Genomic DNA, 144,179 nt, shown 5'->3' with positions numbered 1-144,179 from the left:
CTCAAGGACAAATCCTGCAGCCTCCCCACTTCTGAGTCAGGTCCTGACTTACTCAAGTATTCCAAAAATGATAAAACTAACCCTCAGCTAATTAAAAGTATACTAGTGTGACTGTTGTTGTTTGACCAATTATGTTTGAGGTGACCTAACTGTTCCTGAAATTCCCCTATTGGTGCCTAAAAGCAGCCTGCCCGCTGCCCCTCTCAGGGTCCTCGCCATTTTGTACAGATGCCGACCTCTGTGACCTCTGCCTATTGATATAGTAATAGGCACTTTTTGCTCTTGCATACTATTTGAGTCTGGGGTCTTCCTTCAGCATTTTTCTCAGACCCCTACAATTTGTATAAAAGATCAGGGTTAGCCGGGCGGTGCTGGGGCATGCCTTTAATCCCAGCACTCGGGAGGCAGAGGCAGGCAGATCTCTGTGAGTTCGAGACCAGCCTGGTCTACAAGAGCTAGTTCCAGGACAGGCTCCAAAACCACAGAGAAACCCTGTCTCGAAAAACCAAAAAAAAAAAAAAAAAAAAAAAAAGATCAGGGTTAGTCAAATTCTCCCTATGAGGGATAGGAGAGCGCTAAGTCTTTGAGGATTGCGTTCAACAACTTACAACTGCCTACTCAATGCCAAAATTGGACTCTAGTGAGTATCACCAACCTTAGGATCTAAAATAGACTCCTGAATCATCTTTCTGCCCCTCCTTCTGTTTTCTTCATGGCCAGACACACAGTGGTAATCTACCCACATCTAAGGAGTTGCTATGATTCTCTCTTCTGACCAGATGGCTGCATATCAGGAGTGTATGCCAGGTCTGCACAGCTCATCTGTCCCGTCCCATTCTTAGCTTAGGTGGGTCCTGTCTCTTGCCTACACTATTATAGTGAAAACTTGATATGCTCAGTTGTTTCTGTTCTCCACAGGTTGCCAGCTACTGAGGCAGAGCTGAGTAATCACCTCAGAAAGCCATTAGAAAGTTTAGACAGGGTTTTCTCCAAGAGTCAAGTGTTTGTAGTTTGGCCCCAGGACACAGCATTGTATAGTAACTGGTCCTCTAAGAAATGGGAGGTTGAGGAAGGAAATTGAAGAAGATATCAGAAGATAGTAAAATCTCCTATGCTCAAGGATTGGTAGGATTAACATAGTAAAAATGGCCATTCTGCCAAAAGTAATTCACAGACTTAATGCAATCCCCATCAAAATTTGAACACGACTCTTCATAGATCTTGAAAAGACAATTTTCAACTATCCAGAATAGGTAAAATATTTTTGAGTAATAAAAGTATTGCTGGAGGTATTACCATCCTCATTCTCAAACTGTAGTACACAACTATAGTAATAATAAGAGAATGATATTGCCATAAAAACAGTCATGTTGATCAATGGAATCAAGTTGAAGATCCAGAAATAAATTCCGACATGTAAGGGCACCTGATTTTTTTTATAAAGAAGCAAAAAAAAAAAATACACCCTGGAAAAAATGACAGCATCTTCAGCTAGTGGTGCTGGTCAAACAGGACAGCTACATGCTGAATGCAAACAGATCCATACTTTTCACCCTGCACAAAAGTCAACTCCAAGTGTCTCAAAGACCTCAACATAAATCCAGATACAGTGAACATGATAGAAGACAGAGTGGAAAACAGTCTTGAACTCATTGGCAGAGGAAAGACTTTCTGAACAGAACATCATTACCACAGGCATTACGAACAATAATTAGTAAATGGAACCTTGTGAAACTGAGAACTTCGGCATTGCAAAAAGGATACCATCACAGAGACAAAATGACAGGCTACAGAGTGGGGAAAGTATTAACAATTACATATGTGATAGGGCTAATCTCCAAAATATAGAAAGAACTCAAAAAACTAGGTATCAAGAAAACAAACGACCCAATTAAAAGTGCAGTACAGATCTAAACAGAAAATTCTCAACGGAGGAAATTCAGATGGCTGAGAAACTTGTAAAGAAATATTCAGTATCCTTAGTTGGCAGGGGAAAGTAATCAAAACTACTTTGAGATTTCATCTTATACCTGTTAGAATGACTAAGATCAACAAAACAAATGACAGCTCATGCTAGTGAGGTTGTGGAATAAGGGACCGCTCATCCATTGCTGGTGGGACTGCAAACTTGTACAGCCAATATGAAAATCAATATGGCAGTTCATCCTGAAGATGGGAATTCATCTACCTCAAGGTCTAGATCCAAGTAAAGATTAAATAAATAAATAAAATAGAAGAAAGAAAATGAAAAAGCATGGTCCAATGCAAACACAGTGATGGACATATGCTGGAGGGCTGAGTCTTTAACAGCTTTCGTGAATCGTGGTCTGTATGTTTACTGTATGTATATTGTATGTATAATGTCATGAACATTATACGTGTTCAGACTCAGAGGTTTGCAGCGTAATAAGCACAACCAAATTAAAACCCAATTTTCTTTCATGCAATCATATTTTTAATCACAGAGCTATATACAATGAAGCCCAAGAGCTGTCAGGATGTCCCCAACATTTTAAAATCAAAGATATATTTTCATTGCAAACATAGTTATTGTTTAGGTGGAAATCCTATCGGCGTCCAAATGTACCTAAAAAGTCTGGGATGATAGGATTCTACAGCTTGGAGCCCCATTCCAGACCCCGCCCTCAGCACCCTGAGCAACATCTCCCCTGGAGCTGCCCTCTCCAAACCCCAACCTCCGTGTGCCAAGTGGTGGCCCCTCCCCTGGAGCTGCCCTCTTCAAACTCCGCCCCTGAGAAAGCCACCAAAAATCAGCCCCTCCTGATGAGAGAGGGGGAGTTGATTGGGGGAGGGGGAGGGAAATGGGAGGTGGTAGTGGGGAGGAGACAGAAATCTTTAATAAATAAATAAATAAAAGGAAAAAAATAAAAATTAAAAAAAAATCAGCCCCTCCTTGGGACTACTCAAGACCACGCCTATAGGCTACTTAAGACCTGATAGCCATTTTTGCCCTGTGGTTAGCTGTAGGAATGCAGACTTGGAGAAAGCTGTTTAGTTAGGGGGCCTCACCCTAGCCCCCGGCATCCATTTTTGGAATGTTGGGCAGAAAGTTCCATTTCAAAGCTCTCTCCCCTGGATGTTGCCTCAGTCCAAACTCCACCTCTGAGAAAGCCTGCCAAAGGTGACCCCTCCCCAGGGAAGGTCAAGACCACTCCCACAGGCTATTTAAACTGTCCCCCAGAGAATGAACAAGTGGTCTCCCGGTTTCGGTGGTCTTTCAGTTCTCTGTTCCCTTCTCTGTGTTCCCCCAGGGGAACACCTGGGAGTGCTGGCAGCCATTGAACATGGGTGTCTTTTAATTTGGTCTGATTGGAATCATTGCATTGGTCAAGAGTTTGGTTGTTTAAGGGAAAATACTTAACAAAAGCAAAGGTGCCATCCTAACGTGTGTATTCTGTATTTTGACTTGAGCAGGGGTGATTTCTTACCAACCCCTAGGGAAACCTAGCGATACCTAGAGATGTTATGTTGATAGTCATGTCTAGGAGGACTCTGGACACTCGGGTAGAGGTTGGGAATGTAATTAAAGAAAAGTCCTTCACAGAAAGCAGCTATCGGGACTGCAGGGAATCAAGAAGTTGGGAGCTCTGACTCACAGGGCAATGAAAGATGGCACGCTTATTTATCAGGTGCACACCTCTTTCTTCCCGGAAAGGTTAAGTCACGCAGCTTGTGGGGCTAAACTTCTTTGTAAGCATTAGAAAGGACAGAAGTTGGGCACAATGCTACAGGCCTGTAATCCCAATACTCAGGACACCAAAGCGGGAGGAAGAAAATCTTAGGTTCTGCTTAAAAAAAAAAAACAAAACCAAATAGAATGAATACTCATTCATGTTCATAATTTTTTGTGTTGGAAATCAAACCCAGAGCCATACACCAGCTAGGAAAATGCCCTACCACTGCACTAACTCACTAGGCCCTTAGCAACACTTTTAAACACTAGTCTAACCTGTTTCCTTCATCACTAATCATCAGCCAAACTTTTATAGAAATTAAGTAATCTTCTATTTCATTAAATCTCATTATCACCCAACTAGGGTTAGAAAGGAATGCAATAATTTCTTTTGTCTTTGTATCTGGCCATACAGCCCTAAAGGAGCTACATATGTTTCATATTTGGGGCTGGAGATACAGTTTAGTGATGCTCACAACAGAATCCATTTGAGGCCTTGCATTTCATCACAAGCATGAATGTATGTACATGTACGAGGGTTCGCACACACACACACACACACACACACACACACACATGCACACAAGCACCCACCACTCCACGCACACATATGTGCATGTGTGCAGACACAGTGTCAGCCAGACGTTGTTATCCCTGACACAGCAGTGTAAGATGTGTGATGTAGCTCTGAGCTTTTCACTCAGGGACATGAACAAAGACAAGCCAGGTCCCTCTGTTTTCCCACTGTTAGAGAAAGAAGCACAAGGCCCAGCTCCTCATCACGTCAAATAGCTGTGTAGTTTTGCATGAGATGCTTTGGTCTTACTGCAGATAGTAATATGGACTTAAAAAGATTTTAAAATTTAGAGTTAAATTAATTATTCTACAAATAAGAACAGTCAACTGACTTTAATAACTTGAGAGATAACTCAGGCATAGTACCACTGGGACAATGAAGCGCCTTACTCTTGTTTCACAAATGATTTCCCTGTACAAATCTAATCAAATAAGCAGACTAGAATTAAGGCAATCTATTCTGTGAATTCCTAGTAATGGACTATCACCTTGAGCATTCCAACCAGAGGGCCTTCAAAGTTGTTTGTGAATGGCCCCTACCGGAGCCCTTACACTTGTACTAGGACCGACTTACCCCTGCAGCCACACCTAAGCCCTCAGACTCTCAGCTCAGGGTAGCATTCAGGGATCATCTCAGACAGTGCTGGTAGTCAGTGAATCATACTTATTGTACTGAATGCTAAACCATGACTCAGAGTGAATCTATTAGCTGCCGAATGGCCTGGTGCTTACTTGAATAGAAGCTCACATAGTGAGTCACCCAGTGGTGCCCCCAAAACCATACTTTAGATTTCCACAGTGATTCACACAATAATCACACTGTGACCTGACTTGACTGACACATGTCACTTCAAAATTCATTTCTGTGGGCTTACGAGCACGCTAGAAAATCCCTCCTGCTTAATGCTGTGCATGTCTAAGAACATACCGGCCTCCTATGATGCCAAGTCAAGGGCAGCACACCTATCCAGCTTACACACCAGAAAGAACCATGGCCTCCTTCTTCAAGGATGCAGGCACAAATTCCTAGAAATATCTTCCCCAGAAAACACCCTGTTCCTTACAATAGCTTTGTAAGAGAAGACACCACCACATAGCTGCTTAGCTGTTCCTGTGAGCAGCCTCTTTAAGCTGGCCTTCACATTCTCTTCACCGCCAGTGACTATGGCTCCAAAGAAATACAGACACGAATACAGAGGTAGGAACACACAGCAGAACTTTAAGAACTGACATTCGACATCAGTAGCTAAGTTACTGCATTCTAATAGTCAGGGTTTTCTCCATCACTTGCTTGTCCACAACATCGGAAAGAATAAAAATCTCCTGTGTAATTTTAAAGGTTTTCCCTAAAAGGCTTTCTCCTGGGAATGACCTTCAGACCAGTAGGAAAGAGATTTTTAAAATGCAAGAAAAGCTTGAAATGATTTTTAATATAAAACTGCTCCAAAGGATTTATAGAACAAACAAGTAAATGCATTCCTGGTGGGGCCTTGATTCTGTGCTGGCTTGACTTCTGCTTGCTCTGCGACCTTTGTGGTCATGTCTTTATAATATCAAGTACCAGGACAACAAAGGCTGGTATTTCTTGGTGTTGAAGCTAATACATACGTCTATGTTTATCCTTCTATATTCGCCCTAGCCTCTTGTTTGTGAAAGGAGTCGCCAATCCTCAATGTTGTTCGTGAGAACTATGATGAGTCAGAATCCTAATCTCCCTTCAGCCCCTCAGTAGCCGAGACCCTAAAGTCTCTGAACGTGTCCTTGTCCGTAAAATGAAGAAGGTAGAGTAAGTAACTAGGTTATCATAATCCCATATTTTTATATGAGAAACATGGGTTTGGGGTGAAGTTTTACTATCCTCCAAAAAGTTAAGATGTCTAGTTTCTGCAGTAAGTCTCCAAACTTTCTTAAATAAAAGACTAAGTACCAGGCTGGAGAGATGGTTCAGTGGATAAGATCACTGCTTGCTCTTCTAAAAAGATCCCGAGTTCAATTCCCAGCAACCACATGGTGTCTCACAACCATCTGTAATGAGATCTGGTGCCCTCTTCTGACCTGCAGGCATGCATGCAGGCAGAATACTGTATACACAATAAATAAATCTTTTAAAAAGGACAAAAACCACAAAGAAAAATATTTTTAAAAAAGGCTATGTACCTAATTTTAGTGACAATATTAGATGTTTTGTAAATACCGTGATTTACTGTGTAAGTTCTAAATGTGTACTTGTTTAACAAAGTGAACTCTTTTTCTGTTTGTTGGAGGCAAGGTCTCATGCAGCCTAGGGTGGGTTTGAACTTGCTATGTAGCTGAGAATGACCTGAACTTCTGGTCTTCCTGCCTATGTCTCCAATGAGCTGGGACTACCTACATGGATACCACTGGGTTTACTTGGTGCTGGGGTTGGAACACAGGGCTTTGTGCATTTAGGCAAGTGCTCTACCAACTGAGATATGGTTGGCTCCCATAAACCCTACTCTTTAAAATATTTATTTATTGCTATTGGATTTTTTTTGTATGTAGTATATGGGCTCAAGACGTGGCCCATATGGATGGAGGTCAGAGGACACATTTATGCAGTCACCTCTCTCCTTTCTGCCTTACGTGTGTTCTTGGGTTTAAACTCAGGTCCTTGGACTTGTATGTAAGTACCTTTAGCTGCTTGAACATTTCACCAAACCCAACTCTTTTTTTTTTAAAGATTAAACTTCTTTTAAAATGCTATTTGACATTTATATACAAATATCTCATAATTATTCATAATGAAAGGGTCCATGTGATAGAGAAAAGAATTGTATTTAAATTTAGATGTCAAGAGAAAGCATTTACTGCTTCCTGGTTTTGACAAGGAACTCCCGTTTCAGTGTGTAAACATACTCTTTATAGAGTAAAAAATAGGCAGCCTGTTCCTGGTCTTTCTATTTCTTCTTTCTTTCCTTTCCTTTTCTTTCTTTCTTTCTTTCTTTCTTTTCTTGAATGACAATATGTAGCCCACTTGCTCTCAAAGCTTCTATTTTTCTTCCTTAGCCTCGGAGAGATGGGGCTAGTGATACAGACATACCCATATGTTCCTATGTCTTTAGAGTCTTGCACTCCACTAAGCCAATGTCGCATCAATATAGTAAATGTATGAATAGCTTTTTTTTAAAAAAATTCTTTTTCATTTTATGACTATGTATGTGGGTACACCACAACTGTGCCCAGGGCCTGCTGAGGTAAGCAGAGGGTACTAGATCCCCTAGAACTAGGGTTACAGGTTGTTGGAAGCAGCCCGCACGGGTGCTGGGAGCTGAATTTAAGACCACTAGATGAACTGCACATTCTCTTAACCTATGAATCATCTCTCCAGTCCTAGGAACAGTTTTTGCATAGCATGAGCCCGGAAATTGTACTGTATTAATTCATCAGAGGTAGGCCACTCCCTCTTTTACAGATGACAAACTAAAGCACAGAGAGATGAAGTAACCTCTGTAAAGTCACACAGCTTGGTTGGGATTTGAGAGCACAGAAAATAGACTGCAGGAAGAGCTCTTCATGTCTTAAACTTTACTGATTAAGGTAACAAAAGATGCAGATCAACGCACAGAAGATAAATGGGATGAAACCGTATAAAAACTAGGTTTGGGGCAACTATAAACAAAATCTGCAAATAGTGTGTATTAGAACTGTTCTGAAGCACTTAAAGGTAAGAGTCATTTTAGCAAATTGTCCTTGAGGAAGTCAGGCAGTTCAGTGAATATGGACCTTTGCTTGGTAACAGAAGCAAATCAAAGTGAGCCTTTTGGGAGCCTAGTCACCAGCGCCTCTGAGGAAGGGTGGGGACTGACCACGCAGAGGTGGTGGTGAGAAGTGATTGACGCTAGAGTTCCTCACCGCCCACATTTCCGGAATTATTTGCAGCCCAATAACCTAATGGGTGAGGGGCTATCGCCAGCACCGAGAGCACTGACTGCTGTGGCCACTGGCCGCTAAGCCCAGACGGATAGTTCCGTGCTTGTGAAGTCGGAAAGCCAAAGACAGCGATAAGCCTTCACCAAAGTCCCTGGAAAGGAACAGAGATTTCCTTTCCCTCACTCCCCTTCAGGACGGAAACCCTGCACCGCCACCTATGCGCCCTGGCTCTGTTCACCGCCCGGGGGCGCAGAGGCAGAGATGCTCGCTCAGGAATCTCAGTTCGGCCCCAAACATGCTTCATCCCGTGTCCACCAGCCGCTGGGCTGCGTGTCTGTGTCGCTAGCTCCTCTTGCCCAAGTTCCCTTGGTTTCTTGCAGAATTCGGGAAGCTCCAAACCCATCCCAGCCCAAGAAAGCCACCTCTCTCAGCGCCCCACCTCCAGATCCGCATGCCCGCACACCCCTCCCCAACACCCACCTCTCGTCGCCCACTCCCTGTGTGTTGAAATCCTGAAGCACAGTCAAACCTCTCCCCGAAGATCCACCCCGCCCCCGCGCTCCGCCTTTTCCGAGGCCTCTCCTCTACCTACTCCTTTGAAGCAGTGAATGAGGATAGCCACACGCACCCAGATCTCCGAAGGAGCTGTCTGCCAACCCAGTGCTCCCAAGGCCCAGGGCACCGGCGTACAAAGACCCAACTCCCCATCGCTCACCTCCTCGCAGCCTCTCGGCTTCCCTCCCGTACCTTCAGTCGCCGCTGCCTAGGCGTCCCGGTGGGTTTCGACGTCGGGAACGCCCCTCCGAGTGTGGAGAATCTAGCGGCCCGGGCGGCTAAGGAAAAGCCCCCAGCGCCTGTCTCTTAAGCAACTGTTGTGTCTGCTCTGCAGCAAGGTGCATGCAGATCCCAGCGCTCGGGGTGCGGTATGAGCGCCCACTTCGCACCTAGCTCTGCCTGCTCGCCTGGGTTGCGCTTCTCCGAAAGGGAGGTGGTGAGTTCCCGGAGTGCCACCTCCTTCTCACCTGCGCTCAAACTGCTCGCCCCGGGCGCATCCTGCCCCCAACTCACTAGGGGAGAGCACTAGGGCTTTCCCAAAGTGCTTGGCATGGCCAATATGCACTTTAGACCTTGATGACATTCTCGTCCGGCACTGAGTCTCAGACCCGGGACCATCGGACAATAATTGTTCACGATGGTTCGAGCTCTCCTTCAGACATTGCCATTCCTCTAACCCACAACCCACTTTTGACAACCATTGACTTAACTCAGGGGGAGATGACTCGCTAGGGCTTCCATCACCGTGCAAGAAGGGAATGGTGCCCAAGTCCCTCGAACGAGCCCACCCTCGGGTTTCCTTCCACTGCTGGGTCCAGGGCTTCCGGGGAGAGTCTGGGAAGGAGACTTACCAAGCTAGGCTCCACAGGACTAGCTGGAGGGGAAGCTCTGGCCCTCTGGCCTCCGTTGACCGTGCGCATGCGTCCAGAATGTGCCTTAGTTTTCTAACACTTGTGAGCGCAGTTGCTACTCCGGGCGCTGGCTCCCTGCCTCCCGCCCTTTCCTGCGTCTCCCAGTCTAAGCTGCTGAGCTCTTCTTTCTTCCTTCTCTTCCCTCCTCTCCGCCTCCACACAGGCTTTCCTAGGGTTGGGCATTCCCGGGCTCGCCTCCTACCGGCGGCGACGCGCAACACACAGAGGCCTTTCCCTCAGGACTCAGAAGTGGAGCGAGGGGAGCCCCGTGCGGCCGCGCCACCTAGAGCCTAGCTCTGTGGACTCCCAGCGCCCGGGTCGCCGCGGGTCGAGGAATAGTAAACCTTGGGGTGGGCCCCTGGGGCAATGCGCCTGAGCTCGGAGGGCTAAACTGTGGCAGCAAAGTGACCTGACACAAAAATAACGTCATGTCATTTCCTCCCTCTCCGGCAGAGGCAGAGAGGCAGAGGAATGGGAGCGCCAACTCAGCTGCGGGCGGTGGCGACGTGCTGGGATGCTCTGGGAGGCTCAGAGCTGCAACCGCAGTTGGAAAAGATCCTCAGAGGCTCTTGCTTCTAGGAAAAGTAGAGCGGGAATGAATGGCTTCGGAGAAAGAAGCTTCTAGAAGCTTCCGAGGATGTGGGAGTGTCCGGGAGCCCAGTGTGCCCAGCCTTGTGCCGACTGGGTTGGGTCAGTCGAGCTTAGAAACGAGCGGGAAAGGCTGGGGCCGCGGGAGGCCGAGGATAGGTTTTGTGGAGTCCCCAATACTCACAGACTCCGGCAAACTCTTCCCAGTGCAGGCGTCCTCTTCTCTGGGCTCTGGGTTTAGATTTGCCAGTTTCAGACGACGACCCCTCGGAGGTCGACCTGGAAGTGCCATTGAGGCCGCGAGTAGGAGCAGGAGGCGGTGGGGCACTGGAGAGAGCCTGGCGGCCGGCCAGGCCGGAAGCTGCGGGGAGCAGTCCCAGCGCCGCGGGCCAGTCGCGGGAGGGGGTCGCCGCAGAAGATCCAAAAAGAATCGCGTGAAGCTGCAAGGCAGGCTAGAAAGCTGGTGGAGCAGCGTCCGGAAGGCTGGAGAGTCTGGGAGCTGAGCAGGACGGACGGCGGGAAGGGTGTGGGGGAACGAGAGAAACAAACCCAGCAAATCATTAGGGTCTTGTCACACACATGAGACCTCTTGCTCAAGTATTTTGAGATTTTACTTTGGGGTTGTAGGAGAAGGTCGGTGAAAGCAAAAGGAAAAGAGCGAGGTTAGACTCTCCCTTCACTTCTTCTTTCCTAAAACGATGCTGTTCAAGGTTGTGGTCCCTGGACGAGCTGCTGTTGCCAATACCCAATACCCAGCTGCTCCACAAAAATGCAAAATTTCTGTCCCTAACCCCGCCTCGGTCATCAGAACCTGCTCGTTAACATCCCCGTGGGATCTGTATGCATGTTCAACATGGCGTGCCTGTGTAAGGTTTGTGTTCACATCTATTCATTTTTGCACTTCTTCCTTTCTCGCCCTGTCCTTATCCGACAAACCACTATGCATTTGAGGTAGTGACTAGGCACTCACTTGATTACCACGTCCTACTGGGGTAGCTTTTAAGTGAGACGTGAATGGAAGATGCAGGTGGCTGGTGAATGCCAGACCCACATTGGGCTGTGGGGAGAAGGGGCTGGCCCACTTGACCTTAGCGTTCATTGGAGTGGAGGAGACCAGGGTTTTATAAGCCTTCCTACTGCAGAATTCTTTTCTGAACTCCATCTTCAGACGTCTTCTGCTTTCTGCGTGTTTCTAGGAGACTTTAAGAGAGTAACTACCCTGTAGGTAGTTAAAAAAATATCATTCGTGGGCATGCAGTAGTCAGGAGCACAGGGTTCTAGAAATAACCTCTCCACTAACAACCCTCAACTGTGGGAAGGGAACTTTAGGGTTTATCTACTTGTTTTGTGAAAATGAAAGAATGAAGTTAGTCTTTAAAAAGTTCTTTTAGCTGGGGGGAGTGGGGTGGCTCATGATTTTAATCCCAGCACTTGGACAGGCAAATCTGTGAGTTCAAGGCCAGCCTGGTCTATATAAGTGAGTTTCAGGACAGCCAGGATTGTGTGGAGAGTACAGAGAGACTTTTGTTTTGTTTTGCTTTGATTGCTTGTTTTAAAGAATCTTTAAACTTTAACTATTCTTGCCTTAGGAGAATGAAGATGCACAGCAGCTAAGGCTGGGGATGTAGCTCACTTGGTAGGTTGCTTACCTAGCATGCTTACCTAGCCCTAGTTCAGCATAGCAAAACTGCCCCTATGCCAGGAATCCCAGCACTGAGGAGGTGGGGAAGTTAGTGGAGGCAAACTCATCCTCAACTTAGTCAATTTGAGGTCAGTGTAAACTACTTGAGAACCTGGGAATCTTTCTCAAAGAAGAGGAGGGTCAAGAGGAAGGGAGGGGAAGGAGGAGGGGAAAGTGGAAGGGAAGGAGGAAGGGGAAAAAGGGAGAGAAGGAGGGATCAATGGAGGGGAAGGAGGAGGGGGAAGAAGAGAATATATACAGTAGGATTGCCAAAAAGAACTATTTCTCAAAAAATTTTATTACCTTTTAAAAAATGTTGCTGAGTAGTGCAAGGTCTTAAATATTCCATTTTTTGACCTCAGATTCCTGGGTTCGAGGATTACAGGTAAGTGCCACACTGTGCCTTAGTATTGTTTGAAGGCCACTTGCTTTAGGATTGCATCTTTGTCTTTCTTAGCTACTTAAGTCCTAACATTTAGTGTAGTTACAAACCGGAACCTAACTCTGCCAATGCAAACACTTCCCTCAAGCAAAACACAAAAACATTTCAATCTGTCTGTGAAAAAAAAAAGAGTAGTGTTGCCAAGAAAAATGAAAGTAGAGTCGGGAGCAAGGAATAAAAGTGACAGTGTGTTCAGGCTCGGGTGGGGAGAGCGCCAGGGACAGCTGGGCTCAGGTCCGAGGGGCCAAGCGCAGGCGCTCTCCAGGGTCCTGAAGGCGGGAGCGGCCGCGGGCACTCCCGGCCCTGGCTTGGTTCCCGGAGTGGTAGTCACCCGGCCAGCCTGTTTTCTTTTGTCGGTGGAAGCCCTGTGGGAAGGGATTGTCGGGGGATGTGGGGTGGAGGGAGGGAAACCTAGCAACCCATTCTCATTCATGAGGCCTTTCTGGGAAGCCGCCCAGCCACGTCTGATTCGTCTCTGTTGTTTGTATGCGCAGGGGAGAATTGATCTGGGTTTACATTTCCGCATAAGTACACTCAGTGACTGTTGTTTTCCTTCACTACCATTTCTTGGGGGAATGGGGTCATCCTACAATTTTCGAGCTCCAGGTTCACAGGCCCCCTCACCTGCCTTCTGCCATGGTGCACTTGCTTTTGCGAATGGAGCTATGAATACTGGAGATTTGTGGAGATATGCCAGTAGCTCACTTGTACAGGGTAAGTTAGCCATTTGGAAAACTCAGACTTGCCACCCCATCCAGAGACCGAGGATCGCCTTGCCTTGAGAGGGGGCAGTGAACGTATCCCTGTCTCTGTCTCTGTCTCTGTCTCTCTGTCTCTGTCTCTCTCTCTCTCTCTCTCTCTCTCTCTCTCTCTGTGTGTGTGTGTGTGTGTGTGTGTGTGTGTGTTGGTGGCAGTGGGTTGTTCAACGCATGCCAACACATTTAGATGCCCTAAGGGGCCGGACCTGGGCAGTTCTTATGGGCGCAGCTACCTGGACCATGGACCTGGGTCGCACCTGCTCCTGGTTCCTGAGTCCCAGGGCAGTCCCAGACCCTTTGCCAACCTGTGCAGGAACGCCAGCAGTTGGCTGGAGCTAGAAAGTTAAAACGGGATTGGCTTCTTCCCAGCGACCTACACCTGGACGGTGCCCAGCCTCAACCATTGCTACTCGTCCACGCCCTTGCACGGGGAAAGTTAGAATGCAGTCAAAACGCTGCCAGCGCTTGGCACACTTCCGAGACTGTTTGGACTGCCTCCAAGGGACCTGAAAAAGCTTAGTGCCTTTTGTAGACCCCAGCTTTTGGAGTAATAGTGTTTGTGAAAATTCGACCCTCTCTTATCCTCCCCCTATTCCCAGCCGGTCTTCTCCAGTCTCTCAAGCTCCTTTCCTGGGTATGCCTCATTAGGCATTTTGCTCTGGTCTTCTGCTTCAACACAGAGACTCTTTTGAAGGAGCTGTGGAAGTGTTCAGGCAGAATAAGATTCCTAAAAGATCCCAGAGAAACAAAGTTTGCTCTCGTTTGCTCATCTGGAGACACCATTTGGGTTCCTTAGACAATTCTGGTCTTAAACCTCCTGCTCTGGAAGCCTAGGTGGGACCCTGAGTGTAAGAACAGTGGGTGTGAATGGTAGTGATCTCTAGGCCCCAACAGCATGGACAGAGAGGGCCACAGAGTATTGATGCAATCACAAAATTCAGTCTGAAGAAAGCTATCTCAGAAGAGACCTTCAGCAATCTGTCTGACCGCCCCTCCCTCCCAACCCAGCCACCTCCTGGATGCTGAAAATTGAACACAGGTACATTACACGCTACACAGGTGCCCTACCACAAGCCTTACCTCCAGTCCCCTGGTTGTCAGTGTTTTAAACTCACTTTTTAAATAGCTCTTCATATTCACAGATCGCTCTGTGCTACCAGCTGGCGTGACCCTTCCCAGTTTATATCTTGAAATTTGGACCCTGAGCACCTCAGGACCTTGCTTGGAAGCAGAGTCATTGCAAGTGTTATTAGTCAAGGTGAGGTCATGCCGGAGTTGGATGGCTGTATTCTACTGAGTGGTCTCTTTATAAAAAGGGAGGATGTGGACCTACCCTTGCCCATAGGGAGAACGCTGTATAGGCATGGAGACAGAGATTGCGGTGATGTGTCTACAACCCAAGCAATGCCAAAGACTCTTAGCAAAATGCTAGAGCTCAGATGAGGCCTAGGACAGATTCTCCCTCAGAAGGAATTTGACCTCCAGATTGCAACACAGAAACCCTGGCTGAGTTTCCAGCCTGCTTGTCCTGTCCTGCAGATTAGCATCAGTTCTTATTTGAATTTGCAAGCTGTTGTCTTGTTTCAGACTTTAGGCTTGTCAGTGTTCTCAACTTCCTGAAGCTTAAATCTTTCCAACACACACACCCCTCACGTATATTCACATGTAATAGAAGTCAGTAAGAATCTTCTCTCTTGTGCCTATCGCTGTCTTGATGGTGCCCAAAACAGTGCTTGCCCCTCAGTAAATGGTTCAATACATAGTCAGTGAACAGATGAACCACGAATAAATTAAAAATCCCTCAGCCAGATAGGGCACATGATTCCTAAATATGCTATCACATGGATGAATCTTGAACATTTTTTGCTAAATGAAAGAAGCCAGATACAGGAAGACAAATATTACAAGAATCCATTCATAGGAGGTACCAAGAACAGGCAAATTTAGAGACAGAAAGTAGAGCAGAGGTTGCTAGGGGCTGAAGAGGAGGGAGAGTGAAGTTATTGTTTGTTTGGAAAGAAAAAGTTCTAGAAGTAGATAATGGTAATAGGCATAAAACATGATAAATAAAGCTAATGCCATGGACTCATTTAGCTAAAATGGCTAATCCTGCAAGTGGTGTGTTGCTTCTATTTCACTGCAATCAACGGAATCACTTCTAGACTGCAAGGGGGTGAAGATAGAGCTCAATGGCAGAGCACTGGCCAGGATGCATAAAGCCTGAGTCCAAACAAGCAAGGGAACAAACAAACTCTTCCAGGCATGAGCTTCCGGTCCACCAGGGACAAAGGGAGGGCACAGCAGGTTGACGCTCATTCTGTCACTGAATTTTCACTCTCCTAGGTTTTCTCACGTTGATGTATGCTGTCACTACTCAGAGTGTTTTAAGATACACACTGCCTAGTATAATTCTCCTCTTAGTATTTGTTGAAAGGTAGATTATAGCATAATCAAGTAAAAAGAACTATCTGAAACAAACAGAGAAGCAGGGCATGGGTAGAAAGGGTAGAAGGGTGTTTCATGCTACTACATTTTTCTCTGCATTTTTAAAAAAATGCTAAGATATGGTGGTTAGAATAAGAATAGTCCCCATAGGGTCATATATTTCAATGTTTTTGGAGTGGCACTATTTAAAAAGATTAAGAGGTATGGCTCTGTTGGAGGAAGTATGTCACTGGGGGTGGCTTCTGAGCTTTTTAAAAGCCCAAGCCAGGCCCAGTGTCTCTGCTCTTGCTGCCTGAGGATCCAAATGTAGAACTCTCAGTTTCTGCCTCTGTGCCTCTGTGCTTCCTGCCATGATGATAATAACCTAACTGCTGAAACTGTAAGCCAGTCCCAACTAAACCCTTTTCTTTATAAGAGTTGCCATGGTCATGGTGTCTCTCCATAACAACAGATCACTGACTGGAATGCAAGGTCTCCATACATAGCCTAGGTTAACCTCATCCTTACAACCCTGCAGCCTCAGCCCTCCAAACGCTAGTACCACACACACACACACACACACACACACACACACACACACACGCCCTCCTTTAGTCATTCTTTCAACACTATTTATTATATATCTTCTATATTGTTTTCCTGAAGGGCTTGGAATTCGACATGAGTAGGAAAGGATGTGGGCATCCTTCTTGAAGGTTTGGTGATTTAGAGGATAGGAAGAATTATGTAGAATAAACCTGGTAAGTGGATCATTTAGAAGATGTTAGATTTATTAAAAAGCAATAGGAAGTTGCTAAAATGTTGAAAGGAAGCAAATGGCAGAATCCAATTGTGTTGTATTGAGTATTTGTTAATTGAACTTAGAGGTGTTATGATATGGAGTTGATAACTGTTAGCCAGGATGCTAAGCAGATAAAGTTCCATTATGCTAAGGAATGTTTGACATTTCTTCAGTTTGTGTACGTACATTGAGTTCCTTCCTCAGTTGCTTCTCTACCTTACTTTTGAGACAGTCTCTCACTGAATCTGGAGCTATTCAATTAATCAATTGACTAGATTGGCTGGCCAGTGAGTCCTAGAGATTCTCCTGTCTCCACTTCCCCAGTGCTGGGATTACAGGAGTGGTCCAAGAGGACCTAGTGTGTCTTTCCTTTATATAGGACTTGGGGATGAATGCTCAGGGCCTTATGTTTGGAGAGTAAGCATTTCACTAATTGAGCTGTTTTATCAGCCTGAATAATACACACACACACACACACACACACACACACACACACACACACGGCAAGGAAAAGGGAAAGGCCAACAGTGAAATTTCTTACTTAGAATCAGCACATTTGAGCTATCTCACCACAGAGCCCAGATTGGCATCACACTAATTGACTTCCGCCTCAACATCAAGTGAACTTGGATTATAGGCACGAATCCTTTAGTAGAGTAGTTTTAAAGCATTGTATTTTATCTTTTCTTCAATGGCAGAAGACTGGGATAAACGCTGTCCCAGTTGTACAGGCAAACCTCCTAGGTAAGAGGTTTAGCATAATGGGTATTCAGAAAAGGCCTAATGCCAAAGGGAGCACCTGCTGCATCTCCCAATGTCATGCTGGTAGACCCAGAAAATCAACAAACAAGATGGCAAGAACAAGGGAAGACACTGTGTGTTCCAAGTGGGCAATTTGCGGGAGGGCTCTGCAGGACTGTCTGGGCTTTGTAGCTTTTTCCAGCAGTGTCTAATGAAGTGAGCTCTCTGAGGCCTTACTTTGCCATGCAGAGGCCTGTTATTCTCTGCTTTTTTTCCTTTTCTGGCCTGGCTGCTGAAAAAATTGTAAGCAGTCATTGATTTCTTTGAGTGACTGAATTAGACTGCTTTGCTTAGCATTTTAAAGGGTTCTTTTTCTTGGGGAAGTTGGAGGTTGATAGTGTTTTTGAAATGATACATTTTGGGAGCTATTCAGGATTCATAACTAACATCAACTTTTTTTTAGGGCACATGAGTGTTTGAAAGAAGATTTTTTTAAAATAGTTTTAATTTGAAGAAGTCAAGAAATAACAAAACTGTACATGACGGCGGGGATGAAGCAAAGAAATAATATTTTTTTTCGAGACAGGGTTTCTCTGTGGCTTTGGAGCCTGTCCTGGAACTAGCTCTGTAGACCAGGCTGGTCTCGAACTCACAGAGATCCACCCGCCTCTGCCTCCCGAGTGCTGGGATTAAAGGCGTGCGCCACCACCGCCCGGCTGCAAAGAAACAATTTTTTGTCTACTAATGTATTGATCAATCAGCACTGATTTGGTTTTTACTATGTGCCCAGTAAGCGTGAGCACCACCTGTAGAAGCAGATAACAAAGTCAGCTGCTTCTGGAAAGAAACTGTCTACAAACCAAGCATATTGGCTTCCAGAGGCTCAGAACCGTATGGACTCTGGACACACAGGTGCAGGTTCTCTGAGGACATTTGAAGACTGTGTGTCTTTAACCTTGTTCAGATCCTGACTCCTCCACTGCTGGGGATTTAATCCAGGGCCAGGGGTGTGCTAGGCAAGCATTATGTAAATGAGCCACTCCCCAACTCCAACATTTTGACATACTTATCTCATTTGATCCTTTTTCAAAGCAACATATTAAAATGTATATGTGGGTGTTTGTGTTAATTTTTTTAATTTAATTTTTTAACCCACCCACACATTCTTTGGCAAACACGGGGTTGACAAGGAAGATGTGAATTTTTCTTTTAGTTACAATTATAAAACTTATGAAGAACAGAATCAAAATACAAGAAACCAAACATTCAAGCTAGGACTTGGTGTGATATGAGAAAAATAATTTAAATTTTTAAAACTGTTTGCCTTATTTTTTGTAGATGGTAAAACCAAGGCTCAGAGAATGAAACCCAACCTAGACCTGATTAAAAAGAAACCCAGTCAGGCGATGGTGGCGCACGCCTTTAATCCCAGCACTCGGGAGGCAGAGGCAGGCGGATCTCTGTGAGTTCGAGACCAGCCTGGTCTACAGAGCTAGTTCCAGGACAGGCTCCAAAGCCACAGAGAAACCCTGTCTCGAAAAGACCAAAAAAAAAAAAAAAAAAAAAAAAAAAAAAAAAGGAAACCCAGTCCTTGCACTTCCAAAGACATGATTTTCTATATAGTCATATTTCTTTTTTTCAGTTTGTATTAAAAGGATGCTTATTACACAACTTTTTAGGTGCTTAATAAAAAGGAGTTGTCAAGTAATCAAACTTCAGTGAGTGACAATCAAGCTTTGGGTTTTCCTGGCTGAGACTCACACAACACTTGAACCTTCTCTGAGTAGTCACCATTTGGTGTTCTTTTTCCCCTTGCTTTAGAAAAAAAAAAAAAGGGAGCCATTGTTGCACTAGTATGATGTGCAGAACCGGTGCCAAGAAGCAGCCACTCAGGTTGGATCTTCACTGAGGGAGAAGGAATTTCAAAATGCAGTGAGGTCTCTGCTCCACCCCCCAATTTCCTAACATCCCAAAGCATTCACTTTTAATTCCCGTTGTGATTACATTTCTGACGGACGAGCCAGGCAGAGTTGTAACTTGGCTTTTGACCAAGGCTGCTTAGAAAATGAGGACCCAGAAAAGTAGATAGGGGCCACAGAATCACCAACGGAATTTCTCTGTAATCAACAGAAGAAATCAGTGATAGACATTATCCATAAAGTGCAAAGACCATGACGATATATCAAATAGTTAAGAAAAGGGTGACCAATGAAATAAGGCATTGCTTGGAAGAAAGGATTAGTGCTTGCTAGCAACTTCCCTCACTTCCGGAAGCGTGGCTGAGATTTGAAGTAGAATAGAGTATGGTTCTGAGGAAGGGCTGAAAACAGCTCCAGACTCCAACTTGCTCAGATTATGGTTTCACTGCAGGGTGTGGTACATATTTGTGTTGTATTATTAATGTTTACTGGTACCTTGGGCTTTTCCACATTCCCAGCCTGTTCTGCAGTTAGATTGACCATGGGCCTAGCTCTGACAGGGGAACACACTTAGTGAAGCCATGGGACCCACCTTCCTGTGATATCTTAGGTCTTGGTTGTTACTGTCGCCTCCCTGGCAGGCACAGATGGGTTGCCTGAGTTGGGTTATCGTTTACTACATTTCTGCTGCTAACACAAAGTACTATGGGCTAGATTTCACAAGAAAGTTTATTTGGCTCATGAGCTCAGTGACTAGTAAATTCAAGGACATCCGCTGGGCTGGGCTGTATCATGATAAATGTGGAAAGTTAGCAAGAGAGGGTGGACAAGTGCCTCAGGTGCTACTGTAACAAACCTCTGCTGGGACAATTAACTTATTCTTGGGACAAAGACATTAATTGTGACAGCTACACCTTTATGAACAATCACTTCCTGTTAATCCCTGTGTACCAATAGTGTCACCTAGGGATCAAACCTCTAACATGTGGTTTGGGGAACACACCCAAACCACAGCAGCAAGCTACCTTGAAGATCTAACATCTGGCACCTGCTGTTTGCCGGTAAAGGGGAAGTCTCTTTGGGGCTCATGACAAAATCATTCACTAAACTCTATGAACATTTTATGAGACATTGAGAAGGTTGCTATTTGCTATTCTCCTTTAAAAGGATCACCTTTTTCATTTATCACTGCAAAGACATTGACTATTAGACTATATCAGTGCAAAGATATTGACTATTAGATTATTAGACTATTAGACTATATCAGTGCAAAGGCGTTGACTATTAGATACCTCATCAACTTAAAGCATTGTCCAGATAGCTGTGGAACAAAAGTCTCAGAGATATAACCAAGACTTTCTTGTGACAAGCTAAAGTATTATTTGGCTTTATTTTTGTTTAATTTATTTTATCCTTAAAACTCTGTTTTCTATTTTGTTCTTCCTTAAAATAGTAAATTTTGTGTAATTATAAGGTGCGGTATGATGTTTTTATGTATGAACACATGTTAAATGATTAAATAGTCAGGTTTATTAACATGCTTCATCTCACCTACTTGTGATTTTGGGGGGGATAGAGGATGTTTAAAACTCTCTAGTGTCCTTGAAATAAACAATTTAGGATTTTTAACTGTAGTCACCATGCTCTGTAACAAAACTCAAACTCCTGGGTCCACAGCCTGTTGAGTACATCCACATCTGCCTTAACTGGAAGAATTTCACACTAAGTCCCGGACTGCTTGAACCCACGCAGGACCAATATGGCAGACAGAACTCCGAGGAAACTCAAAGTGGGCCTTTCAAGAATGCCAGAAGAGCTAAGTTAATCGCCATGAAGTTATTTTCAGAGAACTTTGAGAAAGAAAAGGCACAGCTTTGGGCTCAGTTAATTTGTCATTTGTCCAGAAGTAGGATGGAGTAACAATGCCTTCAGAACACATTGATGGGGAGTTCCTGGATGCCACCAAGATGATCACTTTCTGACTAAGGCATTTTTCCTGTCTTCCTTCCTTCATATTTTCCTTCCACAAAGCACTGCATTTTAGCAGCTGCTCTTGGAGTCCTTGAAATTCATTTTTCTGCGCTCATTGCTTGAATTTTTTTAAAAGATTTATTTATTTATTATGTATACAACATTTTGCCTCCATTATGCCCCCACACCAGAGGAGGGTGCCAGATCTCATTACAGATGGTTGTGAGCCACCACGTGGTTGCTGCGAATTGAACTCAGGACCTATGGAAGAATAGCCAATGCTCTTAACCACTGAGCCATCTCTCCAGCCCCCTATGCTTGAAATTTTAACACTCAGCTCAAGCAATCACAGAGGGCTGGAAGAAGAGAGCATTTTGGACCACAGTTCTGGAAAGGTATTTGCATTGGGATGAGGTAAAAATTATGCTGAAGAAACAGCTCTCTTGTCTCATCCCTGGCCATATTTATTACCAGACCAGAATACACACACACAGTAGACATGCATGTCTGAGTCTATATTTAGATATTGAGGTCTCACCAGACTGGTTGCAATGATGTCTGCCCTTCTCATGTCTCCTGTCTTGGAAGACTGCTGACCCAGGATGTATCTGGCCTCCCATTTCTACTCTTTGTCATGAAAGGAAGTAAAAACCCTAATGAAGAAAGGCATAGGAGAGTTTATGTCCATACACCGTTTGAGGGAGAACTCATTTTGTGGTAAAATAGTGCCGTGTTAGAAAACTTATAATCAAATTCATGGTTCAGAAAGATTCATTGAGAATTCTGTATTCCAAAGCACAAGATCTCAGTTTACCAGTCCTCTTTTGAGACAGGGTCTTGAATTTGTTATGTAGACAAGGGAGGTCTTGAATTATCACTTGCACCTCCACCAAGTGTTGGCTTTACAGTTAGTTAGCATTTTCCTCTGAGGCTCTAGGGTCTTGGCAGTTGGCCAGGCAAGGTACCCCACACCTTTAATTACAGTACTTGGGAGGCAGAAGCAGACAAATTTCTGTGAGTTCAAGGCCAGCCTTGTCTACACAGCGAGTATCAGTACGACAAGGACTACACAGTAAGACCCTATTTAAAAAGAAAGAGGAAGAGAAGGAGGAAGATAAAAGGACAGGATGCTGGGAATTCTAAAGGAAGCCTCATTGAGATTCTGGAAAAAAAAAACCTCAAAAGTCTTAGGAAATACCTGAAATTTACCAGACGTACAAAGGCCCTCCCTCCTTAAAGATATATAAACATCAAGGGCTGCAAAGGAGATGCTCAGACCAGCTAAGCTACCCGAGGGAGACACCCTCCAACCTGTTCAGCTGCCTGCAAGTCCTGCAGTAAACTGGAGGGGGTTCAGATTTCACCAGTTGTCACTCATGCTGGAGTGGGCTTCTGGTGATGCTGCTGTGTTTCAGTTGTTCCTGCTCCAGTACGGAACCCCTGCACACGTGAGGAGGACATCAGTTGCTGTCTACTTCATTCCCTTGAGACAGGGACTATCACAGAACAAGCAGCTCATCTATTTCAGACAGCTGCCCAGTGAGTTCCTGGAATCTGCCCATCTCTACCACCTAATGATGAGATCACATGCACATGGAACCACGTTCAGCTTTTATGTGTATGCTAGGAATTCAAAGGCAAGGCTTCACATCTGGCACTTTTACCGACTGACCCATCCTCCCAGTCTGCAGTCTACTTTTTAAATTACTTTGGCAACTATCACTTTAGCGCTGAAAACAGTCAGAAAACCCAGATTCATGTCACCGCTCATCTGACTTCTGATTTCCCATATGTAACCAACAATATTTCCAAACTTGTTTTTTAAACTTCTAAGCCTGGTCTGACAGGCTCAATAGACTGACTTAATGAAGTTGGGCAAGGATCCAAATGGAAGGAACAACCAGAAAAGCCACGATAATAAATGTAAGCAATTAGCATGTCGATAACATCAGTCTAACCTGTCTGCCAGATTTTCTTAAACCTTTTGTTCTGAAATCAGTATAAATTTGCAGGAAATTGCAATGTGCATTCAATTTAGCTCTAAGAAGATTGCATAACTTCAGTTCAATATGAAAACCAGGAGATCAACATTGGCACAGTTCATAGTGGCTGTTCAGATTCCCCATGTATCACACACACTTGTGTGTTTGGGAATGTGTACATGTAGCTATGTGAGATTTTATCACATGCTAGATTTGTGGACCAGTCAGGAAAATCAAGATGTATCACTGCAAGGCTCCTACTACGTCATTCTCCTCTTTATCGAGCTATACCCGTCACTTTGCTTTCATCTCTAATCTTGAGCAACAATTAATCTGTTCTCCATCTCTATTATTTTAGTCCAAGGATTGTATCTGCGTGGAATCATCCAGTATGATCTTTGGGAATTAGCTTCTTATCCTTCAGCATTGCCTTGACATCTGTAATGCTTGTGGCAAACTCTGTTTCCTGACCTTACCCCCCACTGACAACCTCCTGCACTCCCGCTGCAGCCCCAGAGAAACACTTCCACTACCAACCATCTTTTTCCAGATGAAACCAGTGTCCTGGACACTGGCTCCCCACCTCACTTGGCACTTATTGCAAAGATGTAAATTTTGTTGCAGATGCCTGAGCCTTTGTGTTTCAAGGTGTAGATCTTTCAGCCCTTGCTGTAGCTGTTACCCATAGGGAAGAAGAGCGATTACTGAACAGAGCTGGGGGAGTAGTACCAAAGTAACAAAGGATGGAGTCACTGTTGCAAAGGCAATTGATTTAAAAGCTAGACACAAAAATACTGGCCTTAAACTTGCTCAAGGTGTTGCCAATAACACAAATGAAGAGGCTGGCACTACTGTTGCTACTGTTTTGGCCTGTTCTGTTGCCAAGAAGGAGGTTGAGAAGATCAGCAAAGGTGCTAGCTAGTCCAGTGGAGAGCAGAAGAGGTGTGGTACTGGCTATTGACGCTGTCATTTCTGAACTTAAAAAAAAAAAATAGTCTGGGGCCGGGCGGTGGTGGCGCACGCCTGTAATCCCAGCACTCGGGAGGCAGAGGCAGGAGGACCAGCCTGGTCTACAGAGCTAGTTCCAGGACAGGCTCCAAAAACCACAGAGAAAACCCTGTCTCGAAAAAAAAAAAAATAGTCTGAACCTGTGACAATTTTTGAAGAAACTGTTCAAGTTGTGATGATTTCTGCAAATGGAGACAAAGATATTGGAAGCATCATTTCTAATGTTGGAAGAAAGCGCGTCATCACAGGAAAGTATAAAAAAATCTGAATGATGAATTAGAAATTATTGAAGGAATGAAGTTTGGTAGAGGATGTATTTCTCAATATTTTATTAATACTTTGAGAGGTAAAAGTGTGAATTCCAAGATGCCCGTGTTCTGTTGAAAGAAAAGAAACGTCCTAGTGTCCAGTCCATTGAACCTGTTCTTGAAATGGCGAGTGCTCATCAGAAGCTTTTGGTCATAACTGTTGAAGATTCTGCTGCAGAAGCTCTAACTCTAAGCACAGTGGCTTTGAACAGGCTAAAAATTGGTCTTTAGGTTGTAGCAGCCAAAGCTCCTGGGGTTGGGGACAATAGGAAGAACCTGCTTAAAGATACGGCTGCTATTACTGGTGGTGCTGTATTTGAAGAAGAGGGATTGCGGCTTAATCTTAACAATGTTCAAACTCAGGACTGAGAAAAGTTGGAGAGGTTGTCACCAAAGACAATGCCATCCCTTGAGTGCAAAGGTGACAAAGCTGAAAATTGTATTCACGAAATCACAAGGCAGGCACAGCTGGTGACTATGCAGAGGAAAAGCTAAGGGAGTGACTGGCTAAACTTCCAGGTTGGAGGGCCACACGATGCTGAGGGGAATGAGAGGGAAGACGAGTTACAGATGCTCTCAATGCTACAGGAACAGCTGTTGCAGATGGCTTTGTTCTAGGAATGGATTGCTCTCTGTTTTGGTGCATCCCAGCCTTGAATTCATTAAAGGATGATAATAAAGATCAGGAAATAGGTATAGAAATTATTCAATGACCATTCAAAATTCCTGCAGTGACTATTGGTGGAGGATTTTGAGTTTGAGGCCAGTTTTAGCTACTTAGTGAAACCCTATCTGAAAACACCAAAAATGACCAGTTAGCCGAATCAACCCTGTGCTTAGTTGTTGATGATGGGAGGAGTGGCAGAAATCCATACTGCTCACAAACATCAAAAAAGTAAAATTATTTCTACAAAAAAGACTCACAATAAACTTTTTTTTCCTCATCGTTTACCCTGTCTTCTGCTTGGGTCAACTAGTTAAAATAACATCAGAGGGAAGATTTGGAGAATTAAGTGCAGAGTCTGCAACATAATGATCCGTGTATAAGCCACGACTGAGGGACAGTGGCTGAGGGACAGCTGGGTTTTCCAGTGTTAACTAACATACATGGACAGGTTTTCTTTCTTTTTTTTTTTTAAATTTATTTATTAAAGATTTCTGCCTCCTCCCCGCCACCGCTTCCCATTTCCCTCCCCCTCCCCCCGATTAAGTCCCCCTCTCTGGTCAGCCCAAAGAGCAATCAGGGTTCCCTGCCCTGTGGGAAGTCCAAGGACCACCCACCTCCATCCAGGTCTAGTAAGGTGAGCATCCAAACTGCCTAGGCTCCCACAAAGCCAGTACGTGCAGTAGGATCAAAAACCCATTGTATGGACAGGTTGTCTATGGTCGGGTTTTGCAACATTTATTCCTGAGCTTTGCCAATTATTTCTTCAACATTGACACATGTAGCCGGGCGGTGGTGGTGCAGGCCTTTAATCCCAGCACTTGGGAGGCAGAGACAGGTGGATCTCTGTGAGTTCGAGGCCAGCCTGGTCTATAAGAGCTAGTTCCAAGAGAGGCTCTAGAGCTACAGAGAAACCCTGTCTCGAAAAACCAAAAAAGCAAAACAAAACAAAACAAAACATTGACACATGTACATTCTGCTCCATACCAGTAACCTTTAAGAGACACGTCTATAAATAGTTAAGAGGATTTGCAGTCTTACACTGTATGTTCTGCAAAGAAGTGTACAACACTGAACAGGAGAACTGTCACTATGGGAGCAATGCAGAAACTCGCACTTAGGAAACTAACTTTCGGAAGCTATACATTTTCAGGACAGCACCTTTTAGTTCTTAAATATTCATGTCCCTGTAGAAATTTATCATTATTCTGTAGCAATGGTTTTAGAAAGAAGTCTGTATTTTTCTTTCATAATTATCTGGCATATAGTATTTATATCAAAGAAAAATATTCAAGAGTTAAAAGCAATAGTGAAAGAAACTAAGGATAGGTTTTCTGCTTTTAAAACAATTATCTCCTAAAAGCAAACAAACAACCAAAGCTGTGGGGGATGTAGAGCAGGGCACCAGAGGCCAATGCTCCCCTCTCAAGAACAAAAGCACAAAAGTAAACAAACCATTAAACAAAACAAAAACTCAACTCAAAAAGCAAGGGCAAAGGGAAACTGTTTAGGATGTAGAAATCTGGACACCAGGTAATTTCCAAGTTTTTAGGTTTCCTGTAGATTGTTTCAAAAATATTCCTGGCAAATCTTCATTAATCTACGGTGGCTAATGATAATAAAACTGACTGCTGGCTTTACAGTCTTTACAGATTAACCTTTCCCTGCCAAAGTCACTGGGGATTGTGAAGATCATCTTACCTTGACACCAATCCCAGCCGGAGAGTCCCCTGTATTTTCTGCGGCTTGGTGAATTCTGAGATTATAATCTCCCTCTGCTCTGAACAGGGGCAGCAACTGTGTCCAGGTAGCCTGCCTGGGAAGATGCCCTTTGAGGCACTCTTGGTTTTCTTGGGAAAGGCTGGGCATGTTTTCCCAAGAAATGCCTCAGGCGGGTCTTGTCATCTGGTTTTACACCACTGGATCCTCTCTGTTCTTCGCCGGGCCCTGTCTGAAGATGCTGGGTACCTTCGTGCAAAGCTACTCTAAGCAAAGCAAAAGGCTGATCGGATCTGTGGATAAGCAGTGGCTTAGCCACGCATTTTAGCTTTCTATTCCAGGGAGAGCTGCTCACTGAGAGTGTATGTCATGACTGCCCTCTGTGGGCGAGTAAGTAAATTTTCGTCTTTCTAAGCCGCTGGACTGTAGCACTGTGTTCCAAGTGAGAAGGAGCTGAACAAAAGGCAGCAAGTCAAGTGTTGTGATGCTATCTGAGGGGACCTGTGAGGACACCCCATCTGCTCACGGTACCTTTCTGATTTGGCCTCACACCCTTGTTCCTTTCTGAAGGCAAAGCCCTTCAGACCTCCATAAGCCAATGCCGCTGCTGCTCAGTGGTTGTCCCGGTACCGGGAGGAGCCTCATTACAGGGACGTGCCATAGAGCGAAACTTGGATACATCTGCAAGCGGCCCAAATACAGAAAGAAGAAAAAGTTGTGTTTTTAAAAAAGCGGTTATTATTTTTAATTATGGGTGTGTATGTTGGTTTGGTTCACAACCATCTGTAAAGAGATCTGGTGCCCTCTTGAGGAAGGGACCTGGCCAGTCATCTATCTTTATCTTAGACCTTGAAACCCAATATGGACAAGTTCAACAGAACAGGCATATATGGGCTGCCCAGGCACGCTTCAGCATTGCCAGGGCATAAGTTTCATTCATTTATTTTTCATTCATGTTGGTTTGTATGTGGGTGTGCACCTGTGTATGTGCCCATTGTCGCCATAGAGTTGGAGTTATTGGTGGCTATAAGTCACCTGACAGGGGTGCTGGGAATTGAATTTGCATCCTTTGGAAGAGCAGCAAGCAATCTTCACCATTGATCCATCTCTCTAACTACAAGGCATGTATTTTTCAAGAACATTTTAGTCTGTGGTTGATTAAAATCATGACTAAGGAGCCCACGAATATGAAGTACAAATATATACATTCATTTTGTGTTTACTCATGAGTAAACATATGTTGTTTGGGAGCACAGACATAGTGCCCTTCAGTTTTTTATTGATAGTGGAACGTGAGCAAACAGTTACCTTGGTGGCAATCATACACTTTCTTCTTCCTGTTCACTATAATCTGAGTAGGTGGCATCATTTTTTTTTATTAACGGATTTTATATAGACAACATGCAACCAATGAAAAGACTTTGATGTTTCATGTGTGACACAGACAACAAAAATTTCCTTTTCTGAATCAGGAACCTTGGGATCTGTAACCTTTGAGAACTGACTGAAGAACATGATTTGCACTCTTTGGTTTCAACCTCTGTCTGCAGATGTGGAGGAATAGTGCCACTGTGCTCTGCAGTGAAGGGCTCCTCAGCCAGTCCTGGGCCAGCAGGGACATCTGGAGCCCCTGACCTGAGGTACGCAGAAGAGCTATGGCTCTCCGGAGCTATGGCATTTGCTTGCCTTTTGTAAACATGTGCTCACTTGAAGCAGTGCTACAGCCCAGTGTTCTAGAATGTGCTCCAAAGAGAGTTCTGTGGCGTAAAAGTCACTTCCTGTATCATCTCTCCTTCTTGGCCCATTTCCTTCCCTTCTGCTGCACAAGTTATATCTTGTCTTATAGCATGAGACACAGAGACAAATCTTCAACTAGCGTTTAAGTCTCAGTAGCAACATGAAAGTATAGAGACGCTTTGACGGTTGAGATTAGGAATCAGCTAGAGCAGAATTGCTGCCTGAGGATATATATTCCTGGAGAACAGCAAGCACGGAAATGACTGTGTTCTGTCTGTGTTCAAAGAGTCTCTGAGGCTGAATTAATTAGTTCAGTTCCACCCACGTCTAGGGTAAGTCTTTCCATCTCAATCAACCCAATTTAGAAACTCCCTCTTAAACATCCCAAGAGGTTCTTCTTCCATTGTGCCCAGACTACGACCCCCCGAGAGGCCACCAGAAACCAGAGAAGACCAGACTGCAATAGCAAGGTTTTATTGCTAATTAGCATAATTCAAGCTAGCTAGGAGTATGTCCCCTTACACTGTGTGAAGCAAGGCAGGGAGGCGAAAATCCGCAAGCAGCCCTTCTGGGCGGGGCGGGGGGGCGGGCTGGGATTTGGGGAGACTGGATGCGGTGGGGGTGTCTGGCACGGGTGCAAGGTCTTTGCTTTCTCTCCCATCCTGTTTAGTCACCCTGTTCTTTGTTTTCAGAATCCAGGGGCATCTTTATCACCAGATGGCCGGGGGTCCTTGTGTTTTGGAATTTCCTGGGTGGGAGGGGGAAAGAAAACATTATCTTTCTGGGAACATGAAGCTAGTCTGGGTTTCTAATTTTAAAACATTCTAATTTGAGCTAGGAAATTCCTTTTCGTTCCTTGGAGAATAAGGGGTGAGGGTCTCACACTTCTTTAAAAAAATCATTTATTTTTATTTTATGTGCATTGGTATTTTTCCATAGGTCCCTTGGAACTAGAGTTACAGTCAGTTGTGAACTGCGGTGTGGGTGCTGGACGTTGAACCTGGGTTTTCTGGAGGAGCAGTCAGTGCCCTTAACCACTGAGCCATCTCTTCAGGCACCGAGGTTCATCTTCTGTGTGGTTCTAGATTGTGCCAAACTGACAATATTCACCATCAGACGGCTGCTTTTGAACTTCTCTTGCCTGCTACTCAGAAAACACCAAAGCTCTTTTCCTCAGAGCGCTGCCTTTTTCTCACTTCCTTCCGCTCTCCTTGCTACTTCTTTTCATCATAAACTTAAATAAGCTCAGTGAACAGTAATTCAGTGTTTGCTCAGATACACAATATTATATATAAAATGCTTTTATGTGATAGTCATATAATAGGGTAAGGCCTGGATTCCAACTGGCTTATGAAAGAAATCCCATGTGGGTGGTAGAGAGGAACATTTGGAGAGACAGACATCTCTAATCTCGTTCTAGTTCAGCCTCACCCACAGCCAACCCACAGGCCCTAGCGTTAAGTTATTAATGGAAGCTGGAAGAAGAAAGGATCTTCACATTTGGCTCCTCAGGTGCTTGCTTCAAATCTCCACCCTCTCCTCAGATAATCTTGACATCTCACAGTTTTTATTAGGATGCACACATTCTGGGCCTCTTCATCTATTCTTTGTTGTCAAGGTGCCCACTATGACATGGACTCCAACAGTAGAAGTAGGCAGAGTATTACAGTCTCAGTCCTCTTGTTAAGTGTGGGGTGCAAATGATGCTCGAACATGTGGGACGCCAGTTTAGGACTGAAGGGTGTTATTCCAAGAACAAAGATAGGGAATATATTTAGATGAAAATATAATTTTTCAGTTGTTTCTTTGATTGGAAATAAAGCAGACTTTTTCTGGCCTTATTTATTTATTTTTATTTTTTTTATTTTTTATTTTTTAACAGAGTCTTATGCCTTGGGTGGCCTTGAATTTACTGTAACCAAGACTCAGTTTGGACTCTGGTTCCTTCTGCCTCCACCTCTCAGAGCACCAAGATAAGCATGTATCCCTACAGCAGGTTTCATTTCTTGACTCTTTATAAAGTTAACTCTGTTTTATTTATTGTTTTTTTTGGGGGGGGGAGGGTTCATTACTAGCACACAATCATTTTCTGCTTCTCTTACACAAAATCTTTCCTCTTAGATTTGTGGTCAAAAAGAATACTCAGATTTCTACTGCTAGTTAAGATGAAATGATAGTGGCCCATTTACTCTCCCCACAGAAGCAAACGAAAGACAATGATACCTATAAAAACAAACAAACAAACAAACAGGGCTGGAGAGATGGCTCAGAGGTTAGGAGCACTGGCTGCTCTTCCAGAGGTCCTGAGTTCAATTCCCAGCAACCACATTGTGGCTCACAGCCATCTGTAATGAGATCTGGTGCCCTCTTCTGGCGTGTGGGCATGCGTGGAGGCAGAATGCTGCATACAAAACAAACAAACAAACAAACAAATAAATCTATTTTTAAAACAAACAAACAAACAAACAAACACCAACCGTACTCGGATATTGGGCATCAGTACTGAGGGGCGGAAATTCCCAAGTGACAGAAAAAATACAGTGAGGCCCATTTGTCCTCTAGCTTCACGCTGGGAGGGAGATTTGGGGCTCGGGTTCAGGGAAGGGACTTGCTGCGGCAGGTGAAGAGCTGAGCAGGGGTTCTGGATGATGCTCAGGTATCAGGAGCTTCGAAGGCTGAGAGCTACACAGAGTAGAGAATGGAAACCTCCCGAGGTTTCTGAGGGGTTCAGTTGACCACTATTGTGGTGTGAGGTCAGGGATGGAACCATCCAGAAATAGAGGAAGTCATCCTGAGAGCTCAGGGAGGTCTGAGAATAGCGCGCAGCACTTCTCAAAGACCTCACACTCCTTATCTCATTGGGTACCCAGAACTCGGATGAGTTTTTCCTCATTATCAGGGAAATCAAACATAGAACACATACCATCTTGGTTTCCCCTAACAAAGCTTATGGTGAGATGCAAAAGATCATATTCTTGGTGATGGAAGTATGTCCTGGATCAAAGCTCCATACTATGTAGAGAGATAACAGTCATCCCAACACCCAATGAAGCAGCATTCACCAGATATGGTATCTAACAAGTTTCAGGTCTGCCAGGAAGCAACACCATATATGACCCATAATCAGAGATGAGGCAGTCAGCTGAAATTCATGCCCAAATGCACAGATAATAGAAATCAGTAAACAGGTAATGAAAATAGTGTTTTACAATGTATTCCACAAGCTCAAAAAGCTAAAGGGGAGAAAAGAACATATGAAGTAGTGACAAGGGAGATACAAATATGACTCAAATTAAAATTCTGGAGCTAAAAAATTCATTTGATAAGAATACAGGATTAACAGTGACTAGAGACACAGAGAAACACAGAGAGGGGGAGACAGAGAAAGAGGTGGAGGGGAACATAGTATCAATGATAATATCTGGAATGAAAAACCAATCTCATGGGGCTGGAGAGATGGCTCAGTGGTTAAGAGCATTACCTGCTCTTCAAAAGGTCCTGAGTTCAATTCCTGGCAACCACATGGTGGCTCACAACCATCTGTAATGAGGTCTGTGTGCAGGCATACACACAGACAGAATATTGTATGTATAATAAATAAATAAATAAATAAATATTTTTTTAAAAAAGAAAAACCAATCTCAGTACTAATTTTACAGATATCAGATTAGTAACAGGTAAACCATATGAACAACTCCACATTAATAAATTAGGTGATTAGGTGAAATGGATAAATCCCTCTAAAGACGCAAACTATCAAAGTTCAGATACAGGAAATAAATTACCTGAATGACTTTATATCTACAATGGAAATGGAAAGTGTAAAACATATTCTTACAAGGCAAACTTCAGGTCCAGATGTCTTCACTGCTGAATCCTAACTTTAATTTTGACAGTTAAAAGTAACGCATGGGCCTGGGGAGATAGTTCAGTCAGTAGTGAGCATGCAACAGAGGCATGCGAACCTGAGTCCAATTTCCAGCACCCAAGTGAAAAGCTGGGTACAGCGGCACATGCCTGTGATTCTAATGCTGGGGAGGGAGGCAGAAATAGGAGGACCCCTAGGGCTCACTGGTGAAGCTAGTCTAGCAGAATCAGGGAGCCCCAGGTTAGAGTGAAAAAAAAAACACCCAAGGTGGATTTCTCTTGAGGAATTACACCCAAGGCTGACCTCTGGCCTCTATCTGTACACACACCCAGGCACACGTGTGCACACACTGGTGTGTAAACACACTCACACCACGTACACTAGTGAAGTAATGGCATGGATGTTGTACAGATAACCATTTTTTTTTTATTGGATTTGAGGCTCAACGCTTCACAGGGGATTTATAACTGACTGGGCAAAAGACGATGACCAAGGAGGTCATATGTTTTTGCTAAATGGACATGTTGTCAAACTGTTTTTCAAGTATTTATGTTTATACACATAGATTTGTGCTACTCTCAAGCTTTGGTGGGAGTGGGCAGTGATTACTGCAGAGACTCATAAGAGGTCAAAGTACTGAGACTAAGTGACAGTTGAGTGCTCAGTATGTCAGCAGTCCCTTCTCATCCAAGGCTTATTATGGAAGAGGGAGGTCAAAAAGAATGTAAGACCCAGAGGGTAGAGGGAGTGCTGTGAAATGCTACTTTCTGTATAGGACATGACTGTTGGATTCATGAAATCATAGCTGCCATGCTTACTTGTAAAAGACCTACATGAGATGAGGTCTTTCAACACTCCAGGACGGATGGGGGTAGACACAGGAGGCCCTCCACTTCTAGCTGGGAAACTCTCGGGAGTTATTGGCCGCTGGGGATGTGGAGTAATTACAGTATAGCGACTGATAAGTTGCTTACGATTCAGCAAATAACCCCATACACATATACATGCCCATGCAAACAGCCCTAATTAAACTCTGGGTTTTGTGGCTAGTGAGGTCACGGTTCTTAGTGAAGAGCCCACTACTGCCATTTTCCTAAACCCGTATAATTCTTAGCTGTGCCATAAACGCTTCTCCTCATACCCGCAGGTAAGTGTTGCTCTCATCAAAGGAGCGTCTTTTTGCAGCACAGAGACCATTACAGAAAGCCATAATTGGTCACAATGGAGAGAAAGCCCAGCTCCAGCTGATACAATTACAACATGGCTCCCAAACCCAAGCCTCAGAGAACATCTTGGCAGAAAGATTGTAAGAGCCAGAGGACCAGAAAATTTGCCGGGAGATTGTGCCTGCTAGATGTGGTTGGGAAGCTAGACCTATGAACTCTGAATGAAATGGCTGCTTAAGCCAGACTTGAACAATGACAGCAAGAGTTGACATGCCAATGTGAAGAGCTACAGGCAATTAAAAACCACAGGAAGGGGAGGATTCTCCAGGGATGAGCTCCCTAGTTGATAATTCAATACCAAGTGGTCAGCCATGAAACATATACATACAAACTATACTGTGTGAATCCAACAGGCTGTATTTATATAATTATCACATATATGAATTTGTTAACATAAATACATGTAACTGATAACTAAAGAAAAAGAGGACATATATTTAAGAAGAAGATGAGGTGCATAGAAAGGAAGGGTAGAGATGACACAGTCATTTTAATTAAAAATATACTACTAAATTTAAGAAAGAATAACAGCTCAGTGTGTTATAAAAATATGAAGACATGAAGGTAGGATGGACATGTAGGGAAAAGTCTTCCTGAGGCTGTGAAAGGGGCATAGAAGGGGGAACAGGGAATGGATACGATCAGAATAATATACATCAATGAAAAAATAAAGACCACAGAGAATGAGGGTAATCTTTGCTTATGAAAATGCATGGAATTACATATAGTATTTAAGGTAAAAAGTGAAAATTAGTAGATTACATATTAGTCCCCTGAGTTAATTCATATGAAGAAATGCTCTGAAAGGCTAGAGATGAAGCTCAATGGTGGCTCTACTTTTCAGAGTATAATACTGTAAAAAGAAGTAAAAATTCCAGTGAATAGTGTGCACACATAAATACCCATATTAAGCATTGTGATTATAGACCTAGTGCATGAGCCTGCTTGGCTCATTTACCACAGCATCCCTGCCCTTCTGTGTGCGGCTTCAGCATTAATTTAAGTTGGCTTTGAGTACCTGCTGTTGGTTGTCAGTGTAGGCCACTGTCACTGTGTTACTTCCTCTCTTCCTTGGGCCCTGTGTTGAATCCCCAACCCCTAATGTGAGTGCGTTTGGGCCCTTGTGTGTGTCATTAAACTTAAAGGATTTTTTTTTTAAGGATGGTTTTTTAAAAAGGTGAAGACTCGATCCAGAAGAATACCAAACTCTCATCATAAAAGACAAGAGGGGGCTGCTCTCTCCTCACCTTGTGGGGCACAGAGAGAACTCAGAGCTGGGAATTTAATATAATTTTGAATTTACAGTTTCCAGATCTTTGAGAAATTAATACATTTCCTCTCCCTCCCTCTAAAAAAAAAACCAACAACCAAAATGAAGCAAAAATACAAACCAAGCCCAGCTCTCACTGTGTGGTTTAGGATAGTCTAGGATTGGAGATCCCCCCTTGCTCAGGCTCACTGTGTAGTTCAAGCTAGTCTGGGATTGGAGATTCCCCCTGCCTCAGTTTCCTAATCAGTGGAATTGTAGGTATGCACTCTAGGCTAGCTTGGGAAACACGTTTTTGCTTGTTATTTACTTTGCCTAGTTCAGTATTTTGTCAGGACAACTAAACGTTACAGTTGCAGTTTGTCTTATATTTTTGTGTTGCTATTATTAAAAAAACATAATATAGTGAAAAATAAGTGAAATCTTCAGATTCAGTGCAATTCCCATCAAAATTCTAACAAAAATTGAAAGGACAATTTTTAACTTCATATGGAAATACAAAAACCCAGGACAGCTTAAAAAAAGTTCTGAGTAATAAAAGAGCTGCTGGAGGTATCACCATCCCCAATCTCAAACTGTACTGCAGAGTTATGCTAATAAAAAATAGCATGGCATTGCCATTAAAATAGATAGAATTGAATTGAACTGAAGATCCAGACATGACACCAAAGACTTATGAATACCTGATTTTTGATAAAGAAGCCAGAAATAATCACTGAAAATAGCCAGCATCTTCAGCAAATGGTGCTGGTCAGACAGTATGTCTGGATGTAGAATACAAATAGATCTATACTTACCACCCTGCACAAAACTCAAGCTCCAAATAGGTCAAAGATCTCAACATAAATCCTGGTACACTGAACCTGATAGAAGAGAAAGCGAGGAATAGCCTTGAACTCATTGGCCCAGGAGAAGATTTCCTGAACAGAATACCAACAATGCGGGCACTAAGATCAACAATTAATAAAAGGGACCTCATGAAACTGAAAAGCTTCCGTAAGGCAAAGGACACTAGCATTCAGACAAAGCAGCAGGCTACAGAATGGAAAAAAAATTTCACCAACTACATATCTGAAAGAGAACTAATATCTCAAACTTGCAAAGAACTAAAAATAAAACAAAACCAACAAAAGCTAGACATTAAGAAAACACAAAAACGAATTAAAAATATAGTACAGTGGGTTGCCTTGCCCAGTCTTGAAACAAGGCAAGGTGTTTAGTCTTATGACAACTTGATATGCCATGTTTTGTTGATACACATGGAGGCCTGCCTTTTTTCTGAATAGAAACAGAAGAGGAGTGGATGGGATGGAGGAGGCAGAAAGAAGGTAGGGGAAAGGACTGGAAGAGAGGAGGAAGTGGGAAACTGTGGTAGGGATGTTAAATAAATAAATAAATTACAAATGTTAAAAAATGCAATACAGATCTAAACAGAATTCTCAAAAGAGGAAATTTAAATGACTGAGAAATACTTAAAAATATTCAACATCCTTCATCAACAGGGAACTCAAATCAAAACTATTTTAAAATTTCACCTTACACTCATCAGAATGGCCAATATGAAGAAAACAAATGACAGCTCATGGTGACGACGGTGTGGGCTAGGGAACACTCATCTACTGCTGGCAGGAGTGCAGAGCAGTCACTATGGAAACCAGAGTGTTCCTCAGGAAGCTGGGATAGATCTACATCAAGATCCAGTTATACCAGTCTTGCACATATAAACAAAGGACTCTATATCCTACTGCAGAGAAACTTTCTCAACCGTGTTACTGCTGCTCTATTCATAATAGACAGAAATTGTAAACAACCTAGGTGCCCCTCAACAGATGAAGGGTTAAAGAAATGTGGTACATTTACACAATGGAGTGTTACTCAGCTATTAAACAAGTGTTCATGAAGTTTGCGAGAAAATGGATGGCGCCAGACAAAAAGGTCTGAGGTAATCTACGCCCAAAAGATAAACATGGTATGTGTGCACTTATATGTGGATGTTAACTGTTAAGTTTTTAATAAGCTGGCTGCAATCCATATAGCCAAAGAGGTTAGGTCTACTGTAAGGGACTAGAGGGAAGGAAAGGTTCTCCCTAGGAAGATGAAATAAAATATATAGTTATGGCTGGGCGGGGGTGGGGGAGACTGGAATTGGAGGATCAAATGTCAAATGGGGTTGGGAGAAGGGAGAGGTAAGAGAGCATGGTGGTTAAATAGGAATGATCCCCATAGACTCATATGTGTGAATGCTTGGCCCATAGGGAGTGATACTACTAGGAGGTGTGGCTTTGTGGTGTAGGTGTGACCTTGTTGGAGGAAGTGTGACATGGTGGAGGCAGGCGGTGAGGTTTTATATGCTCAATCTAGGTCTAGTGTGGCTGTTTTCTTCTGCTGCATGTGGTTCAAAGTGTAAAACTCTCAACTCCTTCTCCAGCACCGTGTCTGCCTGGATGCTGCCATACTTCTCTCCATGAAGATAGTGGACTAAACCTTTGAAAAGAAACTGTAAATCAACCCCAATTAAATTAGTCTCCTTTATAAGAGTTGTTGGGGCTCATAGTGCCTCTTCTTAGCAATAGAAACCCTAACTAAGACAGGGAGGGACAGCTAGCTAACTCTAAGGGCCATTTGAGAGGTAGTATGGAAACCTACTACAGTAGAAGCTTCGTAAAATATATACAAATAAAAACTAAATCTAAATGGAATCACAAAATAATTGGAAAGCAAAAGTCAAAACTAGACACCTTTCATCCCTAAATGAAACCTCAAGTGCTACGGTTACATCTAATTGAGTAGTCGGCCAAAGGGTCCCATGGGAAGCCCCCAACAACCCAGGCTATTGCTAGCTATTGGCTACTCTACAAACTGATGATAAGGCCCGATTGCTGAAGACAACACCTACACACTTCATTGAATACAGAGAAATTGAGCTGGTCCTACCTAGAGCCTTCACACCTACTGACTAATGTTTATAGTGCTGGAAGGTGCTCTGCACACTACCAGAGGAGAAAAGTAAACACCAACACAGCTACAAACCCTTAGATCTATGATGGTGTCCTGCTAGTGTATAACAGTTTCCTCTGAGATTGAAATATTACATACTGTAGGAAAAGCTCCTTAAACGTGAAGGTAAACTCAAGATAGCTTCAGGAAGTCCCAGAAACTGATCAGATTCACTAGGTCCCTCTCTGCCAAAGTAAGAAATAAAAGCTGAGAGTCTCCCTCAGAGGAGCAGAGCTGAAAAAAAAAAAGGACTCAGACAAGCCAAGTTGCAAAGAAGACTGAGACCAGCCCAGCTACCTCTAACAGATTTAGACCAGAGTCACTTGAAAAGGATATGCTCTTAACTGCTGAGCTGCCTCCAGGCTGTGCAGTGTGCTCCAGGTTCTCAATTTTTGTGATCTGTCATCTATATTGGGGTGGGCTTGATAATACAGATGTTTGTGAGTCATTTGGGCTCTTATAAGTAACTCCTCACCCACATTCCTTAAGTAACCCTGGTAAAACCCATTGGCTCATGAAGTTGGACTTTGGTGGTATTCATGCTTTGGTCTGTCATGGGCTCCATATCTGAGATGAGTAGACATGTGTGTAGCGTCTCTCTTCTCCCAAAGTTTTGTCACACAACAGCTGTATGCAAGATACGCTGCTGCAATAGTGGCATACAGGTTGTAGGAGTAATCAGCCAGACTCTGACTGGATTCAAGGCCCACTCCATGGGATGGAACCCATAGCTGAAACTATCTGAGTGTCCTTCTAGACTCAAAGGAACCCGAGACTTGATAGGCCACGGACCTAGGGGAAAATCACTTACTATTATTCTGCTAAAGTAACCTAGCAAGAATTTTACCCCTAATGACATTCATCTATACTCACAGATCAGTGTCTGGCTCAGTGATCAACAGAGAAGTTTCAAAGACTATACTGGCTGGTTTTGTGTCAACTTGGCACAAGCTAGAGTCATCAGAGAGAAAGGCGCATGAATTGAAAAAAATGCCCCCATAAGATTCAGCTGTAAAGCATTTATTTTCTCGGTGCCTCAATGGTGGAGGGCCCAGACCATTGTGGTGCTATCCCTGGGCCAGTGTTCCTGGGTACTATAAGAAAGCCCATTGAGCAAGCCAGGGGGAGGAAGTCAGTAAGCAGCACTCCTTCATGGCCTTTGCATCAGCTCCTGACTCCAGGATCTAGCCCTGTTTGAGTTCCTGTCCTGATTTCTTTCATAATGAACAACAATGTGGAAGTGTAAGCTGAATAAACCCTCTCCTCCCCAACTTGCTTTGTCATAGGGTTTTTATCAAAGCAATAGAAACCCCAAGACAGAGACCCACAACTGGGCAAAGAAGAAAGAGTGAAAGACCTTGGAACATTCAGTCCTACATCAAATCCCTCCCCTCAGAGCTCAGTGCACTCTGCAGAAAAAGAGGCAGAAATTTTGCAAGACCCAATGTGAATGTAAGACACCAAAGGAAAAAAAAAGGTCTTCTAGACCCAACATGACTGATGCACATTTGAATTCATAGAGACTGTGGCAGTGTGCATAGGTCTAAGCCAGATGGGCTTCCAGTGAGAGAGGGAATGGATAGAAGGCCCCATCTCTAACCCAGAAACTATCTCCAGTTCATAACCACCCACAAAGGAAAACTTAATTTTCTTCAGTAGTGTCCCACTGGGTACACAAACCACACTTCAGGGCAGATCCCTTATCCAGCAGCAGATGCCGACACAAAAAGAACTCAATGCTATTTTTGGACTCTATTTCCTTCATAATGCTTTATCTGGGTATTTTTCCCCTACAGGTCTTTTGCTTACATATTATGGTCTCTCTCTCTCTCTCTCTCTCTCTCTCTCTCTCTCTCTTTATCCTTATTGGATTTCTCTTGTTTCTTGTGCTTTTCCTTTGGCTCCTTCTGTTGACTTGTTTTGTCTTATCAGGTTGGTTTTTATTTTGTTGTATTTTGTTACTAGTATATTATTATTATTATCATTATTACTGTATTTCTTTAGTTTCCTAATGAGATAGATCAAGAAAGGATGTGGATTTGTACGCGTGGGGAGGATCTGGGAGAGGGGAAACAATCAGAATATATTTTATGAACCCCTCCCCCATATTCACTAAAACAAATAGAACAAAAAACTGTACTAAAATTTCTATACATTCATCTTCACACATTGATGCTAATGGTTGCATAGAAGGGAATCCCGAAGGTCTGACTGTTGGGTTACAATACACTGAAAATTTGGGTAGATACTTTTGGAAGTGCTAGGCTTCCCTTCATAATGATGCTCTTTTGTAATAGTGAGGCCGTGTCTCCTGTACAGCTGAGAAGCTGCTTTCCTATTTGTCATGATAGATAAAGAGAGTTCCTTGACAGGCTTACTACTGACATTTGAGGCCAGGAATCATCTTCTGTGTGGAGGTGGCGTGCTGTTGACATGTCAGTGGCTTCTGGGGATCAACAAAATCAGCAGCACTCTCTCACTACTGCGTTAGTGACACCAAAGTCCCACTTTCCAGCTAGAGGGCTGTTTTCCCCACTCCTAGGACCTCTAAAATGTGTATGCATTCCCAAGACAGTTTATGCAAACTGCTTTGAAACCTGTAGGTTTGCTATCAGTGAGTTATTTTACTCAGTGGTTATTGGGTCAATTCTAGTATTTTCTTGGTAAGCAAATCTTCAACGAAGGCTATAGATTTTGTAGCTCCTTTGGGCTGGGGTCGGAGAGCAGGCTCTTCCAAGACTGTAGCATGCACTCATTCCTGCCTAAAGCTGTTGATCTGGGGGAGCCCTATTCTTCTAGACTTCTGAGCCACACATTATAAGATAATGACTCTATGCTTGATTTAAGCCACCAAAATTGTGATAATTTGTTGCAGTATTGATAGAAAATCAATAATAATCTTCTATACAATGTATCTTTATAGCAATGTATGAATTTGGGTTTTGAAAACTTTTTAAAAAACTTGACCTGATTTTTTTTTTTAGTAGAAATATACTGGTTATTGAAAGACCCCCACAGTATAGACAAACAGCTAAGCAGCAGCAATGCCAGGCTTAAACTTTGGAGCAACACAAGTAACATTAGAGCAGGGAAGTTCGACTTGAGAACAAGGGCGGAGAAGCCAGGCAAGATATCTGCGGTCAGCCGGTCAGCCATCTGGCCCCAAGCGATAAGGAACCCGCAGCTGGCCTGCTCTAATGAGAACCTCCCGTTTGCTTAAGGAAACAGGATGCCTATAGTCAGCACATGTGCCCAACTTAGAATATCAGTAATTCACAGAAGAGACAACTCCCCCTATGAAAGATCCCAGCTTGGCTGCTGTAACGTCATTTCACAAAGCTTTTGATGAACGACTGTAAGTGCAGAGTAAGGTCAGGGTCCCTGGCTGCAAAACAGGATATTTATATCCATAGATTCGGGCAGGACATCAATTAACAGGATATCTGTTCCCATACATCTGTGCTGGGAGAGGAAAAACCACCTGTGCCCCTTGCTCCATTCCAACTGACCACTAACGATGCATTTGCTTCTGTAATCTGCTTCTGCTGCCCTCTTTCCTATAAAAAGACCTTCCCCCAGTCTGCAGGCGCGCTTTGTCTTTCGAGAGACTAAGTCGCCCCAGGTACCTGTGTACTGAATAAAGCCTCTTGCTGTTTGCATCCGAAGAGTGATCTCGCTGTTCCTTGGGAGGGTCTCCTTAGCCTGAAAGACTGCCCACCACTGGGGTCTTTCAGTTATTTCTATACATTCTCTTATATGCTTTTACGCCCCTCCAAACGCTATTATATAGACTTCAGTAAAAGGCCTTCTTAGGAGAAAATCTGGACTTAGGACAGGTTGTGAGATGAAACAACACAAGCCGAGAGAAACTGAAGTTAGATGAAAAATGAATAATGTTTTTCTGAAACATACATTATCGGTTAAGTCTGGAACCCTGGGTCTATGAATCATTTCTCAGCCTCAGTTTTTCACCTAAATTCTGAGAATGAGTGCCGGGTTCACTGAGATGGTCAACTCAACAAACCCACAACGCTCAAAGCTCGTAAAGCAAACTTCTCCGAAGACTGCTTTTAGGAGTTTTGGTTTCTTTGGCACTGATGGCTTGTGGGGTTGTTGTGAGCTCCGGACAACTGGAGTACCCAGGGAGGTGGCTTGTGCAAGGCAGCCTCAGGCGCGCGCTCCCAACAGTTTTGGGCCGTCTCGGCTTCCGCCGTCGGCGGCGGTCACGTGCCTGCTGCTCACGTGCCAGACGCCGCTGTCACTGCAGTTGTTCCGGCTTCCTGGGTCTGAGCTTCTAACGTCTGCCTCCGAGTCTCCTCCGCTCCGCTCCGGCTCTGCCGTGGCCGCCGAGCCTCGGAGCTCGACCGCAGCACGCCCGCCCGCCCGCCCACTTCTTCGCGTCCCCGCGGCTGTCCAGGTGAGGCTGCCCGGGCCGTTGCTTTCCCCGGGGCCCCGTAGGTTTGCGGGACCGCAAAGCCTTCCCCGCAGGACGGACTGGAGAGCTCGCGGGGGGCGGGCCGGCGGGGGCGTCGGGAAGGCCGCTAGGTGCACCCGGGTTCCAGCCACGCCCGGAGCGAGCCGGTTCTGCCTGGGTCCGGCCGGCCGTCTGCGCCGACCTCGCTTGTTTAGGAGCCAGTTCCCACCTAGAGAAGTGCAGTTCCGCACTGACTAAGCACAGTGCGAACGCGGAATAGAATCGGGGTATGCTTTTTTTGCTTCCTTCTGGTCGTGGGCAAGAACGTACGTTTTGGGAATGGGAAGCCAGTGTTTTTTTTTTTTTTTTTGTGTGTGTCGTGGTAAAATGAGGTGTAAGCTTTTATCTGTAAGTCGACGACGGAAGATTGCTTTAGAAGCTCATTATTGTATATTTTTCTTGTTAGACTAAACTCCCGTTGTTGGTTGTACCCAATTTGTTCGAGAAATTATTCTCAGTATTGATTTTGAAAATATTGTCAATATTTTTTTTTGTTTTTCGATATTGTCAATTTTTATTGGAAAGGAAGGCACTGGTTTCTGAAAATCTACCATGCCGCTTGGTATATTTTGAACCAGTAATTTTAAAGAAAGGAATTAACATGGCTTCTTCAAAATGAAGCATAATATATGCCAATAAAATACATAATTGGCCTTTTCCTGTATTTAATAGTATTTTCTGTACAAGACATTGGAACGTGATTTAATAGATTTAAAGTAGTGGATATTTGGGTTGTCATTAGCATTTCAAAGTACTGGGTATGATTGCCCCAGAGGTGGTCCTATTTAATATTCTATTTAATTCCAGTTTTGCTATCAGTCTCTTAAATGGTCACTTAAAAAGTCTCACTGTATAGTAAGGCTAATAGTTAAAAGCTCTTTCCTGAAAAAGAAGCCTAGAAAGTTCTTTTATAAGGGGCTGTAAGGGGCTATGGACAAGATTTGAAATATGTCAATGCTGTTTATTCTTAGGATGTTTAATATTTAAGTTAAATGAAATTAATTTGGCTACATTATGCTAGTAGTTTAGAAAATATAATGCCTGCTATTTTGTTTTTGTCTTGACCCTACATTGAAGATCTGTGTAGAAGCATACACTATCATATTAGATGACCAAAATGGACATCCGAGGTGCTGTGGATGCAGCAGTCCCAACTAACATCATCGCAGCTAAGGCTGCCGAGGTCCGCGCCAACAAAGTGAACTGGCAGTCTTATCTTCAGTAAGTCCGCTTTGCTGTGAATCATGGCTGTCATGTGCTTTTGCATCAGGCTTTTTCATGGTCATGCTTCTGTGAGAGAAATCCTGGAAAACTACTAAGAACTGTGGAAGAAACCTCCTGGCTGTCTTAGGGAGCCTCCTCTGTGGTAGGAACAGCTTGGGGAAGTAGAGCCGTATGTGGTAGCTATTTTATTTTATTTTGTGTGCGTGACTGTTTGCCTGCATGTACGTGTGTGTACCACATACATGCGGGTGCCTTCAGATCTCAGAAGAAGGTCTCAGATACCCTGGGACAGATGGTTGTAAAACACCATGTGTGTGCTGACCTTTACCGGTCACAGGAGAGATGTGGGAGAGCTGGTCCTCTCCTGCCCTTTCGTGCTAGGGATCGAACTCAGGTTGCCAGACTTGAGTGGCAGGTGCCCTCTCACTGGCCCTCATGCTTTCTTGATTATTCTTCATCATTGCCTTTTATTTTGTGTAGGTTTATTTTGACATATTTATAACTGAATTTCTGAGGATCAGATTTGGATATGCACATTGAAAAACCAACTGAGTAATCTTGCTAATTTTTTTTCCTTGCCTACACAAAGGTTATATAGTGTAGTGTCTCAAGAAGGAACTCATAGTATCAGAACAGACCTTTACTTCATTGTTTGCTGTGATAATAGGAAGCTAACTAACTGTTCGGGGGCTTGTCAATTATACAGAAAAGGGTAGCTAATTCTACTATCAGTGTAGTAGTATGGGGCGGCAGGGCTGCGTCCCCCACACCCGGCCGCCCACATGGCTAGCTTATGCTCCGAAATAACAACACACAAACTGTATTCATTTAAACACTGCCTGGCCCATTCTCTTCTAGGCTAATTCTCACATATTAATTTAGTCCATTTATAATCATCTGTGTGTAGCACCCCAAGGTGCGCTTACCAGGGAGATTCTAGCCTAGTCCATCCTGGGTCGGAGCTTCATCCCGGGAGCGGGGCATGGCGTCTCTCTCTGAGGCGTCTGCTCCCGAGAGAGCTGTGGAGTCTCTCCGCTCACTTCCTCTTCCTCCCAGCATTTTGTTCTGTTTACTCCTCCCACCTATCCTCTAACCAATAAAATGGGCCAGGGCAGTGCCTTTATTAGCCAATGAACTTCCTCCATCATTTCCCCTTTTTTGGTTTAAACAAAAAAAGGCTTTAACATAGCAAAATTACATATAACAAAACAGTTATCAAGTAAAAGTTACAATAATCTTTATCATAACTAAGGAAAACTATAACTATAACTAACTATTCTTAACTCCATCAAAGACTCCAGAAAGATATATTATTACCTAAGTAAACAAGAACTAAGAAACTTCAAACTCTAGAAATGACAAAGACATCTCGCTGCCTGGACAGTCACCCAAAGTTCTTTTGTATCGTTGGGGCATCCATCTTCAGCCTTCAGGCCCATGGCATCCAGCAGACATTTCCATAAAGCAGGAAAATTCAAAGTCAGTTCAGTCACTATCTGTTGTGTCCTGCAGAATGTCTCGCAGACTCTTTCATGAATCAGGAACCCCGAAAGATCATCTCACCTTAGGCAAGTTCAGTAGTCCTCTCTCTGCGGGTTCTCTGTGTCCAGTTTATGCAATAGTCCAGGCAAGAGCAGTTTCTTGCCCAAATGGCTATCAAACTCCATAAGGTGCCTCTTCGATGCCCATCTTCCTCTTGAAGTACATTGGTGCTGCCAGGAGCAGAGTGTCTCATTGTCATGAAAAGTCCGAAATTATTAAAACATTTAAAATGCCATATACTATAATCTTTGAAAAATATGAAGAATGCCTATCTAAAATATATCTATGTACATCTAGAAAATCTTAACTAACATGACTACAAACTTGACTATTATGATTATCTATTAACAATCTATATTTCTAATTATACATTACATTTTTTTTTGTGGTTTTTCGAGACAGGGTTTCTCTGTGGCTTTGGAGCCTGTCCTGGAACTAGCTCTCTAGACCAGGCTGGTCTCGAACTCACAGAGATCCGCCCACCTCTGCCTCCCGAGTGCTGGGATTAAAGGCGTGCGCCACCATCGCCCGGCTATACATTACATTTTTAAATGAACTACACAATCACAGTTCCTTAATCAAGATCAGAAACACATATACATATAACAAAATTGACCTTAAATCACTAAAACAAAATCCATATCAATGTAAATTATTCATATCTCTATCTTATCCCCCTTTAAATGTAAAAGAACATTTATAAACAATATTTGGGAATATGGGCGCAGTTATTTCTCTCCAAACTGCTTCCTGCTGAATGGGGGCGTCGTTAATTAGGTCTTTCATGGTATAACCTGTGTGTTAGTTTCATCTCAGTTGGCAGTTGAGCGAAGCAATTTTCTGAAGATGTTCGCAACAATCCTTCAGGAGGGCGTGGTCCGTCATACCAAATTGGAATAGAAGAAATGAACAGGGTCTCATCCTCTGTGAAAACAAAATAAGAAACTCCTTTCCAAAGCATCATGTCCTTAGATCCAAATTTCAAATTCAAGGCATTTTCAAAGTATCTGTGTTGGATTAGTTCAGCAGCATTTATAAATAAATATCTTTTAGCATCTGTTGCTCCTTCCTCAGCGTTTAAATAATTTAAAGAGAGCATAATAGCATACAGTATCAAGATTCTCTGTGTATTTTCCATCTTTGTGCAGCTTTGTTTTAACCTCTATTTTGTTTATTTTTACTTTTAACTCTTTGCTTTTTGAGACAGGTTCTCTGTATCTTTGACCTGAAGTAACTCTGTAGACCAGGCTGACTTTGAACTCTCAGAGATCCGCCTGTCTCTGCCTCCCAGGCATTCAGGATTAAAGGTGTTTGCTACTACACCTTGAACTCACAGAGATCTGTTAGTCTCTGCCTTCTAGGCACTGGGATTAAAGGCGTGTGCTACCACACACAACAACTCTCTTCCTTTTTTTGTTTTTTACTTTAAGAACTTCAACTTTTAGTCTGCATATATTTTTAACACACTTTAAACCATTCAGAAATTTTCTCTGTCTTTGAATCTCTCTTTACTGTATATCTCTCTTTTTCTGACCACACAAGTCTTTAATTTACCAAGCAATCTCAGTAGGAATAAAGGCATGGCTTTGCCAGCTAGATCCAGTCCATTCCTTAGCTTTCCAGCCTCATGGCGGATATACAGGCTGTAGCCATGTTTACTGCAACAACTGTATGGCATTTCAAGGTCCCTGCCAGCAAGTGAGCTACAACAGACAACACTCAAGTCCTCTCTCTCCTTTCTCGGTAGCAGGCCCTCCTGCCTCAAACAGTCAGAGTTTGCCCTGGCAGGATGGCCCAGAAAGCCGGCATTTTTAAACGGCGCAGCTTTTTTCCTGCTACGGCTGAAAACCGAAAAGCATGCGTTCAGCTTTTCGTCAACACTGTTTAAGTGTTTCGTGGCAGGACCTCTTAATGAGCTGCAGGCTTTGCAGCTAAAGCTGAGTCAGGAAGCCTCTTTTAGATGAGGCGCTTGCTTGCCTCTAGCAAGCAGAGTAGAACCGAGAAATTGCTGCTACGAAGAAACCAGGCACAATGCTTTCATTTTGTTCTAGAATTACTTCCCAAGCTGTCTCAGGCTTTATGTGGAAGCAGTTGTCCACGTTGGGCGCCAACCTGTAGTAGTATGGGGCGGCAGGGCTGCGTCCCCCACACCCGGCCGCCCACATGGCTAGCTTATGCTCCGAAATAACAACACACAAACTGTATTCATTTAAACACTGCCTGGCCCATTCTCTTCTAGGCTAATTCTCACATATTAATTTAGTCCATTTATAATCATCTGTGTGTAGCACCCCAAGGTGCGCTTACCAGGGAGATTCTAGCCTAGTCCATCCTGGGTCGGAGCTTCATCCCGGGAGCGGGGCATGGCGTCTCTCTCTGAGGCGTCTGCTCCCGAGAGAGCTGTGGAGTCTCTCCGCTCACTTCCTCTTCCTCCCAGCATTTTGTTCTGTTTACTCCTCCCACCTATCCTCTAACCAATAAAATGGGCCAGGGCAGTGCCTTTATTAGCCAATGAACTTCCTCCATCATTTCCCCTTTTTTGGTTTAAACAAAAAAAGGCTTTAACATAGCAAAATTACATATAACAAAACAGTTATCAAGTAAAAGTTACAATAATCTTTATCATAACTAAGGAAAACTATAACTATAACTAACTATTCTTAACTCCATCAAAGACTCCAGAAAGATATATTATTACCTAAGTAAACAAGAACTAAGAAACTTCAAACTCTAGAAATGACAAAGACATCTCGCTGCCTGGACAGTCACCCAAAGTTCTTTTGTATCGTTGGGGCATCCATCTTCAGCCTTCAGGCCCATGGCATCCAGCAGACATTTCCATAAAGCAGGAAAATTCAAAGTCAGTTCAGTCACTATCTGTTGTGTCCTGCAGAATGTCTCGCAGACTCTTTCATGAATCAGGAACCCCGAAAGATCATCTCACCTTAGGCAAGTTCAGTAGTCCTCTCTCTGCGGGTTCTCTGTGTCCAGTTTATGCAATAGTCCAGGCAAGAGCAGTTTCTTGCCCAAATGGCTATCAAACTCCATAAGGTGCCTCTTCGATGCCCATCTTCCTCTTGAAGTACATTGGTGCTGCCAGGAGCAGAGTGTCTCATTGTCATGAAAAGTCCGAAATTATTAAAACATTTAAAATGCCATATACTATAATCTTTGAAAAATATGAAGAATGCCTATCTAAAATATATCTATGTACATCTAGAAAATCTTAACTAACATGACTACAAACTTGACTATTATGATTATCTATTAACAATCTATATTTCTAATTATACATTACATTTTTTTTTGTGGTTTTTCGAGACAGGGTTTCTCTGTGGCTTTGGAGCCTGTCCTGGAACTAGCTCTCTAGACCAGGCTGGTCTCGAACTCACAGAGATCCGCCCACCTCTGCCTCCCGAGTGCTGGGATTAAAGGCGTGCGCCACCATCGCCCGGCTATACATTACATTTTTAAATGAACTACACAATCACAGTTCCTTAATCAAGATCAGAAACACATATACATATAACAAAATTGACCTTAAATCACTAAAACAAAATCCATATCAATGTAAATTATTCATATCTCTATCTTATCCCCCTTTAAATGTAAAAGAACATTTATAAACAATATTTGGGAATATGGGCGCAGTTATTTCTCTCCAAACTGCTTCCTGCTGAATGGGGGCGTCGTTAATTAGGTCTTTCATGGTATAACCTGTGTGTTAGTTTCATCTCAGTTGGCAGTTGAGCGAAGCAATTTTCTGAAGATGTTCGCAACAATCCTTCAGGAGGGCGTGGTCCGTCATACCAAATTGGAATAGAAGAAATGAACAGGGTCTCATCCTCTGTGAAAACAAAATAAGAAACTCCTTTCCAAAGCATCATGTCCTTAGATCCAAATTTCAAATTCAAGGCATTTTCAAAGTATCTGTGTTGGATTAGTTCAGCAGCATTTATAAATAAATATCTTTTAGCATCTGTTGCTCCTTCCTCAGCGTTTAAATAATTTAAAGAGAGCATAATAGCATACAGTATCAAGATTCTCTGTGTATTTTCCATCTTTGTGCAGCTTTGTTTTAACCTCTATTTTGTTTATTTTTACTTTTAACTCTTTGCTTTTTGAGACAGGTTCTCTGTATCTTTGACCTGAAGTAACTCTGTAGACCAGGCTGACTTTGAACTCTCAGAGATCCGCCTGTCTCTGCCTCCCAGGCATTCAGGATTAAAGGTGTTTGCTACTACACCTTGAACTCACAGAGATCTGTTAGTCTCTGCCTTCTAGGCACTGGGATTAAAGGCGTGTGCTACCACACACAACAACTCTCTTCCTTTTTTTGTTTTTTACTTTAAGAACTTCAACTTTTAGTCTGCATATATTTTTAACACACTTTAAACCATTCAGAAATTTTCTCTGTCTTTGAATCTCTCTTTACTGTATATCTCTCTTTTTCTGACCACACAAGTCTTTAATTTACCAAGCAATCTCAGTAGGAATAAAGGCATGGCTTTGCCAGCTAGATCCAGTCCATTCCTTAGCTTTCCAGCCTCATGGCGGATATACAGGCTGTAGCCATGTTTACTGCAACAACTGTATGGCATTTCAAGGTCCCTGCCAGCAAGTGAGCTACAACAGACAACACTCAAGTCCTCTCTCTCCTTTCTCGGTAGCAGGCCCTCCTGCCTCAAACAGTCAGAGTTTGCCCTGGCAGGATGGCCCAGAAAGCCGGCATTTTTAAACGGCGCAGCTTTTTTCCTGCTACGGCTGAAAACCGAAAAGCATGCGTTCAGCTTTTCGTCAACACTGTTTAAGTGTTTCGTGGCAGGACCTCTTAATGAGCTGCAGGCTTTGCAGCTAAAGCTGAGTCAGGAAGCCTCTTTTAGATGAGGCGCTTGCTTGCCTCTAGCAAGCAGAGTAGAACCGAGAAATTGCTGCTACGAAGAAACCAGGCACAATGCTTTCATTTTGTTCTAGAATTACTTCCCAAGCTGTCTCAGGCTTTATGTGGAAGCAGTTGTCCACGTTGGGCGCCAACCTGTAGTAGTATGGGGCGGCAGGGCTGCGTCCCCCACACCCGGCCGCCCACATGGCTAGCTTATGCTCCGAAATAACAACACACAAACTGTATTCATTTAAACACTGCCTGGCCCATTCTCTTCTAGGCTAATTCTCACATATTAATTTAGTCCATTTATAATCATCTGTGTGTAGCACCCCAAGGTGCGCTTACCAGGGAGATTCTAGCCTAGTCCATCCTGGGTCGGAGCTTCATCCCGGGAGCGGGGCATGGCGTCTCTCTCTGAGGCGTCTGCTCCCGAGAGAGCTGTGGAGTCTCTCCGCTCACTTCCTCTTCCTCCCAGCATTTTGTTCTGTTTACTCCTCCCACCTATCCTCTAACCAATAAAATGGGCCAGGGCAGTGCCTTTATTAGCCAATGAACTTCCTCCATCATATCAGAAGTCTCATGAAGCAATGACCCTTCAGTTTAGTCTTCCAGGATGAATGCAGGCAGAAAAGAGGACCTGTCCAGATACAACCAGCGATGGTGCTGGACGTCATTTATTGTTTGAAGGCAAGCAGAGGTGAGAGCTGAAGGTCACGGCAAAGCCCTGTTGCACACGTGCCCTTAGGAGGAGTTGGGCCTGTCCCTGCCGCTTGGTGCTCTTCAAGATGATTCTAAAGTCATAAAACCCACAATATATTTGAAGTCTAAGAAGGTCAATATGTACAACTCATGAAAGTGATAGTTGATTGTAGCTGGCAGTTGTGTCCCAGAGTTGCCTTTTTCACAGTCACTATCGTGGGGATACAAGGAACACAGAGTTTACCATTTACTCTTGGAGCTGGAGGAGCTCAGCTGTAGAGGGCTTGTACAGTGAGTGTGAATGTGGGCTGCACTGTTCCGTGACAAGAACCCACGTGCCCCTTCTCCTGAAAGTCACTGCTGAGGCTGCTGAGGTTCTTGGTGGGGAAGTAGCTTAGACATGGAGAATCCGTAGTGGTAGTGGTAAGGTTGTTGTTAGAGTGCGGAATCGCACAGTTAGTGCTCTGTTTAATGTGCATGGGCAAAAGTTGTCTAAGATGACTTCTAGATTCCTATTTTAAGGGCCTGGGTTATGTTGGAGCCAGTTGTCCAAGGATCCGTGGAGGAAAGACTTGATCAATTGTAATTGTTTAAATCCTCTGAGCTCCTGACTTCTTCAGTTCAGAAAGCCTTCAGATTAGAGGACAAGGAGTTGCATGTTTGCAGAGCCTGACTCTGTTTAATGCAAACAGAAGACTGTTGATCAGAAAGCACTAGCAGAGCAGCAGAATTTTCTCTGACTTGGTTTTGCAGGTTTTTAGTTACATGGAGGTTTTTCAGTTGTGTCCTTTTCCAGTCCTGAGGCCTTAGCGCTACATACATCTTATTTTCCTTTTTCCTAATTTGGATCTTTATTTTGTTGTCGGTATTATAGATTCCTTTTTTAAGTCCCCTCTGCTCTCCATGTTTATGTGCAAATGTTCATCTTACATAACCAAATGTCTATTCTTGAGCCTTCTGATGTGGAACACTAATGGGAATAAAATGTCTTTCCTGAAAGTTACAGGCTGTACATGACATACATAATCGGTGGATCTGACCAATGGGTTAGACTTCTAGTGATGACATAGAAACCTATGGGAGCATTTCCTTGTACCAAAAGTTCAATCAATATGTATTTGTCCTCATGCATTAAATGCTCGCTCCCTCCCTCCTTCTCTCCTTCCCTCCTTCCCTCCCTCCCTCCCTCTTTTCCCTTTTTTTTTTTTTTTGTCTTTTGGTTATTTTTCAAGGTAGGGTCTCACTGTGGAGTTCTGGCTGCTCTGAAACTGATTATATTGACTGCGCTACCTCTGCCTCCCAGTGCTGGGGTTAAAGGCATATGCAACTATGCCTGGCTAAGGAGAGGTTGCTTTCTAAAGAGAGGGAGGATGACGGTATTCTTAATTGGAAGACAAAAAGTGTCAGGAAATGACTGTAGAATGTCACTGTACAGTGGCTTTGGGTATAATGGATTTGAAGGCCAAGTAAATATGTTGGGCTTGTGGTACGGAGGAATTAAGGAGACTTTGAATAAAAGTAAGAGGTGACACTTTATTGAATCCTTACACTGGGTAAGGTGCTGTATTAACTGTGTCTTAGATTATATAGTTCGTCCTCTATACAAGCTCTTTGGAAGTCATGTGGTTCTTGTTCCTATTTTGCCCTGGTAAGATAGTGGTAGAGCTAAAGTTTTGAATGATGACAAGGCCTTTAGCACTACTGTTTATAATTATCAAAAGATAATTTTCAACAAATTAAAAGATGTTAATTAGTTCCCTTTTTGTTTCTACAGTTAGGCAATACTATCCCACAAAATGGAGAGTTTTCTGTTAGGCTGACCAGAGGAGGCTAGTTTAATAGAAAGGCAAGGAAAGCAGAAACGGAGGTCAGAAAGGTCAGTCCTCATTGTGGGCTACTATCCTAAGGTGGGGATGGAGAGCAAAATAGCTATGGTTAGGGTGGTCAGGTGTGACTTTTGGTTAGGATTTCAGCATAGGATGCTCCTTATTATGCCCATTGAAACTATGCTGTTGGGGAAATTAGTCTGCTGTCCTTTCTGGTTATGTTAGACTCCTTAGTTAGTTCTTCAGGGCCCACATACAGGAACCTAATACAAAACAGTGGCCTGTAATTTTCTTGAACTTACTAAGGAGAAAGGAAAAGCATTAAGAATTTGTGTCACTCACAGTGCTGCTCAGTACTTGCTGAACAGAATGACTTCTGCTTGCTTTCTAGGGGGCAGATGATTTCTGCTGAAGACTGTGAATTTATTCAAAGGTTTGAGATGAAAAGAAGTTCTGAGGAGAAGCAAGAGATGCTTCAGACTGAAGGCAGCCAGGTGATCCTTCCATTCATTTTATAATGAGCACTTATTCCCTATCATTACAAGTCTGGGATGGACTGGGTGTAGCTCATTGGGAGAGTACCTAGTTAGCGTGCGTGCGTAAGGAAGACCATGGATTCAACCTCTAGCCTCAAATTGCAACATAAAAATTAAAATGCTAGAAAACCTTTAATGACTATGTCGTATACTGTACATATGTTATTCACATTAATATTAGTAATAACAATGCTTTTTGCCATGGTAGGGGTAAGGCCCGTGGGTTTTTTGCTTGCTAGGCAAGTGCTCCACCAGTGAGCTCTATCCAAGTTAGTCTAATCAATAATGAATAAAATAATATTTAAAAGTCATTTTTAGTTTTTAGTTGTTTACAAGGTGTTACACTGTCTTTAGTAATCAAGAGTAACAATTGCTAGGTATGTGTATTTTTAAAAACAGTAACTATTTAAAATTTATCACTAGATATAGTTGAAATGTGGTAGAAGTCATGGTAAAGTTCTTAGGTCTCATGATGATGATGTTTGTGAAAGTATACCTTTTCTATACTGTGTTATCTACTAGCATTTGTATCTTGTTCTATGAGAGAGAAACAATATCTTATAGAAGTTCCATTAAAATTATGTACAGATGAAAATAATGTGCTGGTGTGGTGGTGTATGCCTCTAATCCCAGTACTTGGGAGGCAGAGGCAGGGGATTCTCCATGAGCTTGTGGCAGTCTGTCCTACACAGTGAGTACCAGGACAGCGAGGACTACATGGTGAAACCCTGTTTTAAAATTTTAAAAAAAGAAGAGAGCAATAACATTAATTTTGTGTTTTTCAGTGTGCTAAGACATTTATAAATCTGATGACACACATCTCCAAAGAACAGACAGTGCAGTACATACTAACCATGGTTGACGATATGCTGCAGGTAGGTAGAGTCCTCGTACCTTGGGGGACTTTGCTGTTTTATACTTTACAGTAAGAGCAGTTCTGGAAGGTTTCACTTAGTGATTCTCTTCTAGAGCTTGATACATTTTCTTACTTTACTAGAAGTACTAACAGTACTTACATGAAGCTGATTTCCATTTTCACAATACCAAGTAATTATGCTTGATTTTCCTGAAATTGGCTCAAAGTTGTTTTCTCTTTTTGCTTGGACTGGGGATTGAACCTATGGCCTCATGCATGCGAGGCAAGTCCTTAGTCCTCCCCTTATTTACATATAGCCCAGGCCTTCCTCCTAATTTAATATCAACGCAGTCTACGAAACCCCCAGGCTCCTTCTGTTTCATAACCAGCTTTTAATGCTGTTTGTTCTAGGCCAGGAACAGGTAAAGTACTTTAGCTCTTTTGATGCAGTTTGACGTATAATCTGAACTTTCAGTTGCCTAAAATTCTGCTTTTTTAATTGCCTGTGAATTCAGAGACACTTGCTAATAATTTTGTATTTTAAACTACAGTATAATCTTGGTTTAATTTGTAGAGCAGGATTTATGAGATGGGTCCTTCAGCTGTTTAAACTTCAGCCTGTCTGTTTCTCAAGAAACATGAAGAGGCTGGAGGATTCAGCCCACTTGTAAAGGCTTCTTTAGCCTGTGAAAGGATCTAGGTTCAGCTCTCTGCTCCCAGTACTGGGGGAGAAGAGACACTGAGAGAAAAGTGCTAGTTTGGGTCCTTAAAGAGTACTCTTGTGTAAGTTTATAAGGAAAAAACCCTACATATTCATGGCCTAGTTTCTGACATGTTTAGTGGCCATTATTAGGGATATATAAATAAGGAAGAATGACTCAGTTGCTGGGGGCCCTCAGGTTTTGAGGGAGATAATTATTTATAGTAACAATCCTGAGTTGATGCAGGCTTGTCTGATAATGGTCTCATCTTTCCGCACACTTAGTCTTTAAAAACAGGAAGATTAAGGAAAGCAGGAATGCTGTGATCTCCCTTGGGAGCCTGAGTTTCTAAGATACAGATGTTCTATATGCTAATTTTATGTGTTCTGTTCCTTCAACATGTGCTAGAATGACATTTAAAATCTCCTTTCATGAATGTTTTTCTGACTTTTCTGTTGTTGCTTCTTCTGACATAGATTATAAATGTGAATGCAACATTATTTGACTTACATATTCATTTCTGTTACATTTTTACTGTTTTGGGGCATTAATAGTAGAACGTTCTTGCCATAAAATGAATTAAAGCCAAACGCATTAATATTGGGATATCAAATTGTGGTAATGGTGTGGAGCCACGGCCCCTCCTCCTTTTTTCTATCTCTTCTCTTTTGTGCACACTCCCTTTTCTTTCTCCCTCTTTCAACTCAAGATTTGCCTCTGTAGTCAGGCTGACCTCAAACTGAAAATCTTCTTGCCTGAGGCTCCCTGGTGCAGGGATAATATCATTGTGTCACCATTCCCAAACCTGTGGTTTCTTTATGTGTGTGTGAGTTTTGGTTTTTTTTTCCTGCTTGTACCACTTTCTGTGTAACACTTTTCATGCCTATTGCCCATAGAGCTTGGGAGCTGGGGGAACATTGTATATCCTAGAACTGGAGATATGGCTGTGAGTTACCATGTGGGTGCTGAGAATTGAACCTAGGTCCTCTGTGAACTGTCTTTAGTCACCCCTTTCTGCTCTGCACTGCTGTGGTTTATTGTTTGTTTCTACTTACCTGTCACTGCTTCAGGCGAATGATTTTATTTTAGGTTCATTTCTTATGTCCATTATGGACTTGGGTCTTGCTTTGTAAATTGAACATGTTTTTCTTTTTCCTTCTTCAGGTCTCATACATGTTAAGTAACTACTCTACCCCTGAACTATTGAGCTATGTATACTCAGTTTATATCTATTTCTTTTAGTAGGTGTATTAAGCATTCTTCATTTATAACTGTTACTAAGTTTCATCTGGACTCTGATAAACACCCTATAACTTGTTTTTAGTTTTTATGTGGCTGGAGATTGAACCCAGCACTTCATGCATGCTAACAAGGTCTCTACAGTAGATCTGTGCTCTCAGGCCTTTTTTTCCTTTTCTTTACCTTCCCTTTCTCCCTTCTTCTTCCCCTTCCTCATTTTCTTTTTTCTTTCCTCCTCTCCCTCCCTACCTCTCTTTCTTTCTTCTTTCTTTCTTCCCTTCCATTGGGACCGTGCTATTGGAGGCCAAACTGGCCTCAAACCCAATCTCCCCAGGGGGATTATAGGTATCTACCATCAGGTGTAGCTTCTGTTTTTAGATAGTATCTTGGACTGTTGCCCAAGCTGGTCTTGAATTTCTGAGTCTATACTTAAATTTGGATGTTTTATTCTCTTTCCAGTTTCTGTTTGTTTTAACAGCAGTACTGTTCATACTTTGATGGAGGTAGAAATGTCAATACAGTGCTGAGAGCTGAGAAAAAAAAATAGATTATAGTCTTTGTGATCCTGTTAATCCTATTGAATGAGAATAAGACCATTGCCCAAATTCTTTGATCAAATTATGCAAGCTTTATTTTCTGTTAGATAGTGCTATCTCCCAAAAGTGGGGTTTGAGAAGATAGCATGAGACATAAAAGACAGTGGTGTTTATATAGCCCCCCCCCCAAATAATTGCAAGACTGGTTTTCAAAGGTGGGGGGATTTCCAGAGGAATTTTGGTTATGTAGGAATTTGGGTGACCATGTATCCTAATGGGATATGCAATAAGCAGGTGAGAAGCAGTATATGATTATTTTGCTCTTGTTTTTCGCTTAGGAAAATCACCAGCGTGTCAGCATTTTCTTTGACTATGCAAAACGAAGCAAGAGCACTGCCTGGCCATACTTTCTGCCCATGTTGAATCGTCAGGATCCCTTTACTGTTCATATGGTAAGTTTTGAGTTAATCATATTGCTTTAAGTATATTTTATTCTTTTCTTGTTACTGTGATACAACTGACAAGAAGCAGCGTCAACTCGGAGTTCTGAGGAATTGTAATCCATCAGAGTGGTCAAGGCATGTGACTCTTTCCTTGAAAGTAGGAAGAGGAAGCAGGGTCAGGTTATAAAACTTGAAGCCCACCGCCAATGACTTACTCCCCCTCCCAGTGGGATGCCTAAAGGATTTAGAATTTCCCCGAATGCTACAACCAGCTGGGACTAGGTGCTCAACACACGAGCCTGTCAGGCACATTTCATATTCAACCCACAATACACATGCACCATCTAAGAAGGGAGTTTATATTTTACACTGGCGTACAGAGGGAGCAAACCTGGGTTGGTTGTGACATGATAACTTGCCTAATGGTGCTGAATATAGAAGGCTGTTGGAGTGAAGAAGCTATGTTGACCTGATGTAGTTATAAATTTATAGATGAATGTGTTCATTAGCTTCAGTGTACATGGTGAGTGTACATGTGCAGCAGCTCAAGATTGCCTATAGCAGGAAAATCACGTTGTACTATGTAGAAATTAAATTTGGTTTTGAAATAACTGTTTTATTTTAATTGTTTATTTTTAATATCTTGAAACTCTTGCTTGAAACTTCTCCCTAAGAGCTATAGTTGGAACCCCAACACTGAAGAATCTTCCTTGGTGTCAGTGAAAAGATGAGAGAGAGACTGAGAGGATGAGATTTTGCACAAGTAATCCCCTTGTTTCCAGCGGAGTGGGCTGCCGGAGCCTTATTAACGTCTTCCATTCTAAAGTCAAAGACCACTGTCAGTCAAATGTTTCTGTGCAAGTGTGCTCTTTCCCCACCTGCCTCTTCCACATGCAGCTAGATTTGAGTGTTTCTCTACTCATACTTTATAAGTCATAGACATCTGTAAAAAAGTTCCAAAAAGCAGAGTCACAAGAAAGCTATAATTTTTAGGAATAATGTTTAAATTACTAATTTAATATAGTTTCCTCTTTCCAGTTGTAGAGACTTGTTTCCTTTGCCTTGTTACCGAGTTTAAATATCCTCATAGTGTTGTAAGTTGATGTAGATCTAGTTAGAACATCATTATTAGTAATAAAGACACAACCTGATGAACATTTTTGATGTTGGATTTCTGGGGCCTGGCACATATTAGGCAAGTGCTTTACAGCTGAGTTATGTTCCCAGATTCCAGACCCCAGATAATAATGGTTTTTGTTTTTTGTCTTTTTTAAAGACTTGCATCTCCTGTAGCCCAGGCTGGTCTCTAAGTATCTAAATAGCTGCAAATGATCTTGAACAGCAAATCCTCTTGCCCCCATCTCCCAGAGTAGGAGTCTTCTCCCACACCCAATTCATGGTGCGAGACACAGGGCTTCCTGAATGCTCAGCAAGTTCTCAACTGAACTGAACTGTATTCCTGGAGTCCCTAAATTATGTTCTTAATTTAAATTGCTTTTGATTAAGTTTTCAAACAGAGGGTCAGACTGTTGTTTGATTATTCACTGTTTGTGATTACCCCAGCTTATGCTGGGGTTTAAATGTCAGGTGTCATTCCTGGCCATTTCTTTTTTGCTCACACTTGTGCTGCTAATATATTTTCAGCCCCTGCGTTCCAAATAGGAATACTCTATAAGTCAGTTGACTTTGATTTTATTTATTTATTGTATGACTCATATGCCACAGTACAAAGGAAAGTCTGAGGATAACTTCTGGCCATTGGTTCTCTCTTGGCACATGAATTCTAGGTATTGGATTCAGATTGTAAGGATTGTTAGTAAGCACCATTACGGTCCAAGGTATCTTGCCAGCCTTCAGCTGTGTTTTATGAAAGTTGTGCTGGTATCTAAATGAACCCCCAATCTTATTATTTTTTCTTTTAAATGACAGGTTCTTAACTATGTAACCCATGCTGGTCTCCGACTTTGCAGTACTAAAGTGCTGGATTATAGTATAGATGCATGTCACCTCCTTGGCTCCAACTCTTATTTTGAAATGCAAAATAATTTAGGGAATGCTATGTAGCATCTTAAAGCACAGTTAATTTTTGTTCATTTTAAAGTAAATATTTTAAAATACAGTTTGAATGTTTTTGTTTTAAAATAAGTTTTAAGAAATGAATCCTCCCCTCCCCCGGAATTGAATGTTAGGAAAACAACTCAGCAAAGTGATGGGGGCGGGGGGGGGTTCTTAAGGTAAAGGATGCAAGTGGCATTCAGATATGTTTCTTTTTCAGGCAGCAAGAATTATTGCCAAGTTAGCAGCTTGGGGGAAAGAATTGATGGAAGGCAGTGACTTAAATTACTATTTCAATTGGATAAAAACTCAACTGAGTTCACAGGTAACACATTTCTTTTAGTATCCAAAAGAAGTGTAATATTAGTATCCATGTTCTCCTATGTTATTTATGGTAAATGTTTTGTGAAAGGAACTCCGCTTTGTACTTGTTAAGTAAGCCTAACTACTGCTGGTGTGATTGGCATGCTTCTCTGTCTGTTCTTTAACTGGCTGCAGCTCAAACCTCTGTCCTCTCTGCCACTTGTGGTTTCCTGCCCTTGCTTCTGACCGGTCAGGGACTTTCCTTCCTTCCAGGCAGCTACCAGGATTACACAGTTCGGAGAACTGGAAGACCTGCAGGAAGCAGTTCAGTGAGCGATGACAGAAAGCTTCCATATAGAAAACAAATGCTACACTGGAGACACCATCTGAACAGGCTCTGGGGACAGAGACTTGCAGGCGTAGCTTCTGCCTTGGCCTGTGTATTTAAATCACCAACATTTGTATGATAAATACTGGTTTGGGGGAGAGATCTCTGGAGATTTTCTAGTAAGGTTTCTTATGCCTTACATAAGGTTACATAACTAGGCTAGCTTGTTTAACTGGTTATTTAATAAACAAATGGTCTTGGGTGCTACCCGGGAAATTTCAAATTACAAGCAATGTATTGTAGACCATTAGTCAATCTGATTGTCCTTATCTCAGTCAAGAGTTTGCGCCAAGCTTCCAGTTGTCCTTGGACAAGTCGGGGGCTACCCAGTCCAACTGTCTTACAGTCTTGTCTTATACAGTGGTTCATTCCCACATCATATGAAACCATGGGATTAAGCATTTGGGTTTAAATTGAGACATCCTGCTTACTGGTCATCTGGATTACTTTCAGGTTTCTTTAGCTCTGTGTCTCCATAGAGAAGAGAGCTTGCTGATGCAATATCTTGGAAAATGACCATTATTTTCATGCATCTTTAGTTGAGGGCAAAATTAGAATGTGTAGGATGGCTCTTTGAGATGTCTCCTTCAGACTTGCAGTGACTGTTAGATGGTCGGCTGGGAGTTTGCTGTGACTGATGCTCACAAGAAAGAAAGAGGTTGGCTGGGGAAGAGTGCTCTGAAGAAGAAAAGGCAGAGTTTACTTTAAGTTGGGTGACACAGAGGGACTAAACCAGGCAAATAATATTGACAGTCACTGTATTGTCAACTCTCAGTTACAAATAAATGTTAATTTAACAGATTTTAGCTTAAGGTATGAGAAATGCCTGAAATTTCGCTTAGATTTACGTTTTTGTCTTACTGCCTGCCTTTGGGGACTGATTGCCCTTTCTAGTTCTACAGAGAATGTTTTTAATGAAAGTATTCTTTATGTCAGCATTATCTGTACGGTTTGCTGAGTTTGTAAGATACTTAAAAAGTATTTAAAACATGAGAATGGGTGTATGGGATGAAATTTTAGGGTCCTAAATGTAGATCTTCTGAAATCAGAACATTTCATTTTTTTAGATAGGAAACACTTCCTCTTCCATTTTTTTTAACACTTTAAAACCATGCATCCTTTTAAATGAACCTCATTCTGCTTTAATTCTACCTTCCCCCCTACTTACTCTTCTCTTATATATTATTATTACATTCTGTCCGCAGTTCCCCCTGCTTCCACTCCTTCCAGTCCCTGTCCTCTACCTCCTCGTCCCTCCCCCTTCTCTCCTCCAGATCCACTCCTCCTGTTTTTCTTCAGAAGAGAACAGGCCTCTCATAAATATCAACCAAACATGACATAACAAGTTACACTAAGACTAGGTATTTCCCCTCATATCAAGGCTGGAAGAGGCAACCCAGTAGGTAGAAAAGGGCTCCAAAAGCCGGCAGAGTTAAGAGAAAATCCCTCCTTCTACTGTTAGGAGCCCCACAAGAACACCAAGCTACACAACCATAATGTATATGTAGAGAACTTAGGTCAGGCCCATACAGGCTCCCTGATCGTCGGTTCAGTCTCTGTGAGCCCCTATGAGCTCTGGTTACATGGTTCTGTGGGCTGTGTTCTTGTGGTGTCCTTGGCCCCTCTGGTTCCTACAGTCCTTCCTCCTCCTCTTCCACAGGATTCCCAAGATCCATCTGATGTTTTGCTGTGGGTTTCTTTCTTGTAAAGCCCAGCTTTCTTCTAAGGTGTAGTTGTAGCTGAAAAAGTAGAAGCTGATATGAGAGAACTGCACATGCTGTAGTTTGTTAACCCTTGGGCAGTTCACCCCTGACGTTTGTTCACAGCAGTGCCGTCTATGTTGCGCCTCAGGGATGAATTGCTGCTCCTGAAATGAGTAACATCCACTTAATGCTAACACGATTGTAACCATGTCCTACAGCCGGGGGAAGATAGTCTGAAGTACTTCAGAGACTAGAACAGTTTTCATTGGAGTTGTACTGTTGAGTGGATGTTCTTCAAGATCTTTCTGTCTCTTTCCAGTGTGCTGTTGCTGCCATGATCTTTGGCTTTCTGATGTGGCTTGATACCTATCCTCTGCTAGTCCTTCTTCTATAGGGCACCCAATGAAGGTCGCAAGCTCAGCCTGGCTTTGCTTCTGAGTCTGGACATTGCCTCTGCCTGGTTCTAATCACTCTTGGCTTTCATGCTACAGGCAGAAAATTCTTCCATAACCTTTTATCAGAATTAAATTGTAAATTTCTTGTTTAAAGAAAGGTAGGATTATTTTTATTTGATATTTTATTTGCTATCTTGCTCATATGTCTTTAATAGTACTATATGTGCAAAGTCTTTTTCCCTACTGAAAGTATTTTCTCCTTCATAAAAGATTCGTAGTTTCATGCTTCTAGTGAAAATAAACTTTCAAGTGCCCAAGTCAGTTGCTAGGTTGCATATTTGTTTTTTTTTACTTTACAATGGCAATTTTTGCCTCATACTTAATAGGTATGAATAAAAAATTAGACACTCATCTCGAAATTTGTTACCAGTTTTCTCTTGACTTGTTACATTATATTTTCTTCATTTCTATGTAACATTTGTGATATTGAATATTGAGATCATTTGATGGCATTGCTATCTTCCTATTATTAGGAAGTGTTGCCAAAAATATTGGGAGTACAGGTTGTCATCTGATTGGAAACACCATTCTGTTAGTAAATACTGAAGTAGAAACTTTTGCTAGCCTTACCAGTGAAGCTTATCTTGTCCTTATAGGACTTCTCTTCAGCTCTTGTTGGTAGTCAGTCGGTCTAGCTGGAGGAGAATAATAACTTCTCTATCGTCTTCATGTTCTTTGTAAGGTAGGATTAGGGAAAATGGTGATAAAATTCATCCAATTCCTTTTGTAAGATGATTAAATTAGGATGAAATTAGAAAACAAAACTAAGTAATAAGTCATTTATTTTGTGATAGAAACTTCGTGGTAGCGGTGTTGCTGTTGAAACAGGAACAATCTCTTCAAGTGATGTAAGTATGTTCCTTCTTAATTGATTGGCTTCTTAACACCCTGAAAATCAATTGTTTTGACTCATAGGCATTTAAAAATGTGAAGGCGTTTACTAGTTCCCCAAATGTAAAAATCCTTGGATCTGATGTGGCACCACCCAAAGTGAGGCTAATTCTATTGCCTTTTTTATGGGAGACACAAATTCTGCCCTTTGTTGCTGTCTTGCAGGACATGCTTCTTGAGATCTCCAAATCCATGTAAGGGTTGGCATCACAGTGCACAGCACAAGAGACTAAACATGTTCTTTGTGTCCAAGTTCAGTAGTTTGTGAGCTGTTTGATATCTGTCTAAACTAGGTGTAAACAATGTATCAGTTGACTCATGGCACAAAAATACTGTTGCACTGCTCAAGCCTCCGTGGACTGTGTGATGGCTCAGCATGGACCTCCTCACCACTTCTTCAACCAGTCTTTTCCCACTTATAAGTGGTTAAGAGTCAGTACTAATTATGGGCTTTAGGTTCTTAGGTGACATCATCTTCCCCTTTTGGGAATGGTTTAACTTTGCTGGATTTGAGTAGCGCAAGGACTGACCGTACATTTGGGGAAGAAAAGATGGATGTGGTTGGAGCCATGGAACAGAAACATCAGGACAAAGGAGAGAAGTGGGAGGTGTATGCAACCTTATGTGATGGAAATGCCTATGGGATGCTAGAAGGCTGACAAACCTTTGTCTAAACCATGTAACAGCTGTAGTGATCATTGTAATGTCCATAATTTGAATGGAACGTACCCATATGCTTGTCTAAGAATGGTCCCAGCCTCAGAATCTACATGAAAGTTAGCAGGCAAGCTTCCCTTTGGGGCATGGGTTGAAAGATGTGATGGATATTGTGTGAAGCCACAAAAGGAACTCAGAAGTTAGATGAGCACTCTTTGGGACAGAGTGAAGAGAGAAAGCAGTGGACAGGTGGAAGGTTTAGTTGAAGTTAAAACAAATACATAAATTGGCATCTTTATTTTTCCTTAAAATTGAATTTTATTTCATTATGTGTATGGCGGTTTGCCAGCATTTGTGACTCTGTACCCTGTCTGTGCAGGTGAGGCCAGAAGAGGGCATCAAATTCTAGGATTGGGGTTACAAACTCTTGTTAGCTACTGTGTGGATACTGGGAATTGAACCCCAGTATCTGGAAGAGTAGCCAGTGCTCTTAACTACCGAGCCATTTACCACCAGCACCCTCACATGACACCTTTCTTTCTTGTGGGGTTTCTACAGTATGAAGTCTGGAAGAGTTCATTGTGTTATAGTTTACGTATTTTTAGAATAATTTGTTTTCTAAACTTATTTTTAGCGATTGTAATTCTTTAAACCCTGTATAAGGAGAGGTAAGTTGAGCTGTGAGATTCAAGTTTCCTCTTTTTTGTCCATTGATTAGAAAGACAGAATTGGTTGAGCTGGTATTGGTTAGTGTAATTGTTTATCTGGTACATCTATACACACATACCCTAAATACTAATTGTAAAATTTCACACCATGTTTTTAGTGTTTCCCAGCCCTGGGCATACTCTCATGACTTTTCTTGAGGACTTTTCTTTTCTGATAGATACTGATTTGAAAGCAGACCTCAAATGGACAATATTGCCATCCTTTGATTCTATTTTTAATGGGCAAATCTCAGCTAGTATTTATTGAACACTTACTGTGTAACTACCACTGTTACTAGTTTTACGTTACATTGCCATGTTGTGTGTGTGTGTATATATTTTTGATGTAAGTTATAAATTAGTCACTTCTTATGCAAAAGTAATGAGGCTGAACAGGAAAGCACACAATCTTGCTAAGGTCATATAGCTGATGAGTGTCAGAAACACTAATGCAATAAATTGTTTATTGAGGAATTTTTTTTCTAGGGCACTTTTTCCTGAGCTGGAATTGAATATTTATATTTTGCTTCAACCTAGTCTATACAGTGACTTTTGTTATGTCTGTATTATGCCTTTGAATAAATAGCTTTTAAATTAGTGGGAAAAAGCAGTTTGGTAAGCTGCAGTATGTAATGTTGCCACTTGAGGGCAGTGTAAAGCAGCAGCTGAGCTCTATGAAGCTAGTCTTTTAGAGGCTTCACAGAACTATCACCATACATGAGGAGTTTATTGTTATGTATATTTTCACTTTGCAACGCATAAGAGAAGTTCACTTAAAATGTGCGGCATTGTTTTCACACAGTCATGGAAATAACTCGAAGCATCTGATTGTAAATTCTTTGCTGGTTTTAATATAACAATAGATCCTCTTTCCTGAGGAAGAGCATTGCCTTGGAAATGGACTTCTGGGCTGAAGTCCTGACCAAGGAGTGTTGTGATCTTTCCAAGCTTTGAAGACTGAGAAAGACTGGAAATTTTTGTTTTTTTCTCTTTTTCCTTGCCCTTTCACTGATACACTGAGAAGACGATTCCTTACCTCTGTGTTTTTTTTGGACCCAATCCACCATTAGTTCCAAGATGGGTGTTGTTTCTTGGGTAGAGTTGCTAGATTTTCTTTCCTGCTTGTTCTGAGGTGATTCTCCATGTTCTGGAGCAGTTCTGTCTAACAGGACTTCTTGTAATGTGAGCCTTTTGTGTATCTGCCTGCCCATGGAGGTGACCACTAACCACGCGACTAGTGGGACTAAGGAAACCTTCCTGAGATATACTCCTTGTACTGTAAAAACCGCGCACTTGCAGTTCAGTGGTTTACATTGATGGATTGTGCAGCCATTACTACAGCCTGAGTTTCTAGTATTTCAGCACTCTAGAAACCAAGAACTAAACTGAATGTTTTCTCTGTACCTACTCTCTTCTTTGAACCTCTGGCAGCCACCAATCTACTTTCTGGTTCTGCAGTCCCCTCTTGTGGATTGTGATGGGAATAAAACTCTGACTTGTTTTTTTGTGTGCCAGATCCCCGTCATCTAGCATAATATGTTTGAGGTTCATTCATGTTTGAGGCTGCAGCATTTTAGAATGAGAAACAGGAAACTCATTAAGTTGTGTTTCCTTGTTACTCAGTGATTTCTATGGCAGTTCTGATATCCTTGCTCCTGGCCAATTTTGCTGCTTTGGCTTTGTTTTTGATTGAATGCTGTGGTCCCTGCAGGCTTGCAGAGAGGTGGAGTGCTTTGATTGTGGTTCTTTGTCAGAAGTTGTGCTCAGGCAGCAGATGAGTGGGCTGCCTCAGTTGTTCACACAGCACAGGCTTGCTCTTAATTGTAGGCTGCCCTTGCTGGTGGCCTGCTGGAACCCAGAGAACTTACAGCCAGCAGTCATTGGAGGTGACTAGAGTCTAAACATTCTAAATGGAAAATTCAGAAAATAACCTGCAAGTCTTAAATAACTTGTGTTTATTCTGTTGTCATAATTGTTCTATTGCATTGTGTTAACTGCTTTCTATGCCTGAATTACAAATGAAATTATCATAGGTATCTATATAGGAAGAAATAAAACTGTGCTCTTAGGATCTCTCAGGGGTCTGGGAACGTGGGAGAATAGGGACCACTATACTTGCCTGACAGTGTAGGCAGAAAGAACATTGTTCTTACCCAGGGCAATTATGAATGACTTTTCATTCCTTTAAGTTCTTATCACCAAGTTAACACTTTGAAGCATTGGGATTATTAAAATTGTGTGTGTTTGTGTGTTTGCGTGTATGTGTTTGGTGTGTGTGTATGTGTATTGAATACAGACTTAGTGTTTCAGTTTTATTTTTCTGATCAGGTTTTTTGAAGGGTTGCCTTTCAAAACAATGTGGCAGTATACAAGAAAATGAAATAATGTGTTTGAGTAGTACAGACTTCCTCTCATATGCCTTTGAAAGTGTAGCACCAGTAATAATAGTAAGGTAACCTATTACTATATGTTAAATGTGCTTTTGGAATTGTATGTCAAACATTAATTTATAAAGCAAATCTTGCTTCTTAGTTTCAGCACCAGTACTTTTCCTGAACTAGAGATCCCCAATATTTATATAAGTACATTGCATGATTAAGCAAATTATATTGTAAGCACTTTATGAAGACCTTAAATAGTGAATAATAGTGAAATTACTTTTTGGAAGTCTGTTTTTTTTTTTTTTTTTTTTCCAAGACAGGGTTTCTCTGTGTACCAGTCCGGAGCTCTGTATCTTAATTGATGTTTTTTGACTATTTTCTAAGAATTTCTTTTCATAACTCTTATTTCAAGAAATTGTTCATTATTGCACAAATAATTAAAAATCAGAAAAAGATATTGGGGTACAAGCTGAAGATGAAAAAAGCAAAGCAGCCAACCCCTAGAGAGACCTCTTATCTCTACCAAATCTTCAGACGGAAAGGGTGAGATCCTGTGTCCATCCTTAGACTCCACACTCCACCGAGTTCCTGTCTCTTCCCCTTATATTCCTCTCTCCGCCCAGCCATGTTGCTACTGTCTCCACCTCCCTAGTGCTGGGATTAGAAGTGTGTGACTCCCAAACACTGGGATTAAAGATGTGAACCACCAGGATCTGTTTCTGCATTGATCTCAAGTAGCCCAGGATAGCCTTGAACTCACAGAGATCCGCCTGCCTCTGTCTCCAGAATCCTGGGATTAAGGGTGTGTACCACCACTCCTGGGCCTATATGACTGACTAGTGTGGCTGCTTTGCTCTCTGATCTTCAGGCAAGCTTCATTTATTAAAACACAAATAATATATACCACTCTACTTATCTGCACACATTCTAGTGTTTTTGAATATCTTGTGACAATAATAGTGTACCTGAAAATTATGTGGTACTTTACAGAAACTGGCTGCAGTTGAGAGATCTTTAATTTTTAACTTTGGTACAGCTGGCACTATTTTCCTATATTGATAATAAAGCAATTTTGAGGAAATTGATTTCCTCAAGATACTGAGATAAAGCTTGTCATTCTGTTCCAGTGTTTGTCTCCCTCCCCTCTTTGGATGTTGGGAGAGAAACCATAATCTTCTGTATGCTAAGTAGTTTGTAACTACATTGCCACCTTTCCTCCCTTGGGATGAGTTTATACATCTTGGTTTTTCCTGCTAAAACCTTTTCACCATGCCTCCTTCAAAGGTTAATGTTACCATGAGATGTTAGTGTAGGTTTGGTTTAGTCTGGTTTGATCTCGAGCTGCATGTAAAAGGATCTGAATTCATTTGTTTAGCATCTTATCATGACATTCGTTTATGTTGTATATATCAATATTCCTTAACTTTGCTGTGTAGTAATTAATCACATAAGTAATATTATAAATGATTAATATTTGGTTACTTCAGGTTTTTGATCATCGTGTATAATTTAGCTGTGAACATTCTGTACATGTCTTTTGTTCTATGTAGTATATATATTATATCCATAGCACTTACTCCAGAGTGGAATTATGAGTAATGGGGTTGTGGAAATTTAGCACTAGCAGTTGTTACCAGTCAGTTTTCTGAGCCAGTTTATGAACCTTCAACAAGGCAGAATTCCATTTGTTTAAGTTTCCTCCTGGGATTTTGTTTATTGCTGTTTGGCTTATTTTGTTTTGAGACAAGCCTTGCCGACCTAAAATTTGAGGACTTCTTGCTTGTCTTCTCAAATGCTGGGATTACAGACAAGCTTCTGTGTTATATTTAAGTGAATGTCTGTCAGAAGCTAAGAAAATAAAATAAAAGCAACTACACTTTATATACACATATTCATACTAGGCTTTTGGTTCTAATAGAAAATAGTTCTTTTATGACTGTGAGATGTTAAATACTTCTGGAGTTGTTAGTCAGCATTCTATTTTCTATTTCTTACAAAACACTAGTTTCTGGGGCTTACTTTTGTTAGTTTTGTTTCTGAAGCCCACCTTTGCGCTTCACTCATAACAGTGCACAGAATATTTTTATTTATTTATTTATTTTCATTTTTTTTTTCTGAGACAATTTTCACTGTAGTTTTAGAGCCTGTCCTGGAACTAGCTCTTATAGAGCAGGCTGGCCTCGAACTCATAGAGATCTGCTTGCCTCTGCCTTCTTAGTGCTGGATTAAAGATGTGCGCCACTACTTCCTGGTGTACAGAGCATTTTTATGATGAATTTGTGGAGTACAGATTTGTTTTCTGTAGAGCTTACAACTCCAAAATATAGACGAATGCCATCAGCTTTGACTCCTTTAGAAGTGTAGTGTGCACATAAGTCATAGTGCTATCAAAGTGAAAATTCAACATTAGTGCATCCCATTAATAAATTTATCTTTATACTTGTATATTTGTTCCTTAATTTTTGAATTACTTTGATACTCTTCAGAAAGTGAAAGTATAAGGAAGAAGAGGGTAAGACTGTAGCAAAGGATTCTGAATGGTGGAGCATAATGGGGCAAAAAGGTGTGTGCATGTGTGTGTGCTTGCATGCGTGTGTGCGTGTGTGTGTGTGTGACACATCTTGCTGAAGGTGTGAGCTGTACTCCTAGGTAAAGGACAGGAAGAAGGGCTATAACTATGGATCAGCTTAGGGATTGAGGTATTTATAGTAGAACCAGTCCTTAGGCGTAGTCTTTATTTTTCTTTGATCTGTTGAGAGGAAGAGGAGGACAGGAGGAGAGCTCCTGTGGAGAACGGCAGAGAGAAGAGACTTGATTGCTTATGGTTTTCATGGTTGTGTGATTTTCTCTAGTAGTATTTGTTGAATTGCTTTTCTGTAGGATTAAAGGTAAAAGTGAATGAGTTGATTTAGCTAAGGCTAATTATTTTCTTTTAAGCAATCATTACATTATTTATACCAGACACTACTAATCAGCAGTTAAGGGAAAGTAAACAAACAGATGCTCTCCATCTCAGTTGAAGGCAGTGTGTAAATGGATGTAGTGGTGTACACCCAGCATTTAGGAAGCAGAGGCGGGTGGACTGCAACCAGACTAGTCTACATAGCTAGCCCTAGTCATTTGCTATACTGTCTGCCATCACTGGCATGGGCTGGACCCTGTGTATAGCAATCCGTAGGAAAGAGTCCTGTGAGCTGTAGGACCAGTTGTAACGGACAGCGTGGAGCCCATTCTTGTTTTGTGCTGTGTGTGCTAACTATTTAGCATCTCATGATTCAGCAAAGGTGCCTTTGTTGCTCTTTTACTATTTGTATCTAGAAATCTCTCCCAGGTTTTCTGTAAACAAGAAAGGTGGGGTTTATATTCTCTGGTAGAAACTTCTAACTTCTGAAATAATTGAAAGAAAAAAAAACGTATTTTTTTCCATTGCAGAAAAGTTTGAGATGAAATGATTTTGTCATTGTAAGTTCTGCTAATATAATTTTGCTTGTGTTTGGCTTTTGTGATAAGGACTCATTCTGTAACCCAGGTTGACCTGGAATGAAATATCTAGTCCAGGCTAGTTTAGACTTGTAGAAATCCTCTTGCTTCAGCCTTCCAAGTGCTGGGCTTTTGGGCATGAGCCGTCACGTTCAGCTTCTGCTAAGGTGGGATGTTAAACTTTATCTGTGCATATTATATGACACCACTATCTAGGTAGAGATAAAGTCCTTTTCTTTATAATATTTGACTGTTTATCAAACTACTCACTTCATTGTATTTTTGTATTTGAATGCTGTAAATTTCTTTGTAGTGTTCCAGCTCATGTATTATTTAAATTAAAACACTAAGCTTAATAATATCAAATTTTAGGTTTTATGGATTTTTATGACATCTATTGACATCTATGATTCTTTTTACCTTTTTAAATTTGTTCATTATGAAGGCTAGAGCTTAAATTTTCGTTCCTCAACTTTTTAAAGACATATCTCTCATGGTAATATTTAGACAAGAGCTTAGAGCAGAGGTTTTTACTAGCTGTGGAAAAATGGAGGGTTTATGTTTTCTAAGAGTTGATTTTCATTTATTTCAAGTTACAGATTTAAACACAGTTTCTATGACATGCAGCTATTGAACTAAGTTTTAAAAATCTGTGTTATCTTTAACAAATGTTGACTAGGTTTTTTTTCAAGACAGGATTTTTCTGTGTAGCCCTGGCTGTCCTGCATTTTGCTCTGTAGACCAGGCTAGCTTCTACATTCTGAGTGCTGGGATTAAAGACAGGCACCACCTTGCCCAGTTCTCACTAGATATTTTATAAAACACCCAAAGACTGAGTTCCTGCATGGTTGTTGTTGTGTGCTGAGTGGATCACCGCCTTCCACCATGGCCGTGCGCTTGCCGGTGTTCTCTTGGTGGTGGTGTTCTCACCGGGAGTGAAGAAACCAAGTATTAAAGGAAAGGTTTACATTGTGCTGAAATTGCTCCAGTATAAGCCTATCTTCCTTTGTTTTTTATTTTTTCATATTGTATAATTATGTAGAGCTTCATTTTCTGTTTGTAGAGCCTCTGTCCAAGATACAGAAATGGAAGGTGAACTATTTATTTATCAAACTGTATCAAAGGTACAGCTACTTTGTCAATTAATTTCTCTAAATGTGTTATGTCATCCTGAATTGTGTAGATTTAATTTGGTATACAACAATCACCTTAATTTCTAAAAGGCAAAGTTAACCACAGACACGAGGATAGGCTTTTGAAAGTCTGTCAGGAGACTGGGTGCTCTAAAGCTAACACACTGTAGTAAAAAGGTAGACTTTTCCTGTAGGAGTGCATGTGCTTGCTCTCATGACTGAGAATGCCTTTCAGTCTAACACTGTGCACTTTTCCTGTTAGAGTTCTCAGTATGTGCAGTGTGTTGCTGGCTGTCTGCAGCTGATGCTCCGGGTCAATGAGTACCGTTTTGCTTGGGTGGAAGCAGATGGGGTGAACTGGTGAGTGAGTGTCCTTTACTTTTATTGTAGAATGACATTTAAAAACATTTCTCCTTGACATTTTTAAATAAATTAATATTTATTAAATATTAAACTAAATTTATATGACTGCAGCTTTTTGTATAATGGCAAATTAATTATAATGAATAAAATATTAATATAATTAGTGAAATAATATTTAATAAGGTGAAATAGCACAGGATACTCTAATCCCATAGTATGTTATAGGTGTATAACAGGTGTAGTTAACCCATTTGGTTATTGAAAGATACAAAAATTTTGTTTTACTAAGCCAAAAGCAGATACCTTTTATCCCCAATCAGGGAACCTGTAAGTGTGAATTAACATTACAAAATAGCAATCTGTCTACAGATGATATATATGTATATGTATTTAATTCCAAAAAATAAAATACTCATTGTTTTAGATCCTCTTGGCATATATAGGTAGATCAAATTTGATATTGTCATTACTACTATTAAACAACTTTGAAGGACAATTGACAGTGTTAAGTATCTCAGAAAGGAAATAAACTTTTTAATTTTAATTTTTCTTTTGCAATCAAAATTTCTCTTTCTTTTTGTTGCTTTTCAAATCATAACTAGGAAGGATGTGAGGAGAAAGAATTTCAAGTGTTCCCTATTTGAAGAACTGGTCACTGATTGCTAAAAACTCTACATTTTAATTAGCTTATTGAGCTGTTTGGTTAAAAACCTATTATATATATGATACAGTATTTTCTAAATATTTATATGGGAGAACTATCTTTTTCATTGTGTTGTATATTTATTGACTGTACTTGCTGTCTACTAACTTTAAGCTCTTGCCAGTTTCTCTGAAGGAGCCATCATTGTTGATGCCTGCCTCTTTGGAAACTTTTGTACTTTGGTTTCAGCAGCTGTGTTCTTTCCCTATGCTCTCCACATCTCCTGTAGTGTCAAAAAATTTTTAGAGGCTAATTGGTTAAAGAATTAACTAGATACTTATTTGCTAACTTTTCCCCCCCTGAAACTAAAGCAAAGGATGATAACATCTCTAGATCTGGGGTTAGGATCATAGAAATTCACATGCTTGGAGGACTGAGTAAAGCTGAAATTTAGACCTCTGAGGAGGAGGTTGTCCTGATGTTGGTGTCTGATTTCTGAGAAAGAACTTTATGTCAGGCCTCTTGGGTGGGGGCACACACTGATGGCTGGTGATGGTGTCTCTGAGGCGTTTTCTTTTAGACCCGGAACAACTGTGATTGAGTTGGCTATTGCCATGGGGAAGATGTATTACCCTGTGAGGAAGGGTTTGACTGGGTGATGCTCACAGCAAGTACTTTTTGTCTGCCCTTGTAGTCAGCCTCTAGCTTCCCATACTGGGACCTAATCTAACCCACTGTCTAGGGCATCAGCAAAGCAAAGTATAGAAAGCTTGCTTTAGTTACTGGAAGAGAGCAAAGGAATCAAGCATTAGGATGTTGATACTATAAAAACACATAATTTCGTAGCAGTTGGGATACTGAAAGCATTGAATAAAAGTAGTTTTTTTTCTAACAGCCTAATCTGAAAAGAAACATGCACAGAACATTAGGCATAGTCCAGTGAACACAAAGAATGTGGAGCTGAGACAAGTGTATACCTGAACAACTTTTAGATTCACTGAAAGTTACAGTACCGATGTCTTCCTCTTCTTACCATTTTTCCATGTTAATATTTTGGGTTAGTATGATATACTTTTTCAAATTGATGAACAGTATTGATGTTTGCTAAAAGCTGTAGCTTATACTCTAGGACAGTTTGGTGGACATTCTGTGGATTTTGTGCTTCTTTAGTTCCACTGTCCTTCTTAGTTGTCTTGTTTGTAGTTTGTGCCAGTCGTTGGATGAAGATATTCCTCAGGGATATATACTTAGATTCTTTTTTTTCTCTTACACATTCTCTCCTTCAGTACAATGAGAATACTGCTTTCACTTCAAGGGAATATTCTCAGTTTCCCAGTTTTCTAGAAGCTTCTGACATTTTTCTGATTCCCAAATTCTGTGATGTATTTATTTCACAGGCTGTATTTCTTTCCCCAAAGTCACCACGTCATTTTTCTGGGGTTCTTACCTATTTAAAAAGTCTTCCCTTGGTTGTATAAACTGAAAGTCTTCCTATAAAATTGACCTGAAAGGTAGAGACGTTCACTTTGTCAGCACACCCTGTTGATTTTGCCTGCAGCCCTCTCTCTTCAGACCCTGGCTCCCTTTCTCACTGCTTCCTTGCAGAGGTGCTCCTGCTTCCCAAGGTCCCATGCCTTCCAGAGAGGATGATGGTCCTAGTGAGTTGTGGTCTGGCTGTGAGTTAGCTGAGTGCTGTGGCGGCTAGAGAGGAAGCTGAAGACAGTTCAGAGACTTGCTCCTTCAGTGTAAGCATATTTCATTTTTTTGATGTGCTGGAATGAAATATTTTTTCCCTCCCCCTCTGTTCTTTTTCAGCATAATGGGCGTTTTGAGTAACAAGTGTGGCTTTCAACTCCAATATCAAATGATTTTTTCAATATGGCTCCTGGCATTCAGTCCTCAGATGTGTGAACACCTTCGCCGGTACAATATCATTCCTGTTCTATCAGACATCCTTCAAGAATCTGTCAAAGAGAAAGTAACAAGAATCATTCTTGCAGCATTCCGTGTAAGTCCTCAGAGGGAGATTGTTATTGTTGTCGGCATGTGTATGTGTGCAGCATTTTTTACTGTGATCGTCTTTGAAAGGTGAGAAGTAAGGCATGCAACTGAACAGAATGTATTACTTGGAGAAGAAGTGTACTTTGGTTATATTCAGATGGAGGAAGTCCCTTTCTGTTGCAGTGCCTGCTGCAGGACTACGAAAGGAGTTTTTTCTCAGGTCCTGTATTTTAGTCTGGAGGTATGTTTCAGATCCTGGGTCTCCTGATTAGGAGCATACTTCTGAGTCAACTGTAAAGACTTCCAATATATAAACATTACAATTATGTTGTCAGGATATTATAATTTTGTCAGCTATAAAAATGAGCTTAAAGATGAGGAAGCTTGAGGAAAGAGAGTCTCTTTGTTATATAACAAAGTAATGTTAAGTGTTTCCTCAAAGCCATTGTCAACATTCTGTGAATCCATTTTCTGGTCATTTTGTTGGTTGCCTTAGGATTCAGATGAGTTTCTGGGAGATGCCTACCCAAGTGATAGTACTGAACATGTTTCATGTGCTGCTTATTACTCTGTGACAGGTATCCTCGGGGATTCCATTTGTTAACTGGTGGTCTCCAGAGCCCTATTATAAGTGGCTATTGTTACTGGTAATATATGAGGATCTTGCTATTTGAATTGGTCTTCGCTTTGCAAATGAAATGTTGAAGACAGACATTCCCAGGAAGCATCTGATTTGCAAATCCAGTTTGCTTCAGAATCTGCTTTGAACCATTTGCTTTTGTGTTTACTTAAAATAAACAGCAAGAAGTCATAAACAAAACGAAGTATATAGTTGTGTTTTGAAATTTTAAGTAGTGTTATCAGATTTGTCAAAGAATAGTCACTAATATCTTTTAGACATTTCTAGACATGTAGATATAATATGTAAATAGGTATATGATTTTGGTTTAAACTTACAGATATAGATGACATATTATAGGGTTCTGCAACTTTATTCTTTTAAAAATAAAAAGATTAAGTATAATTATGCACATATGTGAGAAGGGTTGAACGTGTCTGGGTGCTCTGAGAGGCCAGAAGTGGCCATTGGGTTCCCTGGGGCTAGAGTTACAGGCTGTCAGCTGTCTAGTGTTACTTATCGGAGCTGAACTTCGGAACTTCTAGAAGAGCAGCAAGTGTTCTTAACCTCTGAGCCGTCTCTGCACCTCCTACAACTTTAATCCTAACAGTATGGATTATGTGTGCTTTAATTTCTTTCTATGTAGATCTTCAGTATTCCTTTAGTCATGTTACAGTACAGTGGGTTACTATGAGTATTAACTCATAGTAGGGGCATGAGGTATTTGAAGTTTGTTTTATATGTCCTTGAATAATAATTGCTGAACCAAAGGCATACCCTTTCTTTTAAAAACATTCTTATAGTTAATGCCAAATAATCTTTGAAAAATGTGCCAGATGACATTTTCATCTGCTGTGTACTGAGTCTGTTATTCTTTTGTCTTCTCACACTTACCATCCCCACTCTTTCTCACACTTACCATCATCACTCTTTCTCACACTTACCATCCCCACTCTTTCTCACACTTACCATCCCCACTCTTTCCCACACTTACCATCCCCACTCTTTCTCACACTTACCATCCCCACTCTTTCTCACACTTACCATCCCCACTCTTTCTCACACTTACCATCATCACTCTTGGTTTCTATGGAGTCTGCTGTGAAGAGTAGTCCAGTGCTTTAATAATAAAGTGAGGCATATTTTTTGTTTATTTTCTTTTGTTCTTTGAGAATTACGTACAAGTGTTTTGATCATATTTACCTCCTTCAACTCTTCCCTTCCCAATAATTTTGTGTCCTTTTTGGGGGTTTCTTTCTAATTTGTGTTAACAAAATGTTATGGCTTTCCACTGGAGCACGGTCACCTTATCAGGAGCCACACTGTTGAGGAAACTGGTCCCTTCTCTCCCCAGCCTTGTACTAACATTAGTAAGAATAGAGTGGTGTTGTGATTTTTAAGAAGTGGCACAACTATTTTACTAATAACTTATAAAATGTAAGCATGCTATTTTAGCTGGGTAATTTTGGCTTACATGTATAATTACAGAATGTCAGAAGCAGAGGCAGGAGCAGCAGAAGTTTAAGGTCAATTTGACTCTAGTGAATTTGTGGCTAGCCTAGTGTGATAGGTATTCCTAGTTGTCAATTTGACTATATCTGGAATTAATTAAAACCCTTGGCTCGGTATGCCTGCGGAAATTTTATGATTAAATCCTTTTAAGTGGGAAGATCCACGTTTAATAATCTGGGGTACACCTTCTTGTGCAGCCTATCTATAGGACAAGAAAGAAGAAAGCTTTTGTTCGTTCACTGGCATTAGAGCGTACTTTGGGATTCAGCTGAGACTTCCAGACCCATGGACTGAACAAGTACTGGACTCTTGGCCTTCCTGTTGGTAGACAGCTACTGGTCTCCTTTGTATATTCATTCTGTTCCTCTAGTGAGCTCTGATTAATATGCCCTGTCTGTGATCCCAGCACTTAGTAGGCAGAGATAGGAGAATTCTGAGATACATTCCAAGTCCCTGTTTCAAACAAAACAAAATTGTACTTACTATATTTATAGTTTTACTTTTACCCTTAATGAATGTAATTTATTATAATTTTGGGTGTTTATTTTTGCATATCAGATTATTTAAAATAAACCTATACCATTGAAATAAATACTATTTTTTTTGGCTTTCTCTGCTAAATATGGGTTAATGCAATAATTTCTGTGAATAAACTGAGGGCCAAACCTCAAAGCAATGTTTTTAGACATCCATATTCTCAGGTCAGACTCTGGTGGATCCATACATGAGGATATAGTAAAGCCATCTGATTTATATCATCAAATAGTTGGAAAATGTAAACTCATCCTCAAATTACCTTCAGAACTTTTACCCGAAGAGGTAGTCTGATCATGATCTAGTCATGTTTACTCCCATGTCTTTAAACTCAGAAGGAATCGTTTGTGCTGATTGCCCTGGGAAGCTTGTCAAACTTAATGGACTAAACAAGTGTACCCATTGCCAGTCGTTTCTTTTTTCTGTTTAATTGAGTGAATTTTAGTTTTGAAAATGGCAATACCAGTTATTTATAGTAGGTGCTGAACTTATAATTGCATTTTTTTTTTTTTGATTTTCGAGACAGGGTTTCTCCTGTAGCTTTTTGGTTCCTGTCCTGGAACTAGCTCTTGTAGACCAGGCTGGCCTCGAACCCACAGAGATCAGCCTGCCTCTGCCTCCCGAGTGCTGGGATTAAAGGCGTGCGCCACCACTGCCCGGCTTTATAATTGCATTTTTAATTTTCAGTTTTTAAAGTTAATTAGCATGTTTGAAGACAGTGACTAAAGCATATGCTGTCAGCTTTGCTGTCTAGAGTTTTTCTGTCTCTTGTTTTATCCCACTTTGGATTTACTTAGACAAGAGCCTGCATTTTATGTTAGATTATAAAGCAAATTATATTTTTTTATGATTTTCATCAGGAAAGCATAACAAAAATTACCAAATTTTTACATAAAAATTCTCAGGTCTATTCCCCCCCCCCCCCCAGAAACTCTCCCAGTGTCTCTCTCATGAAATTTTTGGCTTGCTTATTAGGGCACCGGTGTGAAAGAGGTCAAGGAAAGACTAAGGCATTTTGATTAGTGCTTCTGAAAGTGGTCTGCCTCCGCGCCAGCAGTGGATGTTTATAGAAAGCACAATGAGCGTGGAGAGATCAGGAACTTGACAGATATTCTGTCTATTGAATTTTATAATACATATTGTTGATAGTTTTAGAGTTGACTGTGCATGTGGACCTCTTTCGTTAGTTCTGAATCTCTTATGTACAAAGCAGGTTGGGACAGGAGAGATTCTGGTGGATTGTGTCTGGAGGTTAGAAATGAATTGGGTGGGATGAAGTTAGGTGACATGAGGATACAGGGCTGGTATAGGCATGTGCTTCCTGTTCCAAGCTTGGAATGTGGAGAGGTAGATCTTGCAGAATAGACATATTGGGTATGGTATGGTATCCTGTGGCTTGCGGGATAGGCAGGGAGGATCCTGGCTGAAGCCTAGAGCTCCTTTGCTATGCAGGCAAGGGAGGAGGAATGAGGAATCTTGACTACTGAGTGTGATGGTTGGAGGCAATGCAGAAGGGGATCTGTGGTGGGTACAAGTAGGGTGCAGCCTGGTGGAAGCCTACTGGTTGCTGTGGTACAGGCTGGGGACATGAGACTCACTAGCCTGGTACACAGGTTGTTAGACTTGGGTAGATCTAGCTGGTTGAAGGAGGTGAAGGGGGACTGACTAGAGTCGACCTGGAGGAGGACATGGGAACTCAGGGGTAGTAGATACAGTGACTAATTTGACTTCTTGCATTTCTTAAAAGTTCTACTATGTCATGAAAACACCGTAGGCTAGCAGCTAAACTTTTATAATACTGACCTTTGGAAGACGTTTCAAATTTAAACTAGAGGTATTTCATACTCAGAAATTGGCTTCTGATAAGAATTCAGGAAAGAAGGATTCTAGATAGAGTGACCTCTAAAAAGTATTGGTTAAATGAGAAACAGAAGGAAGATGTAAAGAGGTGTGGATGTCTGCAAACATCATATAATTTATCAATGTCTCTGTCCCAACTCAGAATTTCTTAGAAAAATCAACTGAAAGAGAAACTCGCCAAGAATATGCTTTGGCTATGATTCAGTGCAAAGTCCTGAAACAGTTGGAGAATTTGGAACAGCAGAAGTATGATGATGAAGATATCAGTGAAGACATCAAATTTCTTTTGGAAAAACTTGGTGAGAGTGTCCAGGACCTTAGGTGTGTTATCATCATAATTATCATCATTATTTGAGATAGGGTCTCATGTATCCCTGGCTGTCCTGGAACTCACTGTGTATTTCAGACTGGCCTCAAACTCACAGATCTTCCCAACTCTGCTGAGATTAAAGGTGTGTACCATCATGCCTGTCCTCACTATTCTTTTAAAAATTGCTACATATTGAATCTTTGAGATTCGTTTGACCTTGGAAAGAAGGGATCCTGCCTTAGTCTTCTGAGTAACTAGATCTAGAGATGTGCACAGTGGGTTATATAACTTATAAAGTAAATTTAAATTGATTGTAAAGTATTAAAATCATATTTTTCTACAATATGCTGTGTTTTCTACTGAAAGATTCTACATCGTTAACCATAGGTTCGAACATTTGGTTGTCCTTATTTGGAGAGATTCCCACCATTTTCTTTACATAACACTAGCTGGGTGGTGAATATAGCTGGCTTATATCCATTTTTATTATTATGTTTAGGATGAATATGAAAAATGCTACTTTACTTATACTCACTTGTCTATATTAAGTAAGTAAGTATATAACAGGCATTCTGGTCAACTTACCTGCTATATTCTGATAATGTCAACATTAATGGTTGTATCTGTTAAAGCTGTATTTGAAAGTAAGTTCAAGCATGTATTGATACTGTCTGTTTAGTTGTTCTGTTAGTTATTTTTCACATTCTGTTAGTCACTGAATTAAAGTGTTAATCCGACCAAATGAGATTAAAGACCAAATTCTTTGGTCAAATGAGGCAAGCTTTGTTTTCTGTCAGACACAGTTATTTCCCTAAAGCAGGATTTGAAAAAATAGCTCTGGACATAGGAAAAAGTGTGGCTTATATAACACAACAACAAACAGAACAAACAAACAAACCAACCAACCAAGAAGGCTAGGGGGTTTTCAAGAGCTGGGGGATTTTGGTTACATAGGAACTTGTCTGGACATTTTAGAATTATTTGGCAGAAAATCTTATCAAGGTGCGTTCAAGGCGTGAATCAAACTCCATAGGGTGGGGAACATGTCAACTTCTAGAAAGAGTAAAGTATGGTCAGCCTGAATCTTGGAGCAAACAGAAAGGAACTTCTTCTGACCTTTCTGTTAAGATGTAGTCAGGCTGGTCCATCAGCGCCTGTGATAAAGTGATAAAGTTCCCTGAGGGGAGAAAGGTTTATGTTTGTTTTCCAGAGTGTATGCGTTCTATTCTAGGGTGGGAGGGCATGGTGGCAGGAGTTGTGACAGCTGCCATATTGCACCTGCAGTCAGGAAATAGGGAAGATGAGTGCTTGTGCTCAGGTTCTTCCTTACACAATCCAGGATCCCAGCCGAGAGATTAGAGACGTTGAAAACGGGCAAGTCCTTGTGCCTTGTCGTCATTGCTTCTTGTTACTGTGATAAAATAATAAAATACCCTGACTGTACCAACTTAAGGGAGAAAGTATTTATGTTAGCGTCCAGCTCTCAAGGAATGTAGTCTATAATGAGAAATAATGGTAACAGATAGAGGAGGTGTGGTGGCAGCAGCAGGAATCTGGCTGCTTATATTGCATCTGCCCTCAGAAAGCAGAGAGGGAACAAGAAACTGAATGTGAAAAGCCACAGGACCCACTTCTAACAAGACACACCACCTCCTAAACATTCCACAGTCATCTCAAACAGCACCATCATCTAGGAACCAAGTTTTAAAAGATGAGCCTCCCTGGGCCATTTCACGTTCAAACCACAAACTTCAATTAACCCAATCTAGATAAGCCCCACAGTTGTGCCCAGAGGTATGTCTCAGTTTATTCTCTATCTCAAGTTGACAGATCAATTCACAGTAACTAAAACCACATTTAAAACAACCAGGTTACTGTATATATCCTATTGATTTTTGAATTCTAATATATTGAGTTTGTTACTGTATTCAGATTTTTTTCTCTTTAATTTTGAAAGATTATTTCAACAGATCATGTCTATATTATTAGTAGTCATACTTAAAATTTATACGGATACACATGATTTTTGTTTTTGTGATATAGAAGGTTATATTATTTTATTTTAATAGTCTCTACTTTTTACTTATGTTCACAATAATATATCTACTGACCTGGCAAATTACACTCCTTTGATTATCATAGTAGAGATTATAATTTTTCCCATGAATACATAGTCATATATTTATTTGGAGTAAAGATTTTGGGAACAAATAATGATTTTAATATTTCATACTTCAATTTTGGCACGGTAGGATTTTAGTTCTTATGATTTGTTAGAGATTAAACTGTTTAAACTTACAGTAGTGGTTAATCATAGAGGGCAGTCACTCTTTATAGTTGTTATTTTAGTCCTTTTTTTTTTTTTGAGACAGTCTCACTATGTAGTCTTTGTTGTCCTAGAACTGGATATGTAGATCAGGTTGGCCTTGAACTAAAAGAAATCTATCTCCTGCTTTCTAGCTATTGGGATTAGAGGTGTGTGTCATCAAGACTGGCTTCAGTCTTTGAAATTAAGTCATATTTTAATTTGCTTAATTTTGGGATACCTCTCAGATTCTTAAAACTGGAATTTATCCCTATGATTTTATAGCTCATTTGATGAATACAGTTCAGAGCTTAAATCTGGAAGGTTGGAATGGAGTCCTGTACACAAGTCTGAGAAGTTCTGGAGAGAGAATGCTGTGAGGTTGAATGAGAAGAACTATGAACTCTTGAAGTAAGTTGGGATCACATGCTGTGCTCTTTAGTTATTCAGATCCTCATCAACATTTGACTTTGTTATTCCCTAAGAATTAGGACTTCTGTGGTTTTAGTTTATGTTTTCTTGCTGAATTATATGTTGAATGCCTTTAGGCTTTTGATCAGCTAGGTATCATCTCCTCTTGGAGAAATACATGCCCAATTTGATGAGTTTTTTTTTTAAATTTTATAGGAATTTGATATTTTGAACATGATTGTTTGCCATGTATACATTTAGAATATTCTCATTTTGTTTCATTCCATTTTACTCTTTATCTGTGTCCTTGGTAAACACAAGCTTTTAACTTTAAGAGACTCGATCTACTAATATTTCTATATATGGCTAGTGCTTGTCTATGTGTTGGTTAAGATTTTGCCTATCAAGGGCACAGAATATCCTTGTATTTTTTATTTTGACCTTTTTCTGTGGTACTGAGATTGAACCTAGGCCTAGACTTACCGGGCAAGTGCCGTACTCACTGTATTCCATCTTTTCCATTAAGATTTTCTCTTTCTTTTCTTCATTTTTCTTTCACCTCCTTCTCTTTCCGCTTTTCTTTTTGATGTAGAGACTCACTTTGTAGCCCAGGCTTGACCTGGAACTCCTGGCACTCCTCCAGACTCAGCCTGCCCCCAACATGCTGGTATTACAGGTGTGTATTATTGATCTTTGCCTGCCTGTCCTTCCTTTCTGTTTTGGAAGAGCCTTACTAAATAGTGTTTCCAAGTCAGTTGTGGCAATTAATAAATCTCAAGTATGTAACAGTTTCAACATTGAAATAACCTGTTAAATGCTATCTACACAATGAAGCTATCTTCTTATTCTGTTTGTAGAGGCTTTGTTGTTTAACCTTATATTTAGATCTCTAGTCTTATCAGGAGTTGAATTGTGGTTGTGAAGCTGGAGTCAAAATTCACTCTTTTCTTCTTTGTATGACATCTAATTGAAAATAGTACTTCCTAGGTTGGAGATGTGGCTCAGTAGATAAGAGTGATGCTTGCTGCACAATCATCAGGATCCCTAGCTGTTGTAGGAGGTTGCTTTTTTTTTCGTTCCTGGCTGCTCAGCCCCTAAATAATCACTCAGAAACTATATTGTTTAAATCACTGTTTGACCAATAATTTAAGCATATTGCTAGCTAGCTCTTACATCTAGAATTAACCCATTTTCATTATTTTATATTTTACCTACCTACAAGCTTCCGGCTGGTGCTCGTGTCTTTTTCCTTTGGTGGCTTCATGGTGTCTCTTTGACTTGGCCTTCTTTGTCCCAGTATTCAGTTTAGTTTTCCCTGCTAGCTCTTCCCTGCCCTATCACAGGCCAAGGTAGATTCTTTATTCATTAACCAATAAAAGCAACACATATACAAAAGGACCTCCCATACCACCTAGCACTTACATAAAAAGCTGGGTGTGGTCTCATGGACATGTAACTTCAGTGTGGTATGATTAGGGTGGGAAGGTGGACAGAGACAGGAGGCTCCCCAGGACTTTCCCCCAGCTAACCTAACCAGAGAAACTGGCAACTTTCACCTTCACTGAGAGACTGAGTGATAAAGACACCCATGTTCTTCTCTAGCCTCTGTGCATGTATGCACACAAAATTAAAAAAACAAAAATAGTATTTGCCTTTGGGTTCTGCAGCTCTGTCCTTGTCATGATAAGATGACTAAATGTGTACACCTTGCTTTTATAGTGAGATATTTATGTACCACATACTTAATCTATTTTAAACATATACTTCAGTGATTTTTGGTGTATTTACAGTTGTGTACAACTGTACAGTACTGTTAATTTTGGAACATTTCATCACTTCAAAAAAGAAATTCTGCCAGGCAGTGGTGCACATACCTTTAATCCCAGCACTTGGGAGGCAGAGGCAGGCAGATCTCTGTGAGACAGGCTCCAAAGCTACAGAGAAACCCTGCCTTGAAAAACCCCAAAATAAATAAATAAATAAATCCCAATGCTCCTTAGCTGTTACCTCTTTATACAACTCATTTGTTTGACCTTCAGCAACCTTTATATTTCTATGAATTTGCCCATTATAAAATTTTATAAATAAATGTAATTATCTATTTGTCTTAAAAATGTTTTATTAGTAGGGTGGCAGTGACGCACACCTTTAATCCCAGCACTTGGGAGTTAGAGGCAGGTGAGTTCGAGACCAGCCTAGTCTGTGAAAGAAGTTCCAGGACACCTAGGGCTACACAGAGAACCCTCTATTGAAAACAAAGCAATTTTTTTATTTATTTATAACAAACTTTGTACGTATATAGTGCATTGTGATTGTTGTCACCCTCGCCCTTTCTTTTCTTCCTCCACCTCCTTTGTACATTCTCTGTCCCTCATTCACGTTCTTTTGTCCTTTGACACTGGGATCTCTCCCTTACCAGGTATCCAGAGCTCATCCATATTGCAGTGTTTACGAGTATTTTATTCATTTCTCCATATGGATCAACAGTACTCCAGTGTACACATAAACCCATTTGTTGTTATAACTCACTAGTTCATGGACAGTTGAATTCTTTCTCCCTTTGACTATGAGCAGTGATCCCACCAGTAATGCTCTCTGTACAAGTGGATGTTCCAGCCTGTTCTCTTCCTGCCTGTCCTTCCTTTTGCCTGAGGCAGCTAGCTAGTCATACTGCACGTGCAGTCAGGGAGTGGGGGAAGGGGAGGGACTGGGAGCTTGGAGATGGCTCAGTGGTTAAGAGCATGTGCTGCTCTTTCCGAGGACCCAGATTTGATTCCTAGCACCTATATAGCAGCATCATCGGTAACTCCAGGAGGATTATTTGCCCTCTTCTGGCTTCTGCAGGCACCTGGAATGCGTATAGACAAAACAGGCAAAGAAGCAAAGAGGCATGAGTTCTGGGTTCAAGCCACTTTCTCCTTTTTATGCAATCTGTATTCCAGCCTAGTATTAGGATGCTGAGTAATATGGTAAATAGGCTTAACTCTTTGTGGGAACTGCCAGACTGCTTTTCAAAGTGGCTGTGCAGATTGTATAATTCTCATTTCTGTGCCTTTTAACCAAGATTGAGGATTGAACCAGGGCTTTATCCATACTAGGCAAGCTCTGTACTACTCTACACTAGCCTAAGACTTATAATTGTTTGGATTTCTGCCTTTTGACTTTGTCTTAAGGTAATGAATGATATTCCACTTTCACCCCCCCCCCCCCCAACCGCACTGGGTTTTGTTGTTGTATTTCCTGATGGTTAATTATCTCAAGTAGCTTTCTTCTCCCCTCCCCTCCTCCCTCCCTCCCTTTGATTTCTTCTACTTTTGGTATCTTAACAAAACAATTTATGAAGGTTATGAAGATGTACCCAAGAATTTCCCTTTCATTCCACTTCTCCCTGCCCCCTTCTCTCTTCTCTCTCTGTAGGATTCTCTCTCTCTTTCTCTCTCTCTCTCTCTCTCTCTCTCTCTCTTCTCTCTGTAGGATACACACACACACACACACACACACACACACACACGCGCGCCCGTTATATGTGTATAGTTCTGAGTACCTTGAACTTGAGAGCCTCTTTTAGCCTCACAAATGCTAGGATACAGGTATATGCCACTTTATTCAGCTTATTTCCTATTTTACATTAATGTGCTATGTTCATTATGGTCGGTGAACCTTTGTCTCAGGGAAGGGTGAGTAGTTACAATGCTTATTTTCTCTGCTTTCACAGTACACATTTGACTCCTCCCAAACTCACCTTTAGTTTTTATTACACTCTGTGTTGAGTGCAGAGTTGTTGTGCTGACTTTTCCTGGTGAGACACAAACAAACATCTATTCACCTCAAATAGGGCTCCAGTTACAGGGCACAGTACAGTCTACCGAAATCTAGCTAAGTGAACTGATGAGTTTTTTCAGGTGACTTACAGGACATGGGTTAGAGGTGGCTTCCAGGAGTGTGGGTGACTCTGAAACAGCTACATTACTGCGAATTCCCACCCCATCGTTGATGATGACTTCATGGAAACAGTATCATGGAGTCTTCCTTTTAGTTAGCAGCTAGCAATTGTCTAGTTCCAGGGGTTCTGAGGTCCTCTTATAGCCTCCACAGGCACTGTATGCACAAGGTGCTGAATATATGGAGGCAAAACACATAAAATGAAAATAAAATAATTTAAAAAAGAACATGGACAATTTGGAGTATTCAAAATATAAATATTTGGAAAACTGAGTGTATATTTTGTCATTTTCTAGATTTTCATGTGCTTACATTGAAGGAGTTTTTGTCAAGGTCTGTTTTGTGTAATATATGGAGGCAGACAGCAGATGATAATTTGTAATTTTAAACATATGTTATGAAGCAATTACTTCTGAGTCTCATTTAATCATAAATGGGTTGTGAAGAATGTATTTATATCAGTAAGAAAATGAGCATTTGTAATAGATCCTCATTCTTTTTTTTTCTTGGTGATTTTGGAATCTCAATTTCAGTTAATCCAGAAGATAGAAGGTGTGAATTACTACTTAATGATTCTCTGGTTGACAGTGTCCTCATTTTTGCTTCCTGTCATTTAGAGATTTCAGGGAGTTGACAGGTTGAGATGGTAGCAGAAGAAGAGCTGTGGGGAGACTTGCAGTTTCAATATTAGGAAATGTCAGACAAATGCCATCTAGAAATGAAACAGCGTTTATAGGTTTGGACATGTTTGGGCTATTTGTTTTTAAAAAGGCTGGCGTACAGTTCTTGGATTCCTAATCTTGGCTTCTCCGTCCAAGTGCTAGGATTATAGGGTTGGCACCACACCTAGTGTAGAGTCATACAAAATTTTAGCAAACTTAAGAGTTTTATTACAAGTAAGCATTTATTTTAGTGTATATAACATAAGCAAAGATAGTGTAATAACAATTTCCTAGTAAACATTTTTAGAAGGCTTATATTTTGTGAACAAGTGGTTTATATGTGATCAAAAAACTAAATGGTTTTGTTTCCTATTAAATATTTTATTTTTTAAAATATTTATTCATTGATGGGGATTGCATTGAATCTATAAATTGCCTTGGGTAGAATTGCCATTTTTACTATGTTGATCCTCCCAATCCAAGAGTAAGGGAGATCCTTCCATTTTCTGGTATCCTCTTCAATTTCTTTCTTCAATTCCTTAAAGTTCTTGTCAAATAGATCTTTCACTTCCTTGGTTAGAGTTACCCCAAGATATTTTATGCTGTTTGTGGCTATCGTGAAAGGTGAAGCTTCTCTGATTTCCCTCTCTGCTCCCATATCCTTTGTGTATAGGAGGGCGACTGATTTTTTTGGATTTGATCTTGTATCCTGCCACATTACTAAAGGTGTTTATCAGCTGTAGGAGTTCTTTGGTGGAGTTTTTGGGGTCGCTTATGTACACTATCATATCATCTGCAAATAATGAAAGTTTAACCTCTTCCTTTCCAATTCGAATCCCCTTGATCCCCTTATGTTGTCTTATTGCTATTGCTAAAACTTCAAGCACTATATTGAAGAGGTATGGAGAAGAGTGGACAGCCTTGTCGTGTTCCTGAGTTAAGTGGGATGGCTTTGAGTTTCTCTCCGTTTAGTTTGATGTTAGCTGTCGGTTTGCTGTAAATAGCTTTTATTATATTTAGGTATGACCCTTGTATCCCTAATCTCTCCAAGACTTTTATCATAAAGGGATGTTGAATTTTGTCAAAAGCTTTTTCAGCATCTAATGAAATGACCATATGGTTTTTTTCTTTCAGTTTATTTATATGATGGATTACATTGATAGATTTTCGTATGATGAACCAGCCCTACATCTCTGGGATGAAGCCTACTTGATCATAATGGATAATTTTTCTAATGTGTTCTTGGATACGGTTTGCTAGTATTTTGTTGAGGATTTTTGCGTCGATGTTCGTGAGTGAGATTGGCTCTTTCTTGGTTGAGTCTTTGTGTCGTTTTGGTATCAGAGTAACTGTAGCTTCATAAAAGGAATTTGGCAATGACTCTTCTGTTTCTATATTGTGAAATACATTAAGGAGTATAGGTATTATGTCTTCTTGGAAGTTCTGGTAAAATTCCGCATTGAAACCATCTGGTCCTGGGCTTTTTTTGGTAGGGAGGTTTTTGATAACAGCTTCTAATTCTTCGCGACTAACAGGTCTATTTAGATTGTTCACCTGGTCCTGGTGAGGAGCAGAAGGAGGGAGAACATGAGCAAAGAAGTCAGGACCACAAGGGGTGCACCCACCCACGGAGACAGTGGGGCTGATCTATTGGGAGCTCACCAAGCCCAACTGGACTGTGACTGAAAAAGCATGGGATAAAACCGGACTCTCTAAACATGACGGACAATGAGGGCTGATGAGAAGCCAAGGACAATGGCACTGGGTTTTGGTCCTACTTCATGTTCTGGCTTTGTGGGAGCCTAGCCAATTTGGATGTTCACCTTCCTAGACCAGGATGGAGGGGGGAGGACTTTGGACTTTCCACAGGGCAGGGAACCCTGACTGCTCTTCAGACTGGAGAGGGAGGGGGAGAGGAGTGGGAGGAGGGGAGAGGAGGGGGAGGGAAATGGGAGGCTGGGAGGAGGCGGAATTTTTTTTTTCAATGAAAAACAAAACAAAACAAAAAAATTTATTCATTTTATTTGTATGTTTATGTGCCTGATTGTATGCTTGTGTAACCATGTGCATGCAGGAACCTGTGGAGGTTAGGTGTCAGATGAAACTAGAGTTATTTGTGAGTCATTGTGTGGGTGGGTGCTGGGAACCAAACCCCAGCCCTCTGCAAAAACAGTAAATCCTCTTAACCACTGATTCGTCTCTTTTTAAAAAAAAGTTATTTTATTTTTTGGGATTGTGATATGAGTACATATCTCTACTCCCCCCTCCAAATCCTCTCATATACTCCTTCAAATTCATGGCCTCTTTTAAACTAATTGTTATGCATGCATATAAGTATATAGATATATATATTCCTAAGTATAACCTGTTCAGTCTTTATCATGTTACTTGCATGTTTGTTTTCAGAGCTGACTGTTTGGCATTGAACAACCAATTGGTGTGCTCTTCCCTGGGGAGGGAGGATCATCTCTCCCATCTAGTCATTTCTTGAGCCCTCCTTTAAATGACACCTGAGCATCTTTTTAAAAAAATGAGAAGACTTTAAAAATTTCTCTGTCTGTCTCTCTCTGTCTCTCTCTGTCTCTCTCTGTCTCTCTCTCTCTCTCTCTCTGTCTCTCTCTGTGTGTCTTAGGTTCTATTACTGTGATAAAGATCTTGACCTAGAACATGTTGGGGAAAAAACTGATTTTCCCTTTGCCAGGAGGTAACAGTTGCAGATAGCTTCTTGGTTAGGGGTGGAACTCCTTGTCTGCACTCACCTCTCATTGCTGATACCTTATCTGGCTCGTACCTGTGCGGGTCTTAAGTTACTATAGTCTTTCAGTCCTGCTGTGTCTGGAGGACACAGTTTTCCTTGTAGTTATATCACCTGTTTCTTCCCATCTTTCCATCTCTTCTTCCTCATAGATTCCTGAGTCTTGAGGGGAGAGGTTTGTTAAAGAGATCCCACTTAGGACTGAATGCTCCAAAATCTCTCAATCTCTGCACACTGTCCAGTTGTGGGTCTCTGTATTAATTTCTGTCTACCGCTACAAGAAACTTCTCTGATGTGAGTTGAGCAAGGCATTGATTTATGAGTATAGCAGCATGTTATTAGGAATGATTTTATTGCCATGCTCCCTTAGCAGAGTTAAAACTAGTAGTAGGTTTTCTTCCCCTAGGCCTGTCACCTGTCTAGTCTCATGTTATGTTTGGTGACTTGTATGTAAATGGTTTTGCTTATAAGCTGTGGGTAGCCTGCGTATACATACAAAGGTTTGAAAAGCGCTGATATAGACATTATGGTAAAATCCTAGAATCTGCCTTGAGTGAGATATCAGTATTATACCTGTGTTATATTGTACTCTGTAGAAAAATACACAGCCTGATATTTCTGGATTACATTTTATTTCAGAATCTTGACAAAACTTTTGGAGGTATCAGATGATCCACAAGTCTTAGCTGTTGCTGCTCATGATGTTGGAGAATATGTTCGGCATTATCCTCGGGGCAAACGGTAAAAAAGAAAGACAAACCTGTGTTTTCTTTTGATCTTTTGAAGCAATTCAAAGTTCTTTTCCAAGTTAGAGTAGATCGGTAGAGAAACTAATGAAGTAAACAAACTCAGTTAAAACTGAGCTCTATAAAAATATAAATACACTTGCAGTAATACTTATATGTGATTGTCAGTAGAGAGTATTAGAAATTTCTCATTAAAAGTTTCCTTTGTTTGCAAATGTTAATTCTATAGCCATTTTATGAACATTGTTTTTCCCTACTACTCATAATCATAGAAATGAATTAGAGGTTGTTACTGACTAGTTATAAAACTTAAAAGTAAAATACAGGGTCTGTAAGGAAAAGTTATAGATGTATAATAATATAATTTGAATATCAAAATGTTGAGATGTGGTTATACAATTAAATGTGCTTAGCCACATTGACAACAATGGATATGTTTATTTGACAGAGTAGTCTGAAAGCTTTCAGTACCTTGTTAGGCACAGAGTAGACTAGTATGTTTCCAGAACAGAAGCAGAAGCATGGAATGCCCCTGGTATAGAATGTCAGCAGAAAGTTCTCTAGCTTTCTATTTGCATTCAGCAACACAGAGCAATCAGTTCCTTATGTCAGATGGAGCTTCTGTATCTTTTCTCTCTTGTCTTCATTGTTTTGTTAGCAAATAATCTTTTAAAATGTAGAATAATGTTTCATATTCTATCCATTTCACTGCAATCTTAGAAAGTTGCTTTGCTATCTCACATTTGATTATGACATTTGGATGATAGGCTTAATTTATTAAGGTAATCACAACTGCTAAGATAAGGCATCTCATAAAATGACAGGAGTCATTACCAAAGATAATGCTTTCTCATGTATTTGATACTCATAAAAGACAAGCAGTGGGCATTTTCTGCTGGCTCAGTGAAAAGAATCCCAGAAAAGACATTGAAATTTTGAGAGTCCCAATTCAGAAATAAACAAAAGGAAGGAGAGAGGGAGGGAATCAGTCTAATGTCCCAACCCTTCAAACAGCCGTCACTGTTTCAGGCACCAACATGGAGTGTGCTATTTACTCTTGTTTTATAGTTGATATTTTCCTTAAGCTTTTTCCATTTTATTGAAAATTGATTATTTTTTCACAAAATATACCTGATAACAGTTTCCTGTGCCTGCATTTCTTCCAGTTCTTCCTCACTTTTTCTCCCCTCTGGATCCACTCCTTTTCTCTCATTAGGAATCTTTCTAAAGGATAATAATAAAATAAAATAAAATAAGATAAAGCAGAAACTAACGTGTTGGAATTGGACAGCACAAGCAAACAGAAGGTAGAAAGCCCAAGAGAAGGCACAGGAACAAGACTCACTCATTGACACATTAAGGAATCTCATAAAAACACTAAACAGAAGCCATCATATGTACACAAAGGACCTCGTACAGACGCATGCAGGCCCTGTGCATGCTTCCTTGGTCTTGTGAGTTCATATGAGCTTTGATCATGTTGATTTAGAGGTCCCTTTTTCTTGGTATCCTCGATATGTTGTATGTTTGTTATTTTCAGAGCTGCTTTTGTGGTTAAAGACACACTTTTAAATCAGTAGCCTGTTATGTGAATTTATATAGAAAGCATAGCAGGCAGTTGTTGCTCCTAAATCGCTAATTTAATGATCATCATTGGGCTGTGGGGTTTAGTGGCAGAGCATGTACCCCTAGCAGAGCCCAGGTTTCTGTCTCTAGCTCAAAGCCTACAAAATTACATCAAGAAATTAAAATATTAGATTGGTTATATTTACGCTTCTGACAGTTTCAGTATTAGGAGCCCTTCATTCACACAGCAGTGACTGCTGCATGCAACTAGTCCTCCACTCAGTGACCCAGGAGTATTGTCGTCCGTTGAGTAGTTGGAGCATCCTTTCAGGCTCCTTTCAAGAGTAGTGTAAGCCAGGCAGAGGTGGCACATACCTTTAATTCCAGCACTTGGAACACAGAGGTAGGCAGAGCTCTGTGAGTTCGAGGCCAGCCTGGTCTATAAAGTGAGTTCCAGGACAGCCTGAAACCCTATCTCAGGAAACAAACAAACACAACAAAAATAAGTGGTTAGTGTAACTTCAAAACCTAAATGCCAGCAAGGGGCTTTTAATTTTATTTTTCTTAAAGCAATCTATTATCAAAAATCACCTTAAAGTGGAAGCATATGTTTTGTCTCCACACTGTAGTTGTTCAAAATGGCAGCAACTCCCTTTCCAGAATTTTTTTCTAACAATATTTTTATTGATTGAGAATTTCAAACATAATGCACCTCAAACACACTCTTTTCCCCTTCCTACGAGGTTCACACTTTCACTCTTGTATGCCCCCCCCCCAAAAAAAAAGAAAATTAAGAAAAAAATACCAAGTACAATTTGTTTTTTTCCATATACTCATCGGAGCTTGGCCAGACTCCCCGTGGCAAGCTCCTTATAGATAACTAAGTCTTTTCTCGTCCCTTGCCAGGAACCATCAGCTCTGCAGAGCTTCACTTCAGCTTCTGTATCACAAATTGTCAGGGCTGTCTTCTAGACTGTTTTGGGGGTAGAGGAGGATGTTGTTGCAGAAGCCTTCAGTACCACTGCAGCAGACGCTTTCTTGTCCATGACAGCAGGTGGCAGCATAGACCATAGTACCATGGCCTCCAGTGTACACATGGACCATGTCTGTCTCCATGGCCACACCATGGAAGATGGACCCCAGCATAGGTTCCTGGTGGCATCACGGACAACAGACCTCATTAAGGCCTCCAGATGCAGCATAGACAGCTTGTCTGTTGTGATAAAACACCATGACCTTATACAGGAAAGCATTTAATTGGACTCACTGTTTCAGAAAATCAGAGGCCATGATGGTATAGGGAAGGCATGACCGCAGGAACAGGGGAGACCTCACATCCCCAAAGCACAAATTGGACGCAGGGAGAGCACGCTGGGAATGGCACAAATCTTTTGAAACTTCAGTGTTGCCCCTAGTGACATACTTAATCTTTCCCAAATAGTTTTATCAGCTGTACAGACTGTCCTCATTCAACCAGCACAGTCTGTAACTCATTGAGAGTGATGTGAGATCTAGTGCTAGCTTACTGCAGTTAGCTATTACTTTGGTTTTGGATATCCTTTGGGCCTTTGATATTTGGACTTTTCACTTGTGACGAGCAGCATAAGTTTGAAAGAAATGATATCGTCACGGTCTTTTCTGTTTTGCAGGGTTATTGAGCAGCTTGGTGGAAAGCAGCTGGTGATGAACCACATGCACCACGAAGACCAGCAGGTCCGCTACAATGCCCTGCTGGCCGTGCAGAAGCTCATGGTGCACAACTGGTATGTTTTGGCATCTGTCTCATGTGGGCATTGCTCTGCTAGCTCTCACATTTATCCTATGAGCTCTTATGCAATTATGCCAGTGAATTATTGGTGATTTTAGATAAAACTTTTTGCACATGTTGCTAATATAGAGCAAAGACTCAATAATTTTAAAGAGATGAACTGCATTAAGGAAGATTCAAACTACTGATGCCAAAAATTGATTCAGGTGTAACTGAAATGGTCTTTGTGACAAAAACAAGTGTAGGATCCATGGTGTTGAGTGGACACAACTAGACTGCAGATTCCTGGTCAGCTCTGCAAGGTATCCAACGTGTAAGGTTAGCTAGACTTCCTTGTACCAGTTCACAGGAAGACACCGGAAGCTTATTGACTGACTCAAGTTCCATGGTCACAGTTCATTCATTACAGTGTTTTGTTTTTGAAGTAGCCAGAGTCATATTTTTTTTCCTGTCTTTTTATTTTTAAAACTGAGATTATTGATCTTTTTGTAGTCCCTCTAAAGACTGAACATAATGGTGAGCCCGTGGTGTACTAGCTAGAACAAGTGATGGTTCCCTTTTGGAACAGCTAGTTTAGCTGTTTGTTGGCTGTTTGACCTTTGTAATAGATCATGTAGTTATATCATACTGAAGAGTATTCTAGGTCGAGACTATTTTTGTTAAAAGAATAGGTAATAAATATAAATCTCATATAACTGACAGAAATGTGATCAGTATTTCCAACAGAAAGAATTAATGGTACATTAGGACAGGTCAGTCACATACTGTACAATAGAGTATCTAGTTGTGCTGCTATGACCTCGTATATTAAATTTGACAGTCCTGCCAGTAAGCAGCTTTCCCATAAACACTGACATCTGTGCATGTTTACAGCAGTGTTTGAGTGTTTGTGTTGTCCCTGTTAAGTGCTGGGCTGAAGGTAGACTAGAATTGGGTGCAGTTTTACATAGAGCAGTTGGGTACGCTTCTTTGAATAGGCCAGATTCATAGCTCAGATAGTTATGCTGAGTTAATAGTGGGTAAGGAGCCAGGTATGCAACCTGATTATTGCAGTTAATTAGTGTTTCAGGTATAAGGAACGAGACAGGAAGTACAGGAAGCAGTACTGGGCATTGCTTGTTTAAAGTAATGCATGGGAAAAGGTTTCAGGACCTGGATGGTACTGAGGTATTGCAGGGAGAGACTTGGCGTTGGAAGTACTCTTTAGGGCACAGGGAGCTCCCACAATAGAAAAGAGGTGGTTAGAAGTTTTTACTAAGGCTAAAGATTTAACTTGAAGGTACAGAGTGAGCACCAGTGAGAGGACACCTTTGGGTACAGTTGCCAGGCATCTTGTATTGTATGCTCATGTTTGAGGCATACAAGAATTGAAAACCATGGAAAAGATTTTTCTTTAAAGATTTATTTATTTAACGTATATGAGTTTTTCCTGCATATATGTGCGTGCAATGCCCACAGAGGGTGTCAGATCCCTTGACCTGGAGCTACCATGGGTTGTGAGCTGCCATGTGGGTCCTACGAACCCATCTTTGGTCATCTGGAAGTGGAGCCAGTACTCTTCCACTGGGGAGCCTTCTCTCCAGCCTGTTTGGTTTTTGCAGCAGGTCTCGTTAAGTATCCCTCATTTTGTAAATCAGGCTGGCTTTGACTTTAGAGAGATCTACCTGCCTCTGCTGCACAAGTGCTTGGGTTAATGGCATGTTTTACCACACCTGGCCTCATTTAAAGTTTTTTTGTGTTTTGTTTTAATTGTGGAATGGCAAGGTTGGGTTTGTATTTCAAAAAAGAAAAAAAATCTTATAGGCTCCTTTTTGCACAATGGATCTCATTATTGGATTAAGTCTGAAAACAAGAAGGTTGTTTGGGTTAGTTTAGTTATTAGACTGCTGATAGCAGTATGTGGTGGACTGAAGTGTTTCTCTTTTTCCTTTCTGTTGTGCAAGAACATGAGCAAAGTATAGAGCTTTCCAGATCAACTCAGTGGGTAGAGTGTCTGTGACTGCGTTTCACGGATTCCTATCTTTGTGTTACTGTTTTGTGAGTTAGGTTTTTCAATATAAATCAGTAATTTGGGAATTTAATATTTTGTGGCTAGTTTATATGTCAGTTATTTTGATTAATGTTCACATTTAATATAGTTGGAGGCTATTGTAACTTATATTTATTTCATAGATGTTTTTCTAAAGTTTTTGTAAAAATAAGTTTTAATTTCTCCCCTTAAAAAAAAAAACAAAAAAGCAAAAACAAAACCAAACTATAGATGCCATAGTATAATTCTTGTTTTAGTAATTAAAAAATTACTTTAATTGTCCTCCTATTAAATGTCCTCAGGCATAATGTTTTTCTTTTCTTGTTCTTTGAGGGAGGGGGGCTGTTTGTTTAAATGTTTATTCTTGACATGAGAAAAAAGTATATACAACAGAATACTGACTTTATCCTTTGCCAGTAGAGAAAAATTTTTCATGAGGAGTTCAGTTAAAACACCATACATTGAAAATTCCCTCCCCCCAATATAGGATGTCCTTTTGTATATGTGTTGCTTTTAATAGTTAATGAATAAAGCTGTTTGGGCCAGTGACTTAGCAGAATAAAGCCAAGTGGGAAATACAAATATACATATACATTCACACACACACACACACTCGTGTGCGCGCGCGCGCGAGAGAGAGAGACAGAGAGAAACAGAGAGAGAGAGAGAGAGAGAGAAGGTAGAGTCAACGAGACACCATGTATCTGCTGTAGTAGAAAGGGGCCAGAACATTACTGGTAAGCCATAGCCTCATGGCGTTACATAGTTTAATAGAAATGGGTTAATTTGAGATGTAGGAGCTAGCTAGGAAGATGCCTGAGCTATCAGCCAAACAGTGTTGCAATTAATATAGTTTCTGTGTGATTATTTGGGTCTGGGAGATGAACGAGCAGTCTCCGTCTACATTCCTCCTTGCGCATGGTATGTTGTACATGCCTGATTTCTGTTTGTGACTCTATGTATAGACAGACACTGGTTTGTGTCTTATTCACTAACTGGTTAGAATATCCTGTCTATTTTCATACTGATGACTTGTACTTTCAGTACTTTCTTTATAAAAAGATTTTTTTTATAGGAAGATTAGAATTCAATTGTGACCTTTACATTTTTATGCAGCTTTTGTTTCCGAGACAGGGTTTTTCTGTGTAACAGTCCTGACTGTCCTGGCACTCACTCTGTAGACCAGGCTGGCCTTGAACTCGCAGAGATCCACCTGCCTCTGCCTCCCAAGTGCAGGAATCAAAGGCATGTGCCACCACTGCTCAGCTGAGCTTTTACATTTTCATGGATGTCTGTACTGAAGAATAAAAATTACTTTAAGTAATGGCAGTTTATTTCTTTGTCAAATTAATGTAGACTAGAGGGGCCTATGGAAAGTAAGCTTCTGCAAAGACTTTCTCCAGTGGAAGAGCAGTCTGGATACATGTCTTGGTTTAGTGTCTATAGGCAGCGTAGTTATAATTGCTGGTACAGACTGCCTTTCTATTTACCTAAGATGGGGGTGCGGTTGCTGGAGGTTTCTTTGTTTTGCTTTTGGAGACAGGATTTCACTCTGTTACCTCAGATAGGGTCCTGACTGGCCATGAACTTAGTGCTATCTGGTTCCACTCCCAAGTGCTGGGGTTGTAGGTTTCAGCTGTCTTGCCTGGTAGGTTGGTTCTTTCTTTCTTTCTTTCTTTCTTTCTTTCTTTCTTTCTTTCATTTATTTATTTTTGTGGGAGTGTTTTGTTTGTGTCTGTCTGCCTGTCTTTCTTCCTTTTTTGTTTTCTTTTTTAAACTAAAATAGGCTCTGGTGTTTTACATATGTTTATTAATGGCATATTGTGAAGTTCTCTGGAAATTTGTTTCCATTTACACCAAGTAAAAAATTTGCTTCTGTAATAAATTAAAATTTTTAAAGTATCATTTCAAACGTGCTTTTAAAGTGTAAATTAGATATTTATAAAATCATGGGATAAAACAGCTATGAATCTTGATTTAGAGTCCATTTTAAGAAGTTAAATATTTTAAGTTTCTTATTAATGTGGTTTCAGATTTGATTGTATATAACATGGAATATAGAATTAAGCATCATGTGAAAAACTCAATTTTTTTTTAATGTTTTGATTGATTTTGAAATGACCTCTTTGAAAGTCTTAGAAAAGTTAATTTTTTCCCTTCCATTTGGCATCTCTGTGGGATGGAATGATGTATTACAAGATACCCAAGTGTACATGGGGAGTAGGGAGGATAATGCCTTTGGCTAAGGGAAGAAGATACACATGGGAGCCCCTCAGCACAGGAGGTTTGGTGCAGGCGGTCCTTTCCTGACACCAGCCCCTCAGAACCTCCTCCACAGTCACATTCTTGATGCACACTTGGTTTTTGTCAGTAGTGGTGAGTCTCGTAGATCAGAAAAATAGGTAAAGAATGAACATTGATTCTAGAGAACGTTAGTATGTACTGTTGTTCATACTTCCAGTTTAACATCATAAAATGTCATCATTTTTCTCCTACAGAACGATTTTAAATGTAATCCTCTAATACAGAAGCAACAGTGTGTGCAAATGGACAGCTCAGGACTTCAGAAAAGAAACACTGAATTTTGTAGGTAGAGGATCTCCTGTAGAATTTTGTTTGTATTTCTAGATTATCTTCTAGCATTTTCTCAAGCAGAATAAATTCTGAGTGTTTCCCTCTGTAGATCTCTTATATATATATATATATATATATATATATATATATATATGAAAATTAATACAGCAAATTTACCAAGCCAAGTGCTTTGTTCTCCTATGGTTATGTTGACCTAGCATATTTTAGTTATTATGTGAGTGGATAGCTATAAAGATGATGGTTAAAATGCATATGAACTGAAAGGGGAAAAGCCCTTGGATGTATAAACATTAATAATCACATTGCCAAAGGATTCCATAGCATATTTTTAGAAATAAATTTTTATTCTTTGACAATTTGATATATGTATATAATATATTTTGATCGTATTCATCTTTGCATTCTCCCTTCTTACCTCCTTCCCACTTCTGGAAACTTCTTTTTTCCAACACATCCATATGGCTTACTGGGACACTTATATTTTGGAATTAATTTAAAAACTATGGTCTCAGCCAGGCGGTAATGGTACTTGCCTTTAATCCCAGCACTCGTAAGGCAGAGGCAGGCGAATCTCTAAGTTCGAGGCCAGCCTGGTCTACAAGGGCTAGTTCCTGGACAGGCTCCAAAACTACAGAGAATCCCTGTCTTGAAAAACCAAAAATTAAAAATAAAAATAAAACAAAATAAACAAACAAAAAACCCTATTATGGTCTCTTTTGGGGTCCCTAGAATTTTTTATGTGATCTTTATGAGATTTTCAGTGGTGGAACCTTTGAAATGTCTTGAGTATCATGTATTTTGTGGTTTTAAAAATGCATAACTAGCTGGGCAGTGGCAGTACAGACCTTTACTCCCAGCACTCAAGAGGCAGAGGCAGAGGCAGGTGGATCTCTGTGAGTTCAAGGCTAGCCTGGTCTGCAAGAGCTCGTTCCAGGACAGGCTCCAAAGCTACAGAGAAACCTGATCTTGAAAAACAAAAAACAAAATAAACAAAATGCATGCCTATATTTAAAGTAAATATAGGACTAGAGAGGTGGTTTAATTGGTAGTGCTTGTCACATACACATAAGGACCTAAGTTTATAATTAAACACAAATTTGAATATGCATTTTACTTATTGGTCCTTGCAACTAAGGAATGTAAGGTCTGGCTCATGTTTTGATTAAGATCAACTTCTTAGTAGATTTTGTATCTGTGTTTGGAAGAAGTAGTAAAATTTAGGCAAAAGAAAAGGCTCGTCTAGTATGAAGACGGCGAGAGAAACAACTTGTTTTGCTTTTCAGTGCTGTTTGTTCCTTTATGGGTATAGTAGTATATCTGTGTGATCACTTGGCATAGTTCATTCATGAATGTTGTATGTGTATATGCATGCAATGTCCAGTTAAAGAATATGCTAAAATTAGCTAAATAGCAAACCTACATTTAGAATTGTTTTCTTATTATATGTCACACAGATATTATTACATCTTGAGGGGTTAAAAGATAACATAAAACAACAGAATTTTTTTTTGCAACCATTTAAAATCTGGGTTGGCCAAAATATAGATACAAATGAGCCATCATAAGGAAGGTACTTTTTGTTATAAATATTTAATATAATTTTTTAAATTATATTTTAAAGAAATTATGCAGTGATATAGTATCTGTTTTAGTATCTAAAAATCTCCACATTTACTTATTTGAAATAGTTTAATATCTGCCCTTAATATTTGAAAAGACGAATTTAGTAAAATGATGCAAGTGTTACCATGAGGGCCAGAGATTTTCATGAAAGAAGATCCAGCTTACCCAGATTGTACAGGCTGTACCAGAGCTTGGGATGTGGTCAGGAGCAGAGCACTTGTGGAGTATAAGCAGAATCCTGGGTTCTATACTTGGGCGGGAATGATAGCTGCCCGCATTTCCTGCTTGGGCCATTGGAAATCCCATGTGTCTTACTCACTTTCTGTATAGGCGTAAACAAAGAGAAGACACATGTCAGAAATGCCAGCTATTCAATGACAGCCCTCCCTTTGCTAAATATCCTGTAAATGTCTTATGAAACAACATTTTAGTGTTTAGTTTGCATACCATTCTATCCATTTGTATTCAGTTTTCCTTTCTCAGTTAAAGAACTGAGGGAGAATTTACTTTGACCTCTGATTGGTTCTTTATTTTAGATATGGGCAGAGATGTTTGTTAGGTGATGCAGCAAATGCAGAGAAATATGCAGTAGAACATAAAAGGCACACAAGGCAGTGCCATGATGCTGTGACAGATGTGCAGGTATCATAGCAGCATTAGAATCAAGCTGAAGGAGGCAGTGCTTGGGTCAAGTCCTGTGGGTTAGGGCATGAATGGGAGGGGTGAGGCAGAGTATAAGTAAACTGTCAGGTGGAGGCCCTCTCTGAGTCTGTGGTACGTAAGTCACAGGAGTGTCACCACAGCAAAACTCCCAACTAAGGGCCACATATGACATCAGAAAGATTAAATGTAATTACAGTCATCTGAATGGCACTGTATTTTTAATAAGTGAGAGATTTCCCTTTTCCATGTGATGAGCTTGGGGTGTCAGATCTTGAGCTCCTACAGTTGGTTCAGTGAGCTCTTGGAAGACCCAGGGTCGGTCCTGCGGCATGCCTGCTCTCAGCAGCATGGGGGAGCTCCATGCTCTTAATTACAATGGCAAGGAAAGTATAACGGAGAAAAGCTTCTTAACTGGAAATAATTTCAGTGGGAATAGTCCTTTCATCTGGAGCCCCCAGCAGTAGCTATTTGAATATATTTGTGTCCTTTTTCTTCCAGAAGCATTTGAGAGTAGCACACCTCAAATGTGATCACACCTCAGGATGATCTGCCAGCCCTAAACACTCAAGGTTGGAATACTCAGTCTCTTTCATGCTGTGACGTGGTGATGTAACATGTAGATTACATTAAAATTCCCTGGTCTGCTATGTGCTGGAAAGTATTTTTTTTTATGTAGTCCAGAATCATACATTGCATTTTGTTGGCATGTTTTTTACTTGGTTTCCTTTGTTCTTTTTTCCTTGTGTTTTAAGACAGATTCTTATGTATTCCAGGCTGGCCTTGAGCTTAGTATATAGCAAGGATGGCTTTGAACTCCTGATCCTCCTGTCTCCAACAGCAGATGTTGGGATTACCGGTGTGCACCTTTAGCCTAAATCATAGAGCCCTGGGCATTGAAACCAGGACTTCGTGTGTGCCACCTAAACTGTTCCCATAGCCTAAGGTCTTAGGTGTGCTCTACATCGAAGCAAGACTAGAGAGCAGCCGCTGTGTTGAAGGCTCCCAATGTGAATTCTTTGCTATTTCCTCTACTAGAGTCTGGTTATGACATTTGACATGAACCCCATTGGAGGGGTTTGCAGGGAGAAGTCCTGCCTCACTTTGCCTGCTTTCTGGAGATGTTTACTTTAGCCATGTGCTGATGGTGGTATCTGTTAGATTTGTCCCCTTGCAACGAGGAAGTGACCTTTTAGAAGCTGCTTTAAGATTGACAGCAATAGGTTCTTCCTCATTTATTTTGGCATACATTGATTTTTTTTTTACCTGAGGGAATTTTTTCTTTAAAGGTTGGAAATACACATTGGGATTTTAGCTTTTATTAATCTTTTGAGTCAGCAGTTTGTATTCAGTATACAGGAAACTGAATTCTAGCAGAGACTGATGGCTCAGTAAGAATCTCGTCTGGGCAGGCAGCAGGAATGGCTAGGCAGTTGACATTCATAGCCAGGAGAATTTTATCTTATTTCCCTTTCTACTGCCTAGTAAATGGAGTATCCATGGTAGAAGGAAGGGGGGAATAAAAATAAGGTAATTTTTTTGTTCATTTCCCATACTTATATTAAGAAAAATGTCGTTTAATATCCTCTTCCTACCACAGTTATAATTCCTCTGAAAATTCTGTTGATCTTTACAGGCTGATCATGTGTTAGGCATTATAAAGGTATTAGAAAAGTTTTCTTTATTAACCTTTTCAACAGAAGTTAGAGATTATTTTCCCATGAGAATACAGTTTAATGAAAGCAAACTGTAAGATATTTAGATTACTGTGTCCTTTTTTGTGTGTTCTCTTCATTGGATTGAATGGCTTAGTTTTAGTTTGGTTTGGTAGTTTTGAAGTCGAAATCCAGTGCTTTTGGTATCTAGGCAAGTGCTCTGTCATTCAGCTCTACCCACACACAGGTCTTTGCTTTCTTTAATTTTTAGACACAAAGAAACAATAAATTGTTTAGAAAGGTTCATGTTCATGACCAATAGTAATGTTAGGAAAGCATTTAGCAAGATAGCTTAAATGTAACAATAAGGGTATCAGGGTACAGAATCTCTTAGGTGTTAGGTGAAGTCATTGCACTCAATTGGGTACCAGAAAGCTGGCAGGAAGCAAAACGACAACTTCCTCTTCCTCTTCCCTCTGGGCCTTTAGCTTTCTTCCGTTCTGTAGATGCAGACTGGCATTTCTACTGCAGACCTACTTAGTTCTACAGGGCAGCAAGCTAACAGGCCCCAGTCAGAGTCTTCATTATTTTCTAGCTCAACTGCCCACATTGAGTTGGCTCCATTTGCACGTGCCTCTCAAAATTCTTGGAGAAGTGCCTTTGCTTCCAGCCCGGGCTGGTCATTGGTCAGTGTCAGAGGGAAGCTATATCCTGGCTCCTTCAGCTGTGGGACAGATAAGACACATGCTCTTGAGACTTCCCAGGCAGCCTTCCTGAGCCTTGGAGATGTTTGTTGCAAATTCTAGTCTTCTGTTGTTTCTTCTTGTCTGTGAGTAATAAACCTGCTTCATGTAGTTCTGGAAATGTGCAAGTTCCCATTACCCTCTGCTAAGTTGGTGCCTGGTGCTCAGTGGACGGGTCATAAGTTGCTGCTTCTGTTTCCCGAAACATCCATGTGCCTCTCTTCTTGTAATCATGTTAAAGATACAAACTATAAACTTAAATTGTCTGTGCCTGCTGTGTGTGGGGAGAGGTTTGAAGAAGGCACCTCCTCTGTCCAAAAGGTTTTCAGCCCCTACTCTCAGAGTTCTAATTGTTCACAATGAGAGTAGAACCATAACTACTACCAAAGAATTGTGAATTGTTAACGGTGCATCGAACACTTGTTATGTCAGCTTACTTCCGTAGACCACAGCTTCTTAAACTGCCCACTGATGACACTGTTTTGCTCAAGCAACTTATGAAGTAGTTTTACAATCAAATATTTACTGATAAGAAGTTTATTTTAAAACAATTCTTTGGTGTTGGTGGAGACTGCTTTACATTTCCCAGCTTCCCAGACTTGAAATAACCACACAGAAACTGCAATACTGTTTGGCTAATAACCTAAGTGTATTTCTGGCTAACTCCTATATCTTAAATTAACCTATGTGCATTATTTTATATTTTACCATGAGGCTCGTGGTTTACCAGCAAGGTTCTGGTTGTCTGTCTCTCCTGGTAGCTACTGGGTGTCTCACTGACTCTGCCTACCTTCTCCTCTATCTGCTTAGAATTCCCTCCTTGCCCTGCTCTGCACTGCAATAGGCCCAAAGCAGCTTCTTTATTAACCAATGGTTTTCACAGCATACAGAGGGGAATCCCATATCACTTTGGTATGCATACAATCTTACCATTTGTTAAGATGAAGCATTTACATACTGAGGGGATGGAGATGCTTTTAAATTTTTACATAAAAAGGATTAAATCCTGGCTGAATATTTGGTACTGTCGGACATGGATATTGTTCAACATTTTTTATAATTGATGAGTATTTTGATTTTATAAGCATCAATGCTGAGATCACCACATCTCATAAATATATACACAAAATGGCAGAGGAATATGTTTAGGATGACTTCAGGAACTGTTGGAAGTTCTGTTTTAATTATAAGCCACAATTCATTTTAATTATTATTTACTTGAGTGTGAAACTCAAGTCAGCAACCCAAATAGCAGCTCCAGCTTTCCTGACTTCGGAGACATGTTGGCCTGGTTCTTTTGTATCAAGCCTTGCTCTAGATCAGGGCTTCATAAACACTTCTGTTTATTAGTGTCTTTTCCCCTAGAGTATATTCAAAGATTCACTAATTTGATAATTGCATATTGAGGAATGATGATAAGAGAATAGTAAAAGCCTTTTTGCTCCATAATTAAGCTATTATATTTCTATAAGAACAGAACACTTTCTGTGCACAGTGAAACCCCACAGTTCAGAATGTACAGCCATCTGAAATTTGAGCTGCGGCGTTCCTTGTTTTCATTGGTGACAGCCTGATGCAGTGCAGTGTGATGCTCTGTATGCAGACCAGGCTGCAGGAAAGTGCCCGTTGCAGCACTGCCAGAAACACTGGCACATCATGCCTTTGACTTTGATTTCTGATATTTGGGCATTCAGAATCCTCTTATTGTTACCAAATTTTTCATGACTTCCACATTGCATAACATGACCTGTACCCACCTTCTGCAATATTGCCCTATCCACAGTTTAAGACGCTGTATTTTCTAGACTGTTGCTACACATTTCTGCCCAGAGAGGCCTTAGAGACTTGGGGGAGAATTGGCAGGCATACAAATTATACTGCAGTGTTAGGGGATAAAACAACACTGCACTTTACAGGACAAAATTCCCGAGGAGGTATGTCTATGCAAAATCTCAAGCAGCAGCTAACATATGAAGAGTGGAGAAACCACAAGGAATGGCTGCTTGATTTAGGTCTGCATGCTTTCCTGCCTTCTTCTAGCTCATGGTCCGTATTTGGTGCAGTGTAGATATAAGAGGAGCAGAAATGAAGTTGTCCTGTCATGAAGGGAAATTAAAGAAGGAATTTAGGGCAGGAAATGAAGCAGAGCTATGGAGGAACACTACTTGCTCGCTCCGTATGGTGTGCTTAACCTTACATAATCCGGGATCTTCTGCCTGTGGACACACCACCCACAGTGAGCTGGGCCCCATACGCCAGTCATTAGTCAAGAAAATGTCCTATGGGTTTCCCTATGGACCAAAATGAAAGAGGCATTTTTGCAATTAATGTTCCTTTCTCTATATACTATAGCTTGGAGTTGACAGTTCATCTTAACAATTGACCACTTATTAACTCAACACACTAACACATCGCTATTCAACTTAAACCTTTCCTTTCTTGTTTATCCATAAGAGTACATTTCAGCATTAATATCACAATACAAAACATAAATAACTCGAAAAGTCTTCTAAAACGCTGCAACACTTAAAATTTGGTCTTCTTAAAATATCCAAAGTTTCTTAACTGGCTGCCTGTAAAATTAGGAATAGTTACATACTTTCTTACTCCAATTAGGAAGAACCAGGATATAGTCACATGACTGAAATCAAGTCCAAAAGTGTAAAAACTCAGTGTCAGACTCTGGACTCATAGTCTTCTTGGTTGACAAAGGACGTGAGCAGCTGCTGCTCTCTGGCTCTGCCATACAAAGCACACATAGTGCATCTGATAGGCTCAGGCCAGCTCCACTCCACGGTGTTGGTATCTCCAAAGTCCTGGGGTCTTCATTGCAACTGGGCTGCACTTTAGCCAGTAGTCTCTTCCTGGACTCTCTCTGCCATATGGTACCAAGCCTCATCCTCTCTCCATGGCCTCTTTAGTTCTCGGCTTCTCCTTCAATGGAGTCTGTACCTTCATAATGACCCGTCCTGGCTTTCTCATAGTGTCAGAGCTTCAGCTGCTCTCCAAGACCCCTTCAGGCCTTTGAAACCAGTCCCACCTGGGAGACTTACACAGCCAAGTTTGGCTAATACAAAGTGTTGGCCCCTTCTCAATCAAAGTTTCTGTGTGTCGACCATGGGGAAACACTTCTCAGAAGATTTTTGCCTCATAGGTGCTGGTAGTTTCTTCTCCTTCCCCCCCCCCCCCCTTTATTTTTACAGAGTCTCTCTGTGTAACTGGTTCTAGACTAGACTGGCCTTGAACTCACAGAGATCCGCCTGCCTTTGCCTCCCAAGTGCTGGGATCAAAGGCATGTGACACCACTGCCTGGTGCTTGGCTCTTAATTACAGCTGATCTTTAGCTCTAGTTCACCATATTGTTTGTCCCAGCAAAACAAGTTTATTGGTTGTGGTCTCCTCAGGCAAATCTTCAGCTCCAGCCGACCAGAATCACAGGTTCTTCTTATTCCAAACTATTGAACAGCCCCAAGACTCTCAAACTTCACATCCTAGGCTTCCATCATCTTTACTGTGCTCAGCGTTACATCCCAAGTTCCCACAACAGTCCATTGAGCTCTGATCACTCAGTGCCTGGCTCAGAGTTTTAGTGTTCTCCCACAACCCTCCCCCAAACAACACGGTCAGGTTTGTCACAGTGGTACCCCACTCTGATACAAGTTTCTGTTTTAGTTAGGTTTTTTATTGTTGTGGTAAAACAACATGACTCAAAGCAACTTTGGGAGGAAAGGGTTTATTTTATAACTCTCAGGTCATTCATACTGAGAAGTCAGGGCAGGAATCTTAAGGCAGGTACTAAACCAGAGGCCATGGGAGAATGCTGCTTAGTGACTTATTCTCTGTGACTTGTTGCTTTCTTCCACAGTTCAGGACCACCTGCCTAGGGGAGGCACCACCCACAGTTGACTGGGTCCTCCCATATCAATCCGTTAATAAGAAAATTCCCCTACCAGCTTGTTTATAGGCAGTCTGATGGAGGCACTGTCTCAATTGAGGTTCCTCTTCCCAGATAAATCTAGCTTGCGCCAAGTTGTCAAACCCACTAGGACAGTATTACATTGGAAGAGTGGTAGACTCTAAAGAGAAGTGACAGGAAATTTGGAGAAAAGTCATTAATGTGATATTAGGGAAGCAAAAGAAAAGTCTATTTGAAGAAGTACTTTTAAGTGCATAGTATTAAAACAAAGCTGAGGAGACATGGAAGTGGGGCGGGGGTCTTAGTAATGTACACAGGCCATGGAAGCATAAGTGCTGCTGGTGACTTAGTTCAGGGTCTTTGGTAATCATGATTGCAGTGTGTTGGGGTTAGTGTCAAATTCAGGAAAGCCATGGTGGGATCTCTTTGTAAGAGCTAAATGGAGGTAGGGCTGGGAGGGCTCTTCTGGTAGATAGTGGACACTTGTGTTATCTTCTGTCTTAAGATAGAAGTTTAAGTGTTGGGGTTGGGACGGCTCTTCTGGTCCATACTTGACACTTGTGTTATTGTTTCTCTTAAGATCGAAGTTTAAGTGCTGCAGAAGTGATTTTAGAATGAGAGAAATGGATGAGATCGAGGGTAGGTAATTCATCGAAGAAAGTCTAGGTGGGATTCTTAGATAGGATGGGCAACCAACAGGAGATTCTCTACCAGTAAATGAGCAGTTTCTTTCCCAGCAATTGCAACATATGAAACATCTGCTGTCTGGAGCAAGTTTTAGAAAATACATATGCATTAGAAGGTATTCATAAATTGGGGATGGTTAGATGGACTGTCCAATTCACGCTGAATATTGTTTTCTTCATAACTGAACAGTGTAACTTTCTGTTTTCAAACTTGCAATTTGGGGATTGGCAATAATGGGTAGTAAGCCACAACTCTTTATGGATACACAGAGCATTCACCAGTCCTTGTCACTGTGAGGATGGAGTGGCAGTCCTATTCCAGGCATTGGAAGGGCAAGACACACCTGCCTGGGACATCCTTTATCCTCACACTTCCTTCTCACAATCACTGAGAGGAAGCCTGGGCGTAAGGACAGTTGGACAGTTACCTGCATCCTCTGACTTATGTGTGGTAGGTTTGAACCTAGGTCTGTGTGCCCCAAATTTGGATGTGCTGACACTTCTTTAGTAGGGCATTCCTGGAATAGCATGTGAATGGTTGCTTGTATCCACCCTAGCCCGAGTTTTCCCCATGAGGTGCTTTGTGTGCAGGAGGTGTGGCTGTGGAGCTGGCCTTTTTTACGTTTCTCACGTTGTCATCAGCTGTGACTGCTTACCTCCTGAATCTCCGTTCCCTTGTTCAAATTCTTGCTTTTTAAAAAATTTCTGTTGCATCTACTATGACTGCATTTTCTGAGTGATTTTTGTCATCCTCTTTATTATTATTGTGTTGTTATTTTGTCCCCTCCCTCTATTTGTTCATCCCACGCCCTGGCATTTGTGCAGAAGGTTGGCTGTGTGCAGGTCTTGCTCAGTAATCAGAGCTGCTTTCTCAAGGCTGGGGACTAATGGGTGAGCCCCAGTGGGTTGATTGCCTGGCTTTCTCTTCCTTGTGCCTCCTTTTAATCACTGCCTGCTGCACCTGGCTCTTTGTTGATGGAAAGAGATGCCTTTCCATCCCCATTTCCTGGAATGACTTTAGCTTTAGGGTAATAATTCTGTCACCTCCAAAATGGAAAGTAACTTAGCCTTTTCTGATAAACAAACGACTTCTTGGGAAATCTGAACTCTGTAGGACTCCCTTCAGCTAAGTACTTTCCCAGATCTTTTTAGAAGTAAAGCAGGATATGAATTGTGAGTACATTAATCAGGTAAAATAGCTGTTAGCCTAGTCCTCAAACTTTGAAGATTAAATTAATGATGTTTATTTTGGGGCATCTTGGCTTTACAAACATCAGAGTGATTTCTGGCTCATTAACTCACTTTACTTGTTATGTCACTTAACTATAGAGTCCATAAAAACTAATTATACAGCTTTATTTAACGTAGATAAAGTATCTTTTCAAAATACCAAACCTATCTTAGCACTCCATTCCATAAAATCATACAAATAGTGAATTTTATGTAAATTAATTTATTTGCAGCCCTAGGAATGGATTTTCAAGCCTCCAGCATGCCAGGCGAGGACCTGGTAACTCAGCCTCATCATCATTCCTATAAGGAGTGATTTTAACTTTTAATTCTTCCAAGTACCTGAAATTATTTGCATTATTTATTGTAATGCATTTTAAAGAAACATCTTTTTGTCACTGACAGTATCTTTGAGGTAGTGTTTTTGTGCTTCTCGTACAGTTTGTCCCGCATGCAGAAGTGATTTGCTGATGGTAAAATATTTTACTTGTTTGTGACTCTGGTTCATTGATAATACAATAAGGTCAAAAACCAACAACTTTTTCCTGGATTATTTTAACCAACAGTGAAACCAAGTTTGAATTCTGTGGTTCCTTCCCTGTGTCTTGTATGTTTGTAGTCTGTTGTCTGTGTCTGATCTGTCTGTCCCTGCACCTGTGAGTAGTGCTTATGTCTTTGTACCTGATTCTGATGTGTGTACGTGTGTGTGTGTCTGAAATTTGTTATGCCTGTCCCTAACAAAGGGCTTTTGAACATCACAAAAACAAACAAGCAAAACAAAACAAAACAAAAAAGCACTATGGGAAAGGGATGAGAGATTCTTTACAGAAATTTAATCAAGAGTTTTACCAGGGAAGAAGTTATTTGACCGTCCCACCTGACCCAGAATACAATTTAAAAGTGTAAATAGGTGTTGTCAGCAAATATCCACATGTTGCTTCCAGTGTTTTGGGATACTTCACCTTATACCATGCTCTGTTGATATCCATGGAAGGCCTGCCCCATTCTGAACAGAAAAAGAGGTTGAGTGGATTGGGGGGACAGGTGGGAGGTGAAGGAAGGAAATATGAGGGAGGGAAACTGCAGTCAGGATGTAAAAATAAGTTAAATATATAAAAAAATATAGGCCTGTCTACTCACAGAGCACTGTGGTTCAGTGTTGTAACGTAATATTAAGAAAATAAACATTAAACATTTCAAATCAAAATTCACTGCTTTTTTCTTTTTCCCTTCACCAAACCACTTATTTATGTATTTCTTGTTCTTTTTAAAATTTTTTTTTTTTAAGTTTTTCGAGACAGGGTTTCTCTGTAGCTTTGGAGCCTGTCCTGGCACTAGCTCTTGTAGACCAGGCTGGCCTAGAACTCACAGAGATCCACTTGCCTCTGCCTCCCGAGTGCTGGGATTAAAGGCATGCGCCACCACCGCAGTATTTCTTTATTTGTCTGTCTGTCTGTCTGTCTATCTATCTATTTAGGGATTGGGTCTTACTCTTTAGCTTGGTCTGTCCCGGAATTCATTATCTAATACAGACCACTGTATGGCCATAAATTCCTAGCCTGCTCATACTGTAGGCTCCTTAATGTTGGGATCATAGGCTCAATCGCCAGTACTCTGCAGAGCCATTTGTTCATATGTTATGCTTTTATAAATTTTAAATATTCTGTTTGAAACCTAAACTTTACATAACTATATTACATTCCCATTAGGAGTCTTTATTATATATAACTATAAAATCATAATTTATTTTAACCATCATAATTTATTTTAACCCTTTTGACCATTTTCTGGGGAACACAAGATTTTTTCATATTACTGTGAGTGAATGTTATTTTGGTGGTCTGACCTGGCAGATCCGTGCTTACCAGTGTGGGTAAAAATTAGAATACTCACTGATATTTACCAGGAGAGACTGAAGTCTAATCTGTTGCATGTTAAAGTAGGTGTCCAAGTGGAGATTCAGATTTTAATTATCCGAAAAACATCAGAAATCTCTTACTGTCTGTCTGGTTTGTGTGCTTTCAGGCAGACTGTTAGCTCAGTCTATTTTATTCCCAGGCTCACTGACATATATACACTTTCCAGTGTGTATCTAACATAAATACTTACAGTATAGTTCAGAGAAGATATTAAATGATAGGCTCAGTGATGCTGTGAATACCATTGGTTAATGAAGTTATTAACTAATAATAGGCCTGTGATAGGGTAGAGCAGAGCTGGGGGTGGGGGAAGTAAGCTGAATGCTGGGAGAAAAGAGGGAAATCAAGAGAAGCCATGGAGCAGCTGCAACCAGAGACAGATACATTGAAACCTTGCCTGTAGGCCACGAGCCTTTTAGTAAAATATAAATAATGATTCTAGATGTAAGAGTTAGCTAGCAATACGCTTAAGTAATTGTCCAAGCAGTTATTTAATTAATACCGTTTCTGTGGTTATTTCTGGAGTCTGGCAGCCAGAAAACGAACAAGCAGCCTCCTTACAATAGCTCAGCTGTTGATATAGTAGACACCCAGAAGAACCTTTATTTATTATTTCTTACTTACTTATTTTGAGGCAGGGTCTTGCTGTAGCCTTTGTGGCCTCGAATTGACTGTGTCGGTGAAGCTATCCTCATATAAATCTGCCTGCCTTCTGCCATCTGGATGCTGAGACCAACATGTGCACAACCATACCTGGCCTAAGAACTGTAACTTAAGCAAGTTGGATCCTAACATCTTTTTCACACTCCTTCTTACACAAAAATGTGTGGGACTGGGCAGCCCTGAATTAGAGAATTAGAAGTACTCAGGGGCCCAGTATTCTGGCAGCTAAACTTCATACTGTCCCTAGTTAGGTTTGGAGAGGGAAGCTTGGTTGTGCATCCTGTGGTGGACAAGGAAACATGCGCCTGCTTTGAGGAGAGCAGAGGGTGTATGAGTGTGTGTGTGTGTGCATGTATGCGTGTGTATGCACACGCGTTTGCTCCTATCCACGGAGCCATTTTTCAGCGCTATTTGTACTCTTTTTAGAACCTTTATGATGATAGATAGTACTAATTTAATAGAATGAGCTCAGTAGTATTCTTTTCTCTTCCTGCTTTGTGGGTGTTGCTGTTAGATTTTTCTTAGATGTTTAGATACTGCGAGTCTATCTAGTGCTGTACTTTTAATTACTGCTTCAGTATCATTTCTCATTGTGGATCTATGCTGTTTTTATCTTTTTAAGTTTAGTATGTCATATGTGTCTAGGCTTTATACATTTCTTCTGTATATTCCATTCCATTGCGTTATTTTATTTTTCTTTGTATCTTTAAAGTTCTCCCTAATACTTCTTTCCACCTCATTGAAATCTGTAGTAATGTCCTCCTTTATCTCTAATTTCATATAACTTGCATTTTCTCTTTCCTTTGTTCAGTTTGGCCAGGGATTTGTCAATCTTGGTTTTTTTTCCCTCTCCAAAGAACCACCTCTTTGATCTGTATATTATTCTTTTCTCCATTTTATTAATTCCTGCCCTGATCTTTATTAGTTCTTCCTATGTACTACTTTTAGGTTTTGGTTTTTGTTTTTCTAGGTGTGGCATTAGATTATTTATTTATGGACTTTCTGAGTTTGTAGTATAGATTGTATAGCTGTTAATTCTCCTCTTAGAACTGCCTTAGTTATATCTAAGGGTTAATTTTGTTTCTGAATGACCTGCCATCTTTGTATCTATGGACTACATAAATGTGTTAAGGTCATATTGTATTAGATTATGATAAAGTCACAATATTTAGTTTATTACTTTAAACATCATTTTTTTTCTTTTTTCTTTTCCTGGTGTAAACATTTTGAAATTCTGTCCCTTGGCCTTTGAGGTTCACAATTTTGTCTGTTAGGATTTCTAGTGACTATAGTTGGTATAATTAGGCTCATTTCAGAATTGCTGACTTTTTAGTTTCTGACTTAACTTTTTAGGAATTCTGCTAATCCTTTAATCTTTGAAGTTAGAGCTGACAAAAAGAAGTGATTGAGTGACCAATTGATGCGGTAGGAGGCGGGAAGGATGTCTCTGACACAGACCCTGGGCTCCCTTGCTGGGCCATGAGCCTCACATAGGTCTGCCTTAGTCCTCGCAGAAGTATGTGCCCTCTGGTCTCACAGTAATTGTGGTAGTGGGAAGTCGAGTGCAAACCCATCTCCTGATTCCAAACTCAAGCTGTTTTTTTTTTTGTTGTTGTTGTTTGTTTGTTTTTTAAATAAAAATTTAGGGGTCATTTAAAATAGTTTATTTTCCTTGTTAGTTGATTATTAAAAAAAAGTTGGGCAGTTTGTGTGTGTGTGTGTGTGTGTGTGTGTGTGTATGTGTGTGTGGGAAGTAAAGAACAGACCCACACTCTGCCTCACTGGTTTCTGTGTGATGTGTGATTTTATGCAAAAGATACATATTGCAGGTACATGTTGAATTTCTTTCTCACATATAACCTAAAAATGACTTACGTAGCTCAAGCTGGTTTTGAACTCACAATCTTTTTGCCTCAGCCTACTGATTTTCTGTATTGAAGTCCTAATTTCTCATACTACCATGTTTTTGTTTTCTAGGGAATATCTTGGCAAACAACTCCAGTCGGAGCAGCCTCAGACTGCTGCTGCCCGGAGCTGAGCTGACCTCTTAAACTTTTCTGCACCTCTGATAGACCACTGGAGTGAGAACCTCAGTCCTTAGGTTCAAAAATGAATAGTTTTTAACTTAATGGTGATTTCTTTTTTGTTGTAATGCTTTTCCCAGGGGTAATTCCTGGGGGAATAAAGGTGTTTGCTTGTTAAGTTGTATAAAAGTAGATGCTGTCTATTTCTAGGGAAATATTACTGTTACTTACATTGCTTATAATTTCTGTATTTATTGTTCTATGGAAATAAATATAATTAAAGCATTCTCACTCCAAACATGTTCTTTTGTTTTAATTATTCCTTATATGGACTTTGAATAAAAGTCTTATTACACTATTTCAAATCAAAATTGGGAAAATTATTTCCAAGTAATAATGGAAGTAAATGTTTTGAAATGATCACTGGCCTCTCTTTTGTTGGAATAGGGCTGCTAGTTAGTTCCTGGCCGCTTAGCCCTGAAATAATCACACAGAAACACTGCTTGACCCATTAGCTCTAGCTTCTTATTGGCTAACTCTTACATCTTAATTTAACCCATCTCCATTAATCTGTGTATTGCCACAAGGCTGTGGCTTACCGGCTAAAATTCCAGCGTCCATCTCAGGTGGGGTTATATGCCTTTTCTCCGACTCCTTTTTTCTTGCAGCATTCAGTTCAGTTTTCCCCACCTGCCCTATCCACAGGCCAAGGCAGTTTCCTTATTCAATTAACCAATAAAAGAACTCACCAAGACCAGCTGGCCTGGGTCTGGAAAACCCTGGGATAAAACCGGACTCTCTGAACATAGCGGACAATGTGGACTACTGAGAACTCAAGAACAATGGCAATGGGTTTTTGATCCTACTGCACGCACTGGCTTTGTGGGAGCCTAGGCAGTTTGGATGCTCAACTTACTAGACCTGGATGGAGGTGGGGGTTCCTTGGACTTCCCACAGGACAGGGAACCCTGATTGCTTTTCGGGCTGAGTGGGGGGGACTTAATTGGGGGAGGGGGAGGGAAATGGGAGGCGGTGGCGGGGAAGAGACAGAAATCTTTAATAAATAAATAAATTAATTAAAAAAAATAAAAAAAAATAAAAATAAAAAAAAAAGGTTGCTGGGCAAAATAAAGGTTGCTGTTCTTCCACCTGAAAAAAAAAGCAACAAAAGCAACACATAGACAGAAGGACCTCCCACATCACTCTCCCTCTGCATATATGGCATTACATCACCTAATAAGACGTATGTCCTGAGAAGTATATCTTTAGGCAATTTAGTCATTATGCAACCATCACAGAGTACATGTACATAAACTTGCAGGGTCCAAATCAGTCTTTTGATTTGGCTTCTTGTTGCAATGAAGACAGTAAAAGGTGATGATAAGTAGAAGGAGTACACACTTAATATGGTGACAAAAATAGTAAATAGAGACCATGGTTGGCTGTACCACTGTCAGTGTTATGTATGTACTAATTGTGTTGCAGTCTTACACTGCTGTGAGTCAGTACTTCACTCTTGTTATCAGGGGCATCACAGGTGAGCAAGGCCATTATAACATCACTCTGTGTAGGACATTTTACCTCCAGTGTGATTTGATGGGATTTTGTACATACAATCTTTGTTACACAATGAATGACTATAATTAGAAAAATTTTAAAACCCTGAATGAATTTTTGTTACATTTTATATATTTTATTTCTTTTAGACTATAAGAAAGATTTTTTTTTTAAAACAAGCTAAAATGTAATAAGATAAAACCCATCAGATAGAAAAGGGCTAAGAAGAAAGCACAAGACTCCAAGACCCACTCCTTCGCATACAGGAGTCCCATTAAATCCTCAAACTGAAAGCTTTGAGGACCTGCTGCAGACACAGGCCCTGTGTCTGATCCTCCAGTCTCATGGGTTCATATGATCTGTGCTTAGTGGACTCACAGGGCCTGTTCTTTTAGTGTTCTCCATCCCCTCTGGCTCTTACACTCCTTCTGCCTCCTCTTCTTCGGGGTTCTTTGCGCTCCAGGGGAGAGATTTGATGGAGATACCCCATTTAGTACTGACTGTTCCAAGATGTCTGTCTCTCTGTGTGCGTGCACATACGTGCGTGTGTGTGTGTGTGTGTGTGTGTAATGTCCAGCTGTGGGTCTCTGGGTTTGTTTCCATCTGCAGGAGGAAGCTTCCGTGATGATGACTGAATAAGGCATTGATTGGTCTTACTATAGCAGAGTAGTATATCATTAGGAATACTTTATTATTACTTTATGATTTACTTTTTTGAGACCAGTAGTGTTTGGTTTTATCCTAGGTCCCTGGGCTATCTAGTCACTGGTTCTTGGTCACCCCAGCCGTGTCAGTTATAGATTCCATCTCATGGACTGTGTGTCAAGTCAGATGTTGACTGGTCACCCACAAGCTTCCCACCACCGTTACCCTGGCTTATTTTGCAGGCAGGATAGCATTGCAGATCAAAGGGTTTGTGGCTGGGTTGTTTCTTTCGGGAGCTTACTAAGTATCTTCTCATACCAAAGATGTTAGAACATAGGGGTGAAGGTTCTGTGTAGGCGTCAGCTTGACATCCCCATGTTCAATGACTTGTATGGATATTCTGTTCAGCAGTGGGGCCTTGTCAGTTTCTGGAGAGCAGCCTATTTTGTTTGGGGATTTCCATGGCACCCCTTTGGCCAACAACTCAATTGAATAACCCAGTACTGGTACTGGAAGCTTTCTTTGGAAACAAGAGATAGCCAGTTGGGACTCTCTCTCCCCCATTATTTAAAGACTTCATTAGGAACTTTCTGAACATGGCAGACAATGAAGGCTGATGAGAAGCCAAGGACAATGGCACTAGGTTTCGATCCTAATACATGAACTGACTTTGTGGGAGCCTAGCCTGTTTGGATGCTCACCCTCCTGGACCTGGATAGAAGTGGGAGGACCTTGGACTTCCCGCAGGGCAGGGAATCTGGACTGCTCTTCATTCTCGAGAGGGAGGGGGAATGGAGTGGGGGGAGGGGGAGAGGGGGAGGAGAGTGGGAGGAGGGGGCAATGTGTGGGAGGAGGGGGAGGGAAATGGGAAATGGGGAGGAGGCGGAAATTTTTTTTCAACAACTAAAAAAAAAAAAATAAAAGAAAAAAAAAGGATTGCCTTCATATATTTTAGGAAGTTTTCACTTCACTAGGTTTCCATATCAACCCTCAAATTCTCAATTACAACTGTTTCTCCCTGCATTCCCTTCCCCTTTTCACAGGATCCTCCCATTTTTCCAGTTTCCCTTACCCCAACCCACTCAGAAACTCTTCTTCCCCTTCCCAGGGAGGTCTCTAATCTCTGCCCCCCAGTCCCTTCCTCTGTACCTAACCTCCCTGGGTCTACAGGTTATAGCTTGGTTATCATTTGCTTAGTGAGTAATATCCACATACAAGTGAGTATATACCATATCTCTGGGTGTGGATTACTTCACTCAGGATTTTTTTCTAGTTCCACCTTTTTGCCTGCAAATTTCATGATTTTTTTTTTTTTGGTGACAACTGAATAATACTTTATTGTATAAATAAATGTACCACGTTTTCTTTTTTTCCCTCAACTTGGTATTTTTACTGATTATTTGTGAGTTTCACATAAGATACCCCAATTACATTCCTTTCCCAGTCTTTTTAGGTATATCCGTCCACCCTTGCGACCCCCCCCCCAAAAAAAAATACCAAGTCCAATTTGCATTGCCCATGTACTCACTGGTCAAACTCCCAGGTACCACATTTTCTTTATCCATCCTTCTGTTGTGGGACACGTAGGTTGTTTTCAATTTCTGGCTATTACGAATAAAAGAGCAGTGAACATAATTGGGCAAGTGTCCTTGTTGGAAGGGGAAGCATCCTTTGGGTATATGCCCAAGACTGCTATAGCTGATCTTGAGGTAGATTGATTACCATCTTTCTGAGGAATCACCACACTGATTCCCATAGTGGATATATAAGTTTGCACTCCCACCAGCAATGGATGAGTGTTCCCCTTATTCTGCATTCTCACCACCATGAGCTGTCTCTTGTGTTATTAATTTTAGCTATTCCGACAGGTGTACGACGAAACCTCAAAAGTAGTTTGATTTGCATTTCCCTAATGGCTAAGAATGTTGAACATTTCTTTGTTTCTCAGCCATTTGAGTTCCTTCTCTGGAGAATTCTCTATTTAGACCTGAACCTCATTTTTTAATTTGATTATTTTGTTTTTTGAATTCTTTATATATTTATATTTTGGATCTTAGTCCTCCATCTGATGTGGAGTGGGGAAAAAAAAACATTTCCTATTTTGTAGGCTGCTGCTTTGTCCAAATAATAGTGTCTTTTGCCTTACAGAAGCTTTTCAGTTTCATGAGGTTTCATTTCTATTCTAAAAGTCTTGTGTCTGTGTGTATGTGTGCGTGTATTTAGGTATGTCCAATGAGTTCAAGGCTATTTACTTTTCTACCAAGTTCAGTGTATCTGGTTTTTAGTTGAGGTTTTTGATCCATTTGGAATTGAGTTTTGTTCAGGGTGATAGATATGGATCTATTTACTTTCTTGTACGTACCATCATTCAGTTAGACCAGCACCATTTGTTGAAGATATTGTCTTTTTTTCCATTGTGTATTTTTGGATTCTTTTTTTTTTTTTTTTTTTTTGGTTTTTTTCGAGACAGGGTTTCTCTGTGGTTTTGGAGTCTGTCCTGGAACTACTAGCTCTTGAAGACCAGGCTGGCCTCGAACTCACAGAGATCCGCCTGCCTCTGCCTCCCAAGTGCTGGGATTAAAGGCGTGCGCCACCACTGCCCGGCTATTTTTGGATTCTTTATCAAAAATCAAGTGTTCATAGATTTAAGTCTGGGTATTCCATTCAATTCCCTTGATCAACATGTCTTGTTTTTATGACAATACCATACAGTTTTTTTATTATTAATATAGCTCTGTAGTACAGCTTGAAATCAGGGCTGGTGATACCTCTGAATTTTTTTTTTAAATTGTAGAGGATTGTTTTAACCAATCTGTTTTTGTTGTTTTTTCACATGTTCTTCCAAGGTATGTAAAGAATTGTGTTGGAAATTTGATGGGGATTGCATTGGATCTGTGTATTTCTTTTGGTAAGATGGACATTTGTTAATTCTACTGATTTATGAGCATGGGAGATTTTTTTCATCTTCTGATATCTTCAATTTCTTTCTTCAGGGACTTAAAAGTTTTTATCACACAGGTCTTTCACTTGCTTGGTTAGAATTACTCTTATTATATTGTCTATTATTTAGGGATACTGCGAAATGTGTTGTTTCCCTGATTTCTTCCTCAGTCTATTTGTCGTATGTAGGGGGACTACTGATTTTTTGCGAGTTAATTTTGTATGCAGCCACTTTGCTGAAGGTGTTTGTTAGCTGTAGGAGTTCTATTGGGGACCAGAATTTTTAGAATAATTTTGTATCCTATATTTCATCTGCAAATAAAGATACTTTGACTTCTTTTTAATAAGTATCCCCTTGGTTTCCCTCACTTATTGTTGTAGCTAAGATTTCAAGTATTATGTTGAATAGACACAAAAAAAGTAGACAACCTTGTCTTGTTCCTGATTTTAGAACTGCTTTGTGTTTATTTCCACTTAAGTTGATGTTGGCAATGGGGGTTGCTATAAACTGCCTTTATTATATTTAGGTATGTCCTTGACTTTTATCATGAAGGGTTGTTGAACTTATCAGCAGCCTTTTCTGTATGTAATGAGATGATCTATTCTAATGATCATGCGGGTTTTGTCTTTCAGTTTGTTTATATGGTAGGTTACATTTATTGATTTTCATACATTGAACCATCCCAGCATCTCTCGGATGAGGCTACTTGATCTTGGTGAATGATCTTTTTGATGTTCTTGGATTCTGTTTGCAAGTATTTATTGAGTATCTCTGCATCTCTATCATATGGGAAATTGGTATGTAATTCTTTTTTTTTTCAGGCCTTTATTGATTTAGGTATCAAGATAACTGGGAACTCATAAATCAAATTGGGCAATGTTCTCTCTCTCTCTCTCTCTCTCTCTCCCTCCCTCTCTCTCTCTCTCTCTCTGTGCATATATGTATGTATAATGAAATATTTTGAGAAGTATTAGCATTAAATAACTCTTTGAAAATATGGTAGAAATTTTGTGCTAAAACCATCTGTACCTGGACTTATTTTGATTGAGAGATTTTTTTTTCTTTTTCTTTTTTCTTTTTTTTTTTTTTTTTTTTGGATTTTCGAGACAGGGTTTCTCCGTAGCTTTTTGGTTCCTGTCCTGGAACTAGCTCTTGTAGACCAGGCTGGCCCCGAACTCACAGAGATCCGCCTGCCTCTGCCTCCTGAGTGCTGGGATTAAAGGCATGCACCACCACCGCCCGGCTGGTTGGGAGACTTTTAATGACTACTGCTTTCTGTGCAGGGGGGCTTGAGTCTGTATCTTTTGAGCTAAGCGCAATGCCTGGCCTGTAATGGCCACAGTTTGGGGAGGAAGATGGGGAAGAGATGGTTCTGAGCTTGCTGGACAGCCAGTCTAGCTGAACAGTTGAACCTCAAGTTCAGTAAGAGAGATCTTGCTAAACAGAAGCTGGAGACCATTGCAGTAAAATGGTACAAAAAATAGGATGGATTGTGATAGAGGTCTAAGATACTTAATGTCAGCTTCTGGCCTTGGCACACCTACACCATATACATACAAGAATTTAGGCATTTTATTGTTTCTTTTTGAAGGCATAATAGGTTCTCTAAAGTCTGGCAGGAAGCCCAAGTGAAGCCAGTTTCTAAAATGTCATTCATCATTTATAATGAAATTTTCCTGAGCAGGGATCATTTTCCAGGAAGAAAACTTCAGAATTTAAGAGTTTGAGAGACATTCACATAGAAGGGAAAGTGAAATCATGTCTTGCTTCCTTGGCCCTGCTGGAGCTTCTTAACCTTCCTATTGTAAAAGATGCACGAAGTGGCCTTTCCACCCCACATTGTACCTGGTTAGTTGTGAATGTCAGATCTCAGAAGGTCCCCACTTAAAACTGTCTCCTCTCCTTCCTATTTATCTATTACTGAGTTATTGGTGTGAACTGTCATATAATTAAAATCTCAATAATTTTGTAACCTCCAGCTGTCAAATCTTGGAAAGCACAGTTCCAATTATTAATGCATTTGATCTGTGAGAAAATAACTTAAAATGCTCTCTGTTCTCACCATTTGCCTTTGATAATAGAGAATATTTAAATCTAAAATTTAAAATCACTGTTAATAGGTGGCAAAGTTGCTTGAACTTTTTAGTTTGAAATTTCACTCAGCTTACTGCATAAGGTGTTCTGATCTGATTAAGAGGTCTTTAGCTTCCCAAGTCAGCTGCCAGTGGCAACGTTAGTTGGCAAGATGAAAGAACGCTGAAGACTTTTGTGTTCTTCAGCCTTCTGTGAAAACATCAAGAAACCCCGGTCACAAAGATACGAATCTCTCAAGGGAGTCGACCCCAAGTTCCTGAAGGACATGTGCTTTGCCAAGAAGCACAACAAGAAAGGCTTGAAGAAGATGCAGGCAAATAATTCTAAGGCCATGAGCGCACGTGCCGAGGCCATCAAGGCCCTGGTGAAGCCCCAGGTGCCAAAGGGCCCCAACTGCAAACTCACCGGTCTCGCTTTCATCGCTCACCCCAAGCTTGGGAAGTGGATTAGAAGCTACAGGGCCAGGGGTCGTAGGCTCCAAAAAACAAAGGCCAAGGTTCAAACCAAGGCAGAGGCCTCAGCTGCAGCTCAGGCTCCCAAAGGTGCCCAGGCCACTGTGAAGGCCCCATAAAAAAGGTCTCTGTCTGCCAATGTGAAGACAGATGGACTGTTGTGAACACCTACACAGTATTTGCAGATGTTCAGGACCTTATGCTGTTTTTACAAATAAACTTGAGGCAAGTTCTGTTAAAAAAAAGTTTACTGTTTGATGGTGTATCTGTGTCTGGGTGTACACATGTGTGTATTCACCCACCCCTGCTCCTGCAAGTGTAATGATGGCAGCCGCGGAGCAGGCAGTCTGAGCAGATCACCCCAGAGCAAACGCATCCCAGACTGAGAGCCCTCCTGCTCCCTGAAACTAATGTGGGCTCGTATCTTCAGTAATCTCTGTGTAAACAACGGTTTGGATGAAATATGAATCGACCCTTGAGAAGGATTTTGGAGGATTTGAACACTAAAAATTATGAAAAAAAAGAAGTGCAGAAAATAGTTCTATTTAAATAGATTTCAAAAAGGAAAATCCGACTTTGTCTTTGATATAGTCAGGGCAAGGTGCTTTAGTTGCTTAGTAACATTGCCATGGATCTGTTTTTGGAGGTATTTTTACAGACACTGGTGGTGGTTCCGTTTATCAGTCTCTGTATAATGCAGAAAATGTTTCAAGAGTGTGAGTGTGCTTAGGTGAAAGGCTTAACTGAGACAAAGGCTGCTTTAGTTAAGAGGTAATTAATGTTTTTCCTTAATTCCTGTTTTGAAATGACTTCAAGTTTATAAAAACTTGAAAAAATAAAAATAGTAGGAAAATGTACCTATAAATTTGTTTTAATTTTTTTTTGAGATTTCATCTTATTGTGTAGCACAGAGTCCACACAAGCTTGGAACTTGCTCTAAAGCCCAGACTGGCCTTGAACTGATGATCTTTGGGATAATAGGCATGAGCCATGTGGTCATTTGAAAGGTATGGCCCCCTCAGATTCTTGTGCTTGAATGCTTGCCCTACAGGGAGTGGTACTATTAGGAGGTGTGGCTTTGTTGGAGTAAGTGTAGCCTTGTCAGAGGAAGTGTGTCACTATGAGGGCAGGCTCTTACATGCTTAAGATATGTGTGGGACATAGCTTACTTCCTGTTGCCTGTGAATTAGTCCCTTCTTCAGCACCATGTCTGCCTGCATAAAATCATGTTCCCTGCCACAATGATAATGGACTAACCTTCTGGAACTGTAAGTTAGTCTCAATTAAATGTTTTCCTTTATAGATTGCTGTAGTTATGGTGTCTCTTCATAGCAATAGAAACCCTAACTAAAACAAGGAACACACCCTACTTCCTCCCACCCTACATTTCTCCTGAGACATATGATGGTGAATTATATATATCATGATTTTTAGATTTATTTTTACTTTTGAGATTGTAAGATAATTATAATACTTCCCCTTCCCATTCTTCCCTTCAAACCTTCCCATATATCCCTCTTCACTCATCTTCAAACTTAATAATCTCTTTTTGCCCTATTATTTTATGCATATACATATATATATATATTTAGGAATAAAAGTTTTTCAGCCTGGATAATGTTATTTGTATGTATATTTTCAGGGCTGACCAGTTGGCACGGGACAGCCAATTAGTGTGGTTCTTTCCAAAGGAAGACAGCTTCTCCCAGCTTTACGCAGTTGCCTGTAATTCTTTGTGTAGGGTTGATGTCTTGTTAGCTTTTCCCTGTCCAGTTTGGCATGGCTGTTGGTGTCAGGCTAAACTGAAGAGTTCTGAATTAATTCCACTGGCATAGGAAAATCTCAAAACAGCCTAGTATTGACACTTTCATATGGTTATTAGTGGTTACCCTTATGCAGATCTGTTGGGGAATACCATGTTAAGATGTGTTGCATTTGTTAACTCTGTGAAGCTGTGATACTTTGCCTGTCTATAACACCCGATCTGAAGATCTGAATGGCCAATAGTGAGGCAGGAGAAAGGTTAGGTGGGGCTGGCATGTGGAGAGAATAAATAAGAGGAGAAATCTGGGAGGAGAAGTAGTTAGAGAAGGAGGAGGACATCAGGGGCCAGTCATCCAGCTATACAGCAATTCGTGGAGTAAGAGTTAGATTTACCGAAGTAAGAGAATGGGCAAAGCCCAGAAGCCAAAGGTGAACAGAATAATATGAGTTAAGGAAAGATGATGAGAAACAAGCTAAGCCAAGGCCAGACCTTTCTAATTAAGAATAAGACTCCATGTGATTCATTTGGGAGCTGGGTGGCGGTCTCCCCAAAAGAGGCAAAAAGAGTAAGAAACATCATACTACTATTACACAGATCTATAATAAAAAGTAGCAAACTGAGCAAGGAAAAATGCAAAATGTACAACTTGAAGTGGAATGGAACTAAGTCCTGTGTTCAAGGAGATAAACAGATTAAGAAACGGAATAAAGGGAAGGCTGACCTTATTATGGTAAGACCCCACTCAACTAAGCTTTCAAGCTATAAAACAGAATTAAAGAAAAGTTTAGAGCTGGGTATGGTGGTACACGCCTCTAACTCCATCACTCAGAAGGCAGAGGGTGATAGATCTCTGAGTTGGAGGTCAGCTTAGTCTATAGACCCAGTTTCAGGACAGCCAAGCTTAAGTCAGTGAAGGAAACAATTGAAAACAGAAAACTGATGAAGATGTGATTAAACAAGGGACCAAGTCCCAGCCCCAGGGAGCAGCAGAACTTGGCAGTTTTGATCACATGATTCTGACTTTGAAGTCAAGGGTTGAAGAAAGGGGTTATGAGATCTTCCTCTACAACTAAGGAAAGCTACTGTGTGTCAGTGGTGTGACTGAATGGAGGTCCAGAGACGCCATTGTGGGAAACTGTGAGGTGATGCTTGGATTGCCCTGGAGACCCCAAGATGTTAGAGATACCAGCACCATAAGATTCCTGCTGAGATGAACTGTTAACAGGGAGTGGAACCAGCTCAATAGAAAGAAGTGTGTCGCAGTCAACAAAGCTGAAAGGGGTTGAAGATCTGTAGAGTGCTTTGACAAAAGGCGCGGAGATGCAGAGTTTGGAGTTTGCCCAACTGGTTTTGGTTTTGCTTTGGTCCAATATTTCCTCATTACCTTCCCTTTCCTCCATTTTGGAACAATAATGCATATCCATGTTGGAAGCATGTGGTCTGTTTTTTAAAATTTTGATTTATAGGGGATTATAGTTAAGGGATTTCATGAATCTCAGAAGAGACTGAATTTTAGACTTTTAAACTTTGTTGACACTGTTACAGACTTCTTTAAATACTTTCCATTTGTTTGTTTGTTTATTTATTGTTTATTTGAGTCCCCACCTCTCTCTCCCTGTCTCTCCGTGTTTGTGTGTGTGCGCACGCGCATGCTCGCGTGCATGTGTGCTCATTATGGAGGTCAGAGGACAATTTGAGAGACGTTCTTTCTACTCTGTGGATTCTGAGAGTTGAACCTATGTGATAAGCTTAGCAGCAAGCACCCTTACCTCCTAAGTCACCTCACCAGCCTCTAGATCCCCATGGGATTTAGACTCTTTATTTATGAGTGTGTTGTTTGATTTCCACACATCTGTGGAATTTTCAGTTTTCTTCTGTTAATTTTTGCTTTATTGAATTGTGGCCAGAGAAAATGCTTGCATGATTTTGGTCTTTTGAAATGGCTTCTCCTTGGACACACTCCCTGTGTGCTTTAGAGGAATGTTTATTCTGTTTGTGGGAGGTGGAATGCTGCACAGAGACCTGATAAGCCTGGCTGGCTTGCACCATTGTCTTCTCTTTCCTAAGTGGCTCTCTGTGTAGGTGCTCTGTCTAGTTATTGAAAGTGAAGCACTTAAGTTGGAAATTATTATGTTAGAATGGTTTATTCTTATGGTGGTTTGAATAACAATGGCCCTCACAGGCTCATAAGGAGTGGCAATATTAAGAGGTATGTCCTTGTTTGTGTCGGTTTAGGCCTTGTGTGTTACTAGGAGTGGGTTTTGAGGTCTCAAATGCAGCATTTGAAACCTTGAGCATTTGAAACCAGTGTCAGAGGATCCAGATGCAGAACTCTTGGCTCTTCTCCAGCATCATGTTTGCCTATGTGCCACCATGCCCCTCACCATGATGAGAATGGACTAGACTTCTGAAGTATAAACCAGTCCCACTTAAATGCTTCCTTTTATAACAACTGCCATGGTCATGGTGTCTTCACAGCAAGGAAAACTTTTACTAAGACAGTTTCCTTTGGTCCTGTTAATGTTTACTCCAAGTACTTGGAACTCTGGTGTCTGATGTGTGTGCAATTATCCATGCATTTTGTCTGTCTTTGTATCTGGCAACCACTTGTGACTTTTAGTCTCTTTTCTGACATTAGCATGGCCATCCAGACTCTATCCTTTTTATACTGTTTGCTTGGGGAAATGTTGTTCTATCCTTTGTCTTTTCAACTTATGGAGAGAATGTGATCTCATAGAATTGGATTTTTTTTAAACCTATATCTATTTAAACGGAATACCTATTCATTTAAACGGAAGAGCTCAAATGGACATTAAGAATTACTGGGAAGCCCCTTCCGCTGTTTATTCTTGGTCTTCTACCTTTGCATCCTTTTTGTTCCTCAGTTTCTCCCTATGACTTCTATTTGCACTTGATTTCTTTCTAGTATGCTATTTTCATTTCTTCCTCATTATCTTTTATGTATATTTCGGGGGTTCTTTTTTTGAGTACTTATCCTAGGAATAGCAGCTAATAACTGAAATTTGTAGCCCTCTAGTTTGAATGAAAATGAACTCTTTTTCAATAATATAATGTTTTTGCCTCTTTATAGCCCTATAAATCCCTTCTTTATGTTTTTGTTGTCACAATTATACCATTTATGTTGTATGTTGATGCTATGTAGACATTACATGCATATGTGTTTTCAGTTCTAGGAATAGAACATAAGGCCTTGTGCATTATAGGCAAGCACTGAATGAGCTAATATATATTTACAGGTATTGTTCATATATCTGTGTTTTAAATAATATAAGAAATACAAGGAGAAGTTCAAATCAAAAAAATGTTACCAAACTGTCCCTTCTTTGTTTAGCTTCCTTCCCTTCCTCCTCTTCCTCTTCCTCCTCCTTCTTCTTTTTGACAGAGTGTCACTATATATACCTGAGTGGCCTGGAGCTTCCTATGTCGATTAGGCTAGTCTTTCACTCACAATGCTTGACTTGCCTCTGCCCCCCTCATCCTGGGATTAATACTGCCATGTCTGGCTAGTGTTGGTTTTGTCTTTGCCTATGTAGAAATGCCTTTACTGCTGTTCTTCATTTTTTTTATACAGATTTAGGTAACTGTATATTGTTATGTCATTTCATTTTGAAGGGGCTATCTTAGTTTCTTTTTGGTGCTATGATAAACCATCAAGAACAAAAGTGACTTATTGAATAATGGGTTTATTTTGGCCTATGCTTCCAGAAGGGGGTCTGTCACGGTGAGGGAGGCATGGCAGTGAACAGCTGAAGCAGAAAGCTGAGAGATCAGCTGCGAACATGAAGCAGAAAGGAAAGTGGGAGTAGGTAAAGACCGCAGATGCTCAAGGTTTGCCCTGATGATGCACTTCCTCTTAAAGTTCCCATAACCTCCCCAGACAGCACCAGCCTGGGACCAGGTGTTCAAATGCATGAACCTGTCAGGGACATTTTCATTCCAACCATGACAGGAACACTTTGGTGCTGTTTGTAGGCTAATGAACTCCCTCAAATTTTGTTTGTTGGAAATTTAAATTCATCGTTCATTCTTTTGCCTAACATATTATATGGGAGTCTTTGTTCTTCACCGGCTTGCCCTCTCCTTGTGAGCACACTCATTCCTTTGCTGCCAAAGGAACCTACCTCATCAGGATTCCAGCATATACAGAAGGCCAGCTGAGACATCCAACTGCTAGATTCTTGGACTTTACATTCATAGCTAGCTATTATTGGATTAGCTGGACTGCAACATGGAAGTCGTCCCAATATATCCCTGTGTGTGTGTGTGTGTGTGTGTGTGTGTGTGTGAGAGAGAGAGAGAGAGAGAGAGAGAGAGAGAGAGCCATTCCATAAGTTCTGTGACTCTAGAGAACCCTGACTAATACAGGGCCTTTTGCCTGCCAGGTTACCTCCCTAGGGCAGTGGATTCCTAAGCAGTAGAAGTTCAACCCACTACCTTAAAACCAATCCTCACACTGTACACAGCTAACATAAGGAATACAGTGATGTTCAATAGGGCAAAACCCAGACAACAACAGTGTTTGTCTCTGATGGGAAGAATCATAATGAATTCAGATTTCCCACTTAGGCGTATGCAATGCTCACATCTTCTAGAGTGAGGATGAATTCATTCTGCAGACAGAGAAACACCTTTAGAAAGTGTTTCATATGAGGAAAAGACGGTACACTCAGGAGGACACCTTGCAGCAGGTAGGAAAGGCGTGCATTGAGTGGATACTTGAAGGAATGTGAACCCCAGTCTCTGAGAGAGACGGCCTTTACTGCCAAGGCACTTCGGAATTTGGAATGGCCTGAGCTCTTGAAGAATGAACAATGTTCAGCGATGGCAAGATGGAAGAAGGAGTTAAGTCTGCCTCTTTTCTGAAAAAAAAAAAAAACCAACAGAGGAAGGTATGGGAGGCTACACAATGGGGTTTGGCTGGAATGTCTCTCTAATGGTAGCACTTGGCAGTGGAGCTGGGGTTTATAGCACACAATACTCTTCAGAGGCCCAGTTCTTCCAGGAATAATAATGCCTATTTGGTGGTGTTGTTATGAAGATGAAATGAGATCATGGGCTTTAGTTCGGGGCTGATAGGTGCTGATTCAGCTTTGGTCCTTGGTCATTCAATGACCAGGAGCAAGCATGGGATTACCTCCTTATCAAAGAGAGGCTTTCCGACTTCTTATGGCACTGCATAAATATCCTGGATCTGGGTTAGAATCATATTTGGGCGCCACAGTCGCAAAGTACTTCCTGGTCTGTAGCTGTCCTTAATTTCTCATGACCTAAATTTCTGAACAGAGTGGTTATTTTCCTAGTCACCTGCCAATATCTGCTTCGCGAATGCCACTTGGTAATTGTCATTCTGAGTTAATTTAGGTGAACGAAACAAAGCTCCCTTTAAAAATTGTCGCGGATGTTGATGAGTTTTTGGAGAGAAGTAGCATGGCCTTGCCTTAGCCACTAGTCTGTGGGTGGATGTCGTGAAATACCAGGCACAATGGCGGGCTTGTTTTCTCTTGTAGTACCTTGACCCACAAATGGAGACTTTCCTCCCTTCTGTTAAGGTGACAGTGGCCTTGGGGACTCATGCCCTCTTTCTCTGCACATCTGCACAAACTGAAAAGCCAAGCGGAGAGTCACACTGCTCAGCTTCTGAAGGTGCACTGAGGAGAAACATCCTCTGAAGTGTTGGGAGTCTTCACTGCGGAGGAAGGAAAAATGCGAGCCCCAAACTGGAGCAAGCAGACGAGGAAGTCTGTGAGGCTGAGTCATGTTCTTGCTCCCTTCAGATTCTCAGGTGAAAGTGGATGGGGTGGGGGTGGAGAAGACATGAGGTTCTCCAGGGAATTGCTCATTCTGACTTGAAATTCTTCCCTAACACTCTTATAACTCCTGGGACATCAATTTCACAAGCAAGAAAACTAGCCAGGAAGGCAATGCTTAAGCTCACATTATACTTTGTTAAAATATTTATAATGCCAAAATAACACTGAGCCTATCACTTCTATCTGTGGAACTGTGTTGGGTATCTGTGTAGAATCTCTGGTTTGGCCCTCTTCTCTTATTTGTTTCTTAGTGGGTCTCAGAAGCTCCAGTCACCCAAGGGAAGAACCAGAGGCAAGGTCGGACAAAGTGTGTTCCATCCAGTTTTCCCCACTAAAATAAATGGATTAGGTAAAGGTGTATGGATATGGGGAGGGGGATTTGGGAGCAGGAAGAGGCTTGCATGAGATCACAGAAACTAAGAAATAGAGCCCAAATGGACCTTTATAATGGAAGGTCAGGGCTATGTATGGGAATTTTAAAAGCATACAGGATACATGAGACAGGGCACGGGCTGTGATGGCTACCATGGGCTCCAGACTGGGAAGTGGATGAATGTGTGGCTGTGCTCAAAAGTCTAGGATGGGGCAGAGGCACTTCCCAGTTTATAGAAGATGCAAGCAAGGATGAAAACAGTTCAGTGAGGTTGGGCTCACTGTGCTTATCCTGCGTTCTGCTTTGGAACCACTTAAATGCATTCTCATTGAGCTGTGGGGTCAAGGGCGTTTCCACAGTCTTACTGCCCGGTGACTCCTGGACTCACAGGTGTCAGCATCTGCTTTTGTATGGGTGCATCCTCCATGAAAGCTGCACAGGAAAACCATGCTTCTGCCCGCCATCAACTACGCATCTTTTGCTGGAGTTATGCCTTGAGAGGCTGGGCATAAACCCTAACTCGGTCACTTACTCTGTGTCCATGGCAGATAACTTCTCTGTGCCATGGTTTGGTCTTCTCTACAATGGTAGTGTCAAGAGCATTTAAGTCATTAGGCTATTGTTCAGAATATATGACATAATATATGCCCTTAGAACAATGATAATAACCTACAGAGGTGTTAAATAAATGCCACACATTAGTGCCTGCTGGCCCTGCCAGTGTTAGAATTGCTCTGAGTAGACTCACACCCTCATTAGCAATCACAGCTACCTGTTCCAGCATAGAGGAATTCTTAGCAGCCAGGACTGTTTTGGTTTTTATGCATCCCCAGAACCCAGGACTGCTTTTCATTCCTTATTTTCATGTCCCGATTTTCAATCCCATCTGCCTGTAGCCATTTCAGATCAGTAATTTGTCTGGTTGGTCTTGAGGGAGTGATCTTTGCTTCCTCCCATGATAATTTATTCTAATTGCATCGGCTTGTTTTGAATCATGCTGCTAAGCAACACTGACTTCTGTTTTCCTTTTTTGTTCTTTTTCCTTTGCTCTTCATAGCTCAAAAGAAGCTCCCTTTGAGCCAGGGAAAGCAGCTAACAAAGGCAAATGACAAAGGAGTTGAAGGCAAACAGAAGGCTCTCAGTCTGGGGAGTCCCTAGGGTTCTGGCGGCCAGCAGTTCCTGATGAGGACCAAGAGGCAGTTCAGTTTCTCGGACCCCAGAAGACTGAGATGTGATTTGGAGACCAACCGTGATGGCAGCCTATCATTCTGTCTTTTCTGTGCTTGTCCTTGTCTTTTCCATGCCTTGGTGTCCGTGGAGAGATGGGTCTAAATGACTTTAGTTCCCCTGGGCCTTGAGGTCCAAGAATTTTCTTGGTAAAATGTGAAGTTAAAATCTTAGATAAGTTTCTGGAAAGGATTTTTGGTCCAGGAAGCATTTGGCTTAAACTCATAAAAATCACACCAAGCAATCACCTTTTAAAAATAATTTTTGACAATTTCAGATGTGTACATAATATATTATGTTTATACCCATTCCTCAATTTCCCTTTCTTTTTTCCCTCTCACTCCTGTTTCTTCCTGATTAGTCTACTGCCATTTTTATGTCTTTTGCATATGTGCATTCCAACCTGCATTTATACATACTTGTATATGTGCCTGTGTGTGTTGTAGGAGACTGCTTGTTTGTTTCCCTGGTCACCCAGACTCCCAAAATAACCACACAGAAACTGTATTAATTAAACCACTGTTCAGCCTATTAGCTCTAGCTTCTTATCGGCTAGCTCTTACATGTTAATTTAACCCATTTCTATTAGTCTGTGTATTGCCACGAGGCTGTGCCTTACTATGTAAAGTTCCAGTGCCTGGTGGGGCTTTTCTCTGACTCCATCTCCTTTATCCTAGCATTCAGTTTAGTTTTCCCTGCCTACCTCTGTTCACGTCTTGCTATAGGTACAAAGAGTTTATTTATTCATTAATGGTATCACAACATACAGAGGGGAATCCCACATCACCTTCCCTCTTCTGTCTAAATGAAAAGGAAGATTTTAGTTTTAACATAGTAAAATTACATATAATAAAAAAATGCGACTAAACTTTTTTTTGTGTGTGTGTGTGCCTAGAATTCCTTTCCAAGCCAAGCCCTCTCAGGTTTTACGTGGATTTTGTTAGTCTCACCTTGGTATGCCATGTGTGTATACATACACAAATTCACACATGTATGTATGCAGGTAGTTTAAACTATCATGTGGGTATATTTGCAATAGCTATGTCATGTCTAGATGACAGTGTTTCATAGCATTTCTCACCATTCTTTGACGCATAAATTCTTTCCATCTCTTCTGTGATGTTCCTCTAGCCCCTTAGGGCTAAACATCTTGTTTAGGGCTAAACACTCAAAAGTCCCTTTGCAATTGGATGTTTCTCCCCTGCCTGCCTGTTCAAAAATATGTGGTGGCCACTTCCCAAATAATTGACTTGGAGGCTTAATACTATCTATAAATGCTTGGCTAATAGCTTAGGCTACTTACTAGCTAACTCTTACATTTAAATTAACCCATATTTTTATTTATGCTCTGCCACATGGCTCATTTTCTAAATGTCCAGTTTGTTTGGTTGCTGGCTGGTGTATCTCCTGACTCCTCCCTCCTTTCCAGCATCTTCTGTTTCTGGATGTCCCAACTATCTGTATCCTGTTCAACAATTGGCTAGTCAGCTTGTTTATTAAACCAATCACCGTGACATATATTCACACAGTGTAAAGATATATTCCACAGCATTTATCCTTTTTTTCCAAAATATAGGAAGGCTTTAACTTTAATATATAGTAAAATTATATACAACAAAATAGTTATCAAGTAAGAATTACAATTACAACATCTAGTCCATTTGTATTTTGCAAAATTAGTTGTTATTGTAGCATGCATTGTTTATAGCTGGGTATGACTGTTGACACATTCTCTCCTCTAACATCTTGCATAGCTCCTTCTGGCAGTGAGGGCACTAAGCAATGCTTTTATTGAGCACAGACTTTGTCCCAAAGGAGCCAGATACTTCTGACTGTAGTGGACTCAGTACAACCCCACATAGTGCCAGGCCTGTAGGGCAGCCCTCAGGCTGCCTCCTGAGGTACCCACAGAGCTCTTCTGGTTTTTTATTCATTTTATTGAGCTCTACATTCTTCTCTGATCCCCTCCCTGTCTATCCTCTCCCTTTCCATCCTCTCCCATGGTCCCCATGCTCCCAATTTACTCAGGAGATCTTGTCTTTTTCTACTTCCTACGTAGATTAGATCTACGTATGTCTCTCTTAGGGTCCTCATTGTTGTCTAGGTTCTGTGGGATTGTGATTTGTGGGCTGGCTTTCTTTGCTTTATGTTTAAAAACCACTTATGGGTGAGTACATGTGATAACTGTCTTCCTGGGTCTAGGTTACCTCACTCAATATGATGTGTTCTAGCTCCATCCATTTGCCTGCAAATTTCAAAATGTGTTGTACTCCATTGTGTAAATGTACCACATTTTCCTTATCCATTCTTTGGTCGAGTGGCATTTAGGTTGTTTCCAGGTTCATAGCAGCATTGTTTGTCATAGCTCTCCTCTGATGAACTGGGTTAACAGGGGTTCATGATTGCTTGAACTGCTTTCTTGAAAGCATGAGTAGGCTGGCATCCCAAGTGTGCAGCAGTTGTGCTTCCTAGTTTGAACTTACAGATAGGGCTTAAGATCACCCATTTTTTTGTATTGTAAAACAAGAAGCCCGAAGGTTCAGGCAGAAAGACTGTAAGTGTTAGAGAAAGTAGATCTCTCTAGTAAATGAGTATTTGCTATACATGACAGAGCAATTGTGCTCATGAACTCACAGAATCCACATTTACGTGCATGAGATTTGCAGAAGATCAAACCAGCTAAAAACCAGCATGGATGAGAAAGGGGCTCATGGATTCACACCCTTATCTAAGGAGTAAGAATTACATTTATAATATCCAGTCCATTTGCATTGGAAAATACAGTGAAAATACTCCAAATACTTCATTATCTCCTCTATCATGGTTTGTTCAAAGTTGGGTACCTAATTTACTTTCTATCATAACTTATATTATCAGCCAAACATTATCTTTTTAGACCTCAAAACATTTTCTTAAGTAAATAATTTAAACTTTTATGTTTCTCAACCTTATAAACTTTACATCCCTTATGTAAATTTCTTTTCTGAATTTGGTAACAAAGAAAACTATAACTATTTTCACCTTCAATTCCATCAGAGACTTGAGAAGGATATAATATTACCTGAGTAAACAAGAAGTACAGAGCAAGTAACTTCCAAAACTATAGAAATGACAGAAGCAGCTGACTGCCTGGATAGTCACCCAAAATTTCTCCACAATGTTGGGACATCTCTCTTTTTTCTCCAGGCCTAGAACATGTAACAGACATTTCTGTAAAGCAGGAATTTTTAAGAATTGATACACCTTGTCTGGGCGAAGTTCAGCAGTCTTTTTTTTTCTTTGTGTCCTGCTTATCCAGTTTGTTGAGGCAAGGGCAGCTTCTTGTCTAAATGGCTGACTTTGCCACAATAAAAAATGAACTCCCATGGATGTTCTTTGATGCTCATCATCTTTTGATGAAGTAGATTTGTGCTGCCAGAAGCAGATGTGTCTCACTGCCATGAAAAAAACTTAGGTTATTAAACATCTTAATTGCCATATTCTATAGTTCTCTAGAGCATTTGAAAATCACCTAACTAAAAAATATATATGTTTAACCTTGAAAATATACCTAACATGGCTAAAAGTTTGATTATTATTGATGACTAACTAGTAACCTGTATTTCTTAGTTATACATTACATTTTTTAAAATGAGCTACATAGACACAATATCTTAAACAAGAGTAAAAACATACATATTATATATGTAGTCTAACAAAAAGAACCTTAAATTTGTATCAATATACAAAAGTCCATACCAATGTAAAGTATTTGAGATGAATACTTGTCTTTTTATCCCATATTCCTGCATTCCCAGTAAATGATGAAAAACATTCATAGACCACTGAATAACCAAAATCCGCCCATCCCACCTCTTGGAAATGTGGATGTTCCATTCTCTATACTGCTTCCTGTTATCTAGGGGTGATGGCATCCCCAGGGGATCCTGAGGAAATTGAGATAATGGTCAAGCCCTAAGAAAACTAGCTGTAACATTTGTTGTTTAGTTTCTTTGTAACGGGAAAGCACAAGGCTTATCTGAAGTTTTCCCAGTTGTTTTTCAAAATATATGTGCCAATTTATACTTTAATTTGTCACAAATGGATTCTCTCTCTCTCTCTCTCTCTCTCTCTCTCTCTCTCTGATGTACATGTTAGTTTTGTACATGTGCATTGCTCTTAACCTTTAATTTCTGAAGTAGCTTACTGAAGTTGAATCTCAGTTTTTGCCTAGGGTGGCCTGGCCAATGAGCTTCAGTGATACCTCTGTGTCTAAGATTCCCAGAAGCTGGGTTACAGGTATACCTTGCCAACTTCTGTGATCTGAATTCAGGTCCTCATTCTTACACAGCGGGTCATCTCCTCGGCACTGAACACTGGCTTCTATAAACCCACCTTAAACTTGGCACAGGTACATGTATCTCTTAAATCTGTGACATTCATATGAGTATGCTGCATAATAGAGTCACTATTATATTGATAAAAATTAAAAACTTTATTGAAGGGTAGTTCCTTTGTCTCCATAGCCTGCCTGGAGCAAGCAGGGTGGGCCCTTTGTTTGTGAGCTACCCAAGCAGCACTGAGTTCCGATCTGGACACCAGGAGAACCATCACTGGGGAGTGACATCACTGGGAAGGTACATCAGTGGGCAAGAAGACCTGATCCTGTAAAAGAAGATCCATAGGGGAGCATCCAGAAGAAGAGATGGGCAGGCGCCAATGCAAGAATTCACCCAACAATCTGAAAAACAACATGAAACCACCAGAACCCAGCGACCTCACAACAGGAGGAAATGAACAACTTAATCAAGAAGAAGTAGAAAAAATTGACTTTATGAAAGTGATAGAGGCCCTAAATAGCATATAAAAAACGCCCTTATATAAATGGATGAGAAATATAACAGAAAGTTTGAGGAATTGAGTAAATCAATGAATGATACCCTAGGAAACCAAGGAAAAACAATCAAGCAGATAATGGAAACAGTTCAAGACTTGAAAACTGAAATGGAGGCAAAGAAAAAAACACAAACAGAGGGCCGGCTGGAAATGGAAAATCTAGGTAAACGAATAGAGACTACAGAAACAAGCATAACCAGCAGAATACAAGAGATAGAAGAAAGAATCTCAGATTCTGAAGATACCATAGAGAAAATAAACACACTGATCAAAGAAAACAGCAAGTCCAACAAACTCTCATCACAAAACATTCAGGAAATATGGGACACAATAAAAAGACCAAACCTAAGAATAATTGGAGTAGAAGAAGGAGAAGAAGTGCAGCTCAACGGTCCAGAAAATATACTTAATAAAATTATAGAAGAAAACTTTCAAAAAAAAACTTTCCCAACCTGAAGAAAGATGTACCTATGAAGGTTCAAGAAGCATACAGAACACCGAATAGGCTGGATCAAAAAAAAAAAAAACATCCCCTCGCCATATAATAATCAAAGCACAAAGCATACAGAATAAAGAAAGAATATTAAGAGCCGCAAAGGAAAAGGGTCAAGTTACTTATAAGGGTAAACCTATCAGACTTACACCTGACTTCTCTATGGAAACCATGAAAGCCAGAAGGTCCTGGATAGATGTACTCCAAAAACTAAGAGACCATGGATGCAAGCCCAGACTACTATACCCAGCCAAGCTTTTGTTCACTATAAATGGGGAAAACAAAATTTTCCAGGATAAAAACAAATTTAAACAATACGTAGCCACAAATCCAGCCTTACAGAAAATAATAGAAGGAAAATCACAAACCAAGGAGTCCAACAATGACCACAATAACTCAGACATCTAGAGACCCTTCACCAGCGCAACTCAAAGAAGGGAAGCACACAAACCCTACTACGAAAAAATTTACCGGAGTTAACAACCACTGGTCATTAATATCACTTAATGTCAATGGGCTCAACTCACCTATTAAAAGGCACAGGCTAAGAGATTGGATACGAAAACAGGATCCAACATTCTGCTGTTTACAAGAAACACACCTCAACCACAAAGACAGGCACCTACTCAGAGTAAAGGGCTGGGAAAAGGCTTATCAAGCAAATGGACCTAAGAAACAAGCAGGTGTGGCCATACTAATCTCTAACAAAGTAGACTTCAAACTTAAATCAATCAGAAAAGATGGAGAGGGATGTTTTATACTCATAACAGGAACAATTCATCAGGATGAAGTCTCAATCCTGAATATCTATGACCCTAATATAAAAGCACCCAAGTACGTAAAAGAAACATTACTAAAACTCAAGGCAGCCATCAAACCGCACACACTAATAGTAGGAGACTTCAACACTCCTCTCTCACCAATGGACAGGTCAATCAGACAGAAACCTAACAGAGAAATTAGAGAATTAATGGAGGTAATGAAGCAAATGGACTTAACAGACATCTATAGATTATTCCACCAAAAGAGGAAAGAAGATACCCTCTTCTCTGCAGCTCATGGAACCTTCTCGAAAATTGACCACATACCCGGTAACAAAGCTAAATTACAGTTACAAAAAAAAATTAGTAACCACCTGTGTCTTATCAGATCACCATGGATTAAAGTTAGAATTCAACAAAAATGCTACCCCCAGAAAGCCTACAAACTCATGGAAACTGAACAGTCAACTACTGAACCATACCTGGATTAAGGAAGAAATAAAGAAAGAAATTAAAGTCTTCCTTGAATTCAATGAAAATAAAGAAACAACATACTCGAACTTATGGGACACTATGAAAGCAGTCCTAAGAGGTAAGTTCATAGCACTAAGTGTCCACTTAAAGAAAACAGAGAAAGCACATATTGGAGACTTAACAGCCCACCTGAAAGCTCTAGAAAAAAAAGAAGCAGACTCACCTAGGAGGAGTAGAAGACTGGAAATAATCAAACTGAGGGCAGAAATCAACAAAATAGAAACACAAAAAACAACAAAAAGAATCAATGAAACAAAAAGCTGGTTCCTGGAGAAAATCAACAAGATTGATAAACCCCTATCCAAACTAATCAAACAGCAGAGAGAGAATATGCAAATTAATAAGATCAGAAATGAAAAGGGGGACATAACCACAGACACAGATGAAATCCAGAGAATCATTAGATCTTACTACAAAAGCCTGTATACCACAAAACTGGAAAATGTAAAAGAAATGGACACTTTTTTAGATAAATACCATATTCTAAATAGACCTGTTAGTCACGAAGAATTAGAAGCTCTCATCAAAAACCTCCCTACCAAAAAAGCCAGATGGTTTCAATGTGGAATTCTACCAGAACTTCCAAGAAGAGCTTATACCTATACTCCTTAATGTGTTTCACAATATAGAAACAGAAGAGTCATTGCCAAATTCCTTTTATGAAGCTAGAGTTACTCAGATACCAAAACCACAGAAAGACTCAACCAAGAAAGAGAATTACAGGCCAATCTCACTCATGAACATCGATGCAAAAATCCTCAACAAAATACTGGCAAACCGAATCCAAGAACACATTAGAAAAATTATCCATTATGATCAAGTATGCTTCATCCCAGAGATGCAGGGCTGGTTCAACATACGAAAATCTATCAATGTAATCCATCATATAAATAAACTGAAAGAAAAAAACCATATGATCATTTCATTAGATGATGAAAAAGCATTTGACAAAATTCAACATCCCTTTATGATAAAAGTATTGGAGAGATTAGGGATACAAGGGTCATACCTAAATATAATAAAAGCTATTTACAGCAAGCCGACAGCTAACATCAAACTAAACGGAGAGAAACTCAAAGCCATCCCGCTAAACTCAGGAACACAACAAGGCTGTCCACTCTCTTCATACCTCTTCAATATAGTGCTTGAAGTTGTAGCAATAGCAATAAGACAACATAATGGGATCAAGGGGATTCGAATTGGAAAGGAAGAAGTTAAACTTTGGTTATTTGCAGATGATATGATAGTGTACATAAGCGACTCCAAAAACTCCACCAAAAAAATTTACAGATAATAAACACCTTTAGTAATGTGGCAGGATACAAGATCAACTCCAAAAAATCAGTCGCCCTCCTATACACAAAGGATATGGAAGCAGAGAAGAAAATCAGAGAATCTTCACCTTTCACGATAGCCACAAACAGCATAAAATATCTTGGGGTAAATCTAACCAAGGAAGTGAAAGATCTATTTGACAAGAACTTTAAGGCATTGAAGAAAGAAATTGAAGAGGATACCAGAAAATGGAAGGACCTCCCTTGCTCTTGGATTAGGAGGATCAACATAGTAAAAATGGCAATTCTACCCAAGGCAATTTATAGATTCAATGCAATCCCTATCAAGATCCCATCAAAATTCTTCACAGATCTGGAGAGGACAATAAGCCACTTTACATGGAAAAACAAAAAACCCAGGATAGCCATACAATTCTATACAATAAAGGATCTTCTGGAGGCATTACCATCCCTGACGTCAAACTCTATTACAGAGCTACAGTCATGAAAACAGTGTGGTACTGGCATAAAAACAGAGAAGTTGACCAATGGAATCGTATAGAAGACCCGGATTTTAACCCACAAACCTATGAACACCTGATTTTCGATAAAGGAGCTAAAAGTATACAATGGAAGAAAGAAAGCATCTTCAACAAATGGTGCTGGCACAACTGGATGTCAACCTGTAGAAAAATGAAAATAGACCCATATCTATCACCATGCACAAAACTCAAGTCCAAATGGATTAAAGACCTCAATATCAGTCAGAACACACTGAACCTGATAGAAGAGAAAGTGGGAAGTACCCTACAACATATGGGCACAGGAGATCGCTTCCTATGTATAACCTCAGCAGCACAGACATTAAGGGCCTCATTGAATAAATGGGGCCTACTAAAACTGAGAAGCTTCTTTAAAGCAAAGGACACTGTCACTAAGACAAATGGCAACCTACTGACTGGGAGAAGATCTTCACCAACCCTGCAACAGACAAAGGTCTGATCTCGAAAATATATAGAGATCTCAAGAAACTAGACTTTAAAATGCTAATTAACCCAATTATAAAATGGGGCACTGAGCTGAACTGAGAATTCTCAACAGAAGAAGTTCAAATGGCCAAAAGACACTTAAGGTCATGCTCAACCTCCTTAGCAATAAGGGAAATGCAAATCAAAACAACTTTGAGATATCATCTTAACACCTGTCAGAATGGCTAAAGTCAACAACACCAAGGATAGCCTTTGCTGGAGAGGCTGTGGAGGAAGGGGTACCCTCATCCATTGCTGGTGGGAATGCAAACTTGTGCAACCACTCTGGAAAGCAGTGTTTCGGTTTCTCAGGAAATTCGGGATCAACCTACCCCTGGACCCAGCAATACCACTCTTGGGAATATACCCAAGAGATGCCCTATCATATGACAAAAGCATTTGTTCAACTATGTTCATAGCAGTATTATTTGTAATATCCAGAACCTGGAAACAACCTAGATGCCCTTCAATGGAAGAATGGATGAAGAAAGTATGGAATATATACACATTAGAGTACTACGCTGCGGTAAAAAACAATGACTTCTCAAATTTTGCGTGCAAATGGATGGAAATAGAAAACATTATCCTGAGTGAGGTATCCCAGACCCAAAAAGATGAACATGGGATGTACTCACTCATAATTGGTTTCTAACCATAAGTAAGGGTCACGGAGACTACAATTGCTTTACCTTATGAAGCTAAATAAGAAGGTGAACCCAAGGAAAAACATATAGTTATCCTCTTGGCTATGGGAAGTAGACAAAATTGCCGGGGAGAAAATTGGAATCTTGGGGGTCGGGTGAGATGGGGGTAAGGGGAGATGGGGAGAGAAAAGTGAGAAGGGAATGAGGGAGGGAACTTGGGGAAACAGGAGGATAGGGATAAAGGAAGGTTGGACAGGGGAGCACGGAAGCACAATTCTTAGTTAAGGGAGCCACCTTAGGGTTGACAAGAGACTTGACCCTAGAGTGGCTCCCAGGAGCCCATGGTGATGTCCCCAGTTAGTCCCTTGGGCAGATGAGGATAGGGAACCTGAAATGACCCTATCCTATAGCAATACTGACGAATATCTTGCATATCACCATAGAACCTTCATCTGGTGATGGATGGAGATAGAGACAGAGACCCACACTGGAGCACTGGACTGAGCTCCCAAGGTCCCAATGAGGAGTGGAAGGAGGAGAAGATGATTAAGGAAGTCAGGACCACGAGGGGTGCACCCACCCACTGAGACAATGGGGCTGATCTAATGGGAGCTCACCAAGGCCAGCTGGACTGTGACTGAAAAAGCATGGGATAAAACCGGACTCTCTGAACATGGCGAACAATGAGGGCTGATGAGAAGCCAAGGACAATGGCACGGGATTTTGACCCTACTTCATGTTCTGGCTTTGTGGGTGCCTAGCCAGTTTGGATGTTCACCTTCTAGACATGGATGGAGCGGGGGGGGGGGGGGGGGGGCGGACCTTGGACTTTCCACAGGGCAGGGAACCCTGACTGCTCTATGGACTGGAGAGGGAGGGGGAAAGGAGTTTGGGGTAGGGGGAGAATGGTGGGAGGAGGGGGAGTGAAATGGGAGGCTGGGAGGAGGCGGATACTTTATTTTCCTTTTCTCAATAAAAAAAAAAAAGAAAAACTTTATTGAAATATATGACAAAACCCTCAAGAAATGGAGAAATGGTATTAATTGCCTAATTTTACAGTTAGATAGGAGAAAGCTCACAAAACACCAGAATTTCATATGTAGAATTTTATGTTTAATCTTTTTAACAATTCCATGAGGCAGTTAATCCCTGAAGGTTAGTGAGTCATATGGTCAGTAATGACAGTAAACCAGCATTCTATACTACCCCATGAGCTATACTTAAGTGAGCTTTTCTGTGGAGCTTTAAGAAGAAGGGACGGGCGGATCAGAAGACACATTTGTTTTCCACAACAGACTCATTACCAGTTTTTTAAAGGACTATGGGCTGGTATTTTTGCATGTGGGCTTCTAAATTATTATCATACTCCTGACTTATTTAAAGCCAACGGTTTTTTTTCTGGTTTTATTTTTTTTAATTAATTAATTTATTTATTAAAGATTTCTGCCTCCTCCCTGCCACCGCCTCACATTTCCCTCCCCTTCCCCTGATCAAGTTCCCCTCCCTCATCAGCTCAAAGAGCAATCAGGGTTCTCTGATGTGTGGGAAGTCCAAGGACCACCCACCTCTATCCAGGTCTAGTAAGGTGAGCATCCAAACTGCCTAGACTCCCCCAAAGCCAGTACGTGCAGTAGGATCAAAAACCCATTGCCATTGTTCTTGAGTTCTCAGTAGTCCTCATTGTCCGCTATGTTCAGCAAGTCCGGTTTTATCCCATGCTTTTTCAGACCCAGACCAGCTGGCCTTAGTGGGTTCCCGATAGAACATCCCCATTGTCCCAGTGTGTGGGTGTCCCCCTCGCGGACCTGAGTTCCTTGCTCATGCTCTCTCTCCTTCTGTTCCTGATTTGGACCTTGAGATGTGGGTCTCTGTCTCTGTCTCCTTTCAACACCTGATGAAGGTTAATATTCAGGAGGATGCGTATATGTTTGTCTTTGGATTCACCTTCTTATTTAGCTTCTCTAGGATCACGAATTATAGGCTCAATTTCCTTTATTTATGGCTAGAAACCAAATATGAGTGAGTACATCCCATGTTCCTCTTTTTGGGTCTAGCTTACCTCACCCAGGATAGTGTTTTCTATTTCCATCCATTTTGTATGCAAAATTTAAGAAGTCCTTGTTTTTTACTGCTGAGTAGTACTCTAGTATGTATACATTCCATAATTTCATCATACATTCTTCCATTGAGGGCATCTAGGTTATTTCCAGGTTCTGGCTGTTACAAACAATGCTGCTATGAACATAGTTGAGCATATTCTTTTGTTGTATGATAGGGCATCTCTTGGGTATATTCCCAAGAGTGGTATTGCTGGGTCCAGGGGTAGGTTGATCCTGAATTTCCTGAGAAACCGCCACACTGCTTTCCAGAGTGGTTGCACAAGTTTGCATTCCCACCAGCAATGGATAAGGGTACCCCTTACTCCACAACCTCTCAACAAAGGCTATCATTGGTGTTTTTTATTTTAGCCATTCTGACAGGTGTAAGATGGTATCTTAAAGTTGTCTTGATTTGCATTTCCCTTATTGCTAAGGAGGTTGAGCATGACCTTAAGTGTCTTTTGGCCATTTGAACTTCTGTTAAGAATTCTCAGTTCAGCTCAGTGCCCCATTTTATAATTGAGTTGATTAGCCTTTTATGGTCTAATTTCTTGAGTTCTCTATATAGTTTGGAGATCAGACCTTTGTCAGTTGCGCAGTTGGTGAAGATCTTCTCCCAGTAAGTGGGTTGCCTTTTTGTCTTAGTGACAGTGTCCTTTGCTTTACAGAAGCTTCTCAGTCTCAGGAGGTCCCATTTATTCAATGAGGCCCTTAATGTCTGTGCTGCTGGTGTTATACATAGGAAGTGGTCTCCTGTGCCCATGTGTTGTAGAGTACTTCCCACTTTCTCTTCTATCAGGTTCAGTGTGTTCAGACTGATATTGAGATCTTTAATCCATTTGGACTTGAGTTTTGTGTATGGTGATAGATATGGGTCTATTTTCATTCTTCTACAGGTTGACATCCAGTTTTGCCAGCACAATTTGTTGAAGATGCTCTCTTTTTTCCAGTGTATACGTTTAGCTCCTTTATCGAAAATCAGGTGTTCATAGGTTTGTGGGTTAAAGTCAGGGTCTTCTATACGATTCCATTGGTCGACTTCTCTGTTTTTATGCCAATACCAAGCTGTTTTCAATACTGTAGCTCTGTAATAGAGTTTGAAGTCAGGGATGGTAATGCCTCCAGACAATCCCTTATTGTATAAGCTTGTTTTGGCTATCCTGGGTTTTTTGTTTTTCCATATAAAGTGGATTATTGTCTTCTCGAGATCTTTGAAGAATTTTGATGGGATTTTGATGGGGAGTGCCTTGATTCTATAGATTACTTTTGGTAGAATTGCCATTTTTACTATGTTGAATCTCCCAATCCAGGAGCAAGGGAGATCCTTCCATTTTCTGGTGTCCTCTTCAATTTCTTTCTTCAAAGACGTAAAGTTCTTGTCAAATAGATCTTTCACTTCCTTGGTCAGAGTTACCCCAAGATATTTTATGCTATTTGTGGCTATCATGAAAGGTGATGCTTCTCTAATTTCCCTCTCTGTTTCCTTATCCTTAGTGTATAGGAAGGCCACTGATTTTTTGGAGTTGATCTTGTATCCTGCCACATTACTAAAGGTGTTTACCAGCTGTAGGAGTTCTTTGGTAGAGTTTTTGGGGTCGCTTATGTATACTATCATATCATCTGCAAATAACGAAAGCTTAACTTCTTCCTTTCCAATTCGAATCCCCTTGATCCCATTATGTTGTCTTATTGCTATTGCTACAACTTCAAGCACTATATTGAAGAGGTATGGAGAGCGTGGACATCCTTGTCGTGTTCCTGATTTTAGCTGGTTGGCTTTGAGTTTCTCTCCGTTTAGTTTGATGTTAGCTGTCGGCTTGCTGTAAATAGCTTTTATTATATTTAGGTATGACCCTTGTATCCCTAATCTCTCCAAGACCTTTATCGTAAGGGAGTGTTGAATTTTGTCGAATGCTTTTTCAGCATCTAATGAAATGACCATATGGTTTTTTTCTTTCAGTTTATTTATATGATGGATTACATTGATAGATTTTCGTATGTTGAACCAGCCCTGCATCTCTGGGATGAAGCCTACTTGATCATAATGGATAATTTTTCCAATGTGTTCTTGTATTCGGTTTGCCAGTATTTTATTGAGAATTTTTATGTCGATGTTCATGAGTGAGATTGGCCTGTAATTCTCTTTCTTGGTTGGGTCTTTGTGTTTTTTTGGTATTAGGGTAACTGTTGCTTCATAAAAGGAATTTGGCAATGACTCTTCTGTTTCTATATTGTGAAATACATTAAGGAGTATAGGTATTAGCTCTTCTTGGAAGTTCTGATAGAATTCTGCTTTGAAACCATCTGGTCCGGGACTTTGTTTGGAAGGGAGATATTTGATAACAACTTCTAGTTCTTCGCGACTAACAGGTCTATTTAGATCGTTCACCTGGTCTTGGTTTAGCTTTGGTATATGGTACTTATCTAAAAAAAATGTCCATTTCTTTTGTATTTTTCAGTTTTGTGGTATACAGGCTTTTGTAGTAAGATCTAATGATTCTCTGGATTTCCTCTGTGTCTGTGATTATGTCCCCCTTTTCATTTCTGATCTTATTTATTTGCGTATTCTCTCTCTGTCGTTTAATTAGTTTGGATAGGGGTTTGTCGATCTTGTTGCTTTTCTCCAAGAACCAACTTTTTGTTTCATTGATTCTTTGGACTGTTTTCTGTGTTTCTATTTTGTTGATTGCTGCCCTCAGTTTGATTATTTCCAGTCTTCTACTCCTCCTGGGCGCATCTGCTTCTTTTTTTTTCTAGAGCTTTCAGGTGTGCTGTTAAGTCCCCAATGTATGCTTTCTCCGTTTTCTGTAAGTGGGCACTTAGTGCTATGAACTTTCCTCTTAGCACTACTTTCATCGTGTCCCATAGGTTTGAGTATGTTGTCTCTTTATTTTCATTAAATTCAAGGGAAACTTTAATTTCTTACTTAATTTCTTCCTTGACCCAGGTGTGGTTCAGTAGTTGACTGTTCAGTTTCCATGAGTTTGTTGAAGCCAACAGTGT

General features: G+C 40.9%; 3 protein-coding genes and 1 pseudogene across 8 annotated transcripts in view; 3 read left to right on the top strand and 1 right to left on the bottom strand.

Annotated features, from left to right (window-relative positions):
• Window positions 1-26,813, bottom strand: part of Rgs20 (regulator of G protein signaling 20) — a 75,290-nt gene extending 48,477 nt beyond the window's left edge. The window contains exons 1-2 of one of the 4 annotated variants that reach the window (XM_041657258.1): window positions 26,617-26,813; window positions 10,400-10,714 (exon numbers count right to left, since the gene is read on the bottom strand). In XM_041657258.1, coding sequence (XP_041513192.1) covers window positions 10,400-10,714; window positions 26,617-26,784 — 483 coding nt within the window. In that variant the 5' untranslated portion in view covers window positions 26,785-26,813. Of the gene's footprint in view, window positions 1-8,876; window positions 8,994-9,567; window positions 9,765-10,399; window positions 10,715-26,616 lie in introns of those variants that run through there. The other 3 variants (XM_041657259.1, XM_041657260.1, XM_041657261.1) reach the window with 3 other exon arrangements.
• LOC121451473 lies at window positions 22,330-25,006 on the top strand (annotated as a pseudogene).
• A 15,191-nt stretch (window positions 26,814-42,004) lies between the features above and the next one.
• Atp6v1h (ATPase H+ transporting V1 subunit H) lies at window positions 42,005-112,897 on the top strand. Of its 3 annotated transcripts, none has more exons than XM_041657755.1 (14): window positions 42,005-42,146; window positions 43,281-43,424; window positions 52,771-52,873; window positions 53,701-53,790; window positions 56,586-56,699; window positions 58,966-59,070; window positions 62,389-62,442; window positions 71,106-71,203; window positions 73,665-73,857; window positions 78,518-78,696; window positions 81,276-81,401; window positions 89,400-89,501; window positions 92,722-92,835; window positions 112,537-112,897. In XM_041657755.1, exons 2-14 carry the CDS (start codon window positions 43,312-43,314, stop codon window positions 112,595-112,597), a joined length of 1,452 nt encoding a protein of 483 aa, XP_041513689.1. In that variant the 5' UTR covers window positions 42,005-42,146; window positions 43,281-43,311; the 3' UTR covers window positions 112,598-112,897. The 3 variants fall into 3 exon arrangements, with proteins under 3 accessions (XP_041513689.1, XP_041513691.1, XP_041513690.1); XM_041657756.1 differs by lacking the exon at window positions 42,005-42,146 and adding an exon at window positions 42,199-42,430; XM_041657757.1 differs by lacking the exon at window positions 62,389-62,442.
• Window positions 112,898-114,017: 1,120 nt separating this feature from the next.
• Window positions 114,018-120,404, top strand: LOC121451676 (60S ribosomal protein L29-like). The gene is made up of 2 exons (XM_041657374.1): window positions 114,018-114,120; window positions 120,006-120,404. Exons 1-2 carry the CDS (start codon window positions 114,018-114,020, stop codon window positions 120,389-120,391), a joined length of 489 nt encoding a protein of 162 aa, XP_041513308.1. The 3' UTR covers window positions 120,392-120,404.
• Window positions 120,405-144,179: the final 23,775 nt, after the last annotated feature.

Source organism: Microtus oregoni, unplaced genomic scaffold (genome assembly GCF_018167655.1).
Source record: "Microtus oregoni isolate MIOR12 unplaced genomic scaffold, Mior012 000008F_ref0000371, whole genome shotgun sequence".
Lineage (NCBI taxonomy): Eukaryota > Metazoa > Chordata > Mammalia > Rodentia > Cricetidae > Microtus > Microtus oregoni.
This window is presented reverse-complemented; position numbering and strand designations above follow the sequence as displayed.

Coding starts and splice junctions, on each gene's coding strand:
- Atp6v1h (XM_041657755.1), top strand. CDS start 43,312: ATGACCAAAATGGACATCCGAGGTGCTGTGGATGCAGCAGTCCCAACT. Junction 62,443..71,105: donor GAACAATCTCTTCAAGTGAT/GTAAGTATGTTC, acceptor TTTTCCTGTTAG/AGTTCTCAGTATGTGCAGTG. Junction 89,502..92,721: donor CATTATCCTCGGGGCAAACG/GTAAAAAAGAAA, acceptor TCTGTTTTGCAG/GGTTATTGAGCAGCTTGGTG.
- LOC121451676 (XM_041657374.1), top strand. CDS start 114,018: ATGGTTGGCTGTACCACTGTCAGTGTTATGTATGTACTAATTGTGTTG. Junction 114,121..120,005: donor TGTTATCAGGGGCATCACAG/GTGAGCAAGGCC, acceptor TGTGTTCTTCAG/CCTTCTGTGAAAACATCAAG.